The sequence below is a fragment of the Crotalus tigris genome, unplaced genomic scaffold (assembly GCF_016545835.1).
Source record: "Crotalus tigris isolate CLP2741 ecotype Arizona unplaced genomic scaffold, ASM1654583v1 scf7180000018227.753833, whole genome shotgun sequence".
Lineage (NCBI taxonomy): Eukaryota > Metazoa > Chordata > Lepidosauria > Squamata > Viperidae > Crotalus > Crotalus tigris.
The window spans coordinates 516,298-660,476 of NW_024096893.1; the positions used below are offsets into that span (position 1 = coordinate 516,298).

The 144,179-nt window shown below is 39.3% G+C and overlaps 3 protein-coding genes across 5 annotated transcripts in view; 2 read left to right on the top strand and 1 right to left on the bottom strand.

Moving 5' to 3' along the window:
* Positions 1–494: 494 nt before the first annotated feature.
* On the top strand, positions 495–59,870 carry GAS6 (growth arrest specific 6). Its single transcript, XM_039349136.1, has 15 exons — positions 495–814; positions 1,637–1,809; positions 12,044–12,068; positions 14,034–14,096; positions 31,818–31,940; positions 32,806–32,928; positions 39,322–39,447; positions 43,843–43,964; positions 45,624–45,742; positions 48,767–48,956; positions 51,688–51,852; positions 53,580–53,748; positions 55,784–55,956; positions 56,250–56,478; positions 59,347–59,870. The coding sequence occupies exons 1-15, from the start codon at positions 748–750 to the stop codon at positions 59,496–59,498; spliced, it is 2,019 nt and encodes a 672-aa protein (XP_039205070.1). The 5' UTR covers positions 495–747; the 3' UTR covers positions 59,499–59,870.
* A 125-nt stretch (positions 59,871–59,995) lies between these two features.
* TMEM255B (transmembrane protein 255B) lies at positions 59,996–119,860 on the bottom strand. Of its 3 annotated transcripts, XM_039349138.1 has the most exons (10): positions 119,551–119,860; positions 108,300–108,442; positions 102,580–102,642; positions 93,989–94,078; positions 73,705–73,785; positions 70,319–70,404; positions 69,000–69,159; positions 65,857–66,000; positions 64,814–64,962; positions 59,996–60,670 (listed from the first exon to the last, which is right to left on the bottom strand). In XM_039349138.1, exons 1-10 carry the CDS (start codon positions 119,606–119,608, stop codon positions 60,661–60,663), a joined length of 984 nt encoding a protein of 327 aa, XP_039205072.1. In that variant the 5' UTR covers positions 119,609–119,860; the 3' UTR covers positions 59,996–60,660. The 3 variants fall into 3 exon arrangements, with proteins under 3 accessions (XP_039205072.1, XP_039205071.1, XP_039205073.1); XM_039349137.1 differs by lacking the exon at positions 59,996–60,670 and having other exon boundaries at positions 60,696–64,962; XM_039349139.1 differs by lacking the exons at positions 59,996–60,670; positions 102,580–102,642 and having other exon boundaries at positions 60,696–64,962.
* Positions 119,861–143,970: 24,110 nt separating this feature from the next.
* ATP4B (ATPase H+/K+ transporting subunit beta) overlaps positions 143,971–144,179 on the top strand; it is a 5,472-nt gene continuing 5,263 nt past the window's right edge. Inside the window, exon 1 of the mRNA XM_039349158.1 lies at positions 143,971–144,179. This exon is cut by the window's right edge and continues 35 nt beyond it. Within this exon, the coding sequence (XP_039205092.1) occupies positions 144,103–144,179 (77 nt within the window). The 5' untranslated portion in view covers positions 143,971–144,102.

Genomic DNA, 144,179 nt, shown 5'->3' on the forward strand with positions numbered 1-144,179 from the left:
TTGAGTAGTCCTCGACTAAGACCGGTTGGGGGTCGCAGCATTAAAAAGGTTGAGAACCACTGAGCTACATTAATCTGCCATCTGGTGTGGAGATAGGTATCTTATTTTTACCCTAGAGATATAATGGGGAGATGCATATTCTTTCTGAACAGAACTATGCAAAGTACTATAATTTCCCCTGCTTGTTCATAATTGGGATTTTCAGGCAGAAAATCGAGGGCATTTGCTGCATGCATAGAATTGCATTCATGCAAGATTATCAGCTAGCAAGTAACAGCTGTCAAACACGTCGAGGCAGCAAGCAACGTCTGTGTGCACACCCTTTACATACAATAAATAACCCTTTACAGGAATTTGGGAGGTGCAGGCGTGCATGGTTGCTTTCAGAGGGTTTCGGCCCCGGAGGGCACGGCCGTCGACGGGTCGCTGGGTTCTTCCTTCAACGTCCCTGCGGGGCCTGCCTCTCTCTTCCTCTGACCTCCATCCTCGCCGCGTTCAGCAGCCAGCCAGTTCTCGGGCGCTGAGGGCGCGGGAAGGACTAGGTGTGTCGCTGGAACTCCAAGCCTGCGAACTTTCCGCCTTGATTGGCTCAACAGCACAAGCGACTCCCCCGCGGGGCTCGGCAGAAGCCGCGCTGCCTCCAACAGGAGCGGCGCTCCCTCCTTCGCTACCAGACCGCCCCGCTCCTCTCGGCCAGTCAGAGGGCGCAGCCCGAGGCTCAGCCGCCGCCGCCGCCGCCGCCGCATCATGCAGCTGCTGCCGGCTGCCGCTGCTGTCCTCTTGCTCGTCCTGCTGGCTGCGGACTCCTCGCAGAGTGAGTAGTGGGGCTCCCTCCCCGGGCTGCTTTTTCCTCCTGTTCTTCCCCCTCCCCGAGGAAGGAAACCCCTCTCCGCTGCCCTTCCTCGTAGTCGCGGAGGAGTTCGCCCTCTTCCCCTGAAGGGATGGAGACGCGCATTAAAATACCCCAAAGCCCAGGCGGATAACATCGCGTTTGCGTTTCTGTGGGCCGGGAAAGAGCCCGCCGACAGCCCCCTTGGCGCTCCCCAGCCTTTCCCTCTTAAGGTCAGGGCGTCCTAAAGCCCGTCTCCTCGCGGGCGACCAACCGACAGCTTCCCGTCCAGGGCACCTGCCTCGTGGCGCTACTTTTCGGCCAAAGGTTCTCGGTCTCCCCGCTCCCAGACCTCTTTTCCCGGCAGCTTTCCCGCTTTTCTCTTTGCCCGCCCAAGGGTCGGGGGCGACCTTCGTCTCCCTCGCTCTTCGGCTTCCGCAGCTTTGTTCTTGGCAGCGAGCGGGAGGGCGGGGGGCGCGGGGATGCCCTTGTTTGCGAGATAAACGGCGGTGACGCCGCGGCGGCATTGTTTGGCTTCTCTTGTGGCGGGCGCGGAAATGGTGTGGGGAAGCCGCGGAGCTGAAGATGGAACCCGGAGCCGGAGGGCTTGAAAGCGGTCCGATGATTTCACGGACTGCACCGGAGGACTCTTTGAAAGGAGAAATATCCGCGCGCGCTGACCGGAGGGCGAGGGAGGGAGCCGGCGACTTTGCTGGGGAGGCGCGCGGCCGCGTCCTTCTGCCAAGGGAGCCCAGGATTAATGGCTTCCCCCCTCTTTCCCCCCGGTTTCTTTGGGGGCTTCTCCAGCTGTGGTGTTCTACAAAAGCCGGGAGGAGGCTTCCCAATTCCTTCGCCAGAGGCACCGCCGAGCCTATCAGATCTTCGAGGAGACCAAGCAAGGCCATCTGGAGAGAGAGTGCGTGGAGGAACTCTGCAACCGTGAAGAAGCCCGAGAAGTGTTTGAGAACGACCCTGAGACGGTGAGACAAGTCCAAAAAAGTGTCGGGGATCATTGTTTGTTTGTTTGTTTGTTTTAAAGGAAGAATAGCGTGAAGTCATCCTGACCTAAACTAAGCATCAGAATGGGAATGAGGACGCCAGGTGTTTGCACAGCTGGAGAAGTTGCTTGGATGAACAGTCATTAGATAAATAACTTAAACCACACCCTTCTCTTGACAAATCCGATCTATTTGGATTGTGAGGCCGAGCAAACAAGAATAGTGAAATGCTGGGAAGGGAATAGCTTATATGGAGATAAGTCAGGATCCTTCTCCTAGAAAAGATCTCTTGGGTGTTTGGTGTGTGTTTGTGCACGTGCTTTCTTTTGTGGACAAGTTAAATCTTACCGCAGACAAAATACATTTACTAGATTCAGGGTTATTGGATAACTAAGGAGAACCTGCAATTTACACAGCTCAATTTGAATAGTCTTTGGTGCATGACAGTTCACTGATTTTGTAAATGCTTGCAAGCAAGGTTTTGTTGAATAAATCAGTTGAACAAACAATATAAAGCTATCTTATTTAGAAGAGTATTCAGTATGCTTATTGAATTAGAAAATTATGCTAACTTGGATCCGCAATTTTATTGGTTGATAAATGTAAACAGTTTCTGAGTTAACTCATATCAGCAAATGAATATTTTTTAAAAAATACTTAGTGAGAGGATAATATTTATCTAAATCTACAGCTGTTTTGTGCTAGAAGTCTTGGTAGCATAAAAGTAATTATAAATAATTTTAAATTAAATTAAATAAAACATTTCATTTTATGTATTCTAGTTTTCTGATGCTTGCAACTTTGGGATGTACTATTCTGAAAAGATTTTTATAAACAAAGATTATCTGGTATTAGTTTAGGGAATAAATGTTTTGAGAGAAAGACAGACCAGTTATTTTTGTACAGGGCTGTATTCATGTTAATGATTTGAATGGGGTGGACAGGTTGAGAGTTATGTAGGTCAAAAATACTGAGAATGACAGGGGCTTGGCTTTTTTTTCCCTTAGAAGAGTTAATTTTATATATTTAAGGAAATACATGTCTTAACATATTCCCTGATTAAGTTCACAGCATAGTGTACCCTTTTACCAGCATAGCAAATAGTTGCAAAGTAGTAGCAAATTTTGGTTTGTGATATCTCTTTTAAACTTTTGGCTTTTAGCCTCAGATAAAGTCAAGGATGTTTGGGAAGAACAAAAATGAACAAGTTGTTCTCTCCAATTCTCTATCATTTAAAGCTTATAAATAGCAAACAGCATTCCATATTCAGGTTGTATTTTTACTGATATGTTCTCATAGATGGTCTCATAAATTATTATTCCTTTTAAATATTAATATTAAATGTATTCACATTTAATCAATATAAGCTTTGCTGAAACGATTTCTTACCAGTGGAGAAGTCCCCCCAAAGTGAAAAAAATAATCCAAGGTCACCAGAGGGTTATATATAAAGTTTTAGTAAAACTTTTTCTTTTAATCCAAAAATGAGCCTGCCGAAAAAGTATGTGACTAGATTGTGTTGTTCTACTGCAAATAGGGAAGAAATGTTTTATATTCTGCAGTGTCATTTATCTAAAGTGTTACTATGTTTGATTTTTCTGTGACAGTTTTTTTAAATAAATGCTGTTTTCTATTTGTGTTCTTAATTTACTCCAGTTTTGAAAAATCTCTGTGAAGTTGTGTAGTTTATGAAGACAAATGGAGTGGGTGAGGGAAAGTGATGGTTTTCTGAGGAAGAAGAAAGGGTGATGGCAGGCCGAGATAAACGATCTTTCAAATATGGTGATCATATGGTAATGTAGCATACCTGAAGTACTAGTGATTTTGTCTAAGGTAAACAGATCTCTGTTTGCATAATGGGGTTTCCCTTTGTTCTCCATCTCTTCCTACCCTGCATTATATGTTATCTAACCAAAAGAGATTAGCAATAGACAGGTTTTATACATAAATCTATAGACCAGTAATACTACTCACCTAAAAAGGATATTGGAATTCCATGTAATATGCAACACTAACCTTGCCGAGTACAGTACTAGATAGGAACTATCCTTGGAAGGTCACAAAAAATATCAAGATAAAACTGGTGGAAATATCCTGGGATTTATTTCCAGTATCTGGAGGTATGTTGCCTCTGAACTTGGATATTTCATTCATCATTTGAATTTTAGCAGCTACATTCATAACAGAAAGATCTATTAAAAACAGTAGTAAACCTCTATTGCTAGTCTTCTATCAGTAAAATTTATTTTTTAAGTTAAGTTATTTTTTAAAAATAATGTGAAATATGGTGCCCTAGACATCAAGAATATTACTGGGATGTTTGCAGTATAAACACTGCAATACCTGAGCAGGCATGGTTATTTCATTTCTCTCAGCTAATCGGGTTTGTGAATGATTTTCAAATGTGGTTTAACAAAGAGATGAGCAATACAATAATTCCTACGATCTCCTGGGAGCCTTCTTTAGTTTCCCTAGGGTCCAACTGATTATCATTACCATATGGTCAAAAAGAAAGAGATCACACATGCTGCCATTAATGGAATGAATTTAAACTGGCCATTGATAACAATAGGAGGAATCTAATGATCTGCATTAGATTGCTGGAAGATGGAGAAAGATGAGAAGGTATAATGTGAATATAAATTGTTATGTATTCATTTGTGGCTTCGACCTTGCAACATAAATTTATTTATTCCTGCAAGAAGCTGAACTAATTCTGTTTGACTGGGCTTAACTTAGTATTCCCAGGATCTCATTTGGGGTCTAAATTAATATGTAGAAATATATAAGAAATAACAAAAAAAAAACTTGGATTACTTGTGATTCTAACATTGGTCCAGGTTTTTGGTAGTTATGGAGGATTCCAGAGAGATTAGTTAATAATATTGGAATTATAGTTGAGTAACATCTGCAGGTCTGTTCCTCACTCTTGTTTTATAGCACTTAAATATTCTTATTTTAAAACAGAAATGGCATTTTAAAATAATCTCTGTGTAAATATGTAGTTTTGTCTATGCTTGATCAAAATGTAGAATGTTAGCTTTTACCTTATTATACAAACAGTATGTACATGGGTTGAAGAATTTATATTTGCTGTTTGATTGTACAAAAGAGATTTGTTTGTGACTTTAAAATTCTGATGAGAATTTTGAAAAGCCATGACATATGTATTACAAGTCTGTATATGCCAGGTTGTATAAATGTACAAAGCAGGTGTACCCAGCAAATATTAGGGTTCAGGCCATTGGGAAATTTTAAGAGACCACTAAGACAACCTGTGACCCATTGGATCATTCTTCTTTACACATATAAAAGAGAGCCCCGGTGAAGCATCTTCCTCCCACCCCCGCCCCAAGCAGGCATCCAAGTTGCTCCCTCAGTTTTCCCTCACTGGCCACCATTGTTAAGAGATTTCAAATTTTGGCCTCAGTTCCAAAGCTGCCGGTTGATATGGTACAGAAGTTAGAGGGAGGTGGGAAAGAGGGTGGGATTTTCCGCTCCCCTCTTCCCTTCTGCCAAGCAACCCATGGTTTCTAGGAAGTGTGGTCAGAAGGCCTGGTGGTGAAGCAGCCACAACTTTGCCAAATTTCAATTCCACAGGAGTCAGATTTTGGGTCCATTCTGTAAGTTAGCCATTTAAGGTATGTTGATTCAAAAATTGTTGCTCTGTGATGCACCATTTTGCCCAGTTAAAAATTTCAAAGTATCCAGAATTTTAATAGTGTATAGATTTTGATGTGACAAAAATATTTTTTTTCTGTCGCTTGATACAGAACTTTTAGAGAGCTTTGAGAAGGAACAAGAAAATATGTTTGATGCAATACTGAACAAATAACCATAATTCAAAGTTCTATATTTAGAACTGTCATTTTAAAAGTGCTGAATAACCTTCTTGTATTATTCAGCACGTACAGTAAATTTACATGCATGCTGGGTTAATTTATATAAGGTTCATGTCCATCCTCAATCATAGAGGTTTACTGGATGGCTTTTGGACCAGTCATGATCTCTCAGTGCAGCCTGCCTTACTGGGGGGTTGTTCAGAAACAGGAGGGAATGCTTGTATTTTATATATATATTTTTTTTTGCTCCTGGTGGGAATGTGGAATGTAGAACTAATAAGTATAATTTTGAGGAGTTTTGGTTGCTACTTATCTTTCTATGATTAATGATGCTCTTCTGATGCACAGATTCAAGAGTTTTTTTAATTGGCATTATTTTATATGCTTTGATCCTGCAGAGAAACTAGTTAAGTAAAAGGCTCTAAAGAAAATGTAGCAAGAAATAATGCTAAAACAAAGACTGACTTTAAAAACATGATACTCCAGTCAAGGTCTACATAAGGAGTGAGATAGGAGAAAGAAAATTTAAGTTGATAAGAGATGTGCCTGTAAAAATGCAAATGCTTTAATTTCAGATATTGATTCATTTTAAATAAGAGACCAATTTGGCTGTAGCTTCTATACCATGTAATGTTCCCTAGATGTAATTTTGTGTGTGTGTGTGTGTGTGTGCGCGCGCACACACACACAGCTTGAGTCAGTGTTGACTCCTGGTGACTGCCTGGACTAGTCCCTGCAATTTTCTTGACAAGATTTTTGGGAGTGGTTTGTCATTGCCTCCTTCGGGAAAGTGATTGGCCCAGGGTAACCTAGCAGGCTTTGGGCCTAAGGTAAGAACAGAACTCACCAGCTTCTGGTTTTTAGCCCAGTGTCTTAACCGTTATAGCAAACTGCTTATCTTACATGGTAATAGCTAGGGAAAATTACAAAATAGAACAACATATGTCAGCTACCAAAGATGTCTTTTCAGTTAATAAATTTCTCACACTAAATTTATAACTTTTAAAGATATTAAAACAACTGGATTTATGTGGAAAAACTGTTATACAATCAGTTTTGGGAAATTGTAGTCTGTAAACTATAGGCGGGCCAAGTTCTGGCCCTGAGAAGACATGTGCCAGTATCCATGTAAAATACACCAACGCATGCAAATATCTATGTGCAGATATAACCTCCTCCTTCAGAGATATATGCTGCTTTCAGATTTATAAGCATGTGCGCACGCAGGCACATCACCTCAATCCAAACATGGACACAGCAGTCTTTTCTGGGAGATGGGGGAAGTCTCTTTCCCACTAAAATGGATGTCAAACTGCCGGCCCATGAGGCGGATGTGTCATGCCAAAACTGCGCACAACCCCATTGCTGGCAATGGGGAAAAAGTTGCAATACGTCACAACACGTCACATGATGTCGCAAGTTTGACACCCGTGCACTAAAAATACTATTGTATTTTCCTACTTCTCCATTGCCTTTTTTACTCCTGATTTTTATCTATGATGTCCCAACTTCTTTTAGATACATATTTCCCCCCATATTGTCATCTTCTAAGACCCAATGTCATTGCAACATCCTTGGATGTTTTTCTAGCTTTGTTTATCTGTAACAGTGCGAACATCTCAGCCAATATAAGCTTGTTGACAGCATTTCCTGGAATATCCATGTAATTGTGGGTGTGGCATTGCTACTTACTTTTTCTGAAGGATCGTGTTGAGGGGAATGTGTATTGCCTGAGTTCTTTTTGTGAAAATACAACAGCATAATACTACATAAATTCCAATTAGCAAAGACTTCCTTAGAAGTAGCCCTTCCTGTGATATTTGCAGGGAAGGAAGAATAGGATTTACCAGGAGGAATAAAGATTGTTAGGATGCTTACGTATGTGCCAGTGCTATAGAAATGTAACGTAAGTAGTATTTCTATGTGTGATTTTGCAAAAATAATATATATATATATATATATATATATATGTGTGTGTGTGTGTGTGTGTGTGTGTGTGTGTGTATAAATATAAAACAATAAAATATACGAACACCAGGAAGTTATAAAACTATAAAAAGTTTTAATAAAACCAGAATAAAACCAAGCTTTCGCTGGCATCTGCCAGCATCATCAGGGTAGTCTCCAGTCGATGGGAGAAGCTATTTATAGATGTGGCGTTCTTTGCATTTCTTGATGTCCTGGTCCATCGCCAACCTAATGGAACCCTGAAGACCAGGGTCTACCGCAAGTCCACGCACACAGATAGAATTCTACACTATGATAGCAACCACCCAGTGGCCCACAAGGCCAGCTGTATTAGAACACTCTTCAAGAGAGTAGGCTCCCACTGCAACACTGCCAAGGCTAGGACGGAAGAAAAGAAGCACCTTTTTAAGGTGTGCAGGCACAATGGTTACCCTATGAAGTTCATCAGGCACCATGGACTATCATCCAGACCCTCCCTCCCGATCAGGTCTCAAATAGAAGAACATACATCACAGAGACTTCGTATCACTCTTCCTTATATTAACACCGTCTCAGAAGCCACGGCTAGGATATTGGCACCCTATGATGTGAGGGTGGCACATAACCCCAACCAGACGCTGCGATCTAAGGTGATGAGATTGAAAGATCCACTCCCCACCATAGAGAAGTCCAATGTCATTTACAGGATCAACTGTGAAAGCTGCTCTGCCAATTACGTGGGGGAGACCTCCAAATGTGTCAAAACTAGATTCACGAGCATAAATTGGAGGTAAGGAGAGGCGACCAGTATTCCCAAATCGGGGCGCATATGCTAGAATCTGGGCATAGGTTTGATTTTAGCAACGTGCAGGTGATGGCCAGTGACAGCACGAAGGGGGGCCGGCTCCTTAAAGAGGCGTGGCTCTCCAACGAAGAATCCATCAACAGACATGTGGACCTATGCCCAGCGCATGTAACATTAAGAGCATGGGCAATGCGCGACCGTCCCTCCGGAGAAAAACGATGTAACATTAACGTGCCTTCGGCAAAGAGGGTTGACGGAGGAGACGAGCCTTGGAAATACCCAGACAGGGAATAAGCAGCAGCAGAGTAACTCCCCACCTGCTGAAACATATGCCCCTCCCCCATGGACACAGGAATGGATTGACGACCAAGAGCCAAGTGCTGATGAATTGAGGGTCTCCCCGGGAACAGCGAGGAGTTTGACAAAAAAGCGATCTGGTATAGACTTTGGGTTATTAAACAATCATGATTCGAAGGATTGGAATGCCACGTGTAATCCCACCGGCGATCCTGCAACTAACTTCACTAATGACATTTCCCGTTTGAGCTGTTATTGCCTTGGGAACACAGGAGAACAACGGGGAGATGAGAAGCCTGTTCGCTATAATCTTAGAGCTTCCACACACTCCTACAGACATTTGAGAGGAACGACTCCCCGTAGGAATGCACAAGGAGATACAAGTCACGACCGTAAGGATTTCGCCTCTCTCCTTTTAAGGAAGACTGCATACCCCCAAGTAATGAGCGAATACACAAACAACAGTGAAGGGACAGCCCCCTCGGAAAAAGGGGTCAGCAATCAATTTGTGGGCGCCATGAATTCTGGAGAGGGTGTTAAAATCACCCCCATTGAAGAGAAAATAGAAAGGGGAGTTAATAAAGTGATACGAAGGATCGGGAAACAGGATGATGTAAACACAATGGAATCTTGGGCTACAGAGACAAACAATGAGGATATAGTTTTGAAAGAGGATCGTAAACAAAGAAATAGGGGGAGAAGAGAAATAGGAAGTACCAAGAAGGAGGATGAGGAGAATAAACAACATAAACACAGACAGTGTGCATCTAATTACGTGGAATTAAGGAGTCCCCTCGACTTACAGTTATGCAAAGAAGGGAGGAAGAGCTGCAGTACCAGCACAAGTAAGGAAAGTGAGGAAATTACAGCTTGCAACACAGAAACTACGATCAAAATGCAGGTGGATTGGCTGGGACCCATGACGAGGTCAAGAAGCCGGGCGCAAAGAACGCCACATCTATAAATAGCTTCTCCCATCGACTGGAGACTACCCTGATGATGCTGGCAGATGCCAACGAAAGCTTGGTTTTATTCTGGTTTTATTAAAACTTTTTATAGTTTTATAACTTCCTGGTGTTCGTATATTTTATTGTTTAATATGAGTCTACCCAGGAATCACTGTTTTGTTTTTAATATTCTTAATAGTATATGTATGTATGTATGTATGTATGTATGTAGGTCTTTGGTTGTTCGGGTTTTCTCCCGCGTAAAGTTGGAAGTGTCTTGGCGATATATATATATATATATCCTTAATGGTTGTAAAAATACGAATCCCGGGCATATTTGTTCAATGATGCAATCTTCAATCTCCGGGAAGAATATACTCCAGTTATTTATTGTTAAAACAACATTTAAAAACAATAAAAACAGTTACATACAAGGTTAAAACAACTTAGCTTTCGCTGGTCCTCTACTAGCGTCCTCAGAATGGGGCTTAGGGGGTGGGAAAGTTATTTTTATCCCCTTGCTGATCCAACTGCCTACTCTGTCACGAGGGCAATGACAGGGTGGCAGGGATTCATTTGCCAAAGGGAACTTGCCAGGCCTAGCCAGAGAGGGGGCAGCAGGACTGAGGCGATGGAGAAGACAGGATGAAGGTGGCGCTGTTGGCAGTGTGCAATGGCTCACAAAGGCCTCGTGACTTAGAATGCTACTTAGAAATAGCATTCGGGGATGTCTAGGTAGCCAACCATGTAATTTTAAAAGAGACTCAAGCCATTTAATTATCTTTTTCAATATATAATTCTTTACTTGTTTTAGATAAATGGAATTATTTAGAAAACATAAAAACTTAATATAAGCATTTATAATTTCATTACTTTGTACATTACTTTGTAATCCTTGACTTACAACTATTCATTTAGTGACAATTCAAAGTTACAACAGCACTGAAAAAAGTGACTTATGACCATTTTTCACATTTACAACCATTGCACATCCCCATGGTCACGTTATCAAAATTCAGACAACCAGCTCATATTTATGATGGTTGCAATGTTCTGAAGTGATGTGATCACCTTTTGTAACTTTCTGAGAAGCAAAGTTGATGGAAAATCCAGATTCACTTAACAACTATATTGCTAGCTTAACAACTGCAGTGATTGACTTAACAACTGGGCAAGAAAGGTCACAAAATGAAGCAAAATTCACTTTACTTTATACCTACAAATGAAGTTCTTTGGAAATGATTAAATAGACTGAAGGAATAGAAGTAATCAGATATATTAAATACCATAATGTATGCATGTGCGGAATATCCATTCTATCTTGATTTTTTTCTTTGAGGACACTGTTGCATCAACTGGTAGTTGTCCTGTGTACCACTATATTCTTCATACCACAATTGCCTATCTCTATCATCAATTCCTTACCATCATACTGTCTACTCTCATTTACAGTGTAGTATCTATTTGGCATGACACCCATGACACGGTGTTAAGTATTGCAATAGTAACCCAGTCATATGCAAATTCACATCGGGAAAGTCATTATTTCTCCAAAATAGAGAAATAAAGTACAAGTTGGGTTTTGAATTTAGGAGAACTTTGTTCCATGATCAGTTTTACATTCCTTAAAGGCATGGGCATTTCATCTTTTTTGCTTATTTGGTCTGTTATTTGGAACCATTACTCACTATAAGGTGCATTACTTTTAGCACCATCTTCTTTCCTGGGATGTATTCTGGGAGCTGTTATTGACATTAATAACAGTCTTCAGTGGAATCAGTGATTTGCCCCAAAGTTTGAACTAAGAATTATAAACTCGTATTTTAAGGAAGAACTCAACTGTCCTAGTGATGATAACATATGCTGACTTAAGGGTTTATAATTTTGCTTAAAAACTGAAACTTTCCTTTCCTTTCTTTTCCTATAACTAAGGGGATTGTTCCAGATTTTGCAGCTGGATAATTTAACATCAAATAGCAGAACGAGAAACTGAATCTGACTATTCACTTCCTTCCTCTAATATTGCTGTTGTCACCAATATGTTTTTGAAACTGCAATGGATCACTCATAACTTCTGTTTTCAAGCAGGCCTCAAGTTTCCTTAATCAGCAGATTTACTGATGAGTAAGCAGTATAAACTTGGATGTTTACTCATGAGTATTCAGCCATTAACCTTCAGTAGTGTGACTCAGGGCTCCATGAAAGAAAAAATGCTTTGTTTAATGGTAATGGGATCAATAGGATGAGCAAATACCAAACAACGTATTCAGATTGTATTGCTGCTCCATTTTTAAACTGTTAGCCTTTATTTTAATCTTAATGTCATTTTAGATTAAATGTGTCTTTTGAATAAATATTTGTTTTTGTTTCTCTCACAGGATTATTTTTACCCGAAATATTTGGGTGAGTTGCAGTTACACTCTATTTATGTATGCTAGTGTTGTTTTGCTTTCAGGCATTATCTGTATGCATATTAATCTGCCATAGAGATCAGTTCTTACATGATCTTTAGCAATGACCGAGGCAGCATTCCCCTTCTTAAAAAAAAAAAAAAAGAAATCTTGTAAGATTGTCATATTTCATGCAATTTCAATGACTTTTTAAATTGTGTTTACTTGGATCCTCATAAAACATATAGCATCGTGGTATCCTAGACACTCCCTGATTATCTAAGAATCACTTGAAATCTTGAAAATTATCAAAACACACTATTTGATTAGTCACTTCCATAGTTTGGTTATTTTTAAAAATTCCTTCAAACATATTCTATAACTTTACACAGATACCCTGGTGCGTGTAGCATTGTTGACCCTTGTATTCTCCAACAGTCTTGATTTTCTTATTATAAAACCAAGCAAGTGCATTCCATATATTCAGAAAGAAAGCAATTTTATTTGGATATAATCCTAACCATTAACTGTAATTCAAATACCTATGTCTTAAAACAGGAGTGTCAAACTCAAAACGTCACGTGATGTGTCGCGGCATATCATGACTTTTTTGCCATTGCTGGCAGTGGGGTGGGCGCGGTTTCGCTATGATGCATCTGGCCCACGGGCTGGCAGTTGACACCCCTGTCTTATACTAGAATGATTACTTGTGACTCTTCTTTATCTCTATATAGTACATCTTAAGTGTTCCTGTCTTGCTCAATCCTTCTTTAACTCGACATAAAGCATGTTTGTTTAGTTAGAAAATTTATAACTCATTCACAGTGACTCCTAGTGGCTTATGAAATAAATAAATAAATGAAACATTCCTGAAAGGGAATTTTTGTAAGTGCTTGCTTAGTAGAATGGAGTGGGATGGAAGGGAAAAGGTATAATTCATACATTATTTTCATAGAAATATGAAATAAATATTTCATTACAGTGAAGCCACTTTTTAACATACTTACTTAGCAAAGGTGTTGATAGTAAATTTTATGCCTACATATTTTTCATATCCTAATCAAATTTATTAAAATAGGAATATATAGTCTGAATAATTTCTTAGGTTTCGTGGAAACATATCTGATCTTTACAAATCTGTTTTTTTTAATTTTATGAAACTATTTAAGATGAATAAAATATTCAGTTTTGATAATCTATATGGCTCTTCCAAGTGAATTCCTAGTTTTGATTTTCCTGGGCTGGACAACTCTTTAAAAACCAAGTATGCAACATCTGATAAAAGAATAATATGTCAAGTGCCAGGGAAATCAGAAGATTCAGGCAGTTCAAATGAATATAATGATTTATTGCAGTTCTCTACAAAAATCTGAACTACTAATGGTCAAGGAAATGAGCAGGAATAAGAAGGCATTCAAATGGGCTGGACCTGAGATCTCTTGCGGGCGTGTAGGGACTTACGACTTATGACCAATGGTGGGATTCAAATATGTGAACAACCAGTTCTCTGGGTGAATGCTGCTTCCGGAAGTCCATTCTGGGACTGGGCAACAAAAAATTAGCTACCGGTTCTGCTGAAGTGGTGCGAACTGGCTGAATCCCGCCACTGCTTATGACACATTTGATCTGCCTGGTAATCTCCTACATAATATTAGAAAATAGAAGAATTATATTCTAAAAATAAAAGTATATTTTAGATGTGTAGGCAGTGCTTTTTTTCTAAAAAAAAAAAAAAAAAAGGGCCAGAACTCACACATGTTATACAACCCGTCTTGCCTACCCTACAAGGTTGCATCCAAAAAAGGTGCCGGAACTCCGTTCTGGGCGTTCTATGAGGAAAAAAAGTCCTGTGTGTAGGTATATTTATACAAATATGAATAATTCAGTAGAAAAGCAAACATGCTGAGTATAGAATGGGGGATTAGAAATCAGTCCATTTTGGCATATGGCTTAATAATACTTTTTGCATTTTCTTTAGACTGTATTCGGGACTATGGGTCACCAGCTGCAAGAAGTCCAAGTTTCAATACATGTGTGCATAGTAAGCATTTTTCATCTTTCTACCTTTTAGGCATTTGTAAGATCTCTGTGTGGGTCTAGCATGGATTTGCTCCAGCCCACTTTTAATAATTTATAGTATCTGTTCTTCCTGCCATTTTTCCTGTCAGAGTTTTCACCTAGGAGAGTTTGTACATGATGCTAAATAGTGGACGAATTGTACAAGAATATGCCAGAGTGAATCTTTTAACCCCTATTTTTCCCATTTTCTTTCCCTCAGTGGTACCTATTACATGCGTATACAATGCTAAACTGTGATTTTAAAACATCTTGCTAGAATTTCGAAAACAAAAGTAAAATATAAATGTAAACAAATAACATTGTGGCTTACCCCCAATTTTAAGTTGAGCATTGCATTTCAGAGGCACTGGATGCTCTATTTTATTAAGCTTAATATACTGTATTTCAGTATTCGATATAAACTATGAACTATTATTTTCTTAATCATGGTTTGCAGTTGGATGTTACAAAAGACTATAGCTTAGATCAGGGCTTTTCAACCTTTTCACCAATTGTACCACTTTTAGGATATGGCAATATTCGAGCACCACCTAGCAAGGTGTCAAAAACCTACCCCCCCAAAAAAACCCTGTTCAAAGTTGCATTTGCACTGAAATGACTTATGACCATTTTTTACACTTATGACCATTGCAGCATCCCCAGGGTCATGTGGTTTATATTTGGATGCGTGGCAACTGATTCAATTTTATGATGATCACAGTGTCCCAGGGTCGTGTGATTACCTTTTGCAAATTTTTGACAAGCAAAGTTAATGGCAGGGCTGCTGGTGGCCAAGTGCTAAGGTGGGACTTCCTTCCCTCCCTCCCTCTTTCCTTGTCTCCCTCTTTCTCATTCCCATCTCCTTCTGAAGGAAGAATTTGAACCGCCCCCCCCCCTATTTTCCCTTTTCCATATATTTATCAAACAAGGAAAAGCCTCCAGAGACAGAAAAGACAAGCTGCTGAGTGAACTAGCTTAAAAAGGCGATTCCCCTTTAAGAATTAGCCACTGGCTAGAAAGGAAAGAATTAGCCACTGGCTAGAAAGGAGCTGGCACTTAAGGAAGAAAAAGCAAATGTAGTAAGTACTGGCTGCCAGCTAAGGTAATCTTGCCAAATGGCTCCATTCATAAGTAAAGGAATGCTACAGGCAAAATCCATTCAGGAGAAAAATTTCAAAATCCCTTGCAGTAAAACTTACAGTTAACAATAGCAGAGCAATAGAATCTAACACCAGACATCAGCCATCAGCCAAATAGAAATTGCCAAACACTCCTTAAGAACACAAAGCCCACATTGCACAAATCTCAGAATTTCAAAGTCACAAAAGCACATAAGAATCCTTCCATCTCCCAATTTGTTGTTCAGTTGAAATGGCACTTCGCTTCTGCCATTAACATCTCCTGCAACAGCAGCCAGAGGTTTGTTTCCTCTGGTCTATTTTTTCTTTTCTCTTAAAGGTATAGCCTCCCAGCTGGAAAGCAAGCCCCAGGTTTTTCCTTCTAACACTCCCTCCTACTCTCTACCTCCCTCTTTCTCATTGCCAACTTCTCCCTCCCTCCCCTCCAGCTAATGCTGCCTTTCTTCATTCCTCGTGGAGGGCGACCCCTACCCTGCTGCGTTCTTGCCTGTTTGTCGCTGCCAGCACAGATGGCAGCCACAGAAGTTGTAGATCGGCTCATGCCCGGACTGCTTGATCTCCTCTCCTCTCCCCACACCCTCCTCCTCTTTCCCTTCGTTGCAGCTACAGCTGACTCTGCCTCCTCCCAAGGCTGCATCTTTTTCTCTCTCTCCCTCTCTCGCCCAAACTGCCTCCTTTTATAGTCTCTACTGTCTGCGCACCCCTCTTCCTCCTTTCTCTTCCGGGTGAACCGGAAGTGCCAATCCTGGGGCCTTTGCCTCGCCCCAGCCATTCTGTAGCTCCGGAGGACTCTCTCACAGTAAGTCCTATGCTGTGCTGTTTTGGCTCGTTCCCTCCCCACTACACTTGGCTGGGCAGGGCCGCGTTCCACGTGCTAATGTATCCCAGGTGGTACGCGTACCACCGGTTGAAAAGCCTTGGCTTAGATCTTTTTCTTTTTCCTGTAAAGCTTTATTGGTTTTTTCCATTTTTACAAAAGCTTAGGACACAATGTGGTGGTCAGGGTGACAAATCATTTGAAAACAAAATCATATAAGTATAGCTCAGATTAATTATCAAAAATTTCTTCTCTATTTCCTAAATATAATATTGCTTATTAAAATTAATATTGTTTTAGGTAAAATTCAATCAAGCAAAAATCATCAATCACATTGTGATTATAATAATCTATATCCTGTTTTAAGCTTTACTAATTACAGTTCTCATACTCCAGTTACGTTTTAATGAACATATAGTTGGGATTTCAAGTATCCTTAATGATAAATCATTCATTGAGACTAATTTTTTTCCTATCACAAATAGCTCTTCCTCTCTCTCTATTACATTGAGACTAATTTTTTCCTATCACAAATAACTCTTCCTCTCTCTCTATTTATTCCTTCAGCTATGATAACAATAAATTCACATCCTTCATTCGTTATTAAATCAGACAAAATCTCTAAAGCCTTTTTAACTCATCAAGTAACATTTTATATCATGTTTAAACCTAACTCTAGCTTTCTTTCTATGCCAAGTTGGTTCCCATATTAAAGCTTTTCGATTATCAAGGCTCAAAATTTGGTTACAAAAATTTCTGACCAATTCAAACTGAACAAAGTTTTCTTCCCTTTCTGTCAATATCATCTGAATGTTATATTCACTTTTATTCCATGTTATAGTTAAAAGTAATTTATCCGCTTTGTTGTAATTTTCGGAGAATTGTATCTGGATGTCAGTCTCTGTCATTTTTGGTAGTTGAACTGAATCAGTTACGGTGATTCCTTGGTCATTGAAGTTATCTATCAGTTGTAGGTAACATTGTGTAAAATTAGTTGGCTCGGTGGTTTCTGCATTTTCTCCCAGTGTAAGTTCACAATTGGGTTGTAAGCATAATTCCTCTGTCTCTTTAAATTGTATAGCTTGATGTATAGAGGCCTGTTTAGGATTACTCTGCTCTTCCTCTATTGTTCCTTGTTCTATAACTTGATTCATTATTGGAGGGTCAATTTGAGGTTCCAAAGTAGCATCTTTAAGTTTTCTCCGAGGTTTCAAATAAGTTTTGAAATCTTCTGTAAATTCTAAATATTTTTCCAGTATTAAATCATAGTCAAGATGTGGGTAACTTTCTTCCATTTTGGTGGTAGACTAGCCTATTCCTTTATTAGAGACTGTATTTGAAAAAGATCCACAAATGTCTGCCTCCAAAGGTCTAATAGCCAGCTTCACCACCCAGCTGTCAAGTTATCTTTTCTCTTCTATTATCATATGAAAGTCCAATCCCTCTTCAAATAAAAAGAGAAGTACAGTTGCAATGTCACTTTTCACCACCAGATGTCCTCAGTGGATTGTAAAGTCCTTTTTCCAAGTTAATGAAATTAAAGAAATTTTTTTTCTCTTTCTTTAAAAAGTTAACAAGAGAGGTGTCTCCAGCATTATAAAAATTGAAGGTAACAATGTCCCCTTTTTCTTCTTTCCCCTAAATATCCCCCCCAAAAAAATTCCAATAGTAAAAAAACAAGCAGAAAAACAAAAAATATTAATTTCTTTTCTTTTTAGCTCTTTTTCCCATATAGGCAGCCGCCGCTTTTTTAGAAAAGGGAAATAGTCACCTTTATAGGAAAGTAATCAGGACAGCAAGAGAAGAGAAAGGTCTCACCCGGATTCACCATGATGGTTCTTCATGCTTAGGTGGTCTTTTGGCTTGCGGTTGGTGCGGCTAGGTGATCGGCCATTTTACTGGCTGATCTTCTCCGTCGGCCCTCAAAGTTAGCTCGGACAACTGGAGGAGCCGCCGCTCTTCCGCAACCAAGCAAAGCTCCTCGATGGTAGTCGTGCTCTCCAGGGTGACTTTCGACCCACATAAGGATCTACCGGCAGAGAGAAGCTTGCTGACCTAGAGTCGCCGCGATCCGGAACCGGAAGTCAGCCCTGGCTTAGATCTTAAAGTTGCCATGGTTGAGAAACACTGGTTTAGATTAACTAGATGGTTTTGGACAACTTGGTGAATCATAATGCACAGCAGGACCCTTTTGTATAATATTACATTTCAGGACCATTGTGTATAATATTACTTAAATGTTTAGATTCTGAAAGGAAAGATTTAGGGACGTGATGTACAATAGCAGTATGAGTCACAGAAGAGTGCAGAATGTCTTAAATAGTAATTGGTGATTGTGCTAACTGACAGTCTGCTAATATCTCTGTACAAGCAAAGTTGTAAAGCTTGTGTGAAGATAATCCAAGGTAGAGTGTCAGGAAAAGACTCATGCAGAGTGGGAATTATACAAGGCAAAAAACAGAGTAGACCTATGAGAAGTCAAGGAAGTAATAGCAGAAGAAAGAACTAGGGAAGACATTAGTGAAAGTAAAGTTAAACGAATCCCCTGTTGTGGAAATTTGAGACAGAAATGCAGAGATGCAGCAAAGAAAAGTCTAAAATCAATTTCAAAATGTGAATGGAAATATATAATTTATTTCTAAAAGACTCATAATATTTCAAAGTAAATGGTTTTGAGCGTGGATTTGAGTTCTCTTGAGTGTCCTTTCAGGATTAAAGAATTCAGAGCCATTATAAATATTAAAAGAAGATTGTTTTAAAGAGAGAGAAGGACTTCAGTCCTATGGGTACCTAGTTGAAATATCAAATTGAATTTTGTAGGACATCACTTTGAACACAAGGTTGTGAGCTCGAAACAGGTAAAACATGAACAGAAAATAAAATAGAGAAGTGATACAATAGTTATGTTATGAGTTTTAAGTACTATATTAAAAGAGAAACTGATAGATAATATTAGATAATTCAATGGAATAATTCCTTTTTTAAATCTATACACCTTTTAGTATCAAAATTAAGTAGACTTGAAGAAAAAGATTGGAAATTGTGTAAAACTTTAAAATGGAAACATACAACAGAACATTTTAAAGGTATTATTTATAAGAGATGGTACATGCTTCAAAAGTGTCCCAAGGTTCTACAATTGCTGGATACAAAACCATTTTAGTCCAGTGTAGAAATTCCAAGTTCAGATTTCTGCAAACCTCAGAGTGACCTAGGTTGTTCCCTATTCTGTCTTTTATCTGTTTAATATTGGCAAAAGCTAATGCTAGTTCTCCTTGTCATTATTTCACTTACTATTGTTCAAAAGAATTGAAATCAGAAGGATAAATACATATTAACAACTAATTTCAGATGTTGCAAAGATTATATGTTTTAGTCTTCTGTGATTATCAGCAACCAGTGAATTAATAAAGGAGAATATTTGTAGCATAGGATTGAAATGAGTGGTTTTTGGTGTTCTCTGAGCTTGCTTGTTTTCTTGTAGATGTTTCATTAACAAACTAGGTAACATCATCAGTGTTAGTAAAGAGTGAGATTTGCTCTCAGTTTATTGCCCTGTCAATGTTGGTGAGGGTGGTTATAGAGCAATGGTTCTCAACCTGTGGGTCGGGACCCCATTATTTGGGGGTCGAACGACCATTTCACAGGGGTCGCCAAACAAGGCTGTCCGCCATCTTCCCCCCCTTTTCTTTGGCCACGCCCCTGGCACCCGGTGATGTATAAGTGGTTGGGGGTCACCACAACATGGGGAACTGTATTATGGGGTCGCGGCATTAGAAAGGTTGAGAATCACTGTTATAGAGGCTCTTTGGTTGAGCTGTGTACTATTGGCTTGTTTGGCTGTTTCTTGATTGGGATATTATTTACTTTATTGTTAGAGTAATGTTAATCTTGGAGTTAATCTATGAATAACAGAAAAAGGAAACAGAGCAACTTTATTAAAAAGTGCTTCACCACTGAACCCAATACAGCACAACTAACACAGACCCTAAAAAGAATAACACTATCAAGAACATCTCAAAAGCTACAACAGACTACTACAGCCACATAGAATCAGCGTAGCACACAAGCCAACTAAAGTCCTTCAAAATATCCTAAGCAAACCGAAAGACCCAGCAGCCTCGGAATTAAAAAAAACAGGATCATCTATAACATACAGTGTAATGACTGCAATAACCATTACGTAGGACAAACAGGCTGAAAACTGGCAAAACGCATCCATGAATACCAACTAGTAGTTAGAAGACATGATGAAAACTTTTTAATTTTACAACATATGGACAGACTTAATTATAGTTTCAGTTGGGAAACTATGACTAGACAAGTCCCAAAACACCAGGGAATTTCTATAAGCCTGGCACTCTGACAGATTAGCCATCAATAGACAAATAGACATAAATAATATCTATAGACTATGCAAAAAAGACAATGAGCCAAAAGGGGAACAAAGAGACCTAAGTACCTGTCTACCAGCAGTCAGCACCCAGATGAGCATAGATTAACTCCAAGATTAACATCAAATAAACAATATCCCAATCAAGAAATTGCCAAACAAGCCAACAGCAAGAACCTCTAAGACCACCCCCACTAACCCTGACAGGGCAAACCAGTAGAATATAAACTGAGAGCAAACCCCACTCTTTACTAGCTAGCATTAATATGTTACCTAGTTTGGGTAATGAAATGTTTACAAGAAAACAACCAAGCTGAGTGAGAACCAAATACCCTTCAATCAGTGAATTATTGAGTTGGTTTGTGTAGCAAACACCTGTGATGGGAACCTATAAGGATCATTACATGAGATGTTGAACAGTGGCTTCCTTGCACAATTAAAAGAGCATTTCAGTCAATTTATCATAGTCAGATATCATTTCTTGGGTACATTTCTGCACAAGATCAAGGTACTGCATGGCATTTCCAAATTTTTCTAGTTGTCAATGAAACTCTACTACATACAAGTGTTATACAATTAAGTTTCTTCATCTGATTTTTTGTTTATGTCAAGATGAAATGAACACCCTAAGCTTATCCTAAGACATTATTTATTATGTTGCACATTATAGTTATTTCACCAGTTGTACAGTGCTTCATATTCAAAGGCAACAAAGAAATTATTCAGGTAACACCTACCTACCCATCTACGGTGGGGTGGCAAATGTGACATGCCCATGCTGACATCATCACACAACACTGCAAATATGTGCATGTATTCAAGACATGAAGTTGCAAGTACATAGGGGTGCTATTGGCTTGATGACATCTTGTGCAGGTTATGATTTTGTATAATTGCATTTTGCCACCTTGTTTATCTGCATCTCTTTAAAGTAGATGCACAGGGATTGCCTAGCTTTCCTTTGCATCTGTTGTGTGTTTCCATGAAAAAACATGTTTGGTTTAAGCAGTTGTAGCCTGGTGCCCATTTGCATTCTGAAGTACCCCTTTGCCTTTAAATCTACAGTGTTATGCAACTTTTCCATTATTGGCATATGGAGGCCAGGTAGAATATGTAATTCTTATAATGATCTTGTGAGGTAGTAGGCTGGGAGAATGTGGTTGGACTCCACAGTATGGGGAAAAAATGGGTTCAATATTCCAAACGCATCACAAAGTACACTGGATTTCATTTAAGGTTATACAAATATTGTAAACCACCCCATCCCAACTCATGCTAAACGTTTGTATGATCATGTGAATCCATTCTGAATTGTGCCTTGGTCCCAAAGCTGTTTATTGAGAAACAAATCTTCATATTTGAGGGCAACTTCTAGTGATACACTTTGGAATATATTTCCCTGTAATTGAAGATGTTAGAAAGTACTGTAGAAGCATTATATAATTAAGCACAGGACAGCCAGATTTTAAATAAAATGATCAGGAAATTGTATGTTTCAAGATGTGAATAGCTGACAATGATTTCCAGTATTTTTGTTTATGGAGGACATTCAAGACTAGTATGATGAACGTGATATGGGTTTGCTTGTTATGATAATTATTTCCATCTGAAGAATAAACAGTATCAAATATTTCTGATGCATTATCTGAGTAAACTAGAGAAAAATCAGTAAGGTGACTGGGGTGATATAATACACCTCTAATTTTCCACTTTTCTGGATCTTTCTTTACAAAATTTTGTAGGCAGAAATATTGTTTGAAACTTTTGCTTATATGAGACTAAAAAACAAAACCAAAAGGATATTTGAAAGACAAAGTATATCTAAAAGTTGTCAAATGAAATGTATAATATTTATACTGCTTTTCAGTTGCTTCACATCATTTTGGTAATCTTAACAACATCCTGCAAAGATTTTCCTTTGAAAGCAATCTTGGGAAGGCTATATTTCTGAAAGGTGGATTAGAATAGAACGGAAAAGAATAGAATTAAAGCCATGCTTAGTTGCCTTAGGCAAGCTACTATCTCAACCTGTTACAGAAATATATGTGTTCTTTAGAGCTTTAAACATAACAGCTTGCCCACAGCAGTGTTGTAATTTACTGGATACTTTGGAATCTAAATGAGAAAAATAGCAAAATGCATCTTTAATATTTATATTATGAAAAGAGAAACACTGAAAGTATGATTTGAACTGTATAATAACATAAAGATGAAAACTGCTTATTTGCATGTAGAAAATATATCCTGTCTACCCTGTATAGTGTGGTTCAAGTACTAGTTTTTTCTTACACAGAATTGGCACTAGAGATTAGTTTTTTATTTAATTGCCTCTTTAGGCTGCATTACAATTAATGTAATAATTTGAGATGTTTTGTAATGTTCCATGACCAGTCTATATTTTGCTAATATGGATACTTGGGAACATAATTCACTAAAGAAGAAAGCAAATAATAGTTGTTACTATAAAATTATTGTGTTAATTGACTTCATTTCCTGTTTGAAACCTGAACACTAAGCAACAATATGTAGTGTGGAAATGTACTGCATAACATAACATTATAGTTTTCAGGAAGAAGCATTCTTTTTCCCCAGTAGTTGGTTTGTCTGCAGAGCAGAAATATCAAATGCATCAAAAAATTGAAAGCCCCATCAGGCCTGTTCTCATGTTGAGTACGAGAATAACAAATAGTTGCGCTTGAAGGAAAAATGCTCTCACACTTTTAACATATTTATTTTCCTCTTATATAGCATTTATCACCCTTAGCAATTTAAAGATATGTGGACTTGACCTCCCAGAATTCCTCAGCCAATATTACAATCTTTAATTGAGAAACACTGCTCTTTTGCAGGAACAGTGTTAATTTGCCAAGTCACCAATATAAGGCAATACCTACCATTGATCTATTGTTTTCTACCAACAAAAAAAAAATCTCAGCAACTACAAAATAAAATTCTACCTGCTAAGCAAGAATTTTCAGGCACGGTTTTTAAATGGTATTTTCTTGGTGAGTGTGATCTATAATGGGATCACAGGAATGGCTTATGTATGTATACGTCTGATTCACCTCCACAATGTTAAATGTTCTTCTATTCAGTTTTTTGCCAGCTTCTTTTTCATGAGCTTGCTTACTTCAGAAAGAGGAAGGACAATGTATTTTGTTGCGTTGCCTTTATGTTAGTGTTTATTAGTACTTAGCATTTATATTGACCTTATCAAGCAGTACTATTTCTGGGTTTCAAGATAAAAATATTGTAGGTGTGCCTGCTTTTGGCAGAGGGTACTAACACAGTATTCTTAAGAATTATGATTCTCCAGCAGGATGACTGTAGAGTCCAAATGGATGGGTTCTATGACGGCCTTCCTGCCTGGCAGACTGGGTAAAAACTTCGGCCACACCCCTTCCTTTGGGCGTGACCCCAGTTTTGACTCAGTCTCGAAGCCTGGTAGAAGTGCGAGAAGCAGCTCTCAGAACAAAACTAACTTAACTTAAAAAAAAAAAAAAAAAAAAAAAGGGAATCCCCTCTTCCTCCAGTTGAACGAAAATTTGTCTGGCAGCGGATAGGACTCGAGAGAGGCAGCCGGGATCGGCGGATTCGTGAGTGGGGCGTCAGGGACTAACGGGAGGCTTGGAGCCGGACCGGATCGCTCGCCCGCCGATAACCGGCCCACCGAGCAGCTGTTGGGGCGGGGGTTTCACTACCGGATTGCTCGCCGCTCTCCGGGGCCGCCAAACAGCTGAGCGGTTCGGGCGATAGAACGAGGCGCCGCTCAGCGCCAAACAGCTGAGCCGCGCGGAAAGCGTGATTGGGGCCGATAGAACGAGGCGCCGCTCAGCGCGAAACAGCTGAGCCGCGCGGAAAGCGGCTAAACCGCGGCGCCGCTCGGCATAGACCAGCGGAGCGGCGCGAGAGCCTCAGAGTCAAAGATCCGCCATTGTTTGAACCTCGTGGATTCCCGGGCTAACATTAGGAGGCGTGGTTTCTTCCCCATTCGCCATTTTGAGCGAACGGACCTTCCCGCCGTTTTCCCTTGGGGGCGGGGCCATCCGGACTCCATTCCTTTGCAGACAAAGGGGCAGCCCTTAAGCTAAAATCCGGGATTATCGCAAGAAACTGAGACAGGAGGAAGGAAGAGGGAAAAGGAAGAGAACCCTTTCTGATCGTGGTCTGCTGCCACAGCCACAGACAGGGGGAGAGAGAGGTATAAACTGCACTTTCTCTGGACTAAGTGAGGAGGTGAGGAGGAGTATTTTTCTCTGACTGTTCCTATAGTGACCTTTAGTCACTGCCTTGCAGGATCTTCTGTCCAAAGACTCCTGTCTGTCCGGCCATTGTTTGTATAGGCAGAGGAGGGCTCAGCCCCAAACATCTGCATCTGATCTGCGTATCCTGTCCCCCACTCCAGGCACTACCTACTCGGGGTGTCTGGCACAATGGCAGACAATGTCTCGTATTCAGTCACACAGGTCCCTCAATTGTCCCCCCCACAGCAACAACAAAAACGCAGATCTTCTGAATCTGAGGTGGGGGGGAAGAAGAAAGCTAAAACAAAACACCTTTCTCAGAAGGGACAGTCTAAAACGGCTGAGCGAGAGGCTTTGAGGAGACATTTGGCTTTAGAAAGACAAATTAGCAGGGCACAGAGAACCAATGCCAATGGGACAAATTCGGTTTCCCCTGTCCCAGCGGTGGCACCCAGCACAGACCCTACTGCCGAGGAAGTGCTTAAGACTTGGTCTCCTCCTGGGGAAACTGAACAGTTAGACTCCTCCAACCCCTCCTCACCAGCTTCTTCACCCGACCGCACCCCAGCGCCTCACTCTAACGACAAAGCGCAGGAGGGCATTTGGTCGGCACAATTCCATGCATTCATGCAGGATGCATTCTCCCAGTTCATGGCTTCTAAGGGACAAGTGGCCTTTCACACACCCCGTAAGGGTCGGGCTAGGCCACCCCCTACCAGCACCTCTGAAACTTCCTCTCAACTGGGAGAGGGTGACTCAGTGGACCTCGACATGTCAGACATGCCCCTCTCGGAGGACGAGGAGACGGCACCTGAGCAGGCAACGAGCTCTGGACTCTTTAACCCAGCGCTCCTAAAATCACTCCTGGTAAAGGCTGTTTCCACAGTCAACCTAACATCAGTACAGGATGAGAAGCCCTCAACAAGCAAGGAGGCCAATCCTCTGTTTGCCAAAAAGGTTCCACAAGATAAGTACATCCCATGTGCGGAGGTCTTCATGACCACGCTGGAGGAACAATGGTCCTCACTTGCAAGCCCACCGGCACCAAACAGCGCGGAAAGAAAGCTTTTCAATCTATCTCCCTCCTTCTCTAACATGTTAGAGGTTCCCACTGTCGATAACCCATTAATCTCATTATTTTCTACCTCCGCGATTCCAGGAGACATGGCGGAGGTCTTGAGGCCTGAGGAGAAGAAATTTGAACACTCACTCCGGCGTTCCCATATGGCTGCAGCCTGGGCGGCCAGAGCAGCCACTTCCTCATCTTTCTTCGCGAGGGCCAGCATCATGTGGCTGAGGGAACTGCAAGGCACGGTGCCTCCAGACCAGGTCAGAATACACCAAACATTGGCCAAGCTCCTCGCGGCCTCGCAATTTGTCTCAGACGCTTCACTGTACGCAACAAAGTATGCGGCTAGATCCATTGCGGCCACAGTGGCCTCACGTAGGCTACTATGGCTCAAAAATTGGAAGACAGACCTGAGGTCCAAATGGCGTCTTTCGACGTCCAAATACAGTGGAGTAGACCTATTTGGTTCCATTCTGGACCCACATGTCAGCGAAGGCAGAGACAAGAAAAAAAAAAAAAAAAAAAAAAAAAAAAAAACCCAGGATCGCCAGAGCCCGGGAGCCAGGGGCCAGTTCCAGTCCAGACGCCCATATAGGGGAGCGGGAGGCAGATCCTTTAAACGCACCAAGTGACGCCAAACAGGATACTCCCATTGGGGGTCGGTTAGGAAATTTCATCAGGGTCTGGGAGCTGACCACGACCGACTCCTGGGTCCTGGAAACGATCAGACATGGCCTGACCTTAGACTTCTGCTCTCCCCCACCAAACCGGTTCATCAGATGTCCCATCTCCAGAAGAGCACACAAGACGAGGCTGATAACTTCGGCTATAGTCCACCTCCTGTCAATTCAGGCCATAGAGAAGGTACCAAAGGAGGAGGAGGGAAGAGGATTTTACTCTATCCTCTTCGTCATCCCAAAGACATCAGGAGGGTGGAGAGCAATCTTGGACCTGAAGGGCCTGAACTATTTCATAAAGTACAGGAGGTTCAAGATGCACTCCTTAAAGTCCATACTAGCCAGCGTCAGGGAAGACGATCTACTATCCTCAATAGATCTCACAGAGGCGTACCTACACATCCCCATCCACCCCAGCTACCGGAAATTCCTCAGATTTACCTACGCGGGGCGACATTACCAATACAGGGCATTACCCTTCGGACTGTCGTCAGCACCAAGGGTATTCACAAAGATCTTAGCTGTACTAGCGGCCCATCTCAGGTTGATTCCGGTTCGCGTCCAGTTTTATCTGGACGACATCTTGATTCAGTCCAGATCTCGGGAACAAGCAAGGACAGATCTCAAGACCACAATCCGAACCCTACAGGGGCACGGATTTTCGGTCAATCTAAACAAGAGCCACCTCATTCCCTCAAGGAGACTGCAACACCTGGGCGCGGTGATAGACACGTCACAGTGCAGGGTATTCCTTTCCCAGGAGCGACTGATCAGCATATCCAAGCTAATCCACCAAATTCAAAAGATCAGGAGAGTGCCCTTGCTACAACTCTCGAAGCTCCTGGGAAAGATGATATCTTGCATGGGCATCATCCCATGGGCAAGGCTCCACTCGAGGGAGTTGCAGTGGTTCCTCCTACCCTACCAGAGGAGGAACCTCAGCACCTCCAACAGGAGTGTGCTGGTACCAGCACAGGTGATGAAATCACTAAAATGGTGGCTATCCCCCATGACACTCAAGGGGAGCATATTCAGGGAACCGAACAGGGTCACGCTCACGACAGATGCGAGCCTGTTCGGATGGGGAGCCCATCTGGGGACCCAGATAGCACAGGGCCAGTGGGGTCAAAAGGACCTGTCACACAGCATCAACTGGCTAGAGCTCCGGGCCATACACCTGGCCCTCCGTCATTTCTCACACCTAGTAACGAGGAGACACGTCCTCGTGCTTACAGACAATGTAGCAGCCAAGGCACATGTAAACAAGGAGGGAGGAACGAGATCAGTGGAACTAATGAAAGAAGCATTGGTTCTGGCTCGGTGGGCAGAAGCCAATGTGAGTTCCATCAGAGCGGAACACATCTCAGGGGAAACAAACACCCAGGCGGACTCCCTGAGCAGAGCCAAGGTGGACCAGTCGGAATGGCGTCTGGACCCGGCTCTCTTCGAGGAGATCTCCCGGAGGTTCGGACAACCGCACCTAGATCTATTTGCCAACCACAAGAATACACAACTCCCCAGGTTCTTCTCCAGATTCCCGTCCCCGGGATCGGAGGGAACGGATGCTCTCAGGTGCCGGTGGCCGGCGCAACTCCTGTACGCCTTCCCACCGCTGCCACTAATACCGGCAACCATACGCAAGATGATCCTGGAGGGCGCAGAAATGGTCTGCATTGCCCCTCACTGGCCACGGCGCCCGTGGTTTGCCGACCTCGTGGACCTTTCGATATCACCTCCGTGGAGGATTCCCCCGGACAGGGTAAAACTCAGTCAGGGCAAGCTTGTACACCCAGATCCCCAGTGGCTACAACTAGCCGCTTGGCATTTGAGCGGCAAAGCTTAACTAAACAATCTTATTCTGCAGGGGTGATATCGATCATACAGGCATCACGAAGGGCGTCCACCAATAGGATTTACGACGCTACATGGAAGGGATTCTGCAGGTGGTGCGCTTCGCTTCACCTAGACCCGACCGCAGTATCTATCCCCAATATCCTAGACTACCTATTGGAGGGTCTTAATAGGGGCCTGTCAGTCAATACCATCCGCAGACAGATTTCGGCCCTCTCAACCGTACTCTCCTGCGACAACTTAACTTCCCTAGCACAACATCCAGCGATTAATGCCTTCTTAAAAGGGGCGTCTAACACAAAGCCCCCAGTCATACACAGGTACCCGTCCTGGAACCTGCCTAGGGTCCTTCTAGCCTTGACATCTGCACCCTTCGAACCTCTTGAAACATGCTCACTCCATCACCTATCACTGAAGGTAGCTTTCCTTGTGGCAATTACTTCGGCAAGGAGAATTTCAGAACTAGCAGCTCTGTCAGTAAGGAAGGATCTGTGTACCTTTTTCAAAGACAGGGTCGTTCTTAGACCAGACCCGACCTTCATCCCGAAGGTAAATAGCACCTTTCACAGATCTCAGGAACTTACGCTTCCTGATTTCTGTCCAAGACCCAAACATAAGCTAGAACACAGATGGCACAAGCTAGACGTACGGAGAGCACTGTGTTTCTACGTGAAACGCACCTCGGCTTTCCGAAAGACTGAAGCATTATTTGTGTCCTTTCAACCATCAACTATGGGAAAGAAGGTATCTTCTTCCACCATAGGCAGGTGGATCAGAGCCTGCATAGCGCAGGCCTACGTCTCACAGGATTTGCCAGCACCCACTCAGGTGACTGCCCACTCAACTCGGAGCGCAGCCACATCTGCGGCGTGGCTAACGCAAGCTCCGGTGGAAGAGATTTGCAGGGCCGCAACCTGGTCCTCACCTTCGGTTTTCATTCGACACTACCGTTTAGACTCCCTAGCAGCAGCAGACGCGGCTTTTGGCAGAAGAGTTCTTCAACAGGTCGTATCTGCTCAGAGTTCGGTAGCCTAGACATTCCCTCCCAGGGGGACATGAGGGCTTTGGTATGTCCCATCCATTTGGACTCTACAGTCATCCTGCTGGAGAAGGGGCGTTGTCTTACCTGAACGCCTTTTCTCAGCAGGATGATGTAGAGTCCAAGCCCACCCAGAGGATAGGTCTAGGCAGGGATATAATAAAGATATAATAAAGAGCTGCAAGGTTAATTCCAACAAAGTTTCTCGCCTAAGTCAAAACTGGGGTCACGCCCAAAGGAAGGGGTGTGGCCGAAGTTTTTACCCAGTCTGCCAGGCAGGAAGGCCGTCATAGAACCCATCCATTTGGACTCTACATCATCCTGCTGAGAAAAGGCGTTCAGGTAAGACAACGCCCCTTTTGCCTTGCTCAACATCAGAATGTTTTGCTATAATAAAAGATGACTGCTTTACTCCAGAATAAGGATTCCAAGTCTGATCAGACTTGGGGAGTATAAACTGACCATCTTCTTTGAGATAGCCATATGATAATTGAATTCAAAAAGAAATTTTTGAAAAAGAAGTGTAAGTAGCCATTCTAATGTTCAACTTGCTGGCTTTATTATTTATCAGGCAATCACCATGTATAAATAAAAAAATAAAATATTGAGATATCTCTATGTGTGCAGACAATGGTATGTGAGAAGGACACTGGGAAACAAGGGGAACAGATGCTACCTACAGAACAATCAGATGAGAGGTCATGCAGCTGAATAATGGTCAGAGAAAGAAACTTAGGATCCACCCTAATGTAATCAGGCAGTGGGAGGTTTGTACTTTCAGACGTGCAAGAGTCTGTTAATGTAGATCGACAATAAAGTAGAAATAGCTCATTTTGTTGTTTCCTGTTTGGTCTTTTTGGGAGGCTGCAGCAATATTGCTCTTGTGTTCTGGATTATGGTTTTTCTTCCCTTTAGAAAATGCAGAAAATATGCAGAATGTGAATAATTATATTTAGCCCCATTTTCTTTTTGGTGCATATTACGTGTACCTGGTGACTTGCAGTAAGGAGTCAGTTGGCTCCCAAATAGCATGACCAAATTCATGACTAGAGATGTGACATCCTTGTCATTATTTGAATAATTTATTTGAACAATCAAATAAAAATATTTATCGTGGCTTTTAGGATAAAGAAAATCATGAGTGCATTTTCAGGCATCCCCAAAGTGCTTTTTCCCAAAAGGCAACTGAACTTTGTTTTTTCCTTGAAGACGTTTTGCTTCTCATCCAAGAAACTTCTTCAGCTCTGAAGAAGACATTTTCAGGCATCATTATCGATAAAAAATTTCCTCAATAATTTTCCCTCAGTAATTGTCTTTCTCTTTCTGTCTGCTACCCCTATCTTAGCCAAATCTTTATTATGATCATAGATCAGCATAGGGAGGGTGGAATATAAACAGTTGATCATTTTAAAAGCTAAAAAAATATAAAATTCCCTAATGTTTTATTGCTTTAGCAAAAAGATATGTAAGAATTAGCTAGCTTGTTTAGGAAAGATTTATCAGTTGGGAGAGCCTAGTACACTATCATTTACCTGTTTTAACATATGTTTGTATATGCTATACATTCACATCTGTTTTAGCATATGTTTATGCCTGCCATACATGCAGTCATGAGGGAGAAAAGGGTGCTTTTATGTACCGTATCTATGCAGGCACTTTGGAATCTCTGCATTTTTGGATGTACAGTATATGTGGATGTATAATCATATTCAGTGGGCTAATCTGCACCTCTGTGAAACATACACACTTAGTGCAAAAAGAATCATTGTCCTGTGTTAGATATCATTCTCTTTTATTTATTGAATTTAACATTTAATTGGCATGTATGTGTGTATAGAGTTCAACATGTTGAACTCCTATACCAGGGGTAGGCAACCTTGGCTCTTTTATGATTCGTGAACTTCAACTCCCAGAATTCCTGAGTCAGCCTGGGCTGGCTCAGAAATTCTGGGAGTTGAAGTCCACGTCATAAAAGAGCCAAGGTTGCCTACCCCTGCCCTATACAAACAAAATGTATCATAGTTTCAGGGGGTTCTAGTAAGATAGTAACTTTAGGTGTGTTGGTAGTGTTTTTCTCTTGCCTAAAATTAACAATTGTAGTCTCAAGGTTTCGTTTTCTTTTCTTTTTTTGGAGGAAAAAAAACCCAGAAAACAGTTTCTCAGAAAGCTGATTTCAAAGTTAGAATGAGGAAGGTAAATTGAGAAATATTTTCCATTCTTTTTTTAAAAAAAATACACAATGGTCTCCAGAACAAAAATTCATTTACTTTGGTTGAGTTAGACTTTTTCTGTAATTGGGCATATAGCCTAGAAAACAACATTATAGAATGATGCAATTCTACCAATGTTATTCCTCCTTGTTTAAGAGAATAATGCCTTCTCACGATTAGTTTGAAGAGTAATTAATACCAGTCTCATTGTTCTGAACAGTGTAATTCAAGATAAACATTTTACAAGGTTTTTTTTCTGCCCTAGATTTGCCAGATCAATGTTCTCCTAACCCGTGTCAGAGAGATGGTACTATAAAATGTGAAGATCTGAAAGGTGGATATCTTTGCCACTGCAAGAGAGGCTGGGAAGGCGAGATATGTGATAAAGGTAAGTCTAAGTCTGAGCTGCTTGGACCGGTAAATCTCAACTTACAATCACATTTGAGCCCAAAATTTCTGTTGCTAAGCAAGAGAGTTGTTAAGTGAGTTTTTCCCCATTTTACGACCTTTGTTACCATAATTGTTAAGTGAATCACTGCAGTTCTTAAGTTAGTAACATTGTTAAGTGCATCTGGCTTCCCCAATGACTTTGTGTGTCAGAAAGTTGCAAAAGGTGATCACATGAGCCTGGGACACTGCAACCGTCATGAATGTGAGTGAGTTGCCTAGCATCTGAATTTTGATCATTTGAGTTGGGTATGTTGCAATGATCATAAGTGTGAAAAACAGTAATAAGTCACTTTTTTCAATGCCATTATAACTTTGAATGGTCACTACTGTTGTAAGTTGAGGACTACCTGTATGTCTATAATTCTGACTATTGGGTGGACAAAAATATAGTTTATTTACAGAACATGGATTTTTTATATATATAAAAGGTTCAATCTTTGGAATCTCCAGATGAAGATTGACAGAGTTATTCTATGAACTCTTGCTGCTCACCACAACAGAGACTCTAATTAGCAAACAGATCAATGGATCCATTAAAACAGAATAACAGAAGGCTTGATTGAAAGAGATTCTGCATAGCTTATTGCTCCAATCAGCCTAAAAAGACACTTGTGAATAACTGCATAAATAAATAAATTTAAACATTGTAAACTGATTTTAAAATTAAATCAGAGATGATAAAAACTTGCATATACAACATGTGGAATTTAATAAAATGATACATATGAAGAGATGAATTTCGTGTTTCACATTCTTCTGTTGGAGTTTGTTTGGATACTGAAACAGTCTTTTTCCACTTCTAGATATTAATGAATGTGCAGATCACAATGGCGGATGTAAACAGATCTGTTATAACAAACCAGGCAGCTATCACTGCTCATGTTACACTGGCTATGCTCTTATGAGTGACAGTAAATCATGCGAAGGTAAGCTATGAAATACACAAGAATAATATGAAATCCAACTTTGACATTACACGAACTAGCCTGTTTTGAATCTAATTTGATCTGCTCCAGTTTTTTTTTTCCTGCTTCCTCTTTCTTCTTTTTGGTCTTGATGCCAACCCCAAGTTTGCCAGCTGAAGCTCTATGGCAAGTCATGATTGCTGGATCTTTTGATATGTTCTATCAACAACACTTTATGAGAAGGTTACTGCACAAATTCTGTAAGAGTGAGTGAAAGCTACGTGCCTCTGCTGCGTCTATTGTTCCATTATTATATAAAAGGGTAGATATCTTGATGAAAGTAAATAATGGCATCTTGAGGATTAGCATGTTTATTGTGGATATGTTCTAAGTGAATTTACGAGCCAGCAATAAAATTATTCTAATCCAGATAAAACTTATAAACCACATTAACCCTGTGCTATCTTTATTAGCATAAATAATTCTGAATGCTAAACTGAGCGGTTGTTATTGCTTCTGACTTTCTCACAACTGCGGTTTAAGATTTCAATAGGAACAGCCAGGAATGCATGCCTAAGCATGTCTGCAGTCATACCACAGAACTATCCAACCCCATAGCAAAAGAGTGATTCACAAAGGATTGGCATATTATGCCAAAATGCTCCAGCCAACAGGCTCTTTCTGGAGCTAAAAAGCAATATTTGGCAAAGTAGCATATAGTTTTTGTTAGTTTCATTACATTGCATTGTGTTAGAAAATGACCTCATGTATACAAGAAGTGTGCAGCCACCTGAAAGAAAAATAATGTCTCATTCATCTCAGAAATGTTCTGATGACAAGTGGCCAATAACAATGGATATGTTTTCTGTAATTTAAAGTATAGTGCTTCAGCCTGTTGAACAGAATTTTAATGTTCTGCATACTGGAAGTCAGTAAAGAATAAAATGAAAATAATGCTGCCTGGACAGAGATTGTGGAGGGGAGAGAGAAAAGGTTAAAGGAAGAAAAGAGCTGTATAGTAGCGGCAAACTAACTGAAGCTGTTGCTGAGAAACCACATTCTGCAAAGGCTGAGATATATGCTTGAGGCACCATTTTGTTTTGGGGCATCACTCCAGCTTTTGCAGTTTGAAGTATTTGCAAAACATTGTTTTGGGTTTCACATTTTCTTTTGAACATACCTCATTAGGGCTATTTTATCAGCAAGTTAAGCAGACTTGGCTAGATAGTTCCAGAAAGGATTGCATCCTTGCATTATAGACGGTATCTACTTTTTGTTCCATGAAATCTTCATTAGTGTCACCTAGTGATAAATATCCCTTTGTGAGACAATGTATTGCAGTGATTCTCGACTTGGCAGCTTTAAGATATGTGGACTTCAATTCCCAGAATTCCCCAATCAGTAATTTCCTTTTTTTATTTTTATCCTGCCTATTATTTTTATAAGGTGGCAAACATACCCAACATACATTTCTCCTCCTATTTTCCCCACAACAACAACCCTGTGGAGTTGATTAGGTAAGACAGTGACTGGCTCAAAGTCACCTAGAGGGTTTTCATGTGTAAGGTAGAATTAGAATTCATAGTCTCCACTGGACTAAATTAGCTCTCAATAATGTTGAAGTCCATACATTTTAAAGTTGCCAAGGTTGTGAAACACTGAGTTATTGAAAGAGTAATAACTCAATTGTAAACATTCCTGGAGGATATTGATTATCTACATCTATTTTAGCTTTGTTTTACAATGAGAAGCAGCATGCCAACATTTTAACAATTAAAACAAACTCAGCTAGCATAGTTGCAATTCCAATACATCTGGAAAATTTTGGCTGTGTTTTTTTCTCCAAGCTTGTTTTAATATAATTCCTGAATGTTTCATTACCAAACTAAGTAACATCATCAGCAGAATTTTCTTGTGCTATTCTCTTTAGCTCATAAGTGCCTTGTGGAAAATATCTATATGGGGAGGGAGCTATAAACGTATTTTATAGCTTATTTGTGGAAAAACAGCTGGCAAAGGAGATCAAAATGGACAAACAGTGTGAGTACAGAGATAGGCATTAAGGATGTGCAGCACTTTGGAAATAGTTTAAAAAATGTTCCTCAGAACATGTGGGTATGAACATAATATCTGTCTGTAGCTCTTTAAAGTAGCCTAGTCCTTTACCTGAATCACGGATAAAAATTTGCAGATGGATGCTATGATTGCATCCCCATTCCTTTGAATTACCTTTTATTAATTTTGAAGTGCTACCCAGGCCTACTGAGTATATCGCCTTTTGCAAATCCTCTCGTTTAAATTGCCCTTTCTCAAAATATTTTGTGGGGACGAGAGGTAAAAAGTGACACTTTCTTGTGTTGGTATAATTATTCATTTGTTTGCTAAATTTACATTCTGCCTTTCCTCCAAGTGTGCTGGGTGATGAAATGAAATGAGATGAGATAGCCTTTATTGTCATTTTTTACTGTGGGCACACTGGCACACATTAAAAATGAAATTCTGTTGCTTGCTCTCAAATGTAGCACTCTTGGCTATTATTTTTCCATTATCAAACATATATTTAAAAGAGAGCAACTGGCTCCATATTACCTAAAGAGCTTCCATGGCTGAGAACAGACTAGGGAGCTGCATCTTGTTAGCTCTAATCCAGTGGTTCTCAACCTGTGGGTCGGGACCCCATTTGGGGTCGAACGACCATTTCACGGGGGTCGCCAAACAAGGCTGTCCGCCATTTTTTCCCCCTTTGGCCACGCCCCTGGCACCCAGTGATGTATAAGTGGTTGGGGGTCACCACAACATGGGAAACTGTATTATTGGGTCGCGGCATTAGAAAGGTTGAGAACCACTGCTCTAATTCAATACTTTACTCTCAATACCATGATGAAATCCACTTGGAAATTCTGATTTGAATTTAGTAAACTTGTTTTAAGAAAGTGTGTTCATGTTAAACCTGAACTACAATGCGCAAGTTGGACTTTAGTATTTCGGCTTCTGGAATTCTAATATTGTACTTTCCAAGTATATCAAGGCAGAGCATTTTACATCTTCATTAACACACTCTATCAAAAGACTGAAGGTCAAATTTCTACATATTTTTTCCTCCACTTAATCACACTGGGAGGCAGTTTTTAGGCATCTTGGAGGTACCTTCCATCTGAGGTGGAAAATTTCTTTTGTTTCTTATTATGCTTGCAAGATGCTCTTCTTTTAATAATTAGATAGATTGAGAACCCCCTGCTCCAAAATCACCGTAAGTTCATGATCAATTAGAATCTGTATTTAGATAACTTATTCTGCCTAATTGGACATTTGTTTTTATAATAAATAGATGGAAAATGATAACATTGTGAAACAAAAAAGGAAATAACAAAACAAAGAAAGAGGAAAAAGCATTTCCCCCAGTGCGATCCATTTAAAATTGCTGCTTGGAATCCCAGGGGTCAAAATACACATGTTGAAAGGTTATAGACCAGGGGTAGTCAACCTTGGCTCTTTTATGACTCATGGACTTCAATTCCCAGAATTCCTGAGCCAGCTTAGCTGGCTCAGGAATTCTGGGAGTTGAAGTCCACGAGTCATAAAAGAGCCAAGGTTGACTACCCGTTATAGATCATCCATTCTGAGCCAGATGTTCTCTGGGTGGTTTGGATCATCCTTACCTGGAATAGAATTAGCATATTTGGGCAGAACCAGATGGGAAATACTCTTCAGGTAGTCCTCGACTTACAACAGTTCATTTAGTGACAATTCAAAGTTACAAAAGCACCAAAAACAGTGACTTATGACTGTTTATCACACTTACAACCTTTGCAGCATCCCCATGATCATGTGATCAGAATTCGGATGCTTGGCAACTGACTGGTATTTATGACAGTTGCAGTGCCCTGGGGTCATGTATTCACTCTTGGTTACCATCTGACAAGCCAACTCAATGGAGAAGCCAGATTCACTTAACAACCATGTGACTAACTTAACAATTCCAGTGATCCACTTAACAATTGTGACGAGCACGGTCATAAAATGGGTCTCGCTTAGCAGAAATTTTGGGTTCAATTGTGGTCATAAGTCAAGGACTACCTGTACTATGTCTTTGTGTGTGTGTGTGTGTGTGTGTGTGTGTGTGTGTGTGTGTGTTTGTGCTTTGAGTAAGTCTTGACTCCTCTGACAACTGCCTGAACTAGTTCCTGCAATTTTCTTGGCAAGATCTCCTTTCTAGGGCTGAGAGAGAATGACTAGCTCAAGGTCATCCTTTGTGTCTAAGGTAGGACTAGAAATCAGAGTCTCCTGGATTCTAGCTACTGCCCTAATTATTACACACACCAGCTCTCTATGCCATATTTACTTACAATGTAAAAATTTGACATTTAGAAAGTTTAGTTTATCTCAAGGGGCGGAGGGCTGTTTTATTACGGCTACATTTCCTGCAACTGCTCAGTATCAAAAGCACATTTCTCTTAACCCAATTATATTATTATGAGAAAAGTGTAAATAATGCCTGCTTGGGAGATATGAGTGGGTGTACGCCTCTGTATGAAGATGATACTGTGTGGCTGCCTGAAAATCCAAATCATTTGCAACCAATTGTATATTACAACTAAAAGAATGGAAATTAATGTAGCGAAGGTCAAGGTTATTGCATTTGATAAGGAACAATTGCAAATAATATATAAATGGTGAAAATAAAGCAAGTAGATTAATTTTTGTATCTTGGTAGAAGGTTTACTAAAGATCAGGAAAAGGTATACAGAAGTTTTAAGACATGCAAAAATTGGTAGAAAAAAAGCACATTATGAGGAAGGAATGTTTGTTAAAGTAAATGAAAATGTATAGAAGTGGAAAAATGCCTCTATTAAGAGTGTGTTTCTATTCATTTTTGTTATTGAATTGAAAATTGGATGTTTCAGAAGAAACAGAAAAATTAAATGCATTGGGAATGGGGTATTTAAGAAATAGCCTGCTATACAGCATTCTAACCACTATACCACCATGGCACAATGTGTGGTAAAACAGGGAAAAATAGGATTAAGAACGAATAATTGTGAAAGGAATATGTACTGAATGAAAAACTGAATGATGAATATAAAAAGAAGAGAGACAGGTAGTCTTTGACTCACAACCACTATTGATCCCAAGTTTTCTATTGCTAAGCAAAGCATTTGTTCACTAGGTTTTGCCCCACTTTACCACTTTTTTGCCACAGTTGTTAAGCAAATCACTGCAACCATTAAGCAAATCTGACTCTCCCATTTACTTGGTCAAAAGTCAGCTGGGAAGGTTACAAATAGTGATCACATGGCCCTGGGCAATTGTCATAAAAAATTCAAGCACCTGAATTTTATTCACGTGACCATGGGAATGCTGCAGGGATCATAAATGTGAAAACTGGTCATAAGTCACTTTTTTCAATGCCATTGTAACTTTGAACAGTCACTAAAGGAATAGTTGTAATGATGTAGTTTGTCATAGAGAATGAATGAAAATCAGAATTCCACAACCAACAGATAAATGCAGAGTGAATTAATGGGTTAAAAGGAAGGTGAAAGCTGAGAAAGTCACAGCAAGATAAAGTTGATGAGATCCTCAGAACATACTTTAAGAAAACAGGCAGTATATGAAGCAGATGACAAATCTGTCAGAAGCAAAGAGAATTTCTAAGTATAGAATGATACGGAATGATGTTGGTATAAACTAGTGTTGGTTATATTTCTTCCCTTTTTCTTCTCTGATGCCTTTAATTTCTTTGGTTTACTTCTTTTCTATGCTGTGCATAACATTGCTTAACCTAAAAGGGAATGGCCTGGTGGGTATGTACAGATATAGCTATACTATTCTGCATGAAATTTGCTTTGTACAAACTAGTTGCTGAAAAATGGGTGGTGCCATATGCTACTATCTACACTGCAAGATTTGACTGTGTATCCTCCATTCATTACATTAGATGCCTCATTTTCAGTATGGAGAAACAAATTAAATGTGCATGTAAACATGATCTATATGCCCTGTTCCATTAAGGAACTATGTACAAAAACCTCATTGTTAACTGAAATAAGCTTTTCCCAGCCAAACAGCTGGTAATTTCCTATCCTGTGATCCTTTTTGTCTCAAAACCCTGACCCTTTTCTAACATTGCTATCACACTTTTTCCTGTGATTCTCCTCCTCTCTGCTCCCATCCCCAGTGTTCACATTTTTAATAATTTTTCTAGCATTTATCCAGAAGTGCTGTATATCTTGCAGAATACCAGCCTTTTGTTTCTGGGGAGGCTGAAGTCATTTCCTAATTCCATTATGCCATTATAACAATAGAGAGAGAATGAGTTGCAGACTTGGTATAACATGGAGGGACAGGCCTGTGAAACATAGTTGATAGTCTGATTATTATTGTTGATTGTCTTTACTTTTTGCTCTTTTTCAGATATTGATGAATGTGCTGCAACAGCAGGGATCTGTGGAGAAGCTCAGTGTAAAAATTTAGTAAGGTCTTATTCATGTGTTTGTGATACTGGTTATACTTATGATGAGGTCACGAAGACCTGCAAAGGTTAGTAGGTAGAATTAAATTCTATCATGAGAATTCTTACCCTCAATCAGTGTATGCTGTTGCCTTCCTACTTTGCTGTTAATTTCCTATATACCTCTAGATGGCAAGTGGGTGTTGAAAAATAAGCAGATAGAGTATTGAGTCAAATTTGATGTTTTTAAGAAAGATTATATCAAGCATTATGATGAATATTTTTATAAGAATAATTTTTAAAAGGTACAATAAATGTATTGTCTAGCACTGATGATGTTACCTAGTTTAGATAATGAAACGTCTGCAAGAAAACAACCAAGTTCAGAGAGCACCAAAGGGGCCTCTCATGTCAACCCTGAGCTACAGATATTCTCCTTTAAATGTATTGTCATCCAATATATTTTAAAAATCATCTAATGACTGGGAAATTCAGTGCAGGCTTATACTCAAATTTCTTGCAAATCACTAATTTCTTTATTTGCTTCTGGAGGCCAGCATTGAGAGAGCCCAACTTTCTCAAATGAAAGCATTCTTAGGTAGAAAATACAGTGCTCTGGTTATTGATTATTTTACTTAATCTGCTACCACTTTAGCTTTTTTGACTATTGTAGTTCAGCAGTTTTAACTGAAGAGTTAAACTGTTTTAATAAGAGCACAGAATAAAAACAGGAGAAACTTGTCCTAGTAGACAGCATCTCTATAGGATTCCTGAACAGTTGAAAGGTGTGTTAAAATGGAATACACAAGATGCTCCAGAACCATCTGTAAGTGACTGGTGTTCTCCAGTCATATTAATGGGCAAAAACAGTGTTGCATAGACTTCTAGCAAATAAACCAAGAGGCAAAGTTCAATGGGTATTCAATGCCAAGAGTTGAGGCTTCTTGGATGGCCTAGAGATCGAGCCAGGTATTTTTCACCTGCCAAAGGATATTGGCAAATTCCACTGGAATGCCATTCAAAAAAGAAAACCACATTTGTTACGCCATAAGTTCACTTTTAATTAAGCTAATGTCATTTAATCTACATGGAGTACCCTGCACTTTAAGTGTCTAGTAAACAAGATTTCACCAGGTCAAGGGGAATGATATGCTGCCTATCTAGATGATGATCTCATATGCAGTACAGTGCAAAAGTGTTGGGCAGTTGTGTAAAAATGCTGTAAATTAAGAATGCTTTCAACAATGTTAATAATGTTAGAAGTGTTAATAGTTTAGGATGGTCACACCAAATATTGATTTGATTTGGCTTTCTCTTCTGTTCATTTACTTTCCATTTTGCTAATTGATAAAAATAAACTGTTCAAAATTCTATTTCTGAAAGCATCCTTAATTTACAGCATTTTTTCACAATTGACTAACCTTTTTGCACAATACTCTATATCAGTGGTTCTCAACCTTCCTAATGCCGCGACCCTTTAATACAGTTCCTCATGTTGTGGTGACCCCCACCCCCCCATCCAGCTGGCCGGGGGGTATCAAAAACTTGACCAAAAAAAAAAAAGGAAAAAAATGGGAAAATATAGGTAGTCCTCGACTTACAACAATTCACTTAGTGACTGTTTGAAGTTACAACAGCACTGAAAAAGCGAATTATGATCATTTTTCACACTTACGATTGTTGCAGCATCCCCAGGGTCATGTGATTTACATTCGGATGCTTGACAGCTGATTCATACTTATGACATTCACAGTGTCCCAGGGTCACGTGATCAATGGCCAGGGGATGTGGCCAGCTGATCACTCAGGTTGCAGAGTGCCTGTGGGGGGGAATCTGTGGGTCTCTGGGATGGGACTGGGGTGGGTGCCTTCCTTCCCCCCTTCTCTCCCCTTGTCCCTTCCTTCCTTCACCTCCCTTAATCTTTCCTCCTTCCCTCCCTCTCTCCCATTGTCCCTTCCTTCCTTCTTTCCTTCCTTTCCTTCCTCTCCCTCTTAGTCTCTTCATCCTTCCCTCCCTCTCTCCCCTTGTCCCTCCCTCCCTCCCTTCCTTCCTTCCTTTCCACTTTGTCGCTTCCTCCCTTCCCTCCCTTCCATTGTTCCTTCCTTCCTTCCCTCTGTCATTGTTCCTTACTTCCCTCCCTCTTCGTCCCTTCCTTCCTCCCTCCCCCTCCATGCCCATGAAGGGACAAGGGGAGGGGGATAGGCTGCCAGCGTGGCTGGTGGCTTTACTGCTGGCAAACCTTCCTGTGCACAGGCAGAGACAGAGGAGAGCTCGCCCAGCTCACTTGCTCAGCTTCGCTGAAAGACATGCCGCTTGCTAAGTTAGCAGAAGCTCCAGGATCAGCGCCAGGCTACGGCTGATTCACGCTTCTGCTAAATTAGTCGATACGTTTTCTAGCAAAGCTCGAGCAAGTTTGCTGGGCAGGAGCCAAGGAGAGCAGCTACAGCTGCAGAAGCGTGGATCAGCTGTAGAGGCTTGCCCAGATCCTGGACAACAGGGAAAGAAGGAAGGATGGAAGGGACAAGGGGAAAGAGGGAGGGAAGGAGGGACAAAGAGGGAGGCGAAAGGAAGGAAGGAAGGAAGGAAGGAAGGAAGGAAGGAAGGAAGGAAGGAAGGAAGGAAGGGACAATGGGAGAGGGAGGGAAGGAGGAAGAGACCAAGAGGGAGAGAAGGAAAGGAAGTTCCAGCCAGGAGAGGCTTGCCAGCCCGGCTGCCAAGGAACAGAAGAGCGCAAAGCCAAGGAGAAGGTGGTGGTTTCCTCCTAAAGGGGGCTCTTTTTCTCCACCGCTTCCCTGGGTTTGTGGGGAATTTCTCATCACCAATGCTGACAGGTGCTCCTTTGAGCTCGTCACAAGCTTTCTTGCCCCCTTTGCTTCTCCCCCCTCCCCCGCTTTCATGAGGTGCCCATGGGAAGCCAATCGTGCTTTGAAGCTTAGGAGAGGAGGAGGAGGAGTCCCTTCCTCCTTCCCTCCCTCTCTTCCTGTCAAGCCCCGGCAGGCTCGACATGAACGGGCGGAGGAGGAGTCGAGGAGTGGGGTGGCAAAGGAGACCTGCGGCCGTCGCCAGACCTCCTGGTGGATAAGCGCAAGTTTGGGGATCACCAGCTGACGGGCACAAGAGTTGGGTGCTGCGGTGGTCTCCCCTTCGCTGACCTGCGTACACGAGAAGAAGTCAATCTGATTGCTGCACAATGAGTCTCTGGGGAGGGCGGGGCCTTGCTCTGCGCTCTTCATGCACCCCCTGCAGGGCACATTTGGTAGAGTTCATGCAGACTGCCGCCAAGCAGCATATTTTCCACAAACAAGTGAGGTGGAGCGGATGGGGGGAGGGAGAGAAGGCGGTTGACAAGTCCTGCCTAAGACCATCGGAAATATGTGTTTTCTGATGCTCTTAGGCAACCCCTGTGAAAGGCTTGTGCGACCCCCAAAAGGGTTGCGACCCACAAGTTGAGAACCGCTGCTCTATATCAAGACCTGGGAAAGATATCTCCAACATTTAAGGTTAATAATTGATAATTTAGGAAAACCTGGCCTAACCATGAACCCAGAAAAGTGCCATCTGGGATATCAAGAAACCTGATATAAGGAGTTTATGATTGGAAAGGGAGAAGTTAAACCAGAATATAGAAAGGTTGAAACCCTGAAACAAGTTGTTTTGCTTTTGGGGAAGCCCCCAAAACAAAGGAAGAAGTTTGTTCTAGCAGGGTGTTATCACAGGTTCATACCTCATTTTTCTATTGTGACTCAACCCCTCACAGACCTAATGAGAAACAAACCTCAAGGATAAAATTTCAGGAAGTATTTGGAAAAATAAAAGACACATTGTGTGGGAAGCCAGTATTGAAAGGACAGGATTTCCCCCAACCCTCTGTTTTATAGACACAACTAGCATAGGCTTAGGTACCATGCTACCCAAAATTATGAAGGAATGGACCACTCTATGATCTACCTCTCAAAGAAGCTCCTCCCCAAAAAACAAAAATATAACACCATTGAAAGAAAAGCCTATGCACTAAAATGGGCAATCGATGCTCTGCATGTATATTTGTGGGGTCAGGAATTCATCATAACAATTGATCATCAATCACTCACCTGGAGTGTAACAAATGAAATATGCCAATTCATGGTTAACCAGATGGTATCTTGCATTACAATCTTACTGCTTCAATGTCATACATTGAGCAGGACAGCAAAATGTCACCACTGACTTCCTATCGTGTTATAAGAAAAACACAGAAATGGCATTACTCTCATAAAAATAAAAAAATAATCAAAGATATTGATTATTTTTATTAAAAGGGGTGAGATATGGGAGGAGAGAAGTGGCCCAGAAATGGAATATTTTTTTGCAATGCCAAACTAAGTTCTCTAGAAAGAATAACATGTTGGATTTTTCTTCACGGTTGCTACTACTGTTTTAAAATATATCTTAAGTCAAATACAACAATTTAATTTTCTACTTTTCTTTTTATTGGTGTTGTATAGATGTGGATGAATGTGAAGAGAACTTCTGTGAGCAAACATGTGTTAATTCACAAGGAAGTTATACTTGCTACTGCAATGGAAAAGGCGGAATTAAACTCTCCAGTGATATGAATACTTGTGAGGTAGTATTTTAATACTTCTATTCTGCAGGAAGAAATACACAAATGGAGCCTAAAGTTTATGAGATAGCAGTGTATAAAGTGAAAAGTTTAACTCATTCCCTTCACTTTAGTCTGGAGAACAATTTATTAAAATACTGTTTGTCTATATAATAATATAAATTATAATACAAGACAGTGTTCCCTATCATGAATAGGGAAGATGCATGCTTAAAACTTTGGTTTTCAGTTTCATTCATACAGCATGTGTGGCTTGTTTATCTTGCCAAATGAAATTTCTGATACGAACTTACAGGTTGTCCTCGACTTACAAGTGGTTGTTTAATTGCTGTTCAAACGTACAACAGCCTTAAAAATGATATTTTATAGCTTGTAAAGCACTTCTAGATGTTGTAAAAAGTCTCTCCACCCGCCACTCCTTTGTCACATGATTACATTGGCAACCAGCTCGTATTTATGGTTGATTGCCAAGTGTCCCATGATTATGTAGGGAGAGGAAATCCTTCAGTGGGCTTCAGGAACAGATCTCAAATCCTGAAGATTCATCAGTTTCCTAGGGTAGCAAGCTGGTGAATGCCAGCATTCGGAAGGCTAGAAAGATTTGTGGGAAGGCTAGCAAATGTGATTGCTCTCGCATTTGTTGGAAGACCTCTTCAAATTGTGCAGTTTGGAGAAGAAGTCTTCCAACCATCAAGAGAATGGGGCCCACTTGCAGGATGGTGCAACGTGGTTTCAATAGGAAGGTTGCACCTTCATATTAACTGGGCGGGTCTACAGCTGCAGAAAAAGGCAATTTAATGACCCACATAAACATGTAACAACAGCAACTGGAAAACTGGGATTGCAGTCATTGAGTGAAATGGTCACATGGTTGTCTCAGTTGATGACTGCTCTGCTCAATTTCAATTGTGGTTGTAAGTCCAGGATTTCCTACACAAAGTTGCCTTCAGTCAACAGACTCTCTGGGTCTTTCACTCCAACGTTTTCTGCCTGCTGCTATTCAGCCTTTTTCACCAAAGATCCGTTAAATGGACTTGTTTTATGGTCTTTTACATCAGAAAGATGTGCTATATGACTGAACAAAATAATAATAATATACAGGTAGCCCTTGGTTTACAACCACTCATTCAGCAACCATTCAAACTTGCAACAATGCTGAATGAGTAGTACTTAACCTCTGGCCATAGTTATAGTCTCATAGTTATGTGGTTGCCATTTGTGATCTTTTTTGCCAACTGCCACAAGCAGAAATTAATGGGGAAGCAGGCAGGGGGTTGTAAATGGTGGCCATGTGACATTCTCACTTAATAACCCCTAGTGATTTCGCTTAACAGTGGCAATCAGGACTGCCAGAATTTCTATCGCTAAGTGGTGTGTGATATTTAAGTAGGGAAAAGGCTGTTTGATGGAGATGTTTACAGTGATATTTTGGACACATCAGTCATAGTAAAATGTGGTTGTGAAATCTACAGCTAAGCTGGTTGCCTAGTTTACTATATCTGCTTTCCAGGACAGTACAAAATCAAGGAATGATGTAAATATAATTCATACACACACATGCACACACACACACACACACACGCAAACACACACACACCTCTTTGTAATTGTTGATCTCAATCTAAGCAGAATGTCTTGAAAAAACTTTTCTCCCTCCCCCAGGATATTCTGCCTTGTGTACCATTTGCTACTACAAAAAGTATTAAATCCCTCTATCTTGGAAGAATTTTTAGTGGGACACCTGTCATCAAACTAACCTTTAAAAGGAGACAACCCACAAGGTGAGAATTGCTGTTTAAAGGCAATTTAAATAATAATTTTCCCTCTTAAAAGAATTTGATTTTCCTTTCTTTGCAATTTAGGTATGTCATCCTGGGCTGGAATTCTAAGACTTAACTAAGGATGAATTGCCTAGTGATGCTTAGTTCTGAATAACAATTAAAATTATGCCCTTATTTTATGTCACTGGAATCCTTACAGGAGTTCTTATATATGCCAAGATGGGTAGTCTTTGGCTGCAGACCATTTGTGATGTGAGTTGCTGGGGTTCAAATTTGAGGATTTGGGATTTTAAGAGCCGTAGTAGATATTCTTCACTTTGATCTTCCTCCATGTCTTGAACTCCTCCCAGATAAGGAGCTTTCCATTTTGAGGCAGGGGTTGAAGGGTTAAAATACTGATTCTGTCTCTTATGCATGGGCACTAACTTTGCTAGTTGATGGCATAAAACATTGTTCATCAATGTATACATCTTTGAACATCAACATTGTCCTTTGTAAGTTCCAGGTTCTTCTTTTCATCTTTTCCTTTGTGTATATCAGAATCTAACTATATGAAATAAAGAAATACCAGAAGACCTCTTTACAAGCTCTTTCTGTAGATAACACACATGACAGATAAGGGGTAAAAGAACAATGCATCTGGCTTGGTCTGATGCTGTGCACACCATTACCTATATCAGTGGCTTGCAATCCACTGAATACAGTTCTTATGAGAGGGATGTGAGTAGCTTACCACATGATCGAAAACCTATAGTGCATGGTCAGCAATATATGTGCAAGCTTCCTTTCTGAAGGTTTCTTACAGCAAAAAGTCATTGAAGAAATGTCAGCAGTCATATGAATGTTTTGGTGGCAGAAGCAGCAGGTCATATGTCTTGTCCACATATGGTTATAGTTCTTGAAAAAAATTAACACATTTTCCAGCAATGATAAGACAGTGTGTTATAGAAGAATTGTTTGCAGAACAAGGAGAGGTTGGGAACTCTCTCTCTTCCTTTTCAGCTATCTCTCTTGCTACCAGGTTAACAACTTTCACTAGAACACACAACAAATGTGTCATTCATTTTCTTGTTTCAGGGTAATTTCCTCTTCAAATGATGCCACAGACATCACAAGTATACTAGCTTAGGGGTCAATGAATTCTAGGATTGGGATCAGCTAGAACAGGGCTTTTCAACCAGTGGTATGGGTACCACCTGTGGTACATTGGCACTTGGCAGGTGGTACGCAACCATCCTAGAAAAGTGGTAGTGGGAAGGGGAATGAGCTGAACCAGTTGCAGCACCGCACAAGCCTGAGCAAGAGATGGCTGGAGCTGCAGGGCTGTCAGGGCTCACCGGAAGCGCCAGGATCAGTACCGCTTTCCAGCTGATTGGCACTTCGGGGCTTTCAGGGCTCAGTGGAAGCACCAGGATCAGTGCCAGACTCCAGCTGGAGCTCGGTGCTGATCCTGGTACTTCTGTTGAGCCCTGAAGAAGCACCAATCAGCTGGAAAGCAGCATTGATCCTGGCATTTCTGCTGAGCCCAGAAGAAGCGCCGATCAGCTGAAATGTTGCAGCATCTCCAGGGTCTTGTAATTTACATTCAGATGCTTGGCAACTGATTCATATTTATGATGGTCACAGTGTCCCAGGGTCATGTGAAGTGACCAAAACCTGCTGCAACCACCCAGCAGATGGGGTGAACAAAAACCAAACACCCCCACCCCTGTTGCCAATCCTCAACAGAAATGCTCACAACAATGAAAACCTCGGACAGGAGGAAGACACCGCCAGGTGGGCAGGCAGGTGTCTTGCTCGGCTGTGGCTTGGGGGGCACTTTTTTCAGTGCCATTGTAACTTCAAACAGTCACTAAGCGAACTGTTGTAAGTCGAGGACTACCTGTTACTTTATCACTTTTTCCTCTTTTTTTTTAGTCATCAGGTTTTTGACACCTTGCTAGGCGACTGGTGGTACTCGGATATTTCCATATCCTAAAAGTGGTACAATGGGTGAAAAGGTTGAAAAGCCCTGAGATAGAATGCAGTTATTGGGGAAGGCGATATAATGGTTGATTGAAATTTCCCATAATTTCCTGCCAAGACTATCGTCCTTAAAATATATCAATTTACACATGAAAATAATTGGTGCACAAAATGGCATCTACAGGTAGTCCTTGACTTACGACTAAATTGAGCCCAAAATTTCTGTTGTTCCACAAGACAGTTGTTAAATGAGTTTTGCCCCATTATATGACCTTTGTTGCCACAGCTATTAAATGAATCACTGCAGTTGTTAAGTTAGTAACATGGTTGTTAAGTGAATCTGGCTTCCCCATTGACTTTGGTAGTCAGAAGACCACAAAAGGTGAACATAGGACTCCGGGATACTGCAACCATCATAAATATTGAACCAATTGCCAAGCATCCAAATTTTGGTCACGTGACCATAGGGATGCTGCAATGGTCATAAGTGAGAAAAATGGTCATAAGTCACTTTTTTCAGTGCCACAAAGTCACTAAACAAATGGTTGTAAGTGTAGGACTACCTATACTACAAACTATGGAGATAAAAAAAAAAATGACCAAATATACATCACTGTACGAGAAGGAATAGCAGAGCCAGGGTGGGGCGAAAAGAGGGATCAGCTTAGAATCGCTACTTGTCCAGAGACAGAACTGAGTCCAACCCCCCTGGGCTGCCGTTGACTCTTACCTAACTCTAAGCAGACCTTAGTGGAGAAGATTCTTATGCATAGGCTTTTAGCAATAAATCAGTTAAATTGAAACATCACATGTGACTTGTTTGTTTTATGCCTGATAATCACAGTGCAAAACCTGACCTTTTGTACTTGCTGACTTTGAATGTAAATGCCCAACGTTTGGGGTTTGCCTGATGGTGTCTTGTTTCATCATCCCCCAATGATTCTATGGCTGGTAGTTATTTTTTAATCAGATGGTGGTAGTCTGAAAGTATAAGTGTCTGGAAAACAGACTGTATTCCCAACTTAACTCTTTTTTTCCTTCTTATTCTCATGTGTCCAGATTTGAAGCTGAATTTGATTTTAGAACCTTCGATCCTGAAGGTATCCTTTTTTTTGCTGGAGGCCATCAAGACAGAACCTGGATAGTCTTGGCTTTGCGCAATGGACGGTTAGAGCTGCAACTCAAGTATAATGGAATTGGCCGGGTGACCAGCAGTGGCCCAATCATCAACCATGGCATGTGGCAGACAGTGGGTATAGTACAAGCTGTTATTCTCATGCCTTAAGTCTCTTAAGCTAGACAAATTCCATTGGTTATAATTGGGTGGTAAACTTTATGCTACATTGCCGGACTTTTTACTGCTTTTATTACTATTCTAGATTTTTTTAAAATTATGCTGGTTGGAACTTTTATCTTGTTGGCAATTTTATTTGTGATTTTAAATGGTACATCACTTGGAATGATGTGTAGATATTTTTAAATAATACAATGACCTGTACTTTGCCCATAGTTAAAAACTAACATTCTATTTTATTAAATATAAAGAATTCTATTCTTAAATACATAATATTTTTATTTTTCTGCAATTTTGTGACATTATTTAACTTTCAATGTATTTGCCTCTGCAGTTGTCTTTAGAATTGTAGGTTAATGCTGAGGCAGGCAGGGTAGAGAGATGTAAACTTTGGCAAGTACCAATCCCATTATAGTGAATCCTTTTTAGCTTATGAATTTTAGACACATGGAAAGGGGAAAACCACTATCAGTTTAGCCAAATAATCAATTTACTTGCAAGAAGATGTATATACCTTCCTACATAAAAGAAATAGCTATGATACTATCAAACATACCATACCAAAGTCAAAACATATGAATAATTGTAAGAGTTAAAGTCCAGTTTAACTCTCTATATGTAGAAAAGCAGGAAAAATGTAGGTTGATTTCAAATACATAATTTTCAACTAAGATGATTAAGAGGTTAGTAGTCTTGCAGTTGTGGATACATCTGGAAGATACTGATTATGCAACTGGAATTTGAGGCTGAGATTGCTTTTCTTGGCTTATGGATGACTTATGTCAGGGATCCAAGAATGCACCATCTAGTTCTCTTGGATTACTTGAAAGCTTTTAATTCCCTGTAGGATTGGGCCTTGAATTTAATAGTAATTGTGTTTGCTCCTGCCAGGACATGTTCAGAAAGTGATTTGGAAGACTACTGCCTATAGCGATGTACATCACTGTACAGATGACACTTCTCTCTAGTTTAGAGTGGGTTTTAATGCAATCTAATTTAAAATGTTTTATTCCCTTGACTGTCTTTGAGCCTGATAACGGACTGGATGAGTGCGAAGAAACTGAAATTAAATTCAGAGAAAATGGAGAAGCCTTTGATTGATAGGCCTTCAGGTTCATCCTTTTGTAGATAAAATTGTATAGTTGTCCAAAAGAGCTGGAGTGCAAAAACTGAAAGCTTCTTGATCTCCAGCTGTTTGTGAAATTTCAGATGATAAGGAATGTGCTTGAAGCTGGTGCACTAGTCATAATTGTTTGTAATGATTCTTGAACCAGTTCTGGTAGTAGTTTCCTGTGTTTTGGTAAGAATCATATAATACTGTAATTGTATGAGCCTAATGACAACAGGTACAACCAGTCTTAGAACTGACAATGAAGATACTAAAGTAGGAGACAGATTCTGCCTTTCAAGATCTAATATCAATAGTAAAGAATAAGCAGTCAAGTCTTGTTCTAGGCTACTTCTTGTATTTTTTGTTTGTGATTACTTTTCATGAATTTCAGAATCTGATCTTTAATTATCAATATATGTAAAATAATGGATAACAAGGCCTACTTGTACTTATTTCAAAATTAATTTATTTGTATCTGTGTATATGAACCATTCTCTTTTGTAATCTTGTACATTTCTCTCAGAAAAATTCAAATATGCACAATTTTAATTCCCCACCCTACCCATGGAAAGGATAAAAGAAGGGAGAATCCTTGTCTAAACATTATAAAAAGGTTTAAATTTACAGGCAAACTGTTTCTCCAGAATATCCACTATCTTTAAAAATGTTCAAAGATACCGTTCTGTTCTCAGTCTTTTGCTTATTCCTTTCTGTATACTAGCTTCTTCTTATCAGCCATTCTCGTAGTTTTTAGATAATTATTTAGGGGAAGATATTACTTGGAATAAATCTGGTAAATGCATGAATCTATGGTCAAATGTCCCACCAGTTCCATATAGATAGTCCTCGACTTACAACAGTTCATTCAGAGTTACAACGGCACTGGAAAAAGTGACTGACCATTTTTCACACAACTGTTGCAGCAACCCCATGGTTACATGATCAGAATTTGGATGCTTGGCAATTGGTTCATATTTATAACAATTCCTATGTCCTGGGGTGATGTGGTCTCCTTTTGCAACCTTCTGACAAGCAAAGTTAATGGGGAAGCCAGATTCACTTAACAACTGGGTTATTAACAACTGCAATGATTCACTTAACAACTGTGGCAAGAAAAGTTGTAAAATGGGGCAAAACAAATGTCTCACTTAGCACTATAAATTTGGGGCTCATTTGTGGTTGTAAGTCAAGGACTACCTGTATATGATTGGAACATGAGAGAAAACTATTTACTGATCATACGGTTTGTCTTGTTATTGTTAGCAAATATATATGTATGTAAAATACTGTCAGACTTTCAATTTTAATATGTGGAGTCTCACTTGAAATGGCTTATAGGAACTGCTTTGTTAAGCCAGCTTTCCCTTTTGTTCCTTGCTTCACTTTTGAAATTACAGTGTTGACCTACAGAATGAGAAACACAAATTATTGGGGTGTATGTATTTCTGAAGACAAGACTGATTCATGGACACCAGATGACTTGAAATTAACTCATTGAATAATATTGTTTTATATGAGTGATGCTGTGTTTTTTCATATTTCGCTATTGATCCCTTTGTAATTATGTTCTGTCAGATATCAATTGAAGAATTGGAAAGAAGTTTAGTTATAAAAGTCAATAAGGATGCAGTTATGAGGATAGCTGTCTCAGGTGATTTGTTTACTCAAGACAGAGGACTTTATCAACTAAATCTAACTGTTGGAGGAGTTCCTTTCAAGACCCATCATCTTATCCATTCTGTAAGTAGGACTGTTCATTGCATTCATTTTGTAATCTGTAGTAAAGCTGGGCAACTGATGAAACGAGGGATAGATCTATCTTAGATTCAAAGTAAGGTACATTTTTTTAAAAAAAATCTCATAAGTCAGATCACTTTTAACCACAAGAGTAAATTTGTGCAGTAGAACACATACTCAGGAGGTATGTCAAGAGAGCAGAATTACTCTCAACACTATAGAAATTGGTTTTTCTGCTCTTTTTGATTTTTATTTTCCATTGTTCACTTATATCTATTTTTAGCTGGGAGCTCTAGGTCAACATACCTTATGAGCAAGTCTGTTTACTCCTCTGCATTCTTTAGGGTTCCCCCCCCCTTATACTTCCCTGCTGATAGTGTTTTGCAACTTTTATCACTCTGTAAAGTACTTAATTTGCTGACTATATGGAATCCTACATTTTATCTTGTAATGCTATGCTTTCTTGAGAAAATTCTGACTAAAAATTATTTATGATTCACTTCATTTCTATATTTACTCCCTCTGGAAGAATGCAGAATGGTCTATACAAGTCCAGTCCAAATAATAAACTGAATAAAATTAAAATAAAAGCAACCACTCTAAAATGCAGAAGATAAAGCAATGATCAATTTCACAAAAGATGGAAAGATAATTTTACAAAACCAGGCTCATGGCAGTGAAAAAAATTATATAATGTTCTTCAAATGGAGAAAAAGTGTATAAAACTAAAATGACATCATTTTAGCCTAAGAAATGATATCATGCTGCATTAAAATTTATTTTCTTACCTTACACGCCTTCCTGTTCATGAATCCTTCAATCGCTCTTTTAACAAACTGTTCTACCAGCTCTGCACCCAACTTCTTCACTCAAGATGGATTCACATTTTCATAGCCTGTAGAAACAGTTCTTTTCCTCTGGTTCTTTTCTCCATGCTTTGTGACACTGCAGCTTTCTATGAACCAATGAAAGCAGCAGGTGGCAAGGTGCCAGGAGGGACCACATGAGCAGCACCTGCCCTTCCCTCCCTTCCACTGCTTTTATTTATTTGGAAGAGGAGCCAACTGCTGCCATCTCTTCTTATCTGCCCAATTTGATTGATGATCAGACATAGATGTTGTCCTCTAACTTAAAGAAATAGAGGAGGAGAAGCTGTGGCAGAGAAATGGCACCCTTTTGCTTAAAGCAGAACATTCTTATGTTACCTGTTACATGAAGCAGTTTTGGTTGGCTTACGATAGCCAGTCAGTTTCTATCCACATCCTACAGCCATGATGCTATAAGATGAATTAAGTTTTACAGATGCCTTTCCCCCACCTGCTCTGAAGTTAAAATCTCTCAGGTTTTATCTTCTTATTGTAGGGAAAATGCTATAATGTTTCCCCCCAGTGCTGTTCTCTTTTTAAAGATGGATTGGATTGAGCACAGCATTCCAAATGCAACTAAACTATAAGCTTACATAAGTCTATATGATCTATCTTTACCAAAATAAAGGCCATTGAAGTAGTGTAATACTATTGTATGTCCTGGCAGTGGTGTCAGATCGTGGTTGATTAAACCTATGTTGTTTTATAATACATTATATTTATTGCGTATAAATACAATTCAATATATTGAAGAGAGATTTGGGGTTACTGAAAAGCATTGTTTTCTAAGTTAAAATATTTGGATAAACCCCATTCCATTTTCATCAGCAGTTCAAGGAAAGGTAATTCCCCTTATCTCATTAGATTAACCCTCGACTAGATGGATGTATGAGGGCTTGGAATTGGCTGAATAAGGAAGACATGACTATCCAACATACCGTCCGAATGAATGATAGGATGCAGTGCTTTGCAATTGCAGGAAGAGGCTCTTTCTACCCTGGCAAAGGATTTGCTATGTTTAATCTCAGTTATGGTAAGTACTTGTTCTTAATTATTATATAAATGAAAGTTTTACAAGAAAATTAGTATGTCTTCTAGGCATGGATGAAGAAGAAAAATTAATAGCACAATTGTAATATTTAAATAACTCTGAAAAAGCTAAACTCTTACAAAGGATATTGAATATATGTATAATGCACAATCTAATAGCTTTTAGGAAAGCACAGTACATATAAGGTGATTTACTTTTTGTGGGTTGCAATGTGATATGCCTCTTTTCCTGCCAACATAACCTGGCAGACAATGCATGGCATGATTCATTACTTTGGAGAGAAAATTCACTAGGGCCTAAAATGTAATTGTCATTTTTCCTCATGACATCTGGCAATGTTGAATGGATTCAGACTTCATTGTTGCTTGCTTTCCCAATGATAGATAAACATCTCTTGAGGCTGAATAATATACATAACTATTACAGGTGCAATTCAGATCTTCTCTGAGCAATAACATTGTTTTTAATTTCAATATTATGTTCAAATAGAAAGTAAAGAGATGTTGAAAGAAGAGCATAGACTTTTTTTTAAAAAAAAAAAATCTAAATTAGCAAATTACATCAGGTGCCAAATTTTTATATTGGCATTTTCCAATCATTTAGTGTAACATTTATCTTCTTAATGAACTGGTTTGAATCTGTTTTCTTTCTCTGCCTTAGTTTTACTGGGTTTTTAAATTCTTTGCTATGAGAAATAGTAAAGAAATATTTTGCATAAATAGATAAAAATAAGATATAGAAATACAAAAAGTTGGCAAGCTTTCTGTACTATTACACATATAATAATGCACTGAGGTAAAAATAGAACTGAGAACGGCTTTATTTCTTTGTTCTATTTTGTTTTGATTAGAAACACAGAATTAATTCCTGCAGCTCAAGATATGATTAGGGACCCTAAAGACTGACCCAGCAGATTGACCATGGTCTTGCAATCCAGATGTCTTGGTGATTTTAACTAGTCAAAGCAATCACAGTTCTTTTTATGAAATTAACAAAAGAGCTGTTAAAAGGAAGGAAATATTTTTTTTATTGAAAAGTTTTATTTAACTTTATTATTACAATACAATAACCCTCCCTCCCCTCCACCCAAACCCTCCCCCCCTCACTTCCCAGAGCTGATTACAGGGTTAAAAATAAGCAAACAAATTCTAACTAAGCTTATCCAACTATACCAATAACCAAATCCCTAAAATACTTTAACTCAAATACAAACAACTCCCAATTTAAACTATAAGTTAATCAAAAACTAAATGATACTTTCTAATCCCATATTTATTCTGTACAAAATTTATCCATCTTCTCCATACCGAGATGTATCTTTCTTGTGAATGATCCTTCAAATAGGCAGAAATTTTGGCCATTTCTACTAAATTAGAAACTTTAAATGATCATTCTTCTATGGTAGGCAAAGAATCTTTCCTCCAATATTGCCCAACCAATAGCCTTGCCACCATAATAAGATTCAACATTAAAATAGTTTCTTTAACATCACAATCTTCAATAATACTTAACAAAAATAATTGTGGTGTAAACTTTATCTTTCTATTAAAAATCTTCTGAATGTTTCACCAAATCTTAATCCAAAAAGCTTTTATATTTCTACACATCCACCAAATATGATAATAGGTTGCATCTAAGCAACCACATCTCCAACACTTAGGCTGTAAATTAGGATACATGCGAGACAATTTTTGTGGATCCAAATGCCATCTATAAAACATTTTATAAAAATTTTCTCGTAAATTTTGAGCCTGAGTAAACTTCACATTCCCAACCCAAATTGCCTCCCATGTATCTTGTAAAATCGGCTCTTGAAAATTTTGAGCCCATTTTAAGGAAGGAAATATTATAATATAACATAGTAACATAACATAACAATACATTGGCTAACTGAAGAAGATTTGATTATGGCCATTTGTTCCTTACCATGATTGAGAAAATCTTACCTACTGTTTGATTATTTGAAATGCTAAAAATAGTAGAGTATGCACTTAGCCCTCTGTTTCTCTTTCTGTAGCTTATCCATTTGATATCAATGAAACCAGGAAGCAGTGGGAAGTAAAAGTAAATTTTTTAATTCGTCCAGCCACAGATACTGGGGTGCTCTTTGCTCTTGTTAGCAATGAAGCAATAGTCCCCTTGTCAGTGGCTCTGATTGACTATCATTCCACAAAGAAGCTTAAGCAACAGGTAAACACACAAATATGTATTGAAATATTTCATGCATGTGTATGTGTAATTTCAATAAGGAGAAACTTTTACATTATTGAACAGTTGCATAGATACTAATTCATATTAATAAATGAATTGTGTTGTGATTAACTATAAAACTATATTTTCAGAGATTTCTGGGAGAGGGAATAGAATGGTTGTCCACTGCAGTTTATCTGTCATAATAACATCTTCAGTGTTTAATATTTTTTAGAAATACAGTAGACCAGTGTTTTATTAACATACTTTTTCTTTATTTCCTTGCTATACAGTTTATTATCTTGGCAGTGAAGAACATTGTAGTTTGCAGGCTGGCAGTAAGCATTTGTGACAAACAAGAGCACTTGGTGGACATCTCCATCAGCAATAGTCAGATGGTTTTGACCATGGATGGGACTGTAGGACAGAACGAACTAAGCCAGGCACAACTGGAAGATAACCTGTCTGTTTTAGATAATTACCTACAATCATCTGTAAAGACCTATGTGGGAGGACTGCCAGGTGAGTATTAAATGCTACATCCAGAATGCGTATGATCTGCTCATTAATAGAATAGGGGCCAACAAGGTGGCCTGTGAAAATAGGGACTTTTGCATCTTTTCTGTATGACTTTCTCAAGAACAAACCTTATTGATTTGTTTCCTTTTAATCACATTATAGTGTGTAAGTTGTATCCTTTGGGAAGTTAAGTAAACGAAGCACAACTAAATCTGATGATATTCTGATGAGGAAAAAATATAACCTCAAGCTGTCTTACGCCTGGTATTGAATAAAGAGCCACAAAGAAATAATTGAAAGTGAATATAAGATAGCATACAATATATATATTGTTCATGAAAGAGCAAATAATTTCCCCTTGAATGTTTGTCCATTATATTAGAGCTAACGATAGATTTCACCTCAAGGCTAGTTATTCTTTTGTATAATTGTAATACATGAATTCAGCCACATCAGATCATTTGGGATGCAGAAGCTGTTATTTGGCTGTTCATGCAATTAAATATATTCCAATAGCAAACATCATGATTTTCTTTTTATAATACCCAGGCAGTACACTGCGAGTTATTTACAGGAAATAGTCCAGAAATCTATTACAATTGCTGGATGTGCAGAGGTCATAAAAATACCACTCCTGATGCTTAGAGATGCTTTCATATGGTTGTCATCAAATGATCAGTACCTTCCACCACTGCCAAATATTTCAGTAGATATGTGATTATTTGGGATAGCTTACATAATGACTCAGAATTCTGAAATAGTTTACAAAGCATTTTCAAAATCCATACATGTTTATGGTTTCTATAATCATTTGGATTAAGACACATCTTAACCTTGATTACATTTGGTGACTCTTAGGGCTATGCAACCCTTTGGTACAAACTGAGGAAAGGTCCTAAGGAAGGACATAGCTGCTTTAAAGGGAATTTTTATTATGGTTTTTATTTTATTTTCATTATTTTTTCATTATCTATTTCATTATACACTTGGTCTATTCATTATCATTCATTAGTTTATTATGGTTCATCACACAGCCAGATGTAGAGACTAGTTTTAGCATTTTTGTCTATCTATTGAGTCCTTTCCAAGTTCCTGGCTAAGCAGATGTGGATGTTGATGGTGTTATACATATTGTCGCAGGATGTAAGCTATTCTGAGTAAAGTCGCTTTTTGCAATTGACTGATGGTGAATTTGTCAATGCTGATGGTGTTCAAGCAGTGCTCCATTGTTTTGGGATTGCACCCAAGATGCCTCTTACCATTGGTATTACCTTTGCTCGCTTTTTGCCAAGCAGTTTAACAACATACCGCATGGATGTAAAATTGAAGAGTGGCTAATATCTGGCAAAACCTACCTGATAATGAAAGATTGAGAAAAAGGGCTAGGACCAGGCAACTATAGGCCAATTACCTGTTTACCAACAACTTTCATATTACTAACTGGTGTAATACTGATGCAAGAGCGTGCAGCAGTTTGTAGAGAAATCCTGCAGAAGTGGAATGCAAATGTCAACTGATATCTGCCTTTCCTTGTGTTTTCTGCCCCACCCCATCCAAACATTAAATCACTCTGTTGTTTTTTCCAGCTAAGTAATATCTTCCTGATAAGTGCAAAGTTCTTCCTGATTCTTTCTGGATACCATCCAAGGCCCATAGGAGAAACTACATTCCATATGTTTCAGGGAGAGAAGAGAGAGTGCTATAGATAATGTTTCATATGAAAAGTATAGTTTTTTTTCTACTTTTGTACAAGGCATGTGGGGACCTGGTGGGGGGAGGGAGGTAGGCCCAAGGGCTGTGGGGATCTGAGGGCAGCAAGCAGAGCATGTGGTGTCTCGAGATGAGGAAGGTCTTGATATGCCCATAGCAGATGGGTCAGTGCCTGCATTAGGCCTCTCAGGGCTTCTCCCACTCCAGAGGCACTCCATGCTCCACTTAACGACATGCATGGTCATTTGACCTCTTCAGGGAGAGCAGGGGCGAGGGTCATTAACCAAGGTGATCCTGCTTAACAACCACCACAACATGCCCGTAACATCATAGGTTGAGGACCACCTGTTAGGCTAAAGCAGGGGTAGGCAACCCAAAACACTCAAAGAGCCACTTGGACCCATTTCCCTCCAAAAACAGACGCAGCAAAGGGAGGAGCCCCGCCCCAAAAGCTTTTCAGCTTGTCGGAGAACACCATGAGTCTACTCTTTTACACACACACACACACACACACACACACAAACACAGAGAGAGAAGCAAGGAAGCGCAAGTGCCTCTCTCTGTCTCTGTCTCTCTCTGCAAATGGCAGAGGAGGCTGGGAGCCATGGGGGAAGGCTCAAAGAGCCTCATGCGGCTCCGGAGTCGCAAGTTGCCGACCTGGGGCTAAAGCTTAATTGGCAGATGAGATCAAAGCCTTTTGTCTAAGAGAAGTGTCATCTACCAGAAGGGACAAAGCTGGTAAGATAGGGAACATACTTCAATCCATTCCCCCACCCTTTTCTACATATGGGATGTATATACAAAGAGGCAGGGCTTGGATTGTGAAGCTGCATCCATCACCTGGGGAGCTAAAGAATATTTTAAAAATTAAAGGGAAGATTTTGAGAGTAGAAGTGTAAGAAAACAGAATTCATTCTAGAATATAAGTTCTGGTTCTTCATTTGCAAAGGTGCTTTTTGTGAATATTTCCTTTCATAATGGGGCTCAAATGTTCATATAGCCATTATAAGATATGTGAACCACTTACACCATCAAAAAGAACAAGTCTTCTATATATTTTGAAATTAAGAAGAATGTGGAGCTTGGTAATAATGTTTATTGAAGTTGTCTAGTGTTTATTGAAGATGTTTTCCTTTGTTGTTTGTTTTAAAAACACCACAGATGTTCCTGTCACTTCAACTCCAGTTACTGCTTCCTACCATGGCTGCATGACGGTGAAAGTTAACAATCAAGCTCTGGATTTAGATGAAGCACTCCAAAAGACCAATGACATCACCTCCCATTCTTGTCCTCCAGTAGAAATTGGTCAATAGATGCCACTGCAACACACACAGAATTTTTGTATTCAACATATGTGCATTTCAGTTATAAATTATTCAGACTTCCAGCACTGCGTGTATAGTTCCCTTGAACACTGAAGTTATGTAGGATCTACTGAGTTAATTATTGAAATATTTCTTTGCTTGAGAGGATTTAAAATATGTAATATATTTGTAAATAGTTGAGAAGACTAATGTTAATAATCAGAAGTTGCAAATTGTTGTCTGAGGTGAGTAGTTGAGAGACAGTTTATGGTCGCTGGTAAATTAGTTTGTGTGGACTGGAAGATTAAAAATAATTCTGTATTTTTTTAATGCTGCTTCCTGACTTACAAAATATGAAAAAATAAATTTTTTGTTGAATTATATGATGCAAAGACAGCATTTACTTTAGCTGAACGTGGGCAAGTGAGATTTTAATATTTTTTCCCTTTCAAAGCTTAAGCTTAGCATTTGTGTTTTTCTATCTAATTTAAACATAATAAGTTTGGCTTTGGGTTTTAGAAAAATCTTTCAGGGCAAACAGCAATTACGGAGGGAATAAGGGACATTTAAATCCACATGTTCAATAGTTTCCATTCTCCTCTCTTGGTTCCTTTGGCTTTGTCAGAAGTATAATCTGTAATGGAAAATTAAGGCTTGTAAGCTAAAATCCTCATGCTAATGCTATTCTCACTTTGGATATAGTACAAACATATGGAAAAGCATAGGAAGAAATGCCCCACCATTTTCCTTTGGCTTCAAAGGGTGGTATGGATTTTAAACCTGTTTTTCTATTTATCTTTGGATAACCAGTTCCCTCAGCTCTCTGTCTCACAGTAACAAATGTAGACTTGACTTTATCCAGAAGAGTAGGAGGATCATGAAATACAAAAATAGTGTCTGTTCCAGCAGAAGCAGTTTAGGAACCATTTCCTGATGCTTGAAAGTTCATCATTTAAAGGAAGGAAGACCCAGCATTTAAGTTCAATTTTAGCCTCTACAGCGCAGAACACTCTCACTGGGGATGGCTGTAGTCATGTTCTGGATTGAACAAGTTTAAACAGATGAGCTCCAGCCTGCTTCCAACTTCTTTCATTCTGGGAATAGGGTTCTCCATGCCTCAAGTATTCCCTTTCAGTCTTCCTTTTTTCTTTCGCATATACCCAGTGGTTTTCTAGACTAACCTGGAATCCAATAAAAGATAGCAAAACAGATTGGCCTTATGAAGTCTTAATATGCTACAAATAACTACCCCATTAAGAAGTTAATTTAGAAAAAGTAACAAGCTTAGGCTGTCTTGAATTTTTATATAGCCCATGTCTATCCTGCTGTTTGTAACAACTTGCTGTTGTTTATTGAGATTATTTGTGTTATTTCAGAACATGTTTGCCTTTGTCTATGATTGGAAAGCTATTTGCCCCAGGACTTTTGCCTTTCTATCCCAACATAACAGCATTTCTTCAAATGTAGCCCACCAAAAGCTGAAAAAATATAGGAGTAAAGCAATATATTTTTTCTATGAGGGGGATAGTTACAAAGTAGTATCATATACTTGCATTATGTCACTATAACATTATCAGCAGCTTACTAATTGGATTGCTTGGCAAACTATAGAATAGCAGTATTGCATTGGAGAAGAAAGAGGTGAAGCTTAAGCTTTTGCAAAAACATACCTGTATATTTTTAGTAATATATGTGTAGCCCTCTGATTTATCACCTGCTATTGGATGCTTTTTGAGATTGGTTATCTTATTTATATCAAGTCACTTTGTGATGCTATTTTTTCCGTATATAAGAAGAGGCCCACAAAAACATTTTTAAAGGATTTTATTTAAACACATGGCATTTATCCTGCATTCATTCATCTGTTCACGTATTCTCCTTTCTTGCATGTACACAGACATGCCCACAAATATATATCACTATATATTTTTTTCTCCTTTCTCATTGAAAATATAGAGAGCATAACTGTATGTGTCTATTGGAGATACACTGGTAATATTTTCAACATGATTGGAAAAGCTACTATGATTGAGAGCATAAATCCTGTAACCAACCTCCAACTGAGCCTGAAATTTCACCATATAAGAGAATAGAACTTACTAATTCTAATATCTAACCCTATTCTACTTTGCTGGTGGTCTAGAATTTCTATCTCCTAATTTGCTCTTGGATGATGTAGATCTGGAACAGAGATGTGAAACCAGGGAATTCAGTCTTTTGAGATACTGACCTGGCTCAAATTTCAGTTATTATTTAAGCTCTTGGTATACAAGACAATGAACTTTTCCAGTTTTTTTTCATTATCTGCAAGTACAGTATACAATGGTGTTGATTAATTTACACTCTCTGAGCTACCCTTCAGCTGGTTGGGTTGATTTTAGTCATCTCTTGGAAGTGTCACATTACCTATAGTACTTCAGATAGCTTTGAAAAATATCAGTCTGTATTCTGTAGTAGATAGGAAGCTAAGTATTGTCACCAGAGTTGAATTTTTCTTCTTATAGGCATTCTGCCCCAAATCTAGCTTTTTGTTTTTTCAGATTTGTTATATTGGATCAAGTATCATTATATAAAATACCTCACATATTATATGGGTTCCTGTCTAGTCCCAAGCAGATTCCAAGACTTTTATTAATCATCTTACTTTAGGAACTAGACTACTGAAATTTCTTTTCCCAGAACTACACCCTATCTAGGAATGGACATTGCCCTCTGTATTGATTTGTTCAGTGTGGTCAGAAATATCTAAAAGCACTAAATTATTTAATTATAAAATAGTTTTAATTGTCCCAAATTACTTCATTCTAAAAATATTTCCACTGCCTCTTCATGCAATGGAATTGTTACTCGGTTAAAAATATGTTTAAAGCAAATAATTTAGAGAACAAGTCCCAGAATGCCCATTATATCAGGTCAAGCATGTTTGGAATCAATAGAATATTTGCAGCTCAGGGTTGAAATGAGAGATCCTTAGTGTTCTCTGAGCTTGGTTTTTTTCTACAAATCAAGAAAACAACCTTTTCTTGTTCTGAAATGTTCTTAGTTGTAATGAGTTCAGAATTGACTGCATATCATAGATCAGTGTTTCTCAACCTTGTGAACATTAAGATGTTGGACTTTAATTCCCAGAATTCCTTAGCCAAGTGGCTGGGGAATTCTGGGAGTTGATGTCCACACATAAAGTTCATAAGATTGAGAAATACTGTCAGATAATTCAGCATTTTGAAATTTTAAAATGTTTAAATTATGGTGTTAGGTGTTATTATGCAAATTAAAAAGAGAAAAGCAAGCATATATCTCCTCATTTAGATTATTCAGAGAAATATTACTGTAGATTATAAATATATAACAATATAGGAAGAATGGCTGGTAATACTACTATTGAGGATATTTGGGGAATACAATACAAAATACATTTATTTCTTCAGGACTATAATTTTAAATAACTTTTTTTCCCCAAAACCAATCCTTTTTATTTCAGATTGTGCATATATTTTCTCAGCCAGCACTGTTTATTGTGGATAATGAAATAGAAGAGGATTTTGCAAGCCCTGATAACTTCCTAGGAGAGGTGTACTGATTAAGGCATCAGGCTGGAAATTGGGAGAGTGTTGAGTTCTAGTCTACCTCTGGCACAAAGCCTGCTTGGTGATCAGGAGCCAGTTGTTTTTTCTCATATCTAGGAAATGGCAAACCACTTCTGAAGGAAAACCTTTGCCAAGAAAACTGCAGGAACTTTTCCAGGAAGTTTCTGAGAATTCCACAATTGTGTGGAAGAAAACAAAACCCTACTATTGCTGTATCCCCTATGGCAGGGGTCCCCAACCCCTGGTCCGTGGACTGGCACCGGGCCACGGCATGCCAGAAACCAGGCCGCACAAACAAGCAAAGCCCCATCCATGGGATGCAGGCAGCACACAAAACCACACCCCCTCCGGTCCGTGGAAAAACCTCCCCACAGAACCGGTTCTTGGTGCCTAAAGGTTTGGGGGCCTCTGCCCTATGGCCTTCTGAGACGTTGACAACATGAGTGTTTTTAAGCTAGGAACAGGCAACGGGGAGAAGGAACTCTGTCCAGCCTTTTCAAAAGTTGTTGAACCTCAAATCCTCCTCTTTCCCAACAGATTCTTTTTACAATGTCCTTTTTGTGCCCAATTATTAATTGGCTGAATCTGCAATATGCAGAAAGTAATAACTTTATTTCCAGCAGTATTAAGTCCTAAGCAACACAAAAACTATTCAGACAAGGAGAACAAATCCAAATATTTAAAATATATTTCATGTTTCAATATAGTACCTTGGGGTGGGGAAGGAGAGGAACCTAGATCATAATCAAGGATTAGATTATTTATCTCTCCTTTTGATAAAATGCATATCCTGAAAATATGAAAAACATGTACATAATATTTTATTGTAAAATAACTACCACAATCTTTTGGAACATATCTTTACCCAAAATAAGATATTGAATAAGCAGAAAAACAGAGAAACATCTGAGCTATATATATGCTCAGAAATATCTAAATAAATTTAGGTAATTTTTTACTAGACATAAATCACCGAATTGTCAATTTTGGATAATAAAATGAAAAGATTGCATTCCTTGGGGTTTGTTATTAGAAAGTTAAACCACATATGAAACAAATGTGTATCTGCCTTGCTAACCTATTGCGGGTGGCTGTAGGGATAATATTAGAATATTCTTATTTTGGTTTTAACTAACCTTATTTATTACTATACCTGATCCTGAATACAACTCAGTATAGTTCTGGCTTAGGAAAATTGGGCAATTTGATTTGGTCTGCATTTTAAAGGAAAAGTAATTGAATGCATATCTCAGATTACATTATAGTTTTGGGAGTCTGCTCTTCTCTGGATATTGTAATACAAATCTCATGTCACAAATTGCATACGAATATATAGGGAAAATATTTATAGAAATGACTTATTGAAAGATGCGTATGTCATTTTTCTGGCATTTTTTTCTTAATTAGGAGGAATTAATAGAAGTGGACATAAATCTCACATGCAGTCACTTGTGACTCTGTCAGAGAAGGTATCTCTGTTGGGGTAAAAAAAAATTGCTTGATATTACTGGGAATAACCCATTAACCAATTGACATTGATTTTATGGACTATTTGCTTACATTCACACTGCCCATTTTCCATTCTGACACTGAGACTTAAAATGGGGAAATACAATGCCACACAAAATGACATTAATGAATGGAAGCTAACCTAGTCAGCACACATTGATCTCACTGCCAAAGCTATTTTTCTTTTGAAAAACGGGTGGATAATAATCTGTTGGCTATGGTACGTACGGTGGAGGCTTTTCACCTGACAAGAAATAGGCTGGTGTGTATAATGGAGGAGCATTAGGAGGCACCCCATGGTTACAGCTGGTCTGAGAAGGTGGCTGGGGGTCATCAGCTACATCAGTAGACGAAGATGTTGGGAAATTGCCGTTAGGCTGCACCAAGACAAAGAGAAACCTTACAATGAATGAAGTTGAACTGTAAAACTGTATTTAAAATGTATGTTGATATACTTCATAATTTCTAAGCCCCAAATTCTGCAATGTTTTACACACACATATGTACCTACTTCAACCTACAGTCATTCTCAAGTCTAAGCCATAGTTGTTGTTTTTTTTAAAAAAAACAAGTTTTTTTTTAAAAAAATTATGTAGTAAACAAAAGGAAGGAGTGAGACACCTTTATATATAATGAAGCACGGTTTGAAAATATTTTTAAGTGGATAAATCTTTGGTTATTTTAATTATATTTTATTGTGATATTTAAATCCAGAATCCCAAGCTTCTGGTTAGTTTTGTGTTGGCCCAATTGTCTATTGCCAGAAGCAATAAAGCAAACAAACAAGCATATGCTTATCTGCAGGAATGACTCTGTTTGTTCTTGCCTTGTCCAAGGACCTTTATTGGTAAAGTAACTCTTGGCTTAACACTATCTGTAAACATTGTCTGTGTTAGCTTTCAATATCAACAAAACTCTGATTTATTTGCTCTGTTTTGATTCTTTGTCTGCACAAACCCATTTCTGTTGACTTTATAAATCAGTGTTTTTCAAGACTAGCAACTTTAAGATGTGAGGACGTCAACTCCTGGAATTTCCAACCAGTCTATTCAAATGGTTAAGCTTGAGAAATGCTAATATAAATCTTAACATATTCCTTATAACACACACCTGAAAAGGTGCTCTTTTGTCCACCTGGTATTCATTACATAGGCCTGGATTAGAGTAGCCAATATGCACCCATTGATTCACACACAAAATTCCCCATTATAAAAGCAATCCAGAATGCCACTGTGAACACCAGATGTCTTGGCACCCCTCCTGTACTCTACCTGAAGGGGAAGGTGATAGGTAGGATAATGAGGAACAGAAGCTGCTGAAGGACAAAATCCAGCATATGTCAAGATCTGCTGAGCAGGATTGTAAAGGATCTGTGGTGGTGGAGCAGAGCTGAAAGCAATTTGGGAAACAGGCACCTGCAGTGGCAAAAGATAAATCAATTTTACTTCCTCTCCAAGTCTGATTTCAATACTGAATATTTTTTCCCTTGATACATTAATCATACCTTCCCAAATAATATGCTATTCCATTTATATAGATGGGCAAATGAAAGGTTTTTTAAAAGAGAAATAAATCTTTCTTTTACCCGATTTAAAAGTCCACTATTTTGAAAACAAGCCTGCTTTTATTTGGAGCTTGTAAAATGAGCTAGTAATGGGAATGGCAAGTTCTCTTTCCCAAGGCCGCAAAAATTCACACAACACTACAGGACAGCAAAGAGTTACAGCAAAGCTTGATAGCTTTAAGATTCACTCTGGGAGAGGAATTCTGGAAGTTAAAGTCCACCATCTTAAAGCTGCCAAGGTTGAGAAACAATGAGTTAGAGCGTTCTGTAGGCCAACATCTAGCAGAAAAATTCTGATTCATTCAGGTGACTTTTGAACATTTGTTTCTAGTTGCTAGTATAATTCAACCTTTTGTGTTCTATTCATAGGGGCAAAAAGAAACATTAAGACATTGCTTCAGGCGTAGGTTAGGGAATTGCAACTGCAGTCAGATTTGAATATTACGGGGGGGGGGGGTGGAATTTGGCAACTGCTTTCTGCCAAGAGTGAATTTTTATATAAAAAGTCCGACTCAGTACTGCATGACTGCTTTAAGTTGCCTTTCTTTCAGTTGCCTAGCAAATCTTGATTTGTGTTTCAAACAGTCATTTATTTCCATGCCCAACTTTGGAAGTATAAAATTGTCCACATTGATAATTGCATGAGAATTAGTTACAAGCATAACATTGTCAAACCTTTGAATAAAAGTAAAGTCTGATAGCTTGGTATACAATGCCAACCAAAAGAGCAAGATATTTCTGTAAGCAATCATGTTTTATTTAACAGCCCAACATTCATGTTAATTACATTGTTGGCACAGTCAGTTCTAGAAGATAGCAATGCAGGCATATTCCATGGAGGATAAAACGTTATGAGCAGCAGACAATTATGATGTAATGTTAAATTGTATTAGAATTGTATGTAAAACTGCCAAGAAGAAGCTCAGAAGGATATATATACACCTATGTTTCCTCCAAAATAAGATCTATCCCGAAACTAAGCCCTAGCTTGATTTTTGGAGGTGGGCCTAATATAAACCCTACCCCTAAATAAGCCATAGTTAAGTCCCCACCCACACACCCGCCTCTTCCCTTTCACTCCACTTCCGAGCCAGACTGCCATGCTACGGAGGATGGGCAGGGGAAGTGCAGTCACTTTACCTGGTCCCCTCCACTGTTTTGGAGCCAGTGGGGAGCCATTTTTATTTATTTTCTTTTTCACATTTACTTCACTACATTTTTGAACGTACTTCTTATTTTAAAAAAATACAACCAGCAGAGAACACATTATAAATTTTAGCATATTTACATAAAGATGACAGATAGTTAGAAGCATGTAGTAGATTAAACTTCTAATAAGGCTATGTGTATTTTCCTTTCAAATTCCAAATACTGCATAGCTCTATTACACAATGGCATGGGATTGTTACAATTCCTTAATTTTTATTTCTAAAAAAAGGAATTGCCTCAAAGCACTAAAAATCTTTTGAGTTTTCCATAGGAACTATTCATCCAAATGTCATGAATGCTACAAAATAAAGATGAGAGGCATAACTTCAAACAGAAGTTGAAGTTGGAGGGAAGATACAATATAAAGCTAATGCACTGTCTTGTGTCTGACCTGTTTTTTTTTAACTCCTTGCCCCCCCCCCCAGCAGAGAAATTGCTTAAACAAGCTATCACTTTCTGAGCCGCTTTTCTTTACAGGATAGCGCTTCCCTAAAAAAATGCTAACCACAAGACACTCCGCTCTGTAACCTTAGTTGATTAGAACACTGCCCCACCACCCTTGTGTTGCTATCTGAAATAATCAGTTTCACACTAATGTTTTCTTTGGCCTCCTAAGCTACTCACAGAAAACAAACCAGGCAAAGAACAGCATTAGCGCATTGCTTTGTTTTCAAGATATATTCCTCACTGTTTGACCTTACTCTCTTGTAATCCCTTCTTCTCCAATGAATGTACAGTCTTCTTGCTAATTATTCTAACACTGAGATGACATTAGAAAGGGGAAGTGAGGAAAATGGCTATATGTTTTGCCCCTTTATACAGTTTCTTTGTGATTTGTGTTCCAGAAATCTTCCCCTCCATTTGGGTGCACTTGACTATTTGGGGCCAAATCCTTGACCCCCAAATGCTGTGAGTATATTCAGTAAAACAAATATTAATAAACTTTTTTCAAGATTTATTATCATCCTGACATCTCCCTTAATGTTTTCATTCTTAAGTATCCATCTTACAAATTATAAATTAAGCATTGATGCACAGATTATGGCAACACACGTGCAGCATCTCTAAGCTATCATAAGATGACAAGACCTGCCTCAAATTGTACTTCTTTCATTAGTCAAATTATAACTGATACTATTAACCATTTAATCAGTGACAGAAATGAAACTTGCTTCATTTGGTTTTGGTTTCATGGTTTCATGGTTTCACTTCAGATCTATGAAGTATCTCATGAAATCTATCCTTAAAAATTGTTTTTAATGCATCCAGAACACAAGGAAGTGACTCAAAAAGGTAAATGTCCTTGAGGAAAGTAACAACTAATCACATAGACATTGTTGACAAGAAAACAATATGAACACAGTCTATCCATGGTCACTAAGATTAGATTTAATTTTAAGGTGGCTTTATATTTATAATCCCTCCAGGGAGCCATAAAGCACACACCATCAGCAACTCTTTAATTCAACCACATATTTTTCCTTGGCCACTTCAGCCGTCCCAGGAAAACAGGCCTCTAAGGAGGGATGTATGAGTATAAAGTGCATGCCATACTTACTCTGGGTTCAAGTCCAAAGTACTGCATATTCATATTTTATTTTGCCAGGACATCAATTGCCATCAATTGCAGGTAAGACTTACCACATCTTTAAAGGCTCCAAGAATGGCTGCTGTGATTATGCCAAGGAACAAGCCAATGATGTTCAAGATGGTGGATGACCAAAGCAGTCGATAGAGGTGAACCACATCCTGACAGCTGCTCACACCAAGGAATTCATAATAGCTGATAGAGTGTTCAGAGCTGGAAACAGGATATTAGAGTTTTAGCACCTGATGAAAAGCAAAATGGTGCCATTCCAATCTTGTCCCTTCTGTCTTAATAGTAGTCAGACTGTACTAACTCCTTCTTTTCCTGCTCCTCCAACAATAGCTCTCAGTAAATTGACAAGAGGCCTAGGTTTAAAAACTATAACAAGGTGCTAGATATCATGATTTTTTTTCTAAGACAAATACAAAGAACGTGAAAACATTTGTAGTTTTAAGGAGGAATACACTTTTTTAAAAAATCCATATTTTTACTCTGGAAAACATTGTATAGTTAAATCCTTGTTATCATTATGCTCTTGTGATCTCTTTTCTGGATTACTGAAATGCGCTCTACATGGGCTGCCCTTGAAGAGCATTTACAAGTTTCATCTGGTGCAGAATGCAACAGCGCAAGTAGTAAATGCTGCCAGTTATTCAGTACATGCACCCCAATACTCTGTGAACTACAGTGGTTACCAATGTGCTTCCAGGTGTAATTCAAGGTACTGGTTGTCATTTTTAAAGCTATTTGTGGTTTGGGATAGGGTACTTGAGGAACCATCTCTCCCCAATTGTTTCTATTCATCTGATCTGGTCAGGCAGGATGGGCATGCTTCAGCTCTTGTTGAATAGAGTATGCTAGTTGGCGAACCTAGAAGACTTGTCTTTTCTGAGGTAGCCCCCAGGAGATGAGGATGGCTCTAAAGACATGTTTCTATGCCTGGGGTTTACAGGGTGCAGGAATCGGCGTATTGTTTGTGCTAGTGATTTTAGTTGCTTATATTTCAAGCCTCCCCTTGTTCAGGAGCTCATGATGGCCTACATTTATCATCTATCATCTACTATCTATCTATCTATCTATCTATCTATCTATCTATCTATCATCTGTCTATCTAGCAAATTTATATGGCTGCACATCTCACAAAAAGCAACTCTGGGCAGCATACAACAAAGTTCCCTTCTGCTCCTCCATAGCTACCCTATGATAGGTTGGTCTGAGGCAGTGGTCCTCAACCCTTCTGAATCCATGGACCCAGCTCCTGTGCATGTACAAATGAAGCTTTACACACTCATCCACCACTTGCATCATCTAGTTCCCAACGGGCCATAAACTGGTACTGGGGGTTGAGGACCCCGGTCTAAGAGATACTTACTTTTCACAGTTATATAAATCACAGCAGTAACACGTATTACTTTTCACTTTCAGCTGGCATTTGTTATTTAAGGCATAACAGGTCACCTGTGTAAAGAGAAGGCAACTGATATTTATTAGTGCCACCTATTGCACCAGAGTATTGCTGAACCTCTTTTTATATGGATGGGCAACCAGGAGCCACTGAAAGCTCATTAAAAAAGGGCTGCCAAATTTGCTTTCAGTGTGCTTGAATAGGGTTGTCCTTCACCAGAACAGAAAGGCCTTCTCTTGCCCCACAGAAATCCTTTCCTCCTCCCAGCAGGTAATATCCATCCAAGACAAACAAACCTGGCCAAGCTAGTCACCTGGACCTCACTAATGTATCAAATATAGCAGATGAAAAGGCAGGGCTGCAGAACAATCTGGATTCTTAGATGAGTTCCCTGTTTATCTCTGGTTGAACTGTAACTCCCCAACATGTTTCCTGGCTGCTTGGATGGCTGCTATTGTTCCTGAGAACACAATTTATAATACCAACAGCACGGCAATGCCCAAAACACACAGAAAAGCCTGTTAATAGAGGTGTGCGTGTGTGTGCGTTTGAGATATTCTTGTATCTTGGTGACTGCTGGACTAGTCTCTGCAGTTTTCTTGGCAAAATTTCAGAAATGGTTTGCTGTTATCTTAGGAAAGAAAGAGAATGGCTGCTCTAAATCATCCAGTTGACTTTGTGCCTAAGACAGGACTAGAACTTACAGTCCCCTGGTTCCAGCCTGATGCTTTAACTCAAGGTCAATTTCAACTCCCAGAGTTCTTAGTTGCTAAGGTTAAGAAATATTATCTTAAGCACTATACCAGACTGGCTCCTGATGAATAAAGGTGTTCAGAGAAGTTTTATATAAAGCAGTGCTTTTTTTGTATATATATAAAAAAAAGGTGCCGGAACTCACACGTCATACAACCCGCCTTGCCTATCCTATAAGGTTCCATCCCAAAAAGGTGCTGGAACTCCGTTCTGGGAGTTCTATGACAAAAAAAGCCCTGTATATCTGTATGATATACTGAGGATAAGGGGACTTTGATCCACTGAAATCTGTGTGATAATAAGCTACCCAGGAGAGGTTGGGCTTCCAACTATTGAACTATCAAATGCTAAACTGCCCTCTGTTAGAGATGCTTTAAGCAGAATCCTGCCCTGAGAGGGCTTGGCCTATACAATTCTACAATTCTAAGAGTCCAGGGGTTCTCAGCCTTGGCAACTTTAAGACTTGTGGACTTCAACTCCCAGAATTCCTCAGCCAGCTTTTGAAGTCCACAGGTCTTAAAGTTGCCAAGGTTGAGAACCCCTGATCTATGCCATTACACAATTTATTATCATATATCCTTGAAACTGTTAACCCTTGCTTTTTAGAAAGGAAAAAAGTGATAGGAAGAATAAAAAGTATAATATTTTATTTCAGAACTGAGATATAATCATCAGCAATGTTGGCCAATGAAGAAACAAGGATGCAGCTGAGGACCTTATTGGTGGGAGAAAAAATAGGGAAGAAATGAGGAAGGGGGAGCATTTACAGCGTCTGTTGTTTTATTTTTATTTTTTAAAGTCATCCAATTTCAATCAGTGGGAAGAAATAAATGAACGCTAGATCTGAGCTGCTCTGAGTAGCTTTGAAAATGGTGCATATTTCACAGACACTGCAAAATCATTTCTGTGTGACAAAGTAGGAGGATAATAGAATAAGAAGGATGTGCAAAACTTCAAATTCCATAAGAAAAATTAATAACATAAATGAATTGCATGGAGATAAGCAAGTCAGAATAAATCTATATAACTGCTTTTCAAAGATGCAGGTATGTCTGCAAGTTATAGTTTAAAAAAGTCAAGATGGTAGTTGTGATGTCCAGACAAGGCATAGAAAAATTGGCACTGCATTAATCAGATTGTTGTAGCCACCATGTTGATTTTTTCTTTTTTACAATCCTGAAAGTTTTAAACAAGGAGCAAGAAAATTAAGAACGATGATGGTGAAACAATAGCAGTAGAGAAACAAAAAATGTGAAACATCTTCAGATATGTTCTGAGTTTTGATGTTAGACTTCAGGGCTCCTCAGACAAAACCCACTGGCTGCCCAGCCAAAATGAGTAGGAACATAAGGGAAATTGTCAGTTTTCAGAATGGCAGATTCTGTTCATTGCACTGGTTTCCATACTTGTGAATAGTTAAGCATGCAACAAAAACTGTCTGGATAAGTAAAAATCCTAACACTGCTAGAAATCAAAGGGGCAAAGTGAGGAGAGACGAATGGTGAAAGTAGCATTCCATCAATGTAATGCAAGTTCCCAAAAATTCCAATTTTCAGAAATAGATGGTACCTAAAATCAATATTTAAAAGAGAGGAAAATAACAACACCAACAAAAAAACCATAAGAGAGCTATAACTGTGAGATCTAGTTTAGTCTAGTGATTAAGGTACCAGGCTAGAAAACAGAAGACTGTGAATTCAAGACTTGCCTTAACCATGAAAGTCAGCTGGATGACTATGGGTCAGTCACTCTCTCTTGCAATCCAACCCACCTCACAGGGTTGTTGTGTGGAAAAAATAGAAGGGGAGAATATGTTTGCTGCCTTGAGCTATTTGTAAAAATAATAGAGGCAAACAAATAAACTTCAGAAGTAGGGTGCAGCCAGAGAATTAAACATCAATATATGTAGAATTCCTTTGCTTTTTCCAATAGTATAGAAGCAGAATATGTTGTTCAAAGTAGATGAAAAATATGCAAACATGTTAAAGAGGCCTTAACTTTATTTCTCAGAAAACAGCAGTTCATTGAATAGGTTAAGTTTAGATTCTCTCCTGGGCTTCTTTTCCCCCCACATCCTATTTTTGTTTTGTTTATGTGGATGGTTCCTTTATTCAATAGGCTGGAAGTATACTCTGCCAAAACAAAACAACAACAAAGCTCCAGAGAGTAAAGGAACCAAAATTTTACTTAAGCCCCAGGATTGTGTCTGATTGTTCCTGTCCTTGGCTGAAGACCATCACTCCGAATAGAATCTGCAGACATTGTCAGGTTATTACAATTAAAAGTTGAGGTTTGGGGGCCAATATAAATCATCAGCTATTAAGGTAGCTTGGGTACATCTGACAGAATGTCATTTCGCACAAACATCCACAGGAAAAGAGCAATGGCATTTTCCAACAAATAATTTATGTAACAAGAATGGAATGAACTTCAGTTCCAAAGCAAATATTCTTGCCACACATACAATAGCATTTCTATGCTGCCAAAATACAGAAAATAAACCTCCAGTGATTGAGCCCTGAGATTAAAAAAGTCACCTTGTAAGTCACCTTTCCATGTACTGTACAAAGCTAGATCTTAATCTAACAATAATAGCTTACCTCTGTCTGGTAGGCATCAAATAAGTATCCGATTCCACTTGTATAATACTGGCACCTTTTAGTATATAAAGGTCTAGGTTCCTAGAAGAACAGAAAGAAGAAAAATGAAGAAGAATTAAAAATGTGCTTTAAGTTACATTACAGATCTATATTTACTTCCCCTATGCAGCTAAGCTCTGGGAGGTTTTAAGTGAAATCCAGATACAATCCAGATAATTTTGAACTTTGTCAACTATTTCTTCTTCAGTATGCATTGATTTGCTTGGAAATTAATTATAGAGTTGACTCAATTTAACAGAACAGAATAACAAGAGTTAGAAGGACCTTGGAGGTCTTCCTGTCCAACTCCCTGCTCAAGCAGGAGACCCTATACTGTCCAATCTCTTCTTTAAAAATCCCAGTTTTGTCAGGAAATTTTATTTTTGAAAAAATAACTGTACATATTTAAAACAGAAGTAAGTCAAACAATGGACCATGCATTAATGTTTGGAAGGTTATAGCAATACATGCTTGGATCAGATTTCTCAGAACGTAGAAAAGAAAGGAATAGTTTTAAAATGACTGTTCTGTGCCATTACCATTTAATGGCACAACAAATTAGTTCACTCCCCTTCTCCCATCAAATTCTTCCAAATCTCTGGAGCAGTTCTGAGGGCGCTTCAACACAGGAGGCAGGAATTAAGAAGAGCACCCAAGAAGAGGAAAATATCATGGGATCTGCCCTCAAGTTATTTTTCTGAAATGTTTGGTGGTTTGCAATCTTCCCTTGAGCCCTTTGGCAATTAATAGTGTTTGAATCTATATAAGATAGCATCTCTTATGCTATCACATCAAGGGTACTTTAAATTATATAGAAACCATTGTCTGCCAAAGCAGATAAAAGAACAAAAGGTCAGTTTCTGCTTTTGGCCCACAGCAGAAAGATAGCAAGCTCTCATTGTTGCATTTTTACATTCTCATTACTTGTTTCTGAGCATGCCAGTTTTCTTTACCACAGTGCCTTTCAACTCAAGTAATATTTCGAAGGTAGCAGTTTGATAAAATCTAGAGTACAGTTATATAAATATCCCTATTATTGAGTTATTTTGGAAGATCTGGATTTATGAACCAGAACTAACACTGATCCCTTTTGGCTTTGGTAAATTGTAGAAGACTAGTCAAGTACGTTAGAAATCTATGATTACTGAAACTTACATGTATAGTCAACATAAAAGATGCAGATAAAAAGGAAACAGGTAAACAATACCAGATATAATTCCATTGTAGCTGTTTTTGTTAAACCACTATTATGCCTTGGAGGATTGACCAAGACATTTTAATGTTTACAAAGAAAAAAATATAAAACTACAGCAAATATAAAAAAACCCGAATAAAATAGAAATAAACCTAACCCCAGCATATATGAAAGCCAAACATTAAAGTGCTCAATTATTAATATCCATTATTAGTTATTCTATTTTATTTTTGTTTGATAGATTTTTAGTTTTTGAATTATGAAAATTAGCAGCTACTGAAATCTCTTCACACTGAAAACCAAGATATGATAATACATTAAGTAACCATAAATATATTTATGTCCTTGAGTGGAATTAGGCTCGTCCAAGAAATAATACCTGACATGGCCATTGTTTTAATGGCTCAAACAGGAGATGGTTCAGTTCAGTCTTTGAAAGACAAACTTCACCCCAGATTCCTTGGAAGAATCACTGTATAGTTTCTGTGAACATTTCTAATTGTGAAAAAATATTGATGGGTGTGCAAGTCCTCAGTGTCTTTTATTTAGAAAGTGATCATTTCAGATTTCAGATTTGTTTTGTGACAAAATTATTGCCAGCTTTTTAACAGGAACACCATAATTTCCATCCAGTTTGGTTGACAATTTCCATGAATATAATATTAGGCATTTCCTTTGTAAAGTATCAGAGAGAAAGATTTGGATGTTCAAAACATACAAAGAAATGGTTCTGGGGATTGAGGAAATAAAAAACAGGATACAATCATTGATTAGAATATATGGAAGTGAATCCAACACAGCATTAAGCATGTTGTGTATAGTTTTACAAAAAGCTTACTTCTATCCCTTTTACTCAGTAAATTCATATCCCTCCAAAGATAATACTGGATTAAGGCCCTGCTACTTCTCTTTTCTAAGAATGCCTGTTTCCCTGAAAACACAGCGTACTGTGTTTTTTGTCTCCAAAAGAGGCACTAGCAGTGGTGGGATTCAGCCGGTTGGCACCAGTTCAGCAGAACCGGTAGTCAATTTTTTGTTGCCCTGGGCCAGAATGGACTTCTGGACTTCTGGTTGTTCACGTATTTGAATCCCACCACTGGGCACCAGGTCATATTTGCAGGGGGGGGTCTTTTCCATGGTCTCACTTTGTAGCAGCGGCACTGACAGTCCTGCCCAGCTGGCCCACTTCTTCTGAGGCCACTTGCTGCTACTCGTGCACTTCACCCATGAACTCCATTTTGCCCTCAGAGGCCTTCAGGAAATACCTCTGCAGCTGAGAATGGAGCTCATGACTGGCGTGCACAGCGCTCCTTCCAGAAAGGCCTCTGCAGCCGAGAACCAAGATACAGATTCAATCTATAGCTCGGTTCTTGGCTGCAGAGGCCTTCCAGAAAACTCCATCACTGATAGTCTGAAAAAGTATAATAATGTTGACATAATCTGCTACCAGATAGACAGATTTACAATTGAAACAATCAACTATTTATCCTGCATTATCAATAACTGAAAACATTCCAAATATTAGATGCTTAAGATAATCAGTTCCATCCTACTTGGAGTGGCAGTAGATATACATATGTAGCTACATATGTCTGCATCTGTTAGGCCGCTGTCTCTTAAACAGCTTTCAAAGAGTATGGGGAGACATCAACCTCAACAGTATTTGCAACCATATTGAGGACCACTGCATCATGGTCTTGAAAGGGGATTATGTGAGTGGCTTTTTCCACTTTTGCTCATAATACAATGCCTTCCCTAGAATATTTTTCCTTTGATAAGCAATATTTGGTAGATGTGATGCATCAAAAAGTAGTAGGACAGAAATCAGTTACTCAGCAGCTGCAAAAGTTAATTTCTGTACTGAGTTGTTCAATGAGGATAAGTAAGTGATGACGAGTGCTAAATATTCCTGGATATTCAACCAGTTCTTAGGGTTCATTTCATCACTATCAGTAGAGGTCTTCTGTGCTTCATATTGGAAAAATCAATTATCATTTCAGAAAATCTGGTCCTTCAAAAAACAAAGAATCATCCCTTATAGAAGACTGTAAGAAGTCTCTTACTGTAATTTTCTCTTCCACTCTGTATTGCAAATATCTATTCTGAGAAAGAAAGTTATATTTTCCAACGACCAAAAGTTGACTCAGTTCTAACAATTAGTATCATAAGCAATGCATAGCTTGAAGCTCACTTTATTGTGGACTAATGGAAATAAAGCTCCTCTTTCTGCTGGTGATGATAAAAAAAACGATCCTTCCCTCTTCTGAACTCAACAGGTTCACCATCTGCTAGAACAGAGGTCCCCAATCTTTTGGGCGCCAGGGACCAGCTCCATGGAGAGAGGTTTTTCCACAGACCAGAGTGTGCATGGTTTTGTGTGCTGCCTGCATCTCGCAGAGTTGGGGGACCCCTGTGCCAGAAGACTTCCTATTTTCAGAGGGAGAAAATCCCTAGCCTGGTGATCTGTATACAGTAGTAAGTTGAGGGAAAAGACGTAAGTTGTAGTTACATTATGAAGAAGACTAAGCAAATAAAGTTCCCTATTGTGCACATGGTAATTAGAAGTGGACACTGTATCTGTGGTTTTTGAAATACTTGGGGATATAGGTGGCAAGAGTGTGGTGCTCTATTGCAGCTTCAGGGATAAGTGGAAGACAGTGATTGGGCTAAGTTTCCTTGATATACTTTAATCATCTTTTTTGACAGCATAACAGCTACTATTGTTGACAAAAGAAAGACAAAAGACATTACATGTGTCAATATTATAACAATTTTGATCATTCCTTCCACAAACTCCATTTAATAGAATAGAATAGAGCTGAAAGGGATCTTGGAGGTCTTCTAGTCCAGCCCCCTGCTCAAGCAGGAGGTCCTATACCATCTCAGTCAGATGATTGTGCAGTCTCTTTTTAAAAACTTCCAGCGATGGAGTGCCTATGATTTCTGGGGGTAAGCTGTTCCATTGGTTTATTGTCCTCACTGTCAGGAAGTTTGTCCTTAATTCCAGGTTGCTTCTCTTCTTGACCAGTTTCCAACCATTGTTTCTCGTCCTTCCCTCTGGTGCCCTGGTGAACAACCTGACCCCCTCTGCCTTGTGGCAGACCCTGCTATCATGTCTCCCCTATTTCTTCTTTTCTTTAGACTAGCCAAACCCAAGTTCTGCAGCCGTTCTTTGTATGTTTTGGTCTCCAGACCTTTGATCATCTTAGTTACTCTTCTCTGAATTTTTTTCCAGTCTTTCAACATCTTTTTTGTGATACGGTGACCAAAATTGGCTGCAGTATTTGAGGTGTGGTCTTACTAGAGCTTTATAAAGTGGTACTAATACCTCGCGTGATCTTGATTCTATGCCTCTGTTTATACAACCCAAGATTGTATTAGCTTTTTTGGTTGCTGCTGCACACTGCTGGCTCATAGTTAAGTGATCATCCACCAGGACTCCAAAGTCCCTCTCACAGTTACTGCCTCCAAGCCAGGTCTTGCCCAATCTGTATTTGTTCCTTTGGTTTTCCTGCCTAAGCGTAGGACTTTGCTTTTCTCCACATTGAAACTCATTTTGTTGGATAGGGCCCATTGTTCAAGTTTGTCAAGATCTTTTTGGATCCTGAGTTTGTCTTCTGAGTTGTTGGCTACTCCTGACAGTTTGGTGTCATCTGCGAATTTGATGAGTTCCCTTTCAATTCCCTCATCTAAGTCATTTGTGAAGATATTGAAGAGTACTGGCCCTAAGACGGATCCTTATGGTACCCCACTCCCTTTTTTTAGGCTATGTATGTAAAAAAATAGATTGGCAGATCTGCCGGCAAAACCACTGTGGTGGTTTAGCCTCCAGATAAGCAACTGTTCTACCATTAACAGCACCTGCAGAATGGAAGACTTGAGCTATAAAGATTGCTGCATGGTCAAGTTGCTATTATTGCCACATCAGCTCCAAAATTAGCCAATCAATTGCTTTTTTTAAAAAGAAAACTCAAGTTTTTAATTTAATTATATTAAATTATTTATTTAATTTCAGTCTGAACAAGACATGACATTTTAAAACTTTAGTGCACATTAGAGTCTGTGTGCCCTCTAGAGGAAGTAACAGCACTCTCCAGTGTTTCTCAACCTTGACAATTTTAAGGCATGTGGACTTCAACTCCCGAAAGTCCACAGCCAGCATTGCTGGCTGTGGAATTCTGGGAGTTGAAGTCCACATGCCTTAAAATTGTCATGGTTGAGAAACACTGCTTCTGGGCAAAACAGCAGTTTCCAGGAAGAGATCAGAAAACATAAATTGACTAGCTGCTGTACACATTTTTATTCTTGCAGACTTTAGCTTCATTGCTACTGTGCAGCAAAGACCATCTGCCATTTTATCCATTTTTCATATACCTTGGGCAGAGACTCTTAAAATGCTGAGAGATTTTCTCATTTAGTTTTGACCTATAGGTTTTAATTTGATTTCTTAAATATGAATATGCTTTTGGTGTACACATTCCAGGCACACACCCTGGATGTGTGAGAAAATCAACATGAAATTATACTTTAATCTATCAAGTAACACTAACGCATAATAGCTACAATCTGTTAATTAAAATATATTTGATAGAAAGTGAAACATCTACAGTCTGTAAACATCATTTCAGTGTTATTTTGGTAGTTCTAAAATATAAAAACCAGGTCATGGTTAAAACAAAGAATAATAATGAAATTGAGATGAAAGAGTCTAGTAATTTAGATACTTTGGTTTAATTGATATTAGGTTAATTTCATAAGAAGGGAATAATGTTTCTTAATTTTTCATACTCCATAAACAATGTATATATTTACAATTTGCAATGCTTTATCTATATATTTTAGCATTAAATAATATATTATGTACCAAAAAATAATCTAGTTTCATACAGAACTTTATAATGCTCCATTCTTTTTCAGATCAAGGGTGAGGAATCTGTGGCTCTAAAATTGCATGTAATAGTAATAGTAGTAAAGTTGGAAGGGACCTTGGAGGTCATCTAGTCCAACCCCCTGCTCGGGCAGGAAACCCTACGCTATTTCGGACAAATGGCTGTCCAGTCTCTTCTTAAAAACTTCCAGTGTTGGAGCATTTACTGCTTCTGGAGGTGTTCTGATTAATTGTTCTCACTGTCAGGAAGTTTCTCCTTAGTTCTAGGTTGCTTCTCTCCTTGATTAGTTTCCACCCGTTGCTTCTTGTCCTGCCTTCAGGTGCTTTGGAAAATAGCTTAATTCCCTCTTCTTTATGGCAGTCACCCTGGGCTTAATTTCAAACCTTCAGTTCAGGTTTCTGGAAAGAGTAGTTTTTCCTCTTCCACTGCTTGTTGTTTGGGGAAAATGGAAGGCAATATCTTCATGTCAGAGTGAAGGAAAAAATGAGTTTGTCTGTGAGATAATAGTATCCTCACTTTTGACCTGACCTTCTTGGACTATAAATATCTACTGAACTTGGACTTTTAATCTCACGAGCTAATGGGAGACAAAGAAAAAAATGACTTTTGAATACATCTGGCTGCAGGGAAGTTTAACATTTTGAACTCTTGGAACTTTGGGGATTACAATCTTGCCTGACTGATAATTTTTAGGATACTTGAAAGAAAGGATTACTATAAAATATTACTATTAGGATGGGATTATAAAGGCTATATATAAAGACCAGAAAACTAGAGGAAATTCTTCCACTCTTACTGAGACTGGTGATACTAGAGGATTTCTAGGAATGATGCCTCAAGAAAAAGCAAATATCTTTCAGAAGGAAATACTTTCTATGCTACAGCAAATTCATTAAACAATTCTTGCATACAAAGAGGACATAAAAAGAAACCATAATGAGACTAAAAATAATCTAGATGACATAAAGGACCAAATCTCCAAATTGAAACTACAACTGAAAAGCTCCTAGACCAGGGCTTTTCAACCTTTTCACCCATTGTACCACTTTTAGGATATGGCAACATCTGAGTACCACCAGTTGCCTAGCAAGGTGTCGAAAACTTGATGATCAAAAAAAAAAAAAGCAAAAAAGTGATAAAGTATAGGTAGTCCTCAACTTACAACAGTTTGCTTAGTGACTATTCAAAGTTACAATGGCACTGAAAAAGTGCCCCCCCCCAGGAACAGCCGAGCAAGACACCTGCCTGCCCACCTGGCGGTGCTCTTCCTCCTGTCCGAGGTGTCCATTGTTGTGAGCATTTCTGTTGAAGATTGGCAGCGGGGTGGGGTGGGTGGGTATTTGGTTTTTATTCCTCCCTCTGCTGGGTGGTTGCAGCAGGTTTTGGTCAGTTCACATGACCCTGGGACACTGTGACCGTCATAAATATGAATCAGTTGCCAAGCATCTGAATGTAAATCACAAGACCCTGGAGATGCTGCAACATTCCAGCTGATTGGCGCTTCTCCTGGGCTCAACAGAAGCACCAGGATCAGCACTGAGCTCCAGCTGGAGCCTGGCACTGATCCTGTCACTTCCACTAAGCCCTGACAACCCCGAAGAAGCGCTGATCCTGGTGCTTCTGCTGAGCCCTGACAGCCCTGCAGCTCCAGCCATCTCTCGCTCAGGTTTTTGCAATGCTGCCACTAGTTCAGATCATTCCCCTCCTCCGCTACCACTTTTCTAGGATGCTCGTGTACCACCTGCCGGGTGCCAATGTACCATAGGTGATACCTGTACCACTGGTTGAAAAGCCCTATCCTAGACAACAACTACAAAGTATGAACAAATAAATCAGAAATCAGAGGGTGAAGCAGAAGAAATAGACCTAGAGATGGAGGAGATAGGAGAAGGGAAATATGGACTACCATACACAAATAAAATATTGCAAGACCTACCTACTGTATAACAATGAAAATAGAAAAGACCCTTTACTCCTTTCTCCAAAATACACCTGATGACAAGGAAAAGAATCTAGAAAATGGAACACAGAGTGAGCAAGGCAAATGTCTAAGGAATGTGGATGGGCGGAATACCTCCTCCCCCAAAATACTCTACCTAAACTGTCCTTCTCGTGCCAAGCAGCTTGCATAAAAATAGAAAGAAAATTCTTGGGTGATTTAATTGCCCTGTCCTGGAACGCTGCTTGGCAAAGAAAGAAAGTGAGAGTTAGACTTAAAAAACAGAGGATTTGATCTATCAGAGGGGGCACTATCTGTTTAATATATTTGTTCGAATATGATTAAAAGAACGGATGACCCTTAGATTTTTATAATGGAAGATATGATTTAGAATTAAAATAGCATTTTTTTCCTTTTGATATGGGAAATTTGAAAATAAGAGGAGGGTTGGTATGAATACATTTTTTAGCTATATAAATGTAATTAATATTGAGAAAATCGTAACTGGCAAAGATACTTTAAATATGGGAAATCAAACTTTAATAAGAGCACAAAAAACAGGATATTGACATGAATTGATATTATAAATATTCTATAATATTAGTAAAATATGATGAAGATGTTTATACCTAATTTTGTATATATCAATAGTATTAAGAATTGTAATTGTTTAATGAGGGGAAAAGGGAAAAATATGGGGAAGAAAGGACGATTAAGGAAAAAATACTGGAGTATTGAAGAAGTTAATGTTAAATATGTGAACCCAGACAACATGTTGTTTACTAAGCTTTAAATATTGTAATTTTAAAAAATTAATAAAACCTATAAAAAAGGAAAATAGAACTTTCAGATTTTAAACATTCTGATCCCCTTTGTTTTCCAGTTATAAATTGCAAGTTACAGTCTGTTCATATTAACTTTTCCATTGTCTAAGCAAAGGTCAACTTGCTTGCTTGTTAATGATTGCCTATTTTTAATTGAAATACTGGACTTGACACTTAATAACTACTTTCAGTTAAGCCGAAGGAAACTAGTAAAAAATATAGCCTACTTCAAGATAGGTTATGAATCATAGCAAAAGAACAGCCAACATTCCACCCAGCTTTTACATTTTAAACTAGAGAACATTCTGCTTTAAAACTTAACCTATCCCCATAAAATAGAATGAATAAAACTGATATTTTAAAGAAAAATTAAATTACAGTTTGGAAGCCTACTGTTACTGGTAAATTAACTCAGTAAATTAACACAGCTACTCTGACTTAAATTAATGACTCGCTAAGAAAAGAAATATTAAAAATAATTTACAAGGATTTTGTTTCATCACCAGTAAAAAGAGAAAATACACTGAACATTTTCCTTTAAAGCAGTGTGTTAATTCAATTGATATGGTTATATATTATTGAAATTCACCTTCCTATTACCTTATTTATGAAACAAATTGTTTTGTACCTTTAGACAAAGGTGATAAGGCTATCTTTCTGAAGCCATTGGCTTTCTAAAAAATATTAAGAAGTTAAAGAAAGAATGGTCATGTATGAACAAGCCAGATAAAACCTGATTTTTAAAAATATTTTTTTCTAAAACAAAATCACCAATTAGCACGACGCCTGCACATCACTGACTCAAAATTCCATTTTGTTTTATGCTGTAGATCAGGGGTGTCCACCTTTGGCCACTTTAAGACCTATGGACTTCAACTCCCAGAATTCTCCAGTCAATAGTTTGGGAAACCTTTGGGGTGCTGTGAAAAAATCACTGAGACACTGACAGTGACGTGAACTAAGAAATTTTGGGAACCCTTACTATATAGATGTTGTAGAAAAGAAAAGAAAAGTTATTTTTGGACACTTGCTATTATTGCAAAAGAAATCCACCAGATGGCAACATAACATTCACTCATCTTATAAAGAACAAACTTTTAAGAAGTGTTTTGTACTGATTGCATCATATTAAAATTTTTCTGAACAGTTAGAAAGTAACTTATTCTGATTACTATTGGTTGAAGAAAGAAAATCTATCTAATAGGCTTTACTAGCTTTCATGTGCAAATCTGTAGTTTTGTGGCAAACAACACATTTTATTTTATTATAAAAAGGTCTACAAAGTTTCAATAACCAGACTCACTTATATTTTGACAAATTCATGTAATCAGAAGGTTACTGATAGAAGAGAATAGTTGCAGCTTGGGGTTGAACTGTGGGGTCTTTGGTGCTGTTTGAGTTTGGTGGGTTTTTTTGGTGGTTTCATTATCAAACTAGGTAACATCATTAGTGGTAGATTGCACTCCCTTCTAGCACTGATGATGTTATCTACTTTGGTAATGAAATGTCTGCAAAAAACCCACCAAGCCCAGAGAGCACCTAGGACCCCACAATCACAAGATTATTGTTTGAATGGGGAAATGCCATATTCTACTGTTGTAGCTAATTAAGCTATTTAGATCTTTTTAGGCCTGAAAGAAGCACGGATGCACAAGACTGACACTTCCAAGTGGCAGGCAATGTGAAGATTCTTGGAATCAATAAAACTGCAATACAGGTAGTCCTCAACTTATGATCACACTTGAACCAAAAATTTATGTTGCTAGGTGAGGAATTTGTTAACTGAGTTTTGCCCATTTTATGACTTTTCTTGCCACATTTGTTAAGTGAATCACAGCAGCTGTTAAATTAGTAACATGGTGGTTACGTGAATCTGGTTTCCCCATTGACATGGCTTGTCAGAAAGTCGCAAAACGGTATCACATGACTCCAGAACACTGCAACCATCATAAATATGAGTCAGTTTTCATGCATCCGAATGTAAATCATGTGACCATGAGAATGCTGCAACAGTCTTAAATGTGAAAAATGGTTATAAGTCAGTATTTTCAGTGCTGTTGAACAACCACTAAACAAACTGTTTACAGGTCAAGGACTACCTGTATGAAGTATGCATCTCATCATACCTGCTTGTTGATTCAATGGAACAATATCAAGTGCCCTAGCCACCATTCCCTCTCTAAGATAGCCACACTACATTCTCTTTGGTGTGTTGGTTGTAATCATTAATTAATAGGATTTGCACTAAATAGTGCTGCATTGGTTCAGAACAGTTTACACTGTAGCTTCATGGTCCACGATTGTGAGTGATGAGAGCCCCACTCATCTCAGCATCTGCTCAGGAAGGGAAAGGGCTAGAAGCTCTTGCTGAGGAAAGCAAGTTGGGTGGGTTTGGGAACCCCCTAGAACAGGGGTCCTCAACCCCCCAGTCCATGGACCAGTACCAGGCCATGGCATGTCAGCAACTGGGCTGCACAAACAAGCAAAGCTCCATCCGCGGGATGCAGGCAGCACACAAAACCAAATCCCCCCTTCCGGTCCATGGAAAAACCTCTCTCCACATAACTGGTCCCTGGTGCCCAAAAGTTTGGGGACCTCTGCCCTAGAGTTTTAATATTCATAGAAGTTTGAAAAACTGACCATTAAATAATGTAATGGTCGTATGTGCGAAAATTGGTTGTAATTTTTCTCAGTGCCATTGTAACTTCAAACAGTCGTTAAATGAATGGTTGTAAGTCAAAGACTACCTATATTATTTTTCATATTATCCCCCGATCCTACATTGTGTTCTGTTTCAATTATTTACTTATTCTGTTTGTCTCTCCATCTTTGCCTAAGAACCAAATAATGAGCCTGGATTGAAGTTTAGCATTCAGAAGGAATTCTGCTATTTTAATGCTGCTTTGGACTAATCAAGGAGAGAAGCAACTTAGAACTAAAGAGAAATTTCCTGTCAGAACAATTAATCAGTGGGATGACTTGCCTCTAGAAGTTGTAGCTGCTCCAACACTGGAGGTTTTTAAGAAGAGATTCGACAACCATTTGTCTGAAATGCTATAGGGTTTCCTGCTTGAGCAGAGGGTTGCACTAGAAGACCTCCAAGTTCCCTTCCAACTCTGCAATTTTGTTTACCAAACTATGTATTTTATTTTTAAAAATTGTGTGAATATGGTTTTCCCCCTCCTTTTCTAACCAAAGAGCTGTTGTCTGTCAGTTTTATCTTGTACCCAGGCAAAAGCAAGACATAATAGAGACACGGGGGCAGTCCTAATAGCTGATGAATGTTGCATGTAAACTTATAAATAGGTCAGATAGGTCTTTTTATGTCAGTTGTACAGTGTGAAAGAAATATCATGCCCAGATGCCTAGATTTAGAGACCCCATTGCAGATATTTGGGGATGGAATAGAAGCATGTAGCATTCAAACAAAAATGGAGGTTGTCTTTGTCCTCCATAGTTTCTGTAAAAATACATTGCCCTGATAATGTGTGAAAGGAAAGCAAGCATTGAAAGTGAGGTACAGTTTCATATGAGGCCCTGAAAATGCAGTGTAATCTGAGGTTTGAGTGTCTAAATGCTGCTTTTTCTTAATTTGGGGGCAATGTGTGTGTGTTTTATGAACAGAGAGATCAGTACTGTTGTCACTGGTTAATGCCAAAAATACTATCAGTGTACAAACAGTGATTTTGCTTGTAGAAATGTAAATTTCATAACATAAACATTAATTTAGGTCTCACAGACTGGTCAATATGAATGCCAAACAGTGGTTTCCTAGCAGAAACTTCATTTTGCAAATGGCTGCCCAATTTGCAAAACAGTGTTTCTGTCCCATAAACCAGGGCTTTTCAACCAGTGGTACGTGTACCACCAGTGGTACGCGAGCACCTGGCTGGTGGTACGCGTACGACGGTTGAAAGAAAATGTAAAAAAAAGTGTAAAAAAGTGTAAAAATGGATGAGGTGAAGCTGCAGCAGTGCCGCACAGGTTTGTGGCAAAGTCAGCTGGAACTGCATGTTGCCTGGGTCCTACTGAGAACCCAGGATCAAAGTGCGGAGCTCCAGCTGATTGGCAGTGGCCTTGGGGGTAGCAGACAGCTTCAAGCAGTCTTCAGTGGAGATTCCGCTGGAGCTGCGCGATGCATTGCCTGGGTCCCCCCTGCTCCCACCCAGATGCCTTCACCTCCCCTAAGCATTTTTTACTCACCTGCTTTCAGCAGCATTTCCTTTCTCCTGTCCTTCTCAGCCTTCATGTGTTTGTGAGACAAAAAAAAAAAGTTCCATGAGATTTTCTAACTTCTCACGAGAAGTTAGAAAGTCTCATGGAACTTTTTTTCTTTTCTACACACAAACACGTGGCAAAGGCAGAGAAGCAAAAGGAGAAAGGGAGTGCAGCTAAAAGCAGGTGAGTAAAAAATGCTTGGGGGAGGTGAGGACATCTGGGCGGAGGCGCCAACCTTACCCTGCATGGTGGCAGGAGGGTTAATGGCGGGCATGGGGGGCCCAGGAGGTCCTGCCCATCTCACTTGCTTGCAGAAAGCAAGTGGAAAGCAAGCGAGCGAAATGGGCAGGAGCATGGGATCGGTGTTTCTGAGCACACGCCAATTTGCGCCCTGCCCATCTCACTCGCTTGCAGGGGTCCTGACAGACCTTCACTGGACCGGAGCGGGGAGGGCATAAAAGAGTCTGGAGGAGGCAATTGGAGTTTGGCTGCCGCTGCTGCCACTGCCACTGTTGCTGAGCAAGATGGTTGCGCGACAGCGGCTGCTGTGATTCCTGCCTGCTGCTTCTCCTTGGCTGCAGGGGGAGGAGAGCGCAGGCAGCAGAGGAGCGCACGGGGGTGGGGAAAGAGCCGTGGCTGCCAGACTTCCTCTGGTGCATTGCGCATGGCTGCAGCCGGAGAAAAGCAGCAAGCGGGGAAGCGGCTCATGCACTGCTGCAGCCAACCCCAAGAAGAGCTGGCACAACCTGCAGGTGAATTCCGCCTGGCTACATTCTTTGCGGCCGAAAGAAGGGCTTTGATCCCACTTCCCCTTCACTCTGGCCAGGTCCGTGAATGCCAGATCTAACCCCAGGGCGGTTTGAAGGCCAGCAGGCTGGCTGGGGTTTTTGGGGTGGAGACACGTGAGCCTTCCTCCGTCTTCTTGAATCTGGCTTTGATCCCACTTCCCCACCACTCTGTCTGGGTCCATGAATGCTAGATTAAAGAAGATGGAGGAAGGCTCACATGTCTCCACCCCCCTCCACCAGAGACCCATGGATTCTCCCCCACAGGCACCCTGCAACCTGAGGGAGGGAGGGATGGACAATGGAAGGGATGGAGGGAAGGAGGAAGGGACAAAGAAGGAGGGAAGAAAGGAAGGAAAGAAGAAAGGGACAATGGGAGAGAGGGAGGGAAGGGCACCCATCCCAGTTCTACTCCTCTCCACCAGAGACCCATGGATTCCCCCCACACAGGTACCCTGCAACCTGAGGGAGGAATGGACAATGGAAGGGAGGGAGGGAAGGAGGGAGAGACAAAGAAGGAGGGAAGAAAGGAAAGAAAGAAAGAAGGGACAATGGGAGAGAGGGAGGGAAGGAGGGCACCCACCCCAGTTCCACCCCCTCCACCAGAGACCCATGGATTCCCCCCACACAGGCACCCTGTAACCTGAGTGATGAGCTGGCCACGACCCCCCCCCAGTCATTGACTTTGTTTGTCAAAAAGTTGCAAAAGGTGATCACATGACCCTGGGACACTGTGAATGTCATAAGTATGAATCAGTTGCCAAACATCCAAATGTAAATCACATGACCCTAGGGATGCAGCAACAGTCATAAGTATTAAAAATGGTCATAAGTCACTTTTTTCAGTGCCATTGTAACTTTGAACAGTCACTAAGAGAATTGTTGTAAGTCAAGGACTACCTGTACTTTATCATTTTTTTCCTTTTTGGGGGAAGGGTCAAGTTTTTGACACCTTGCTGAGCGAGTGGTGGTACTCGAATGTTGCCTTATCCTAAAAGTGGTACAATGGGTGAAAAGGTTGAAAAGCCCTGCCATAAACAATGGTTTGTTAGGGGCCAAATTTTTGGATGCAGGATACTGATTCAGGCCTGTGAGAAGCAACTACAGCAATTAATGAACCCTTCCAGGTCCACTGCACTAGGCAAGCAACAGCAAGTAAACTTTGTGTGGATTGTGCTGCTTTACATAAATGAATGCCTCTCCAATGATTTTTTTTAAACCTTGAAATATGATAGCCTCAGCTACTAAACTCTGATTCAGCAGATCACATTGCCTTTTCTGTAGTAGCAGAAATAAAGAGGTTATAAATCCTTATTTAAGATCATTGAGGAATAGTGGGCTATAACTCTGGTCTGCTCTACACTCCTTACCATCCCTTCCTATTTTTGCAAACACATATGATTCTACCATAGGCTGATTCATACACTGCTTTTTGCTTTTTACTACTCATGTCTTGTCCAATCACACCTTTTTCAGTTTTCCTTTTGATTTCCACCCACCCACTCTTCCATATTTTTACATAAAAGCTAAACTAAACTGTTACAGACTCAATAGGGCTTTCTTCAACAAACAGGTCTTGGCAGCCCTAGGAGATGTCAGAACTTGTGTTATGCTTAGACCAGCCTATTATTAAACCAGCTTAAGAAAATCCTGTTCAGACTGAAACATTGTGGCAACAGCTTGCAAACTATTCAGTCCAAATATAGGCCACCATGAACTCACTTTGGGTCTGCTGGGCTTTCCCACTTTTCTGTTTTATAAAGCAGCCACCTTCCCTCCTGTTGGGGACAGTTATGGAGGAATCTTACCTGATATATAGTATGCATGTATATATGAATACATCCATACATATCTTTATACACAAAGTTAAACTAAACTTATACATATACAATTAAAGCATCAACATAATATATATGCAGTTTTTAAAATATCACTTCTTATTCTGTTTTTAATGTCTTTTTGTGAGGGCTATAATAACTCAGCTATAAAATTTATCTTGTATACAGAAGGTTTCTGGTTCAGGATGTGGCAGAAATTTTTTTTCTTTTCCTGAGATTCCTACTTTTCCCAGTACTTTTTTTTTCCTAGCAGGTTCCTCCAAATGAGCAACCTTCCATTTACAAAGTAAGAGTTATAGTCTTTGTGATATTGCAGCATCCATGGGAAGAGAAGCTCTGAACGGTATAACAGACTATACTAAGCATTGAATCAGTCTGAAGGGGTATTTCTGGGTCTGTAAAGTAGCCAACTGCTTGGGGTTCACCTGCAACAAACAGATAGGAACATGACATAACCTGGAAAAGTGTACTTAGGAAGTGGAACAGAAAAGCATATCCTGAGGTAACTCTGATGATAGGTTGGGGATTAAAGGAAGCAATGTCCTTTTCTACTTTCCAGAAGTGGTTGTTGGTCTGTTTTGGCAATGAAGGAGCTGGGTGGTGCAGATAAGCCTTTAGGTTTTGGAAAGAATTATATCCTTATATCCCTTATTTCTTGACCCTGTTTGAGTAAAAGCCATACAATGAAGACATACAATTAGCATCCCACCTGGTATAGTTCTTGCCTTTATTATTTATTATACATTTATGCACATTTGTTCTAGTATAAAATCTACAATGAAACAATTCTGTGCTATTCATTCTTTTATAAAATAACAGACTGCTTAAATATTGCAATACAATCATTCTCTACTCAAATGTCACATACCTCATTCAAGCTACAATGCCTTCCCTCCTGGCTTAGTTTACCCTCTTTAGTTTCTTTTGAAAGTTCATATTACCTTTACTTGTATTCTGCCTCTCTCGCAGTGGCAGCCAAATTTTCCGTATATGTTTCCAGTGGCATAATAAATGCACAGTATAGCTCTATGTGATCTGTTCTCCATTTCATTGGCTACCCAATTATGCATTTATCAATTATTGAAGAGGTATCACTTGAAATTTTTTTCTCTTTTCTTTTAAGGAGGGTGATGCTGGGTGCAGAAGAGAAATTGATTTGTTTTGCTTGTTCTGCAAGGGCAATTGTTTGCAGCATGTAAGGACCAGTGTCACTGCTATGTAACAATATATGTGAAAACAACATAATTCATGTATAATAGGTTCCTGTAATTTTCCTTTTTATCTGCACTAACATCATTATAAACTACTTTCAGCTGTATTTATTTCATCTGATTTAGGCATTTCAGTCATTTTTAAAAGTGAACAGTGGGTTCAAATACACAGATGCTTGATGGAAACAAAAGCAAATTACAAGTACTAAAATTCTGAAATAAAACAGGAATACATTAAACCAAGCTACCTTTACATCCATGTCTAATTTTTTTAAGTGCTTTTCTTAAGTGAAGTGTTTTTCTTCTGAATTGGACAAATCATTGTACAGATATAGATACAGATATAGACAAAGACACATGCAGATATTTTCTTTCTGCTATTAAGTATGCCATTTTTGAACATAGAAAAGATTGTCTTCTAATTCATCATCTTTAAAAAATAAAATAAAACTGAAAGCACTTATCACTGAGATGAAAAGATACTAAACTTGTATAATTCTTGATATTCTTTAAAAAAATCAAGGAAAACATTTTTTTTTCATATTTAAAATAGGAATACACTGGCAAAAATGGACAGTACTGGCATTTTTCATTCCAGTTCTTGCCAAAAGAAATCAGAGTAAAGTGCCAAGCTATGTTCCTCCCCAAGGTTAAAGGGGTTCATAGTTCACTTGACATTAGAAATCCATTATATCGGGGTTTTCAAATTGGGTTCTGTGGACCCCTAGGGTTTAATAAAATTTGAGTGGGATCTGCAGGACTAAAAGAGGAAAAAACTCTCTGCAAATGATGAAGGGTTTTTCTCCCTTAGTCTCTAATGGAAAACTCTCCACATGAGAAAAAAAATCTATAAGGGGTTAAAGAAAAACTGTCCATAAATGACTAAGATGAAAAACAATTAAAAAAAACCCTCTCTGCAAGGAACGGATAATTTTTCTCCTTTAGTTCTTTGCAGGTTTTTTTTAATAACCAAGGCACAGCAGAATGTCAACTGGCTCTCTAAAGTCCACCCCTCCCTGGTCAGAGATTTGGGGGAGAATTTTTTAAAATAATTTTTATTGAATATTATAGTTAAGTTAAAAAAAAATAAATGTAAGCCAAAATAAAGAAAAAAGGAGAAGGAAAGCAATAAAAAGGAAAAAAGGAAAAGAAACAGAAAACAGAAAAAGTTAAGGAAGGAACTTCCAACCTTCTTCACTGCAGTTATAAATATATTTAAAGCTATTTCTCCCCTTCAAAATTATATGGTTCCCTTCTTCCCATTTTCTGCTCTTATTAATCAATAAAATCAGAATTCATCATTTACCCCAGATTTTATGGTCAGAGGCATGAGGAGAAAAGTTCCATGGTCTGGAAAAGTCTGAAACCCCCTGCATTATGCTGTCATGTTATTTTATATTTTTCAGAAAATTGTAGGACTTTCCTCACATATACCTCTTTGTAGTGTTAACCAAGGGAACTGGACATCTACTGTAAGAAAATCAATGTTCTGTCATGGTATAAGCAGCTCTTTTTCCTTCCAGCTCCAACTATTCATTTCATGGTATGTGTCATGAGGTTTCTTTTTGATAAAGGTATACAAGTGGGACTACAGAGACAGAAAAGATATAGCTCTGTTTTGTTTATCTTTAAACTGCACTATATCTAGCAGAGATTCTCTGGAATCTCAACCATCCATGCCTATTACAATCCAAGACTAAACATGGAAGATGACATGCCAAGGTATTCCCAAAGATGCTTTTCCATGAGGCAACTGGATTTTCTTGTTTTTCTTTGAAGACATTTCGCTTCCCATCCAAGAAGCTTCTTCAACTCTGACTGGATGGTGGGGAGCTGAAGAAGCTTCTTGGATGAGAAGCGAAACGTCTTCAAAGAAAAACAAAGAAATCCAGTTGCCTTGTGGAAAAGCATCTTTGGGATAACTATGACCTGGATGGCTGAGAATCTCCATAGATATGCCAAGGTATTCATGATTTTTTTTATGGTATGAAGAGCAACTCCAAATGTGGTGATTCTATTTGCTCCCACTGATTGTATAATCTGTTTTTACATGATTGGTCAAGCAAATAAACCCTAAGCTCTTATCAAGGCTAAGCAAGGATAGGCCAGGTAGTTTATACAAATTCAAGCAAGGTTTGCCGAGACAGGCAGTTGGTGCAATGCATTCCAGCAAGACAACCATCATCGCAGATGGGTGTGATTTATCTGGACAGTATTGAATTGGGTGGAGGCTGAATGGCAAGCAATCAAAAGCAAGGAACCACATTTGTCTTGTTGGATCAGCAAAGGAACTATGTTTCGGATGCCTTTAATATTTGAAAATCACATTTAACAGTTTAAAATATACCCTAAGTGTTCAGAATCAAAAATCCATGTCTGCCTTACTGGGCCAGTTACCCTTCAGTCTTAGTGGACATGGACTCTGTTTTAATGAATCATTAAAAAACTCCTAATATTGTTTTTCTTCATGCAAAGCCAACAAATCTCTCACTTTAAACAGCATTTTAGAACATTTTCATCAGTTGCCTTTCATTTCCCCATACCTGTCCCATTGGTTCTGATCCATACTGTTTAGGCTCGGAGGTATCCAGAGAATATGGCAAAATAAATAAATAAGTCAAGGTGGCAGCCAGGGTGGAAGTGATCAAAGATATATATTTTTATATCCAACCCACCTGAAAAACAGGCAGAGCTTCAATCACATTGTTGTACCTGCCATATTGACTTTTTCGCCCTGCCGACCCTCCTGTTTATCCTTGAACTTTTACCAAGGACAATTAGTGGTTTAGATTCATCCTGCAAAGTGTTCAGACCTTACAGGGAATACACGCCATAAGAAACTAAGATTCCTGCAACTTGTCTACGTGAAAAAAACTTGCTTTATATTTTTATATCAATGTAGCAATTCAGTCAAGTGCCCTATCAATTGTGTGCAACTGTTTGGGAGTAAGCCCCAATCAGCTTAGTGTGACTATTTTAAGTTAACCTAAATAGGAAGGATAAAACTGCAAATTTCTTATAAATAGCCCCTATGACAGGGGTTCCCAACCAGGGGTGTGAGACGATATTCCATGGAGTGTGAAAACTTGGGTTTTCCAAATTATAATGTATATGCATAATTTGTTGCCATTATTTTGAACTTTTGTAAAGACTGTGAGAATACTGTATATCAGAAGCGTTCTAGGGGTGCGGGGTATAGAAAAGTGGGAACCACTGCCCTATGATGATCTAATTAGCTAAATGTCTAGATTTGCATCACAGAATGAAGAAGTTGTTGGTTACACATAAACTGCATAAGCAGTTTAATGTTAACAAGGAGGAAGAATACACAAAAGGAAATACTTACTATGTGACGTGCTGCAAACACACCATCAACAATTGCACAACAGAAAGCTGCTACCACTCCAAAGCTGATGAACACGATGGATGCTATCAGCTAAAAAGAGAAATCAGGGACATTAGAAAACAGAATTGCTTGCACATGCTATAAACATTGAACACATGTGCTGTGCTCTGCAACACATGTAAAACATTCCTTCATGTCATAAAATACACAGTCTTGCTAAATAAGCCTATTGATAGTTAAGTATATACCAGACAGATGCATGACAGGAAGTAAATATGTAGCTGATCTTACTGTGCATAAAATGGACACTAAATGATGATTCAATGATTCTAAGTAAATGTTTCCCATTGGTGCACTAGGTCACAGGTGTCAAACTCACCACATCACGTGATGTGTTGTGACTTATCGTGACTCTTTTTGCATTGCCAGCGATGGAGTGAGCATGGTTTTAGTATGATGAAACTGGCCGGTGGGCCGGCAGTTTGACATCCCTGCACTAGGTGAATGAAAAAGATTCACTGGATAAAACTGACAAGTGATTTGTTCAGCATTAATTACCTAGTCTATAAAAGAAAAATAAGATGGAGCTAGGCTTAACCAACCTATAATAGTTTCCTCCATCCAGCAAGCATCTGCTTGCATATGGCAAAGAACTGGATAAACTTGATAGTTTAGATATGATTATGTGCTGTTTATCACTCCATCCTACAGACAGAAGACCATAATTTTTAATGCTTCCCTATGTAGAAATGTGACTGCATGGAGAATACTGCACTGAGCACAGTAACTGGAATAGATTTTCTGAAGGGGGTGTGGCATTTGTTGTTTAATTAAAATGTTCTACCCAATGCAGCCTATTTTATCCCTCTTGAGCGATCTTGGTTATGAAGTGATATGCTTAATTTTTTATTTCTAAAGATTGCTTTCCTAAAGATTTTCCTAAAGATGCTTCATTCAATAATATTGAATGAAGCATTCTGCTTATAAAAGAATTTATATCATAACCCTCAATCTCTGATTAGTCTATCCAGCTAATGCCTCCATTCATTTGTGCAAAGCCTCTCAATGTTTGCATAGCTAGATTTGGTGTAGGGAAACAATATAGTATAGTATAGTCCCCTGGGGTTGAGAAGCAAACAAATAAACAAATAATAACCAAGGATATTTGTAAACTGGAGTTCCCAGCCTTCTGCTTGAGCTGGTACCATTATCAGACTGTTTGTGAGTGGCAGGTAGACTCATGATAATTGTTTAATGTACTGTACTATTTTGCCCTGTCTTTTAGAGAACCAAGGGTACTGAAATGCCGCCTCCACATATGCAGCATACAACCAAATACATCGTGTCTTGCCTGGTTGCCCCTCTGCAGCTATTAAGGCAGCTTATCATTGCAATAGGCACCAAGACATACAATTTATACTCTATTCTCTCCAAAGGTTGGTGCCACGATAAGAGCCTGGGTGTAATTGAGACTTCACTCAAGAAATGTCTCATTACAGGATACGATTATATCACAGGTACTGGATGTTCATTATTCATTTATATCTATTTGAGCTGCAGCACTTAGGATGATTACAATGGATTTCTAATGAGAAAAAGCTTTGTAATTACCTAGCTGCAACTTCACCTCTTGTGGAGGAGGAAATTTAATTATTTTTTTCTGAAAAGCCTCAACGCATTCTGATCGTCCAGAGGGACAAAAAATTATGCAAAAAGTTGATTATTCAAGTGAATTCTAAAAAAATAACTTAAAGATATTTCAGCAAAGTTAACTAGCCCAATATATTTAAAAATGGCATTGAAAGAAAAAAAGAAAGAGAATCAACTTAAATGGTTGTTAAAAGAAGGATCAAAGAAAGGTCAACTTTACTCATTGACGATGATTAAGCAACTCTGATTTTGGGATTCAAAGAGTGATTGCAGTACACTCAAGATTAAAACATTTGGAACACTTCCTTCCTATAAAATTTAAAGATCAGGAGGAAACTATTAATTTACTCTCCTATTTGAGCTACCCTGAAAAAAATAGTTGCTATGTTAAGGCAACAATGTTACTAATTTCTGAATCCAGCTTTCCATATTGGAAAAATGCTAAACTGGATATATTAATAAACCAAGTATCTTGAATTGTCAAAAACAAAATAGGAGTTCTACTATTTCTCACAGTTCTTAACAGTGTTCAACACTGGCAGCTTAAAGATGTAAGGACCTAGGCAGCCAAGTCAACACATTTTCACATTGCCAAGGTGGAGAAAAACTGGCCTATAAGATAAGATAAGATAACCTTTATTGTCATTTTTTTACTGTGGGCACAATGGCACACATCAAAAAGGAAATTTAATTGCCCGCTCTCAAAGTGAAACACATACATGACACACACCTAAACATACTATATACAACATATGTATAGACCCACCCTCCTATGGTTCCGGCTAATGAAACATTTCAAGAACTTCCAGGCATTTATTTTCCTAAAAGTCTTTTATTGAATCAAAATGTCGGCACAGGCACAACAGAGGGATGCTAGGATCTAAGTTCTCTTCCTCTGAGCAGTTAAATTATCAGCATGTTCCCTCCCTAAATTAGCGGTCATATCTCACATTATCCAATTAGTGTGAAGGTCAAATGTTTTCTTCCTCTTTCTTTCCCAGGCTTTACCCCCAACCCCTTTTCTGCTCTGTATTAACCCCATAATTACCAGACAATTCTGCATATTGTCAAAAGCAAGAATATACAATATTTGCAGCGTTGACATATTGAATAAAACTATGGCTGAATCTGGAAGTTCTGTTACAGATACCATGAAGCTTCCTCCCAGAAGGTAACAAGGAGAACAGGTCATGAAGAGGATGTGTAGTGTCCCAGATAATCTTACGGCCCCTACTCAAATGTACATATTTGTTTATCATTTACTAGCATCACGAGAAGTGTATGCTTGGTGTTAACAGCTATGGGAAAAAAAAGCTTGGCAACAGCTTATCAATTATATATATATATTTTGCTTACAACTTTAGATTACAGGTAGTCCTCAATTTACAACAGTTCATTTAGTGTCAGTTCAAAGTTACAGTGGCACTGAAAAAAGTAACTTATGACCATCACAGTTACGGTCGCAGTTACAGTTACGACCTTTGAAGCATCCTCATGATCATGTGATCAAAATTCAGATGCTTGGCAACTGGTTCATACTTAAGATTGTTATTGTGTCCCAAAGTCATGTGATAACTTTTTGCGACCTTCTGACAAGCAAAGTCAATGGGGAAGCCAGATTCACTTTCAGCTGTGTTACTACTGTAGCTTAGCAACTGTAGTGATTCACTAAACAACTGTGACAAGAAAGGTTGTAAAATGGGGCAAAACTCACTTAACAAATGTCTCACTTAACAAGAGAAATTTTGGGCTTGGTTATGGCTATAAGAACTACCTGTATGCCAGTTTGCTGCATTACTTGACACTGCAAATATATTTAATATTGCATTTTAAAATACTCTACAAATGAAGAATTTCAAACTTAGAAGGACAATGTACTGGCTGAAGCATGTCACCTGTGCCATCAGCCCTCTGTTAATATGTAGACTGAATTTATAACTAGCCTTGTTGTGTAATACAAGCCCCTGATCTTGTGGGGAAAATCCAACATGTCGAACCTAGAAGAAATCAGTGCTTGTTGCTCAGCCCAGTTGAACCTGGTTTGTGCCTGTTATGCATCTGTTCCCTTTTTGCCTGAATAATACCTGGGATTATGATAACCTGGCTCAGGACTGAACTTTTTTTTGCAGAATTTAATGTTTTGCCAACACAATGGTTCTGCCTCTTAATCTATAATCCACTGAAATCATGAATATTCTGAATTGTGCTTCTGTCTTCTAGAATATTGTCTGTCTTGGCCTGTATTGTTATTTACAAATTTGATAAGAATTTCTTTCATTTTTCTCAGCTGCCCCCCTTCCCCCACATGGACATTTCCTTAAGCTCCCCTTAATTTTTTGTGGTAAATGGTATGGCCCAACACATGAATATATTGTCTTATTCTAGTAGCATAAGGGACTACACATAGTGACTCTCTTCTTATTATATTCTCATATAAACTTAATGAGGTAGGTTAAACAGAGTAATGATGTAGTAATGTTGATTGGCAGTCAGCCCCACTGGTTAGCTCAGATCAAGAGATCAACTCCACAGGAAGGCTAATGCTACTTTTATTGAGATTGATTATAATAGAATCTGGAATGTCTGATTGTATTGCACCTGTTGCTCCTTCTTGTTGTTCATTGAATTAGGGAAGTTCTGTCTCAGCCACTTCCTAACATAATCTAGACCAGTGTTTCTCAAACTTGTCAACTTTAAGATATATCAACTTCAACTCCCAGAATTTCTCAGCCAACATAACTCTCACTCTCAGATTGCCCTCGTCATATAATACAAGGCTGGCTGGGAAATTCTGGAAGTTGAAGTGCACATATCTTAAAGCTGTCAAGGTTGAGAAATCCCAATCCAGATGTTCTAGACATAGAAAATGCTTGACCCCCTTGTTATCTTAAAAACAGAATTTAGATATCTTCATCAAGATAATCTTCCCTACTTTCTACAGTGGCTCATTCTCCAGTAGCTGAAAGAAAACCTTGAGGATCTTCCCAATCTTTCATCGAACTGGGTCTTGTTGAGCTGAGAAGGGCCACAATAAAAAGTGTCCCCAAAGTTATCTCTTTCACTTGGAAGAGACTTAAAAATAACAAACATTAAATTATCTGTAGTGATCTTGAACCATCATATTTAACTTTCTAAAACTTACTTCTTTAGCTTAAATCAGACCAATAATTAAGGACCATGTCTTGGTTCTCCAAACTGTACACTCTTAGCAATTTTGATATATCATATTGCCCATCAAATGTTTTAGGTTAGGAAAACTAATGAGATTCACCTACCTATGGATTATGATTTGGTGGAACATTCAAAAGATTTTTAGAAGGAAGATAAAGTTTACTCCTCAACTATTTTTATTGGGTATCTTTGTGGATTTAAATGATAAAGAAACTATTTTGATGTTGAATTTATTAACTGCCGCAAGGTTATTAATAGGTTTATATTGGAAGAAAGATTCTTTGCCTACTTTAGAAGAATGGGTATTTAAAGTATCTAGTTTTGCAGAGATGGCAAAAATTTCTGCCTATTTAAAGGATCATACACAAGAAAGATATATTACTGTATGGAGAAGATGGATAGAATATATTCAGAAAAAGTATGGAACTAAAAAGTTTCATTTACTTTATGAATGAATATTATAGTAAATAATACAGATAATTGTCTTATAGGCTATTGGAGTTAAAGGTTAAGTATGATATTTTTTTTCTCTTTTTTATTATTTTTTTCTTTTTTTTCTTTTTTCTTATTATTATAAATTCTTTTAATTATTAACCCTGTATTCTGCTCTGGGAAGTGAAGGGAGGGGGGTTCGGGGTGGGAGGGAGGAAATGTGGGGGGATAAGTGTAATATAGATAATGGTTGCTTATAGGGGTGCGGCCTGGGCACCCCCCTTATGCTGCGTTCATGGGTTTGATAGGAATGAGAGGTGGGCAAGTGTAGAGAGGAAGTAGGGTAGTGAGAGGAGAAGGGGAGGGGAAGAGAATAGGATGGGAGGTGAGAAGGAGGAGGGAAGTAGGGAATGTTTTAAGAGAGGGTGGACGCGGCCTGGGGGGAGTGCGCAGGTCGTAATAATGTTTATTTTATCTTAAAATTGTATTGTATACTTTTTTTTTTATAATGTTTATATGGAAAAAATAAAAAACTTTCATTAAAAAAAAAAAAAGATAATCTTCCCTACTTTCTACAGTGGCTCATTCTCCAGTAGCTGAAAGAAAACCTTGAGGATCTTCCCAATCTTTCATCGAACTGGGTCTTGTTGAGCTGAGAAGGGCCACAATAAAAAGTGTCCCCAAAGTTATCTCTTTCACTTGGAAGAGACTTAAAAATAACAAACATTAAATTATCTGTAGTGATCTTGAACCATCATATTTAACTTTCTAAAACTTACTTCTTTAGCTTAAATCAGACCAATAATTAAGGACCATGTCTTGGTTCTCCAAACTGTACACTCTTAGCAATTTTGATATATCATATTGCCCATCAAATGTTTTAGGTTAGGAAAACTAATGAGATTCACCTACCAAATATTACATCTGGCAGAATAAAATTGCATGTGCACCTTAAAAATGGTATAATGAAAATTGTGTAATTGCATGGGCATCGTTTAATGACAGCAAAGACAGGAAGGTATAAGTCCTCCAATCTTCCATTTATGAAAAGCGTCAATACTCCAGGATAATGCTGCCATTTCTTCTTATATATTCCATTTTCACCTGTATCAAAGCAACCTTTTCAACAGATAGATCTTTATCAAATGCAGCTATATCCCATCATACAATGGTATGCAAGTTTTTAAATCATTGGTACTCTTCAGGCAAAATTAAAGCAAAAAAAAGTACAGGATTTTGGAAGGAAAAAAAATGTCTATTATTAACTGTGAAATTTGCACTTAGTCTTACAGCAAGTAGCTCATGCTATTATGCAGACCACTTTCCTAGCCTAATTGGACTATCAGTCTATCAGATTCTGTTCTCAAGCTGAATTAAGACTGTCCCAAGAATTGGACCATTTAACATGTTGCTACTTATAAAAAACCACATCCTTCCCTTTCCCATTGCATATTGATTTAACCATCACAACACTGACTTCGAAAGATGCTCTGCATGTTCAGAGCATACAAGTATTCTAGGAATTAATTATATAATATGATGTGTACAAAGCCCAATTTCCTATTTCAACAGGCAACAAAGGTAGTAGAACCCTAACTCTCCCTCATAGTTGTAGAACCCCAGGTTATTATACAAATGGAATCTAGTGAGAAGAAGCTAGAAGAAAGAAACAGCATTAGCATTATTATAATTTATTAATTTGCATAGCACCCAACCCCCAATGACTCTGTGTGTTAACAAATGGATTTCACTATCACAAAATAAAGTGAGGGCTTAAACTCAGTTTTTAAAAGAAATTAGACATATGAAATCATGCCTCGTAATCAAGACAATTAAATACCTAGCCAAGAAAGTTAAATTGTTGTCTATTAATGACTTCCAGCTAGGACTGTTAATAACTTTGGAGCAGAGAACTTTTCACATTAGATAATAATAATAATAATAATAATAATAATAATAATAATAATAACAACAACAACAACAACAACAACAGCAGCAGCAGCAGCAGCAGCAGCAACAACAACAACAATAAAGTTGTAAGGGACCTTGGAGGTCATTTAGTCAAACCCCCTGCTCAGGCAGAAAACCCTACACTATTTCGGACAAATGGCTATCCAGTCTCTTCTTAAAAACTTCCAGTGTTGGAGCATTTACAGCTTCTGGAGGCAAGTTGTTCCATTGATTAATTGTTCTAACTGTCAGGAAATTTCTCCTTAGTTCTAGGTTGCTTCTCTCCTTGATTAGTTTCCATCTGTTGCTTCTTGTCCTGCCTTCAGGTGTTTTGGAGAATAGCTTGACTCCCTCTTCTTTGTGGCAACCCCTGAAATATTGGAACACTGCTATCATGTCCCCCCTCGTCCTTCTCCTCATTAAACTAGACATACCCAATTCCAGCAACCGTTCCTTGTATGTTTTAGCCTCCAGTCCCCTAATCGTCTTTGTTGTTCTTCTCTACACTCTTTCTAGAGTCTCAACATCTTTTCTACATTGTGGTGACCAAAACTGGATGCAATATTTCAAGTGTGGCCTTACCAAGGCATTGTAAAGTGGTATTAACACTTCACATGATCTTGATTCTATTCCTTTATTAATGCAGCCTAGCACTGTGTTGGCTTTTTTGGCAACTGCAGCACACTGATGGCTCATATTTAGGTGATTGTCGACTAGGACTCTGAGGTCCCTCTCATAGTTACTACTATTGAGCAAGGTACCCTGAAGGCAGGACAAGAAGCAACGGGTAGAAACTAAGCAATGAGAGAAGCAACCTAGAACTAAGGAGAAACTTCCTGACAGTTAGAACAATTAACCAGTGGAACAACCTGCCTCCAGAAGCGGTAAATGCTCCAACATTGGAGGTTTTTAAGAAGAGACTAGACAGCCATTTGTCCAAAATGGTATAGGGTTTCCTGCCTGAGCAGGGGGTTGGACTAGATGACCTCCAAGATCCCTTCCAACTTTACTATTATTATTACCCCCTATACTATACCTGTGCATTTGGTTTTTCTTGCCTAAATGTCGAACCTTACTTTTTTCACCACTGAATTTCATTTTGTTAAATAGCGCCAAGTGTTCAGGTCTGGGATCAAACAAGGAGAAAAGTGTTGGATGAATTGTAAATCAGAATATGCTGTATCAAGTTGAACTTTAGATTTATGTCTCATAAAAGAAACATGAATAAAATAGACAATAATAAAATTAAGCTCTAAAGAAGACTTTAATGAGTAGTGCTTATCTTGAGTGCTTTATTTTATTCTTATATGTTGAGAGAAACGGAATGAAAAACAGATCATCAAATCAATGTTCTGATTTTTAAATTGCACTGTTTATTATTTGCTTACCATTTGCTTTCGATTCTCTACCAGATGGATACCAATAATCCCTAGGAAGGATCCAAAACCAAGCTATGGCAAGAAGCAAATCCACAAAAAACAGGACAAGTTAGCTACATTTATAAAATGACATTAATTTTAAATAAGCAGAAAAGCAGAAAATGAAGTGCCATTCCAGATAAATTGAGAACCTACCTCACACGTACAGTATTATCTATAAGACCCTTCATAAAAGAAAAATAACAGTTTGCAATTAAAAAGTTTATCAAGAGTGTAACAAGCTTCTAGGAAACACACAAGATGGATTAGCTTAATTATTTATAAAAGGCGTTTCCTTATAACTTAAATGGGTTCAGTTAAGTCTGTCTGTCTGTCTGTCCGTCCATCCATCTCCAACTATGTATAATAAGTATGGTGAGAAACAATTGTAATTTAGGAAAAGAAAGGAGATAAAGAAAAAGCCTTTCTTCAAGAAATAGAATTGAAAACAAAGAACTGGACCATGAACAAAATACGTTATTTTTATTCATTCAGCAGATAGGCCTTGTTACTAACAGGGCTTCTATTTATAGCAGAAATCTATGGATAACAAAATTAAGAATAACCAAACTTTCTGTGCCAATTGGGGATTTAAATGCTGGGGTCTATGGTCATTCTGAGCACTTCTTCTCTATAATGGTCCATGCTATGCAACAATATTTCCTTGTTTAGTTGCAGCAGATCTCATGGGTCAGCTTGACAGTGAGATTCTTCATGATTCTTTCACAGTAGCTGGCCTTCTTCTTTGTAACATATTGCTTGGGCGACAGTGGAAGAACACTCTATTTTGGACCATATGGCTCATGTTAGCTGTGCCATTTTGTGTGGAGTTTTGATGATACTTCTAGAACAATACTAGTGCAGCCTGAAACCCACTCAGGACAATCAGAATCGCAGTCAACAGATAGTGGTGGTATTTATCAACACAACCACTGCTAGTGGGTAATACTAGAATCTAGCAGTGGACTTCAGAGGTCCTTCTACCAAGATCACAGAAGAGCCATGCCTAGCAGGGAAGCTATTCTGAGCCACATGGCATGAACACAGCAACTCCTTCCATCACTAATAAAATTAGTTGCTCTGAAGACAACCTGCTGCCAGGAGGAAATGACATGTAGCCTTGGCTCAGTGACCCAAATCCTCTTAAGCAGAATGGGCAAACACAGTGACATTGCACAGATGTTCTAACCCTAATTCTAACTCTTACAAAAGAAAACACGGAATAGGTAGATGTAATTGAACAGTAACCCCTTTATGGATTACTGCCTTGTTGTGGCGAAGGGGCTTGTGTAACTCAATGAAGCTATAAGCTATGCTGTGCAGGACCACCCAAGATGGACAGGTTATAGCAGAGAGTTCTGACAAAATGTGATCCACTGGAGAAGGAAATGGCAAACCACTCCAGTATCTTTGCCATGAAAACCCCATGGACAGTACTAAAAGGAAAAAAGATATGACACTGGAAGATGAGCCCCTCAGGTCGGCAGGTGTCCAATATGCTACTGGGGAAGAGCAGAGGGCTAGTACTAGTAGCGCCAGAAAGAATGAAGCGACTGGGCCAAAGCCGAAAGGACGCTCAGCTGTGGATATATCTGGTGGTGAAAGGAAAGTCCGATGCTGTAAAGATTTTTTCTCCATAGGAACCTGGAATGTAAAATCCATGAATCAAGGCAAGCTAGACCTAGTCAAAAAAGAGATGACAAGACTGAACATCAACATCTTAGGAATCAGCGAACTAAAATGGACAGGAATGTGTGAATTTAACTCAGATGACCATCAGGTATACTACTGTGGGCAAGAATCCCTCAGAAGAAATGGAGTAGCCTTCATAGTCAATAAAAGAATAGGAAAAGCAATAATGGGATACAATCCCCAAAATGACAGAATGATCTCAATTTGAATCCAAGGCAAACCATTCAATATCACAATAGTCCAAATCTATGCCCCAACCACTGGTGCTGAAGAGGATGAAATTGACCGGTTCTATGAAGCCCTACAGCACCTTATAGAATTAACACCAAAAAGTGATGTCCTTATCATCATGGGGGATTGGAATGCTAAGGTAGGAAGCCAAAAGATAACCAGAATAACAGGCAAGTTTGGCCTTGGAGTACAAAATGAAGCAGGGCACAGGCTGATAGAATTTTGTCAAGAGAATACGATGGTCATAACAAACACTCTTTTCCAACAACCCAAGAGACGGCTCTACACATGGACATCACCAGACGGTCAACATAGAAATCAGATTGACTATGTGCTCTGCAGCCAAAGATGGAGAAGCTCTATACAGTCAGTAAAAACAAGACCAGGAGCTGACTGTGGCTCAAATCATGAGCTTCTCGTTGCAAAATTTAGGCTTAAATTGAAAAAAGTAGGGAAAAGCACTAGGCCACTCAGGTATGAACTAAATCGTATCCCTGATGAATATACAGTAGAGGTGACAAATAGATTTAAGGAATTAGATCTGATAGACAGAGTGCCTGAAGAACTATGGATGGAAGTTTGTAATATTGTACAAGAGGTAGCAACTAAAACCATCCCAAAGAAAAAGAAATGCAAGAAAGCAAAATGGCTTTCTGAGGAAGCTTTGCAAATAGCTGAGGAAAGAAGGGAAGGGAAAGTCAAAGGAGAAAGAGAAAGATAGACCCAATTGAGTGCAGAATTCCAGAGAGTAGCTAGAAGAAATAAGAATGCCTTCTTAAGTGAACAGTGCAAAGAAATAGAAGAAAACAACAGAATAGGGAGGACCAGAGATCTCTTCAAGAAAATTGGAGATATGAAGGGAATGTTTCATGCAAAGATGGGCATGATAAAGGATCAAAATGGCAGGGGCCCAACAGAGGCAGAAGAGATTAAGAAGAGATGGCAAAACTACACAGAAGAACTATAGAAGAATGAGCTTAACGTCCCAGATAACCACAATGAGATGGTCACTGACTTCAAGCCAGACATCCTAGAATGTGAAGTGAAATGGGCCTTAGGAAAGCTGAGCAACAACAAAGCTAGTGGAGGTGACAGTATTCCAGCTGAGCTATTCAAAATCTTAAAAGACGATGCAGTAAAAGTGCTACGCTCAATCTGCCAGCAAATTTGGAAAACTCAACAGTGGCCACAGGATTGGAAAAGGTCAGTTTACATTCCAATTCCAAAGAAAGGCAATGCCAAAGAATGTTCAAACTATCGCACCATTGCACTCATTTCACATGCTAGTAAAGTTATGCTTAAAATCCTACAAGCTAGACTCCAGCAGTATGTGGATCGAGAACTACCAGAAGTACAGGCAGGATTTCGAAGAGGCAGAGGAACTAGAGATCAAATTGCCAACATACGCTGGATCATGGAGAAAGCTAGGGAGTTCCAGAAAAACATCTACTTCTGCTTCATTGACTATGCAAAAGCCTTTGATTGTGTGGATCACAACAAATTGTGGCAAGTTCTTAAAGAGATGGGAGTACCAGACCATCTCATTTGTCTCCTGAGAAACCTATATGCGGGTCAAGAAGCAACAGTGAGAACCGAACACGGAACCACTGATTGGTTCAAAATTGGAAAAGGAGTCCGGCAAGGCTGTATACTGTCGCCCTGCCTATTTAACTTATATGCAGAGCACATCATGAGAAAGGCAGGGCTAGATGAATCAAAAGTTGGAATTAAGATTGCCGGGAGAAATATCAACAACCTAAGATATGCAGATGATACCACTCTAATGGCAGAAAGTGAAGAGGAACTAAAGAGCCTCTTGATGCAGGTGAAGAAGGAGAGTGCAAAAGTTGGCTTGAAACTCAACATTAAGAAAACCAAAATCATGGCATCCGGCCCGCTCAATTCCTGGCAAATAGATGGGGAAGAAATGGAGGTAGTGACAGATTTTATTTTTTTGGGCTCCAAGATCACCTCAGATGGGGACTGCAGCCAAGAAATTAAAAGACGCTTGCTCCTGGGGAGGAAAGCTATGGCAAATCTAGACAGCATACTAAAAAGCAGAGACATCACCCTGCCAACAAAAGTGCGTATAGTCCAGGCCATGATTTTCCCAGTTGCAATATATGGCTGTGAAAGTTGGACCATAAGAAAGGCTGAGCGCCAAAGAATTGAGGCCTTTGAACTATGGTGCTGGAGAAGACTCCTGCGAGTCCCTTGGACTGCAAGGCGTTCAAACTGGTCAGTCCTAGAAGAGATCAACCCTGACTGCTCTTTAGAAGGCCAGATCCTGAAGTTGAAACTCAAATACTTTGGCCACCTAATGAGAAGGAAGGACTCACTGGAGAAGGGCCTGATGCTGGGAAAGATGGAGGGCAATAGAAGAAGGGGACGACAGAGAATGAGATGGCTGGATGGAGTCACTGAAGCAGTAGGTGAGAACTTAAATGGACTCCAGAAGATGGTAGAGGACAGGAAGACCTGGAGGAACGTTGTCCATGGGGTCGCGATGGGTCGGACACGATTTCGCAATTAACAACAACAACAACAGTAAAGTACCAAAATCAGATAGTTGGGTCAAGAAACTTATTTTTATTTTCTCTCTAAAACACACATGCACATATATGCACACATATACACAAAACATGGAGCCTGTCCTGTACAGGACAGGAAAATAATGGGCAGAATGCTGACACAGAGGAAACTATTTTTTAAGGAATTCCTTCATGGATTATTCTCACTTCCAGATTCACAAGAGGGTGCCTAGCCTAAAAAATAGTAGAGCAGGCACTCAAAAGAGCACCTAAAATATTGATGATTTTTGCTTATTAGGCACATACCAATACCTTGAAAGGGTCCAATAAATCACAAACAGCTTTGAGCATCTGCTGCTTCCAATCCATCCTGAAGGGCAATCCTGCCTAGAGTGTATTTCGGGAACTTGGCACTGAGATAACTCATGCCAAGGTTCCAGCCCAAGATTCATTCTAATTGGTGAGCCTGTCAAAACTGAAGCATTCCCAGTCATGTTTCCCATAAAGTCCTATACATTGTATCTTGCCCAAACTACATATTAGTGTTTTCAATATAAGGGATGAACATTCCCATTATTTAATGCTTTTTTCATTATTATTATTTTTTTTTTTTGAGTCAGATATGGCTCCTGGTAACCACATGCAGTCTTCTAGGCCAGAGGCCCCCAACCTTTAGGGCACCAGGGACCAGTTCCGTGGAGAGAGGGTTTTCCTTGAACCGGAGGGGGTGCGCTGCCTGCATCATGCAGATGAGGCTTTGCTTGTTTGTGCGGCCCTGTTGCTAGCATGCCGCGGCCTGAAGCCAGTCCACGGACCAGAGGTTGGGGACCCCTGTTCTACGCAACGTGTTTGGAAATAATGTGTAGTTCTTTTTCTTAGGTCTAAAAGAAGTTGACTAGGCTAAAGTTACCCAGCTGACTTCCATGCCTGAAGCAGGACTGGAACTCAGGTTTTTCTACTGTCCAGTGCCATAACTCAACTGAGTCTCGGCTCTTTCATACCTACATCCACACTTTCTATTAAGTTAAACTAGGTTGGTTGAACTAGGTTTATTGTTAAATTGCACAAAACCTGCATAGGGCAGATATATAGATAGTCTTTGACATATGACCACAATTGGAAGTAGAATTTCTATCCTAAGTCATAAGTCAAGCCAAACCGTTTTTACATTTCTGGTCCCTTATTTGATGCAATATAAATACTGGAAAAACTAAAATGCAGGATTGACAGACTTACTATTATTCCTGGATAATAGCCTCCCACAGTTACATTTTCAGTTCTTGTGGTTGCTGCAAGGCCTATGGTCAGTATGAAAACAGACACCACCAAAAGGGCAACTGTGAACCAAAGAGATGTTTTCTTTCTTTTTGTGAAGTGCCCTGTGAAAAAACACACATTGTAAATGCATATTAAAAATATACTAATCTCAAAAGAAGAGGTGAGTCTGTTTTATTCATATGCAATCCTCTTAACAAGAAACCTGATGTCAAGCTTCTTGACAGTCTTAGCTTAGAAACAGCAACTTCTAATTATAAGTATCTTATCTCTGAAATTAGGTTCTTACAAGAAAGGACGTTAGATTAGGAAGCTTTTTTCTGCTGAAGGCTGACTTCACTTGATAGTCTAAACCAGACATGTCAAACTCGCAACGTCACGTGACATCACGCAACGTATCGAAGCTTTTTTGCCATTGTCAGCAATGGGGTGGGTGCAGCTCCGGTATGATGAAACCAGCCCGCGGGCCGGCAGTTTGACACCCCTGGTCTAGACAATTACTGAGCTGCCCAACAGACCAAATGGGGAATTCTGGGGGTTGAAGTACACAGAAAGTTCCCAAAATTGTGAAGTAGTGTAATTGATGCAAAATAAATATGAAGCACTCCAATCCAATAATATTGGCTACTAGTCTTGATTTTGCTGTCCACTTGACACTGCTAAGCAGGGTGAAATCATTCTTTCTTTGTCATCCCTTTCATTTCTCCCTCCCTCCTCAACCTTCTCTGTCTTTCTTTCTTAGACCTCTTCCTTCTCAATCAGGAAGTTACTGGAAAACAGAAAAACGATTTTGCCCTAAGCCTGAACCAACCTAAATGACTTCTGAAATTATGTTGAGAATCAGACTTTGGACAGTTCTATTCCAGGTCACCTTGTGTAATATAAGGCAGAAGTCTCCAACCTTTTTGTTTTGGCAGCCCGGAAAGGGAGGCAGACACCGCTACGTGCACGTGTGCAAATGGGCCACGTGTGCGTGCATGTAAAAATGACCCCACACACGTGTGCACAAATGAGCCACGTGCAAGCGCACGTGCAAACGGCCACACACAACTGCATGTGCAAATGGGGCTGTGTGGGCATGAGTGCTGCAAATGGGGTGGCGCTAGCGCTGGCGGAATGTTATGGGCGGCATTAGCACCGGCGGGATGCTCAGAGTGCCACTAGCACCAGAGGGATGCTCAGGGGAGGGGCGGCGCTAGTGGCAGTGGGATGCTCAGGGTGGCACTAGTGCTGGTGGGATGCTTGGGGCAGGGTGGCGCTAGTGCCGGCGGGATGCTCGGAGTTGCGCTAGTGCTGGTGGGACGCTCTGGATGGGGTGGTGCTAGTGCCGGTGGGATGCTCAGGGTGGCGCTAGCGCAAATGTGCACATGCACTGGCCACCCCTTCACATGGCTGGTGGCCAAATGGCCGCAGCCTGGTAGTGGGCCATGGCCCACAGGTTGGGAACCCCTGATATAAGGTATCTGTGGTTTCATCCCCCCCCCCTTATTTTTTGTTCTGAAATGATACAGAAGAGAAACTGGAAGAGTGTCATAATGCCAAAGGTGAGCTAATATTTTCCTTATTTCCTAAGATAGATGATTCCTCTAAGTCTGCTTTTTATCTGAAAGAGAGAAGCCTCTAAGGCATTTCACATCACAAACAGGCTTTTTTTACCAGTGATCATAAACAGAAGGACTAGAATAGAATAGAATAGAATAGAATAGAATAGAATAGAATAGAATAGAATAGAATAGAATAAGTAGAGTAGAGTAGAGTAGAGAAGAGAAGAGAATTGGAAGGGACCTTGAAGGTCTTCTAGTTCAACCCCCTTCTTAGGCAGGAAACCCTATACCATTCAGACAAATGGTTCTTAAAAACTCTTCTTAAAAACTTCCACTGTTGGAGCATACACAATTTCTGGAGGCAAGTTGTTCCATTGATTAATTGTTCTAACTGTCAGGAAATTTCTCCTTAGTTCTAGGTTGCTTCTCTCCTTGGTTAGTTTCCATCTGTTGCTTCTTGTCCTGCCTTCAGGTGCTTTGGAGAATAGAGGGACTCCCTCCTTTGTGGCAATCCTTGAGATATTGGAACACTGCTATCATGTCCCCCATCGTCCTTCTCTTCATTAAACTAGACATACCCAGTTCCAGCAAATGTTCTTTATATGTTTTAGCTTCCAGTCCCCCGATCATCTTTGTTGTTCTTCTCTATGTATAGAAGGCTCTACGTATAGTGAATCAAGGACATATTTTTAATTTTTAAAAAAGCATTTCATTAAAAATAAGGGAAAGAAAGGATATATAGCATAGTTTTTGGGATTCTTTCCAGCCCCAATATCAGCAGTGGCCTTAGAAGGTGTCTATTTTCTTCTATGTAGTGAAGTAATTGTGTTGCGTCTGTGTGTACAGATATTCGACTTACAACCATAATGGAGCCTGGAATTTCCATTGTTAGTCATAACAGTCACAAGTCGAGGCCTGTTTTTGACCTGATTTTATGACCTTTTTGTGACAAGTTGCCATAGTCATAAAGTGAGTTAATGCATTCCTATGGGTTCTTTTTGCCAGAAAGCAGCTGAAATTGCATCATGTGAATGCAGAATGCTGCAACTGGCCATAAAGGTGAGCCGGTTGCCAAGCACCCCAAATCTGATTCTGCAACTGTGTGTGTGTGTGTGTGTGTGTGTGTGTGTGTGTGTGTGTGTGTGTAATATGGTTGTAAGCAAATTTGGGGGGGGGGGGTGTCTGTCAGTACTTTGAATGTTTGTTAGGCAACCACTAGCACCCACTACCCAACTATGTCTTCCATGCAGATCTAGTGGGAAATGGCTTTCCAGGAACAGCTACCAAGTCCTAACCCTACTAATTTTCAAACTCAGTTTTCTATTGCTCCCCAGGAAATTTAGTCCTTTCTTGTCCAGTTTGTTGAGACTTATTCTGCTGATGGATAAATAGACAGAGTCTTGATGGACAGACACTTTTACATATTTTTTGAATATTCTTTTCATTTGGAAATAATTAAAATATGATGATACTTGGAAAACCCAAGATAGTTGGATGGGGGGGGGAAGCGTGTTTTACAGGTTTTGTATAAGTGAGTTAATTTTCAGATACTTGAGGTAAACATAGTTTTAACTGTTAAGAAGAATTAGAATACATTTTTAAAAAATAACAATATTTGTTCTGACATTTTAAACTTGCAAACTTTCTTTGGAAAAAAGGACCCACTGTGTCACTAGGGCTTACTTCTCAAATACTTATTATCAGAGTATTAGTATTTAGAATGTGAAAGTAAGCCATTTAAGCATTACATCTGGGTGTGCAGATTAAATTTGTCTTCATTCTTTCTTTAAAACTGGGGGAGAAACAGCTGGGGTGGCACATTAAATAAAATTATGGCTGGTAAGGCCTTTAAACCCTCTATGTTTGTCATTAAAAATGAGTAAACTGTTAGAAATCCATAGATGTATAAGTAATAAAACCATTATCAGGTTCGTTTAGGTTATTTGAAAGACTGAAAAGAACTTAAGAAAGGCTAACTCCCTACAACTGCTGTTTTCCTATTGTAAATATCCTGTTTTTCCTTTCTATGAATTAGAAAATTACTGCCTACATTTACATGGAATATTTAGTTAGGCTCTTATGAAAGTTGCATTTCACATAAGAAGAAGCAGGAATTCTGGTGATAAACAAGAGTTATATTATATTCTGAAAAGATCTCCTTAGATGTTTTTAGCATGCTTCCCCTCATACAGGATTTTCAGTTAATGCTATTACCAAAAGATGGCATTCTCTTCAAAAGACTGAGAAAACTGAAGCTGAATTCTGAAGCAAAAAAAATCTTCAGATTTCAGGTGAAATCCTTCACACGTTAAAGATAAAATAACTGCTGAAAAACAAAAGCTGATCTTTCGTTTTCCTCTCTAGATCAATACCTTGCCCTGCAAACTATCACATTCATATTCACATTCATATTTTGATTATATCCACAAAGATTCTCAGTCCATGATAATTCAGAAGACTGGCTTTATATGATTATAAAACAAGTATGTTTGCAAGTTCTTAAAAATAAGCAAAAAAATATCTTCTATCACAGGTTGTAATGAATTGTTGCTAATTTTGAAAGACATGGAAAGAAAAGATGGTTCATCCTATGGTAATGAGTTAAATAGTCAATGGCCTGTTTATTCTCAATTGACTTTTGCAATAAATGCATAATGGATTTCTTGGAATAGAAGTAATTCAAGTTTATTATACATTTGCATTGATACCTTACTATTGATTTCCCACAGGCTGGGGCACCTGATCTCTTACTATGGATGAAGTACCACCAAAGTAAATCCAGCACCTATCTGTAGCTTTCTTCTTGTATAGTATGAGCCCAAATGCATCTTCCTCTTCTTATCTTTTCTGAATTGCTTTGATTGCAGGTCTTTTTTGAGATTTTTTTTCCGGTCGAAAGTGGGATAAAAACCTCTGTTTATGAGAGGAAAGCAAACTCCAAACCAGAGAAAGGCAAGGCCAACACAATCTGCAGTGCAAAGTAGCAGTGCCAGTTCCATCTGCAAGTTTCCTCCTTTGGGGGGGTGCTATGCAAAATTGCAATGCCCCCCAGTAGCAAAGAGACAAAGCTTTCATCACAACATAACAATGCTGCTTTTGACAATCTGACACCCTCTCCCCACCAGATGTCCATGCAAACTCAGGTGATTTCATGCCTGATTTGTATTCATGTGTATAGATTAAAAAAAATGAAACTGAAACGTGATATTCCTTATGCTCAGGGTTATTTCACACAAGAGGAATTTTATGTAGAATTACTTCCATATAGGAAACTCACATCACAGCTGTCTTACAAATGCAAAAAATACACAGAGATTTAGGCAACCAGTACACTTCTAAGCTTCCTAGGAAAAGATAGGAAATATCATAGATTAAGATAAAAGTGTACATTACACCCAGCTAAGTGTCATGCTTCAAAGCCACTGGGGAAAACTATGAGCAGGATGTACCTAACCTCTACTTTCTGGACATTTTACTAGCTTCAGATTCCCTCCGTTTGCAAGCTGGGCATTTTTCTTGCAGGGAAAAAAAATGGAAGGAGATAGTTTAAAGAAAAGATCGATCAGAACTTCCCTTTCCTTTTGTTGATGCTCTTTGAAGACCTATTCCTCTTTCTGCACCTCTGAGCTGATGGAGATGGAGAGAGAGAGGTGACGGTAGAGGTGAATGAACAGTGAGGCCAGAAAAAACTCAAGATGGCAGCCACAGCATGCAATAAAAGATATTGCCATTTTTATGGGTGGGGTTTCAATCACATAGTTGTGACTGCAATCTTGACTTTTCCAGGACCCTTCCATGTGACAGCCCTGGATAAGGTGAAGGCTTACCTCATCTGGCTAATAGTTATTTCAATGAGTCTCCATGTATAAGAGACAAAGGAACTTTATATCTTCTTTTTTCCTCCTAGTGAAGATACAGCTTAGACAGAAGTGAGGATGTTCTATCCTCATATATTTCTCGACCATTCTAGCTTATACTTATATTGGCAATGAATGTCTGCTAATACTCACTGACAGTGGGGCTAAGTTCATACTAGTCATCCATGACAACTATGTTTTGAACGTCTATTTTAATGGGATGTTGTGTTTTTTAATTATGCAGCATTCTTTCTGCACTTTGCTTGTGGCTAGGAACACATCCTCAAACAAGGGCTCCTACTGAATTTAGGTCTCTGAATGCTGCCTTTTATACAATATCTTGTCTTTCAACCAACAGAAAGCACTCAATGAGGCAGAAACAAAACAAAATACAGACACCCACACAAAATTAAAGCGCAATTAAAAGGTAATTTAAACACATTTAAACTCAGTGATAAAGATCACAACAAAACAATCCAAAGGTTCTTTGCTCAAGACCTCAACTTCTCTAAAGTGAGTTTTGAGCAAAGCTTAAAGTACCATGAGATTCAGCTTCTTCTATTTTCCTTTGTTATTTTGTGCTTACATCTTAAGTCTGCATTCCCAGAGACTGTTACAGAGATAGACCAGCAGCAAAGTTTGGCAGGTCAGTTCAGACATATATTGTCATATCAGATTCAAATCTTAATTTTCTTTTGTAAACATGCACAAAATGTGCAAAAAAACATAAAATACCTAAAGTGTACATTATGAAATACAAAAAGTAGATGATGTGTTATAAAAGGCTATCCTAGTGGGGCATAACAAAGTCAGTTCCATTGAAAATAGTGGAGTTTAATTGCTAATGATACAACTGGGCAGCAGAGTTTTTAAAAGAATTTTGTTTTTACCAATATTACACATTAAATAGGAAATATATGGCAGTAAAAAAGTCACATCATCTGAATTTTCTAAGGTAGCAAATTATTATTGCCAAATTATTAATTATTATAAATGAAATGTGGTGGCTAACATGCTGTAAGAGATATAAAACTTTCTTTTAAAAATTACTTCCTCTAATTATGCGCTCAACTTATGCAAAGGGCAGAAACTAATAACCAGGTCTGCTTCAAACCTCAATACAATAATCTGTATAAATGTGAGATCTTTGTTTCTTAAGCATGTACGTAATAGAATTGTTTCTTGTATATGATGCCTGTTTGCTTCTTGAATTTTAAGGTAAAAGAACACTAATTTGATTTTGTCAATAATTTAATAATCATACTATATCACTATGACAATATTGCTTTGGGAATTCATTGTTTTATTAATACACGGTTGAATAATAGTTTAAAATAACAAGGTGCTCATCTATATTTTTAATGACTAAAGACAAATGACTTTCACAGAAAGAATTTATGTGAAAGATTTTTATTCCCTTTGTGGTAGATGTGTTAATTCAGTAACCACTTCACAATATTAACTACAATTAATATTTGGAAAGCCATAAAGAGTTAGTTTGGTGAGGTAATTAGGACACCAGTCTAGAAACAGGGAGATTGTTAGTTATCCAAGAATCAGACATGAATAAATAAATTTGAATAAAAAACTTTAATTTATACAAATATATTTTCCATTCATTTTTACTAATCTTATTATTTCTAAAAAGCAATAAGATAATCACTGAGGAAAAAATGTCAACCATATTATTCAAATGGTATTGTGAGATTACAGGTAGTCCTTGACTTACAACAGTTCATTTAGTGACCATTCAAAGTTACAACTGCACTGAAAAAAGTGACTTATGAACACTTTTCACACTTATGACCATTGCAGAATCCCCATGATCAAAATTCAGATGCTTGGCAACTGACTCATATTTATGACAGTTGAAGTGTCCTGGGATCATGTGATCACTTTTCGCAAACTTCTGACAAGCAAAGTCAATTTAGTAACCGTGTTACTAAATTAACAACTGCAGTGATTCACTTAATAACTATGGCAAGAAAGGTGATAAAATGGGTCAAAATTCACTTAACAACTGTCTCACTTAGCAACAGAAAGTTTGGGCTCAATTGTGGTCGTAAGTCGAGGACTACCTATACTGTAAGAGAATATTAAAAATAAGTTCTCCTTGACTCCTGATGACTTCACACATGTCAATGTAGTTTTATTGGCAATGATCCAAAATGGTTTTCCATTGTTTTCTCCTAAATATTTGTTTTTGCTTCCTAGCCAACAATCCTGGTATTTCTAGGCAGTTTCCCAACTAAGTTGCCCATATGTTGCCACCTGTAAACATTTAAATCTAACATATTATGAAGCAGAAAATAATTTTATATATAGTGCAACTCTGCAATAACAACTTTCTAATTCTTCTCACATTTCTCCCTCTTGCAAGCAGAATAATGCTCCATTTTAAAGAATACTTCATTGGAAATAAGTTCTCTGAAAACCACTGGTAGCAATTTTCATATGCCTAATTTCAAAATTAAGGTAATTTGGCAGGAAATTCCATTATTGTCAGTAAATGATAATTGTACAAAGATTATCTAACTAAAGACTGAATTTAACTGGAGGCGTTCCAGAGAGAATACTTTACGCCTGTTCTTTTCTCTTTCAGATTCTAATAATGTTAGACATTGTAGGTCGTATTTTATTGCTATCTAACATAGTAATAAGAAAATAAAATTTCACTAAATATGAAGCAATTTAAGTAATTAAATCTACTAGTGGCTTTGTACAATAAAATAGTAAATATGCAACACAATCTTTTAGGAAGATTATTTATTCTACAAGGAAAACTATAAAGCAGGATCAAACCGCAGGTGGTCCTAAATTTAGTGATTCTTTGAAGTTACAGCGGACCTCCCTTGGGTATTTATGACCTGAGATTAAAATTTCAATGGCCACTGCCCCCCCAGAGTCATGTGACCACATTGTGGGCACAATCAGCCCACATTTACAGTTGTTTGCACTGTCCACGATCACGTTTTTGCTAAAAACCTGCATTTATTTCTGGTTTTCAGCAAAATTAGCCCATCCTGGACTGTGGGTTTGTTTAATGCCCACCACACAAAAGGTTGTAAAATCAGGCTGGTTATGTTGGTAACCCACTTTGCGACTGTCACAATGTATGACAGTAATGGACAGACTTCATTACGGTTGTCAGTGGAGAACTACTTGTATCTATTTGGAATTCCAATTTTAAAAAAGGAGGAAGCTTCACTCCTTGTAAATGGGTTTTAAAGTTGTTAACTGCAGCTCGGTTATGTTTTTCTTTCTAAAATGTGAATAATTATGAACTGCCCACTGATGCTTTTTCTGATAGAAATACACATGCTACATAGTGTGAGATAATACTAAACAAATAGCAAAGATGCATTCTGCATAAGATTCAAATATTTCTTGGTTATATCATACTGAAATTCTTAATATTGTGATTTCTTATTCTGTCTATTGAAAACACCATTCTGTCTAGATAAGAACGTGCTTTCTTCCTGTGCTTTGCACTCAGTGGTGTCAGTGAATTCACAAGATGTAAATTCTTGTGTAAACACTGTCAGGTACAACCTGGCTTTCATTTCCAGAAGCAAGAGTGTGGAAGACTGTTAGATGTTAGAATGTGTGTGTGTGTGTATGTTATTTGTAAACAGAAGTCCTAATGAGAATTCTAGTTCTGTAATTTTAATTTTTGCTCAATTAATTTAAATCAGAGCTGAGACCCGCTTCCTTAGTTATTCATTTCCAGGCCTGCTTGTTGCTACATAGTGCTGACGTGGATATACGAAGTTCATACAACATCCTTAGGCATCATTATTACTATTATTAAAGATTTAATCTTCAATTTGATTCACAGTCTGCGACTGGTAAAAAATGTAACAGTCAAGTCCGAACTAAAGACCTAAGAGTTGTTATGGTAGCATCTGAGTATATCGGCATGTATCTGGGCAGCCCTTTGGGTATTGCTCCAAGGGTTCCTATTACTGTTGGTACAACCATTGATTTCTTCCTCCATAATTGCTGAACTTCAATTTGCAAATCACAATATTTTGTTATTTTTTTCTAGCTGTTTCTCCTCAATTCGTACATCACCTGGTATTGCAATATCAATGAACCAGACTTTTCTCTTTTCCACAATTGTGATATCAGGCATGTTGTGGGCTAGATGTCTGTATATTGTATGGCATTGTTACATTAGCCAGGAGAGCACAATGCCTACTGCAGAGTAGTGGTTTGGCTGCCAAGTTACCAGCTCTGCTGTAGGAAACACTTATGCACTTCCCAAGGTGCATCATAGAAGGGTGAGCTGGCTTCACACCAGAAAGAAAGACGAGCGGCTCTTTCTGCAATGTCATCCAAGGCCCCCTCTCTCCTCAAAGCCATCCTGCAAATTGATGCCACAACTGGGAAGGTTCAGAGCCTGCAGGAATCTGACTTCCTGCACGGTGCACCAACTCATCTCCCCACTGAAGTGGTACCTATTTATCTACTTGCATACAACAAGCTTTCAAACTGAGTGACAGAAGCTCATCCCACCACACAGTGTTAGTCATGAAGCCACTAAGCCATTGTGCCTCTATTCATAGATAGCTGACACATGACTCAAAAGGCTATTCCCATGCTTTTTGTCTGAATGCTATGCATTTCTCTTGAATATATACCTGGGGCTTCACCTAACTTTAGGGAAATGGACACCAGGATAGAGATGGATTCATTAAAAGACTGATAGACAAACAGATAAATAAATGATAGAAGGATGAGAGAGAGAGAGAGAGAGAGAGAGAACATGGGTAAAAATATGAACTATGCTTTTACTGTAAAAGTTGCCTGAAATCTGAAAGTTTTTCAAACCTGATCAGAATATTTTTTTCTTAAATAATCAGGCATTTAACCATTTCACAATAGTCAATAAAGGACTATTGAAATGGCAAAGAAGCAAAATCCCTAAGTACTGAAAATCTTAGCTTGAAAGCTGTTCTAATAGCTAGCTTTCCCAAATTTATCATACAACACACTGATTGGTTATAATAACCAACAAGGTTTCTTCACAATGTCTAGACACTTTTAATTATCTAAGCAGCTGATATCCGAAGCTTCATGAGGACCCACAAGAAATGATCTTTGATAGCATATTTTTCTTTATATAGATATTTTGAGATGAGGTTTATGTATAGTGCTGGCTTTTCATGACAGAAGTTACAGTCTGGTGGCATGATCTTTCTTTGACTAGAAGGAAAGAGGCATATATCTTTGGCAGGGGAGCTCATAAGCAAGACTTCTCAAACTCTAACGAATGGGACAACTCCAAAAGTTAAACCATTGGATACTGAAGTAGTTGAGATGGAGGAGAAAAATAAAACCATATTACAATGCATAAAGTTTTGAGAGGTGTATGAAAGTAATGGGTGTGTGTGTGATTTATGAGACTTCCTTTTATAAAAATGTTTACTTGAAAATGAAACGGAACTTAAAGTGCAGCCTTACTACTGGTAATGGACTGCCTCAAATATTTGCAAGCTAAAGTGAATCAGCTCACCTTCTGAACACGCATTTCGTGGTCATGTGAATTCGCTTCGGGAAAAGAACCCGAGAACACCCTTGAATAGTTTTTGCATAACTGTAGCTGGATCTGGGGGAGGTGAGGAGAGGGGGAAGGAAGGGTCCACAGTGTGTAAAATCTCACGTAAGCGACCACAAAAGGGAATAACTCCCATGCTAACGCCCTCGCCCCATAAATCGTTTGACCTGTCAGAAGCAACGGGGGGGGGGCGCCCCGAAACCTCAAAGCCGCGAGGAAATGGCCCGCCGGGCTCGGCCGTCTGCACTTACCTGCGGGGTCCAACATGGCTAAAGGCTCAGTAGAGGCAGGGGCAACGGAAGGCTGCATCCGCCCAGCGACGGTGGGACCCGGCCGGCAGGATGCAGAGCCCGTCCCCGGGCATCGACCGACCGGTCCTGCGAAGATAAGGCGGGAGTCGCAGGAGGCAGGACAGAGGAGGCGCCGCCGGAGCCTGAGGGAGGAGCGAAGGTGGCCTTTCGAGGTGACCGAGGGCGACCCGGAGCCTCTTCGGAGCAGAGGCTCCGTTCCAGAAAGAAGAGCATCTGCCTTCGCCCTGAAACGAAGGCAGCTCCTTCTTTCCTCCTACAGGTGCAAGCATGGAAACATGTCTGGGGGGGGGGTGCGTACGCGTGTGGGTTCATTATCACACTTTTATCAAATCCTTAACACTTAAAAGCCAGCCGAAACAAGACAAAACATACCTGCATACCCATGAGAATATTTTATTTGGGCAGCAGCTCTGATTTCAGAAAATACCTTTTAACAGCAGAGCATCTTCAGTTCAACACCCAAACTTCTCTGAAGGGGTCAGCCTGTCCCTCATTATGCTTGTTTTGGCACACCGGTGACTCTATCAAAACCCTCAGCGGTAGCTACTTTCTACGGCAGGGGTCCCCAACCCCTGGGCCGTGGACCAGTACTGATCGGCTGCATGCCACACATGGTCCACACAAACAAGCAAAGCCCCATTCATGGGATGCAGGCGCACACAAAACCATGCTCCCCCCAAGGCCGCGGAAAAACCTCTCTCCCGAGAATTGGTCCCTGGTGCTCAAAAAGTTGGGGACCTCTGTTCTATAGTACTAACCCTTTTGAGCAAAAGTTTATATTTGCCAACTTCTCAGCCAGTGAGTGATTGCTCTCTCTCTCTCTTTCTCTCTCTCTCTCTGTAGATTGGTATCAGTGTTGATTCCTGGCAGTTGACTGGACAAATCCTTGCAATATTCTTGGCAAAAAAATTCTGAAGTGGTTTCCCCTTGCCTTCTTCCTAGGATTCCTAAAGTGAGAGAGGGACTGGCCTACGGTCATGCAGTTAACTTCATGCTTAAGGCAGGACTAGAAGTCTAGAATTCATGGTCTGCTGGTTTCTAGCCTGGTACCTTAACCACTACACCAAGCTGGCTCTAAGTCAGTGATTGGAGATATTGATAAAATCCAAATGATCCACAGGAAGCATATTCCCCAATCTATTCTAGGCATCTATGTTCTGAAAACTCACTTTTGATCTGTCACACTCAATAGGCATCAAGCATGCCTGATGCAAAAATAAACTTGACACTTCCTTAAGAAACATATTCTGTTCCATGTTCAGGACATGATGGAAATGGCTAGAATGGTAGCTTTTTAAGAAAGCAAACCAGATAAAAGATCAGGTTGAACTGGCATAGAGAGTCATAGTATTTCCTTTGCTTTAATAATGGAAAGGAATTTAATTCCAAGGTGCTGAATTTTAATTGATAGTATGGGAGGTAAATATTGCTTTTCATTCTAAAAATGTACAGTTCATTTCTTAAAACATTAAAGCTAAACCTTGGGTATATTTTCACAGCAGCCAATTGAAGGAATCATTAATAAGAAAGTTGTATGCCTCCTTCCTCCCTCCCTTCCTCCCTCTTTCCTTCCTGTTTTGGTCCCTTCCTTCCTTCCTTCCTTCCTTCCTTCCTTCCTTCCTTCCTTCCTTCCTTCCTTCCTTCCTTCCTTCCTTTCAAATTGCTATTAAACTGAATTATATTATAGAAAGCTTCTAGGGTCAGGAAATTACTACAGTTAATCTTCTATTACTAGAGATCCTAAGAGATCTGGAGGGGGGGTGTTCCCATTCTTTTGGAAATACAGGGTAATATCCAGCACCACATACCAGATATTGCTGGTAACCTACAATGAGAGCATAGGTTTTCCCCATTAAACAGGAGGGAAAAGCCTCTCCTTCTTACCTGGGAGTCCCCCATCACATTAATCCACCTTGGTGGACATTTCTCCCGCTATCTGGGAAATCCGGAAATCCATGGACCTCAACTGTTAGGACATCAACAGCTTCATTAAGGAGGCAGAGTGGTGGAGACTACTATTCGGACAGAGCAAATTTTTGGTGACACTTTGGAGGAAAGCACATAAAAGACACTAATTGGATGTACCTTATAGGTTATGTAGTAGCAATATGTTCTAAAAGATTTCTATGTCAGTACACTCATCCATGAAGAGTTTAACTCTGACCTCTCCAGATGCCTATTAGCACAACTGAAGAGGTGGATGAGCTTCCTTCTGTCTTATGACATATATTAACGTGGGGCTTTCTATGTATTTCTCTTTCAATTTTTGGAGGAGAACTCAGGCAACCCTTTGGCAATAGAGATGCATGATAAGTGCCTAGTCAATGTACATTATATTTTTAAAAATTATTTCCAATTCAACAGATTGTTGAAAGAAATTGTCTTAAGGAGCTTGGGGATGTTGACCATCTGCCTCTTCCAAAAGAGACAGGAAAAACTCTTTCAAAAGAGAATGGAATGGGATCAAATTTTGTGTTGGAAAAGAGGGAAGAAATCAGAAAAAAATGAGTTTAAAAAAACAGTCCACATCCAATGGGATACAGGGCAACAAATATCTAGGGAGAAAAAAAATCCCTCAGTGTGGGATCAAGAAACAGTTGGCTGGCATCACAAAAATGCTCCCAGCTATTCCATTCTAAGGTCTTTCTTTGGTTATGATCTGGAGAGAAACTGTGTTTAAAAAACTGGAAAGAATCATGTTCCTTATGCTCTCCCTACCATGTTTATTTAAAAGAAAATTTCCATGCCAGTTGTGATACTATTAGATAAAGGTGTTCATGCTGCAGAGAAAGATGGAATCGAATTAACACATGTAGAATTCTTTGTGCCAGCACAGGAAGGAGAAAAGGTTAGTCAGAAGATTTACTCCAAATAATATTCTTCAGTTGGGGCATAATTAGAGTGAGCATGAGTTTCTAAAATTGCTGGAGAAAAAAAAATAGAAGTTAATCTTCTGTAGTTACTTTGACTGAGGTTGAGAAAAATTAATGGTGACAAATTCTTGGAGGGGCAAGGATCTGGCATGGCTTTACTTAATGTATCAGAAAATATGAATGTTATATTCAAGAGACGAGGTAATGAAAAAGTAAACACAGATGAAGCCATCCTAGCTTTCTATTTCCCTCCAAAAAATTTTTTAGAAAACCAAATATATCTTATGCCAGCGTTTCTCAACCTGAGCAATTTGGAGATATGTGGATTTCAACGCCCAGAATTCTCCAGCTGGCTGATTGGAGAATTCTGGAAGTTGAAATCCATGCATCTTAAAGTTGCTTAGGCTGAGAAACATTATCTTATGGAAAGTCTGATACAGAAATAATTTATTTGCTGAGTTTAGTCTTCTGCTAATATAAACAGAATCATGCAACACAATCAAGCAGAATAAATTTTGCTATGGAGGAAAAGAAAAATGGAGACGAATGTAAATAAATGCTATACTAATCACCAGTGACAGTTTGAGATAGTGAGCTTTTGTTCATTTAGTCAATAGGTACAGATCCAATTTGATAACATGTATATCAGTGGTTCTCAACCTTTTTAATGCTGCGACCTCCAACCGGTCGTAAGTCAAGGACTACTCAACCGGTTGTAAGTCGAGGACTACCCAACTGGTCGTAAGTCGAGGACTTTCCCTGCCCGGGAGCGCCGCGCATGTGTGGTGCCGCCCCCTGCGCCGGCCGAGGGGTAGCAACGGCGCAGGGCGACCACTGGCTGGGCCACCAGCTGGCCCAGCCCAAGGAAGATAAGGCACCTGCCAGGCCCCACACGCACCAGCAACCCTCCCTGCGCCCGCCAGCCTCCCACCTCCCATCCCTGGCCCTCTTTTACTTACATTTTTAGTAGTTGCTCAGCAGGGAGGGGTGGAAACTTCCAGACAGCTCGCCTTCACTACAGACAACTTGCAGCACCGTTTGCAGAATGGGGCTTTTGGTGGGCTCAGCAGAGCAGAGACAGCCTGGATAATTCCTATTGGCTTTTGAAAGTCAATAGAATTAGACTCTATTCAAGAGAGTCTATTCTATTGGCTTTCAAAAGCCAATAGAATAAAAGGGAGTAGCACAGCTAAGGAAAAGGGGAAAAAATGGCAGACTGCATTGTTTGGTGACCCCTGTGAAATGGTCGTTCGACCCCAAATCGTGTCGCAACCCACAGGTTGAGAACCGCTGATGTATACTATTCCAAATCAGTTCACTTGAGCATTGAATTCATGTATCAATATATTTATAATAAATAACTGTAAGTGTTTCAAAAGACCTTAAAGTCCTTTGAAGAGGATCTAATTCAACCCTCTGCCAGGGCAAGATTCTGCTCCTATAGCATTCACAACAGGTGGCCATCCAGTCACTTTTTAAATACCTCCAGTGAAGGAGAGCCCGCTACTTCCTGTGGCAACCTATTTGACATTTAGGTTACGCAGTCCCCCAGATCCAATCTCCAAAAGATGTTTCAGAGCACATAGGATACAGCTATTCTAAGCTGTTTCACGCAGGTGTTATGCTTGCACACTGACATGCTCTGGAACACCTTTTGGTGAATGAAGTGCTGTACAGCCCTAATACATACAATACTTTCACATCCAAACAAGTAGCTGGCCCACATATGAGAGGAGCTCACTAGGCATTTTCTATTCTGCTATAATAAATAGCAGAATAAATGGTGGCCACTCATATGATACCAATAAAGAGAAAAAAAGATAAAATGGGTTTAAATTAAGTTCCCATGAATTACTTTGCAGCTGTATGTATAGAACTATATTCAGACATGTGTAGATAAAATACATTACACCGCTATTGCTGACTGTTCTAGTACATGCTTTGGATGCAAAAGTTCCCAGGAGCAATTCCTAGTTTCTCCAGGTTGGATTAAGAAAATGTGAGAATTCCAGTCAGTCAAAATTAAGAATTGGTCTGATCCAGAATAAGACAAATTGCTGGACTTTAATATATTTTGAGAAGAAATATGGTATGACATATGTAGGCTGAGGCCAAAGCAGACTTTGAATACCACTAAAATTACAAAGGTGACTCTTGCGATCTTTCTTAGCATCCCCACTTAAAATTAGACTGAGTAGAGTAATGGACAACTTTATAAAGAATTAGAGCCATTACATTTATCACTTGTATAATGGGGATTTATAAGGCCTTTCTTTCTTTTTTTCTTTTGCAGGTTAAATAAAGAGATTCTGCCATGGTTGTCTGCCAATGACTTACTCCTGCCCTTTCATTTCTCCTTGGTATTTTAGTAGCATGTATCTTAATCTTACCGTTAAAAAGCTTGCCTTTTCAGTATAATTTGTTCAGTTGCAATTTTACCCTCCAAGCCATTTCTGAGATCTTGTATATTCTTCACTTGTATATTCTGAGAGGAATATACAAGGAAGCCTGTAACAAAAGGCTAAACAGTATCCTAGACATAATCAGGTCAGGCTGCTCAAGGAGACGAGGCAGAAAGCACCAAAAAGTTTTTTTTTCCTATCTGGCACTTGCCAATAATTGCTCCATATTAATTTAAATTAGAACTAGTGTCCCCCACACTGCGAGCATCTCATGCTTGCAGGAAGGATGGCTCTAGAGCAGTGGTGGTGAACCTATGGCACGTGTGCCAAAGGTGGTACGCAGAGCCCTCTCTGTGGGCACACACACCGTCGCCCCAGTCCTAGGCCCTCAGCTGGGTTTTATAAAACCTTTTCGCTTTAGGTCTCTGCCGCCATGTGCAAAAAAAAAAAAAAAAGGTTAGATCAATTACAACTTCTCACTGGAAAAAAAAAGATCTCGCAAAGTTGGAATTGATTGATTGAACTTTTTAGTCCCGCCCAGTCTGCCATTACCACCGAAGCCATGCCCACCCAAAGGGCCACACCCATCCAATTGGCCAGGCCCCTCCAATTGGCCACACTCACCCAATGGGCCACGCCCACCCAGCACCCGACGATACATAAGTGGGTTTTAGATTGCAGTTTGGGCACTCGGTCTCTAAAAGGTTCGCCATCACTGCTCTAGAGGAAAGGGAGTTGTTTTGTCCTATTTCTTGAAACATTTCCATGTATGATAGAGCATGTATTCATAGATAGATAGATAGATAGATAGATAGATAGATAGATAGATAGATAGATAGATAGAGTTTTTATAGGATTAGGAATAGGGTGGGGTCGGGGTTGAGGTTGGGGTTAGGGTTAGGATTTTTTAAAAAATAACATTGGGTATGTCTAGTATAATGAAGAGAAGGACAAGGGGGGACATGATAGCAGTGTTCCAATATCTCAGGGGCTGCCACAAAGAAGAGGGAGTCAAGCTATTCTCCAAAGCACCTGAAGGCAGGACAAGAAGCAACGGATGGAAACTAATCAAGGAGAGAAGCAACCTAGAACTAAGGAGAAACTTCCTGACAGTTAGAACAATTAACCAGTGGAACAACCTGCCTCCAGAAGCGGTGAATGCTCCAACACTGGAAGTTTTTAATAAGAGATTGGACAGCTATTTGTCTGAAATGGTGTAGGGTTTCCTGCCTGAGCAAGGGGTGGACTCGATGACCTCCAAGGTCCCTTCTAACTTTATTATTATTATTAATATTTAACAAACAGCATGTTGTTTGGGTACATGTATTTAAAAAGAAAAAACAATGAGTAGTAATTAATTATCATAAATAATATGTTAATTAATTGCTCAATAGTCTTCGTCTTACTAATATATATTCAATGTTACATATCACATTCCTTTCTCTCTAACTCGTTTTTCTAGCCATTGATAAAAATTATCCCATGTTCTAAAATACCTTGAGTCTTCTTTCTCTTTTATCTTTAAAGTCAATCTATCCATTTCTGCACACTCTAAAATTTTCTTAATTAATTCTTCTTCAGTTGGTAGATTTTCATTTTTCCAGTGTTGGGCAAATACAATTCTTGCTGCAGTTACTACATGTAAAATTAAATATATACAGTCTTTGTCATAATTTACTCCTATTATTCCTAACAAAAATAATTCTGGCTGATCAAATTGAGAACAGGATAGAAACAACGTTGACACGTTTGAATATTGCAGTGTTTCCCAAACTTGACAATTTTAAGGCATGAGGACTTTAACTCCCAGAATTCCACAGCCAGCAACGCTGTGAGTTGAAGTCCACATGCCTTAAAATTGTCAAGTTTGGGAAACACTGCAATATTGGAAAAGACATCTGAGAGTGCAGTAATAGATTAAAAAAATAAACCAATGGATCATTGAACAAATCAAACCAGAGCTCTCATTCGAAGCACAAATGACCAAAATTATCCTACTTCAAACGCATAATGCAAAGAACGAGCACCATTGAGAAGTCTACGATGCTGGAAGGAAGGATGATGAGTGGCAGCAGGTGTATCATTGAACGAAATTGAAGGGCCAGTTTGAGGACATCAACCTAGAGAAAGTCTCTTTACCTGGTTGCTAGGAACAGATATTGAGTTGATGGCCAATAATCATAATCGTAATCATAAAGCAGTATAGGTAGTCCTCAACTTATGACCACAATTGAGCCCAACATTTCTGTTGCTAAGTGAAACATTTGTTAAATGAATTTTGCCCCAGTTTACAACTTTTCTTGCTGCAGTTGTTAAGTGAATCACTGCAGTTAATTTAGTAACACGGTTGCTAAGTGAATCTGAATTCCCCATTGACTTTGCTTGTCAGAAGGTCGCAAAAGGCAAACATATGACCCTGGATACTGCAACTGTCATCAGTGGTGGGATTCAGCCAGTTTGCACCAGTTCGGCAGAACCAGTAGCTAACTTTTTGTTGCCCAGCCCCAGAATGGACTTCCGGAAGCAGCATCCACAGAGAACTGGTTGTTCACATGTTTGAATCCCACCACTGACTGTCATATATATGTGTCAGTTGCCAAGTGGCCAAGTTTTGATCACAGGACCATGGAAATGTTGCAGTGGTCATAAGTGTGAAAAATGGTCAATACGTCTCTCTTTTCAGTGCTATTTTAACTTTGAACTATCACTAAATGAACTGTTGTAAGTCAAAGACTACTTGTATGCACATGTCTACCATACCAGACAGGCTAAAATCAAATAATTTTACACTCATGGACCAGCATAAATAAAGTTGGATACAGACATTAAAAAGAAACATAAAGAATACATCAAGCCAGCTAGATGACTTTTGGTCCGTCTCTCTCAGCCCAACTCACCTCACAGGGTTGTGTTGTGGGGAAAATAGGAAGAGGAAGGACTGTTGTGTGTGCTTTGCTACCCTGAGTTATTTATAAAAATAATAAAGGCAGGATAGAAACAAACAAGCAAGCAAACAAAAGAGTAAAAATAAAAATCTAAAAAATATGTTATTACTATTCCCCTGATCCTCTGCAATTGTGAAAGGACATTGTCCAGTATATTTGGAAGGCAACAGAAGAATTCTGACCTCATAGTTCTATGGCTTGATCTTTCCTATGGCTGCTTCTGGCTGGTTGAGTCAAAGAGGCGCAATAAAGTCTAACCTCCAATTCATCTAGAGACATATATTGAGAGAGGAGAACTGATGCTAAGAAATAACAGCTATTTTTATTCAATGCATGTAAGCTGTACTCTTGATATTCAGAATATGAGTTTTGAATGCATAACATTTAGGAAAATCATGACTACTATTGCTTGAGTACTTCTGCTTCTTTATTAGTACTGAATATAAGCAAAAATCCTACAAGCAAGCAAGATTATTTTAATTATTTTTCCAATTAGCTTCTGAAATCAGTAAAATGGAATTCCATCTGGGTATTTCTGGCTATTGAGGATTCACTCTATGGCTTCACAAAAATTAGGGATCTCTTAAAATTCAAAGAACTGAAAATTATATATCTTATAATCAAGTCTAAATTGCCACCTGTTCTCTAATACTAAAACTACATATTTATCTTTTGATCTGAAACTTTATGCATTATTGCAGCTATGAAAGCATAAGTATAAAATATAGACCTATTCCCTGTTGCACTGAATCACAGCACACTCACGCCTTGACAAAGCAAATGGGTCAAGTTTATATCATCATTGACTGCAATGGTATAAAGCCAGCATTCTCCCTTTATTCTGACACAATCCAAGGACAACCTCAAGGTGTATACAATCTGTTATGCTTTGTCACTCATTATCTGGGAGACAAAATCAGATGACCTGCTGAATGTGTAACAAAGATTTGGAAATTATAGGAAGCTCAGATATACCAACTCTCCTCTGATCCATTTTGCTCTTTTCATTCCCAGACTTTTCCCTTTGCATTTATTTCCAATGTTCTTGTCAGACCTGTTACTTCTCCCCACTGTATTCTTCACAACTTCAATAAATGCCCGTAACAAGGAAGAGAAGAGCAGAAGAAAGCAGAATTTCCTCATATTGGAAAGAGAAAGGAAATGCCTATTCTTATTTATAATTTCTCTGTATTGTTTACTTTCACTGTTATAGCCAACCTCAAAGGGCTACTTGACAGCAGCTAATCAGTTTCAATTCTGTACTATCTAGAACGGGGGCAGGCAACTTTGGCTCTTTTATGACTCGTGGACTTCAACTCCCAGAATTCATGAACCAGCATGGCTGGCTCAAGAATTCTGGGAGTTGAAATCCACGAGTCATAAAAGAGCCAAGGTTGCCTACCCCTGATCTAGAAGATCTACAGTAACTAGTTGCACAATCATGGCAAGATCTTTTTCCCATCTACCTAGGACTGTTAATGTTCTGATGTCTTCCTATATCTTTATTTTACAGTATTTGAATCTTGGGAGATATCTAAATGAGAGAGGAGTAAAGGGACAGATTAACTAGCTAAAAGAGGACAGGGACTCCTGTACTAAGAAGTTCCTCATACCTGCTGATACCTACAGTACCTTGCCTTTGATTTGGAGTCAAGGCAGGGAGGGGAAAAAAGAAAGTAAAATTTACTAGGACCGACACTGTAGTTGTTTACAGGTTTTCCTAATCTTTCTTGCCTTATCTATTTTTTAAAACTCAAGTTGTATGAGTTTCAGATTCTAGCAAAACGACTGTATTAATTAACCGTGTGGATGAAGAGAAATAAAAGCCAAATTCAATATATCTGAGAGCACCACCTTTCTGGCACACCAGAATATATTAAGACATTCCATAGGCTAAACATATTAAAGTAAAATATATATTTAAATAATTATTAGAATGCAGGGATTTGAAAATCAGAACTGCAAAAAGTTCAGTGAAAAAATGGAATTGATCAGGAAAAACAACAATAAAACATTAGCTGGACAACTGAAGTTCATCTCTGCAGAAGGCTGTCTTCTCAGTAGCTATTACTGAATTTTGCTTAAAAGAGGGCTTCCATAGATAATCAAATGAGACCAGCAAGTCCACCTGGCAAACATTTCTTTTACAGATTCTGACCCAAGCTGCTAATAAGCAGTCCCTCCAAACTGAATGGATTCTATTCTGTGCAGCTGACAAAGCACTGACCACTTGGCTTCATATTTGCCAACCTCATGCTATAACTATCTTTTGTTCTAATCACAGTCTGCCTAAGTCGTGTCAGAATAAAAAGGGTTGGTCAATATGAAGAAAACATAGACAGATTAAGCCAATTCATGCTTCCAATGGCAAGCAAGTATAATCTTAGAAGAGAGGAGCTCCTGTGTGGGGGATGGGAGTTTGTAAAGCTCACTGAAATTCTGACAGCCCATCAGTTACTTAATTATGATACTGCAGCCTAGAGGAACACAAATAAACTATGTCTCTGGGTGGCTTTTTAAAGCTGAATATAATAAAACCATAATTCACTGGGAAGCCAATACCCTTTCACTGGATAGGTCAGGCAAACATGATCACATTAGAGAAGTTCAACCTTCTCTTTTATGACTTGTAAATCAAATGCAGAAGCTGGTGTCTCTGAGTCTCTTGCCAAATCAGAATGTCCTAGAAGCAGCCATTGGAAACAAATTCATCTTGCTATAAAGGCAATGGTCTGAATAAAGCTTAACTCTTAATTTAGCCTTCTGCAAATGTTTACAATAGACAAAGCCTTATTTTGCCATCATGATGAAATCCCTTGTTTTCACTTTATGTCAGAGTCAGCAAGATTAGGAGAAAAGTAACAGTATATAAGCAAAAGCAAATACTGAGGTGATTTACATTGCAGATAGTCCCCAAGTTACAACCACAATTGGGATCAAATTTCTGTTGCTAAGCAACACCATTGTTAAGTGAGTCACGCCTGATTTTACAACCTTTTTTGCCATGGTTGTTAAGTGAAACATGAAGACATCAGGCCAATCCACCTGTTGACTTTGATTATCCGAAGTTGGCTGGGAAGATCGCTGATGGCAATCACCACAGCCTCAAAAATGATACTGCGATGCTGCAATCATTTTAAGGACATGCCAATAGCCAAGCACCTGAATTTTGATCACATGACAGTGGAGATGCTGTGATGGTTGGAAGCATGAGGGCTGGTTGTAAATCGCTTTTTTTTTGTGCTGTTGTAACTTTGAACAGTCACTAAACAAATGGTTGTAAGTCAAGGAATACCTATACCTACCAAGAATAAAGCATTTCCTGAAGCTATGACATCCTAGATTTGGGCAAGAGGCAAAATCCACCATGCAGAGAATGATAGTAAGAAATAGACAGATCTGCATCAAGCCAAGGATGGGCAGATGGAACTCAGAAGACAATGCTGTAGTTCAGGGGTCCCCAGCCCCAGGCCATGACCCAGTACTGGGCTGTGGCCCATTCAGAACTGGGCTGCAAAAGTAACAGGCGGGTAAGCAAGCTCGCATGTGGAACTCCATGCTCACACGCGAAGCTCCACTTGTACTCTCCTCCTCGCCAGTCTGCCACGCCAGAAAGTTTGGGGGCCACTGCTGTAATTAACCACAACATTTTTCTATGAAGGGGGCATTAGATCAAGATCTCAAGATATGGGCATGGTGGTTTTTTGAACTAAACCAATTGTATGTGCAGCATAAATAATAAAACTTGGTCAATTCAAAACCTACGGGGCAGGAAAGATTACACAGGGTATGTAACTCTGCGTGACAGCTCATTTGAAATAAACCTCTATGGGGCTATAGGGACATGTTTCTAAGTCCAGGGCCCAAGTTCAGTAGCCTCAAATGAACAGCAATAAGCTCTATGGTCTCAAATGCCTGAAATTGTTCTACCATTTTATGATCATCAGAAGCCAGTGGTCTCAACAAAACTAGAAGCAAATAACTTGAATTGTCATCTGTCTAGACCAGCGGTTCTCAACCTGTGGGTCGGGACCCCATTTGGGGTCGAACGACCATTTCACGGGGGTCGCCAAACAACGCAGTCCGCCATTTTTTCCCCCTTTTCCTTAGCTGTGCTACTCCCTTTTATTCTATTGGCTTTTGAAAGCCAATAGAATAGACTCTCTTCAATAGAGTCTAATTTTATTGGCTTTCAAAAGCCAATAGGAATTGTCCAGGCTGTCTCTGCCCTGCTGAACCCGCCAAAAGTCCCATTCTGCAAACGGTGCTGCACCAGTTGAGTAGTCCTCAACTTACGACCGGTTGAGTAGTCCTCGACTTACGACCAGTTGGGGGTCGCGGCATTAAAAAGGTTGAGAACCACTGGTCTAGACTATTATTGCAGAACGTATAATCACTGTGAAAATACCAGACCAAGAAGTCTCCTCTTAATATTGCAGAATAAAAATTCAACCTTGTCAATGTTCATATACGTTTACTTGCTTAATGTCAGTTTAATTAAAGTATTGGGTAGGGCCATGGTGCAGTTGTTGGTGTACAGATCGTGGTCTATAATTATATACTGCACACTTGATTTCAAATCAAGGTGTATGATTATCACTCTTTACCTGCATTGGTAATAACTAGCAATCAAATTATGGAACATGTCATCTAAGCTAGTATATCTCAATTGCTTATTTCTTGACTGGTTGACATGCAAGTCTAATGTGCGCAATGCCAGAAATCTTTGGAATCTGGCAGCAGAGAAGTAAATATAAATACTACAATGACATATTCTATTTTTTTTAATCCTATCACTGACAAAATGGCAGTTTATCCTCTCATTTTAGAAAAAATGCAGCCTGATGTTGCAGGCAGCTGGTCCTCAATCATAAAAAGGAAGGGGGGGGGGGACAACACAGAGCCTACATCAGTTTTATGCTTCTCTAGAAGAGCTGAAAAATCTGCATACAGTCAATGTGGCACAAGTCAATCCTGATTACTCTCCACTGCCCCCACCATCAGAGGGGAAAAAAATCAGCCATGGTTATTAATTCTAGTATGGAATATCAAGTAAAGCATAGAAGTATTCTTGTTCAATGACCATTTGAAAGCCACTGCATGTGTAAAAGGCCACTGTGCCAACGTTTCTGAAATTAGGCACTTCTCACAGTAACTCAGCAATAGTTACTGTGAGTCTCTTATAAATAGTTGTTGAACAAGAATACTTCCGTGCTTTAGTCAATATCACTACCAACAAGTATTCTTCTGTGCTGGATCTTGATCTCAGAGTTCTATTGTCCTGCATTTGTGGTATGTGTATATTTTTGTAGATAACGTTTTATCAGAGATCTTAAGCTTGTGTTAGAGTCTGGAGACTAATTCAAAGACTCCTTTGAAATCTACAAAAAATGGAAATAGGATTGACTTTGATTTATAGCTGTATTTTTCCACAAACTTATGTAATACCAAACACTGTTGATCATCTAGCTCTAAAGCCATTCTGATTATTTGCCAGGATGCTTTCTAAATCTAACCAGCATGCTATTTCCAATACAAATACTTGCTACTTCTGTTTAAGAGACTGATTTATGATCTTTCTTCTTCTTGAAGGTGAGGATTATAATGTGCCAAATCCCAGTTTTAAAAATGCAGGTAGACCTATAAATGTAAGTGGAAACTGATATTGGACCTCACCAGTTCCATTTTATTCTTAGGTGAACTCATGTACTTGTTGCTTTTCCTACTTGGTTCTCACTTTCTTCTAATTTGTTAAGAATATTGTCCTGTGGGAGATTGTGAAATCTAAACTTCAATCCAAGCTCCCCAAGTACAGGAATTTCTGAACATTGGAAACTGAATGGGAAGCAAAATCAGCCATAAAATGACTGTTAGCATAAGACTCACAACATGAGAAAGACTGTTCCTGGAAGATTTTTTAAGAAACACCACAAAATGAATTCCAAACCAAAGAAAATTGATAAGCATCCAAAGATGCAACATTCCTCGAATACCAAGGAAAAATATGTTTCCCTTGCCTGTTATATTTACAGTTAGCAAACAATATTACTTACTAAACTGGGACACCGAGAACTTTTTATCATCAAGGGTGAAGGAAAAGAAATTGGAATGGAAATAGAGAATGGAAAAGATGAAGCAGCCAGTAGCTGGTCAGAATGCTGAACAGATTTGTCCTTGGTTGCAAAAATAATAATAATAAAAAATGCTTGCTTGCTGCCCACACATAAAAAACAAGTTTTGGATGGCTGTCAGATGCCAAAGGAAAGCCAGAGAAATTAAAACCTTAATGGAAAAAAAGATCCATAGCTCTGAAAAGACCATTAGTGTGGCACATAAAAAAATTCTTATATTGACAATGGTATTATATATCTCCTTGTTATGAATAAACAAATGTAAGTAATGCAACTGAGATAATAGGGCTTCCTATTCTCTATGGCTTTAAGAAACTAATATTTTCTTTTCAACAATTAGGGTTGTGCCTCAAATGCTCTTTAAGACTCAGACAATTTCTACCCATTTTTCACATCATGACAAACAGAGTCTGCCAAGATGGCTGGTTTTGCCCTTTATTAAACCTTGGGAAGAATGCCAGATGGAGTGGGAGTGGGAAATAGTGCCCCACATGCTGAAGGCTGCCCCATGTAATAAGTCATGAATGAATAACCTCCAAGACTTTCAAGGAGAAAAAGGTGACTTATTACAGACCCTTTTCATCTTTTTCAAGAACATAAAAGAAATATAATAAGCAACCTTGATGATACTAAGTCAAAATTAGAAACAATGGTCTTAGCTACCAATTCATGAAATAATATTTTACCTTTATACTCGGGAGACAATTCATGTGTGCTAAACAATAAACTTCAGCATTATTTTTAATGACGTTGGGATACAACCAGACTAAGAAAATGGTCATCCAAAGAATGAATGATATGGAACATTAGCTTAAGGAAACAGGCTGTCCCAGAATAACAGAACTTTGATTGTCAGATGGAAACCAGCAAATTATTTTCTCTTATTTTTCCTAAGCTAAAGAAAGCATTCTTTAAAACTAGACTAGCAGTGCTGCAAAACAGGTATGCTAAAATTTCATTAACTGAGCATATCTGTTTATATGGCATTAATGAGATAAAAAACAATCACCCATGTTTTTACTAAATTATACATTTTACAGGATCATCCCAGCTAATCCTATATACACATTTTAATGCAAACATACTGGAAGATCAGACAAGCACCTTGTGAATTTTCTTTTAAAAGATTTGAAACCTTGTATCATGTGCTCAGTAGTTTTTAGTTGCTACAATGGAAAGAAGGAAAAAATTGGTCCAGGAGTGATTTTTTAAAAAACTCTTTTTCAGATCAATAATGCTGAAGTTATTGTAGATTATACTTATACTGCTAAGATTCTGTTAGTGTTAGGAACTATCTTGTAATGGTTTTGGTTTCAGTATGCTCTTGTTTTATGTAGTCTTAATATTTCTATTTGTCTCTTTCTGTACATTTTGAGCTGATTGATGACCAAATAAAAATTACCTGTACTTCCCTCTGTGTGTGCTTAATTTCCAGCCTGAAGTTATCCCAGATCTTAGCACAAGGGGGCAATAGATACCACATATTCATCAGACTGTGCCAAAGATTTTCACATCTCATTTTATGGTAAAGCTCTTACTCTGTCAAGACAAGACTCAATTTCTGGATCAGTTCTGTAGTGGAATGTTAGAGTGAAGCATCATCCACTGCCCACAAATTAGAGAAGCATCTATTAATGCTGCTGGATGCTATTCTGCTGTCACCAAAAGGGTTAAAAAGAGGTGAAAGCTTTCATCTTCTTGCTGTAGTTTATCTTGATGAAGATTGTAATCTTTATGGAAAGCCTAAATATAGTTTGAAATATGGATGGATACAGGATTAAGCAAACGATATCTTTCAAATACTAGCACAGTGATGGCGAACCTTTTAGAGATCGAGTGCCCAAACTGCAACCCCAAACCCACTTATTTATCACCGGGTGCCAAGTAGACGTGGCCCATTGGGTGGGCGTGGCTGTGGTGGTCATGGCAGACTGGGTGGGTGTGGCCAAGGTGGGTGTGGTCACCTCGATGTTGCTCGTGGAGAGGGACGCCTGTGGAAGAAGGACAGGGTTGGGGTAGATCCAGGGGGTCTCTGGCAGGTGGGGCGGTAGGCAGGAGGCTTGTCCTGCAGGGTGGGGTGAGGTGAGGCAGGGCGGGGGTCCCATTGTCACAGGCAAGGTGAGGCAGGGGCTGGGGCGCCTGCTGCCTGACACCATCAGTCCCCGCACACAGAGGCCAGCGAGTGCATGGGGCTGACAGTGTTTGTCAGCAGCCACAGCCTGCCGGCCCCTGAACCCATGCACTCTGGGGCTCTGCAGCCCACCCCCAGCAATTCAGAGAAGCCACTTCTGAGCTGGAAGGCCAGCCAACAGCTGAGGAGGCCATGCAGTGTGTTATGCCCGGGAAAAGTAGAGCATGCGAGGAGGGATGGGACAGTGGGGAGGGAAATGAGCCATGCTGGGATACATCCAACCACACGGGACCTCAGCGAGTTAGCAGGCAGCTGGTTGAAGAGGGATGGTTGCCATCTCCGGGGCACAGCGCGCATGCCCACAGAAAGGGCTCTGAGTGCCACCTCTGGCACGCATGCCATAGGTTCACCACCACTGCACTAGCACATTGTTCTTCACATTGCAGGAAGATGTGGTATCCTTATATTTTGATACTAGCCAGAAGACCCGAAGGGGTACAGGAATTAATCTTTTTCATTTTCTCCCCTCCTGCACAAAGGATTCATAATATATACTAATCACAATAAAGCAATGTGATGCCACCATACTTTCTATATAGAATTTAGGTAAATTTAGGTAAAACTGGCCCTCAGTTTTACCACATACATGCCTGAGGAACTCATGCAGGTGAGTCGTTGTGTACCTAATCTGTGTCAAAGTGCTTTTAAACATGGTTGAAGCTAGGGCATGGCTTATTTCAATTCTGGGTTAAAACTACTGTATTATTTCCTATAAAAGGGTAAACCACTAACCATTGATAACCATAGACATGGACAATTAAGGATAAATTGCTGCACCAATTTCTCCCCTGAAGTGCTGTTGGCCTTGAGCTTCAATCAGCCTAGTGCCATGTTCATACAAAGGATTTCAAAAGAAATTGCAAGTTGAATGAGAAAGAATACTCAACACATTGAATAGTTTACAATCAGCTAATCAGTTTACTATACTTAAAGGTTGCAAAGTTTTCATGCTTTCCCTTTCAAATACAATACCCTCAGCAGTTTTTGAGGGCAAATTTCAACCTTGGTATGCAGAAAATATTAGCCCTTGTGATGTTGGAGCAACAACTTTCCTGTATATTTTATTATATAGAGGGTGACTTTTTATAGAACATAAATACCTGTAATAATAATGCCTCGGCAATGGTTTACTTATTCAATCAAAAAAATATTAGGTCCTTCATCTTTTCTTTAGCTAAGTCACTGGTAAATTTCTACAGCCAAATTCTTTGTAAGAGCAAGCAGAATTCACTAGCAGCTAATATCTAAGATTTGGGGGTGGTTGCCTCTCTTTCCTGTATCCATGTAGCCGATTTCTCTATATCTGATTCTATGGTGACTTGTTCCCTATCTCATATTGCTTTACTTTTTGTACCCATTTACTCCTAGATCTGTTACTATGAATACTTCTAATATCAATCAGTGAGTATAATAATAAATATTTGGTTTATTATTATGCAATATACTTTTGCAACCAACCAGCCCAATATACCTATCAAATGATAGATTAAGGTCGCACTAGTAATCTATCTTCTTTCCCTTTTTTATGGAAGAGGGCAAGGAAATTCATATTCTTCAGGGCAGCAAGCAGGGTCAGAACCCAATCAGGGCATATCTGCACTGGCTGGTTGGTTCAAAGGAAGAAATGACTAATTTGCAGGATGCACTATTTGTAGATGTATACAGTATCTCATCTTCTTTTGCACAAGTGCAGTGTAAATGCCCTCCATCCTAGGAATATTTTTTTCCCACTCAAATCTCCCTTCAATTTGAGTTGAGATAAAGTAATGGTCCAATCAGAAGAGTGCCACTGCCAAGGGCAGATTTGAACTAAAATTGCCCCATTTCCATTTTTTCCAGGTTAGTAGAATTGAAGATAATTGTTGGTTTATGACAAATTAGACAGGATAAAATGTAATGCTTACTATGTCTGAGGGAGAGAGAAGTTAAATATTTTCCCTTCCACCATATTGCCAAGATACCCCCATCTCCAACTGCTCTAACTTTCTACAACAGAGAAAACAACAATTTCAGATACAGCAGGGGTGTCAAACTGGTGGCCCGTGGGCCAGATGCATCACATGCAGGCCACATCCACCCCAGCTCCACAAAGGCAAAAAACACAATACGTCACGTGATGCAATCAAGTTTGACACCCATGAGGTAGAAAATGCTATGTGGAAAGTTTAAACATTCTTTCTCTTGGATCATAATTCCTGATTATATGCTATCAAATTGTTTTCAACTCCTAATGACAACACAAAGATAGTTTTCATTTAAATGACTATTCTTTCAGCAATTGAAGTTAGGACAGCGCTGAACAAATGAGTCACAACCGGTCCTCAAAGTTACGATCGTTGTTGTTGTGCCCCTGCAGTTATATGATCAAAATGTAAGCACTTGGCAGCCCATCCACATTTATGACTGCAGTGTGTACTTCAACTTTCTCCAACTACTTAATCTCTGTGCCACCTACACTCTGCCACCACCTACTCCTGCTGCCTAGCTGGCTTTTGCCATCTTCTTCCTCCCCCAGGTAAGATACACCCAGCTGGGGCAACTGCTGGCCATTAGGGTGGCCTTTACAATGCAAGGCCTCTCTGCATCTGAAGGCCCAGCTGTTGCTTCATTCAGGTGTGGCTCATAAACAGTGGAAGATTGCAGTCAGCTGAGAGCAGTGGGGGAGACTGATAGGTGAAGATGGCACCAGACTTCAGGGTAGCTTAAGGGGCAGAGATGGAGGGGGAGATAAGTGGGTGGAGGAAGCTGAAGTGGAGGAAAGTGTGGCAAGGTAGCAAAAGTGTAAGTTGTGATGATCACAATAGAACTCACTGGAATGGCTCTTGCTAATGGTTTGTTTGTTTCAGTCAACAACACCTTCATTTATTGACAGAAATTCCACCAATGTAACTGAGTCCATTCACCTTGCTGCTGGTCATCCCCTTCTCTTTCCTTCCACTTTTTCCAGCATCATAGCCTTTTCCAGAAAGTTGGGTTTTAGCATCATGTATCTCAAGTAGGATAACATGAGGCTGGTTATTCATGTCTTGACTGAGAACTCTGGGTTGAGTTATTCAATGATCCATCAGTTTGTTTTCTTGGCTGTATAATGTTTAGTAAAAATAGAACATGATGGTTGAACTGCACTATGGTTTTGGACCCTTGACTTAGAAGCACTAGAAACAACACTAAACTTTAGCAAAGGCCACAAATGGCTTTTCAAAAGAGGAACCAGAAATTTGGAATTCACATCTTTGTGTCAGGAGAGTATCTACAAATAAAAAATGTGGGATTCAAAAACACAGATATATATTTAAAGCATGTACCCTTTATTCACAACTCCCATACCTCCTTAAGATGCTAACAATACAATTAAAACAGTAAGAAAATTGGTATCGAAATCAGTTATTAATAGAGATGTTGTGTGTTTCTGTGTATGTGTGTGTGCATGTGTACACATATATAGTTTTATTGAAGGTGAACAGCCAGGGGAAATAGAAATGTGTGTATTTGGTATCTCAATTCCAGTAGCAAAATCCTCCTGAAGAGATCTTCTGCAAATAGACACTATACCAGTGATGGCGAACCTTTCAAAAAAAGAGTGCCCAAACTGAGCCCAAAAGCCACTTATTTATTGCCGGGTGCCGGGTGAGCGTGGCCCACTGGGTGGGCGTGGCTGTGGGGGTTACGGCAGACTGGGTGGGCGTGGCCACCTCAATGTTGCTTGTGGCAAGGGATGCCTGTGGGGGCCGGGCAGGGAAACAGGCCGGGTTGGGGGGCAGCTGCCAATGCCGCTGCCACAAGATGAAGCTGGTGGAGAAAGGGGATTGGACCCATGTGCCCACTTCCTGATATCCCGCTGCAGCTTCTCATGTCGCTCCACTGGTACTGTGGCCGATTTAGGCAATGTATCATGGCTGCGGCAGGATACCAGGAAGTGGGGCACATGGGTCCGATCCCCCTTCCCCACCGGCTTTGCCTCCTGGCAGCTGCATGGGCAGCTTCCCCCCCCACCCGGCCTATTTCTCCAGCTCCATTACCAGCAGCAGCTCCCTCGGTGAGTGCCCCACTGGTATGGCTAGTTCCTCTGCTGATGCCATAGCACAGGCAAGAGAGTAGCGGGGGCTCCAGTCTGAAGAAACAGTTTGTCCTCTTCCACTTCCACGGGCTCCGGCTTGATCGCCTTCACCTAAATACGGAGGTCCAGTACATCTGCCATCACCACACAGACCTCACTACCACTGAAAGAGAGCCAGACCGGAAACAGGAAAAGTGAAGGCGGAAGCTATTATGGCGAACTCTGTGCTGGGGCGACAGCACGCGTGCCCAAAGAGGGCTCTGTGTGACACCTCTGGCATGTGTGCCATAGGTTCGCCACCACTGCACTATAACTTTCCTCTCAGCAGATCGTACCACTTCAACGTCAACAAACCCATATGCCAAAGAAATCTGCACACAACCTTTTAGTCTGGTTTACTTTTAAGTTATCATGATGGTTCTAACCCAGATGTCCCCAACCTTTTGGGCACCAGGGACCGGTTCTGTGGAGAAAGGATTTTCCAGAAACCAGAGAATGCGTGGTTTTGTGTGCTGCCTGCATTCCACAGATGGGGCTTTACTTGTTTGTGTGGACCAGTTGCTGGCATGCCACGGGCTGGTACCAGTCCACAGCCCGGGGGCTGGGGACCCCTGTTCTAACCTATTAAAGAGAAACTTAAGTGGTGAGGTGCTAGATAAGGCTTTATTAAAGGTGAGTAATGGATCTTAGGCTCAAAACATATTCTCAGTCTGCAGACCGTTGACCATGCAGAACCTAGAATGCAACAAATTTGAATGATAAATGCTACTGGGATCTAGCCATTTTTTTTTTCGGGATTGAAGTCAGGCTTCTCATTTGCAACCCAACTGGACAACTCTGTCAGCCATTTCTAGGTAAGGCTGCATGGAGAGGAGGGCCTTTTCTAACTTCCCAAATCATTGCCTAAATCTTGTGAGATTTTTATCATTTTTCCTAGATTTTTATATAATTTAGCAAAATTATATAAGAACTGATTTAAAAAACTTGTTACATTTCATTGAGATTTTGAATGGAGAACTGAAAGGACTTGCCATTTGCAATTTATTAATCACGGCTTGTGATTTTATGTAATGCATGAACCTAGACATTTGTTATTTTATAAGCCATGGCTTTTAATATGTATGAACCACTTTTGTCACAAAAGGTATATCTAATCATATTAACAATACAGTAAGGTAAAATCCTGAAACTTCTAAGCATATAATAATGCCCTTAGCTGAATCCATTTTTTAAATTCTGCATTGTTAAATGAAGCAAATATTGAACAAGCTATTTGGAACTAGTTATTTTACCTATTTTTAAAAACTTTCTCATATAATTTCTCCTGTAACCTTCACATGAAAGTTTGGCTGTCCTTTGTGTCACTAGTGAACTCAAGGGCAACAAATGAAAAGTAATCAGTATGTTCAGATACAGTGCAAAGTACAACAAAGAAATGTTACATGGAAAACATCTCCCAAGCACCAATGAAAATTTCCTTGTACATGCAGAGCTAGATATTTCTTAAGTAAGCAGCTGATATAATAATCTTACATAAGAGAGCAAAAAAAAAAAAAAAAAAAAACACCACAGGAAATTAGGGACTTAAGTTGAATGTGCAGTACTGAATTAGTGAGATTAATTATATTGAATATAGGCTTTAATATTTGAAAATACCAAGGATACGATATATATATATATTTATACATACATACATACATACATACAATAAATGTACATATTTTCACTATGGAAAAATATGAATCAACATATATGCAAACATTTCTTGTGGATCAGTATAAGAATATTCCACAAATATTTTTCATGATTTCACCATCACAAGGATTAAAGTACAGTATAGTATACAAAATACCTCATTACACACAGACGTGAAAAGCAGACTTCTGAAAATCAAATTTCAATAAAAACAGAGAACTAAACAAACTCTATCTTATCCAGGAATCTGAGGTTTTGTTATGATTGTCAAGAAGTTTTGTTTTTAGTTTTTTGTGAGCTGCCCAGGATTATGGTTCATAATAAGGATGACTACATAAGTCTTTTAAATAAAATACCCAGAATATTTGACTTTTCCTAAATATAACACATTATAATAGGGGAATTAAAAAATGGCTATGACGAATCATTTCCATTCTGATAATGGAGATGTTTTGTCTTTCATTCTATTTAAGTCAGGGATGGGCAACTCACAACCCCAAGATTGCAAAACCTGAATGCTTTCTTTGACCATGATGACAAAAAGCTGACTACATAGTTTCAGGCCATTTGAAGTGGGAAATGGTGGTTATAAAAATACATTCCCAACTCTCATCTCTCAGATACTAAAGTTGTTTCTTGGTCATCAAAAGAATGGACATCCTCACCTTATATAGTCTTTGTAATAGAGCGGAAGGAATATTCTACCTAAGACAATGACATTTTCTGAAGGGAAGTGCCTGGTCCAAGGTCATCCAGCTCTGTGCCTCAAGAGGACCAGAATCTGGATTTTTTCTCACACAACCTAGCATTTTATCCACTACATCAGGGGTGTCAAACTCAATTTCATTGAGGGCCGCATCAGCATTGCGGTTGCCCTCGGGGGGCTGGGTGGGTGTGGCCAGGGTGGGTGCAGCCTACTGGATGGGCATGGAGTGGGTGCAGCCTACTGGGTGAGCGTGGCCAGCTCTACATCATTCCTGTCAAGGGTGCCTGTGGGGGCCTGGGCAGGAGTGGGACAGATCTGAGGGTCTCTGGCAGAAAGGGGTGGGACCAGTGCAGAGTCTATCAAGCCAGATATGTGAAGTAGGCGAGGGCCATTTGCTGGCCCCTTCCAAGCGATGGTGCATTTCTTCGTTCCTCACAAATGGTGACACCTCCCCAGCATGCACCCAGGAGGTGGGGCCGACACGACAGGGGCTGGTTCCTCACTGTTTCCAGACAGCCTTGTGGAGCTAAGACTGAATGCATTTTAGCATAGATGGTCACCACAAATTTGTACATTGGCTCCTGGCCGGCCTGGGCCAGGGCCAAGGCAGCAGGGGCCGTTCCCTCACTGTTTCCAGGACGGCTTCATGGGCCACATGAAACCACTTTGTGGGCCGCATCTGGCCCCCGGGCCTTGTGTTTGACATATCTGCACTACATCATGCTGGCTTGCAGTGAATTTGAACATATAAATTTTTAAACAATTTTAGCTTTGATACAGTATGTCTGCCAATCATGTATACTCAATTGCTCATCAAAAATAAGATCTTTAAATAAGATCTTAAGCATAGTACTATGTATGTCTGATCAAAATTAAGTGCTATTGAGTATAGCAAACATAAGATTTTAATACTAGGGTTTTACTAGTTTTCACTTGCTATATAACTTTTCAGTTCTTCAGACATGTTCATGTTTAAGGCTTTAACATGTCTATGCCTCAAAAAGACAATATCAGCAGAATATCAGTTGTTCAGTCATTTTACTTAAAAATCAAATACAACTTGTCAGCTTCTGAGGGGTTATGAATTGTAATTGGAATGTTCTAGAGAAATCTCCACTTGAATGTATGCTGACAGGAACTCAAAACTACGCACATACAATGTATGCAGCTTATCAAGGGAAGCTGTTACTATTGTATCTGTTTTGATAACACCTATTGTGTTGAAAGTATAACAAGTTCTGAAAAGAAAGTAACATCAAGAGAAAAGAACATTTGATGGCTATTAGTTTTTGATTAACCAATAAAAATGCTTATCAAATTACTTTTAAAAAGTGATTGTGGGCACGTATGTGCTCTTATCTGTTTTTGCTGGTGATGGATATAATCTGTATGACCTTCAGAGGAAAAAGGTATAAAACCAAAATAGGATTGCCAAATCCTTGTGCACCAGTGGAAGTTTGGTTTCTGCAGCTCCTAGATCTCAAGGTGGAAAATGGCAACTTTGAACGAAAAGAAGACCTGCAGCCAGAGAATGGAAAATTTCCAGCGTTTTGTATGGAATCCAGACAC

What these genes read in the sequence shown, in the direction of transcription:
- GAS6 (XM_039349136.1), top strand. Translation starts at nt 748, where the DNA reads ATGCAGCTGCTGCCGGCTGCCGCTGCTGTCCTCTTGCTCGTCCTGCTG. An exon ending in AGGCGAGATATGTGATAAAG is followed by an intron (nt 31,941 to 32,805) that starts GTAAGTCTAAGT and finishes TTCCACTTCTAG; the next exon opens with ATATTAATGAATGTGCAGAT. An exon ending in TATGTTTAATCTCAGTTATG is followed by an intron (nt 53,749 to 55,783) that starts GTAAGTACTTGT and finishes CTCTTTCTGTAG; the next exon opens with CTTATCCATTTGATATCAAT.
- TMEM255B (XM_039349137.1), bottom strand. Translation starts at nt 119,608, where the DNA reads ATGCAGCCTTCCGTTGCCCCTGCCTCTACTGAGCCTTTAGCCATGTTG. An exon ending in AGCCATGTTGGACCCCGCAG is followed by an intron (nt 108,443 to 119,550) that starts GTAAGTGCAGAC and finishes GTTTTTTCACAG; the next exon opens with GGCACTTCACAAAAAGAAAG. An exon ending in TAGAGAATCGAAAGCAAATG is followed by an intron (nt 94,079 to 102,579) that starts GTAAGCAAATAA and finishes TTCTCTTTTTAG; the next exon opens with CTGATAGCATCCATCGTGTT.